Source organism: Hemibagrus wyckioides, linkage group LG18 (genome assembly GCF_019097595.1).
Source record: "Hemibagrus wyckioides isolate EC202008001 linkage group LG18, SWU_Hwy_1.0, whole genome shotgun sequence".
In the NCBI taxonomy this organism is placed as follows: domain Eukaryota; kingdom Metazoa; phylum Chordata; class Actinopteri; order Siluriformes; family Bagridae; genus Hemibagrus; species Hemibagrus wyckioides.
Window position 1 is genome coordinate 18,481,085 of NC_080727.1, and position 142,683 is coordinate 18,623,767.

A 142,683-nucleotide genomic window follows, 5' to 3' on the forward strand; every position below is an offset into this window, starting at 1 on the left:
TTCACTGAGCTCCTGAGAGTGACCCATTCTTTCACAAATGTTTGTAAAAACAGTCTGCATGCCTAGGTGCTTGATTTTATACACCTGTGGCCATGGAAGTGATTGGAACACCTGATTCTGATTATTTGGATGGGTGAGCGAATACTTTTGGCAATATAGTGTATATATATATATATATATATATATATATATATATATATATACACACACACACACACACACACACACACACAGCTCTGAAAAAATAAGAGACCACTGCCCAATCTCCACATGTGAACCCTATTGAAAACCTCTGGAATGTCATCATGAGGAAGATGGATGGTCACAAACCATCAAGCAAACATGAGCTGTTTGCTGTTTTGCAAAAAGAGTGGTATAAAGTTCCCCAACAGCAGTGTGAAAAACTGGTTAAGATCATGGAGCCAAAACACATGCAAATCGGGGTTATTCCACCAAATACTGATTTCATAATGTTATTTAGCCAAAGCCTTAACACAATTTGTTTACAAATTATTTGCATTTTGTTTTATCTGAGTTATTAAAGCTCTGCAAATACTGCATGATCTTGGGTTATTTTGATGTGTTGTCATTTCCTTTAAATATACACTCTAAATAACAATAGTTATATTTTGAATTGAGGAGAAATATTGTCAGCAGTTCACAAAAAAATGCACCTGGAAGACAAAACCATAAGAAACTGATATTTTGCAGGGGTCTCTTTTTTTTTTTTTTCCAGAGTTGTATTTATATTTAAAAATTCTGAAGCTGACTGTATACTTCTGAATCGAGGAATTTCTCACCACCATCGTAACAGATAGAGATGTTTAGTACCTTGAGTAAATATGGATCTAGGACCAGTCTAGTAACACGGACTTTCGCAGTCTTCCTCATCTTGGTTCCAATGACTCGCCCGATAATCCATTTAGCATGGACCGAGGCTTGTTTTACGGACATCTTCACTTTCTGTATCCTGAAATTCACGGATTTGTGTTAATCAGATTATATTAATGTTAAAAAGGCAGCAGAGTGAAACGCAAAGTGCAGAAATAACCTTAGGACTCGCAGAGCTAACACACTACTAACCGTTTACATCATTCTTTAAGACATTTGACATCTAGAAGAAAAACGAAACATGCATTTTCTGGGACATATCAAAACTGTGATCAAAAACCGTGCAAGCTTACCACAGTAATGTAAATAACAATAATAAACTTCAAAACATCCCGCATGGATACGGCACCGTGAATGTCAAGGTAAGCGTCGCACGCTAATGACGTGTCTTACAGGCGACCATTTAGAGGAGGAGCTGATTATCAACGACACGAAATGTTTATGCCTTAAAAACTGGCAAATAAATTGATTTAAAAAAAAAAAAGCAATACATCGTTCAATATAAATCATTTCTTAAACACGGCCCCCTTAAAATTAATCCTACAGTGTAAAACGTTGCACAGTTAATTCTAAAAGTATTGGCTGAAACAGTTAAGAATCTAACTGGACTCAAAAGTGTCCCCATGTTTCCTGAGTTGCTAATAAAAGTTCTTAGACAAACTTATTTCAAGTCATTACACCACAGAGTTTTTAAATTCTCAAATCTGATTGGTCAGATCTATTGATTCATTTTCTATAACAGCTCCATTGACAATAGTTTCACTTGATTTCTATAGTTCCTTGAGTAACAGCTCATTCACAGGGAGGGCCCATGTACTGTTTTAAGGTTTTAAATGAAATGATTGAAATGGGAAAACAAAGTAATTAATATCACTATATTAGTGTATAATAACAGAAGACAGGAGATATTAATGAATACAAATTTGTATTTTTGTTTTAAATACTTTTATTTTGAAATTTCCCGTAAGGAGGTATTTATTTAACATTTATGGAAGGAGTCTCAACTGTCAGTGCTTTGTAACAGTGTACATTCTCTTCCACTGGATAATTTGAACTTTGTGGTTTCTCTATAACATGACAAGCTCAATTTATTTGTCTTATTATATTCAAGACAATGAAACTGATGAAAAGACTTCTCTTATAATGCAAGTGACAACAGGATGGAACATGTCTTATGGATGATTCACATCACTGTTTACATATTTTAACAATGATAACTTCTTATTCTGTCTACGATGCAATGTTCAATTAACTGCTGTCTTTTGAAGATATAGACTGTAAGTCAAAAAAAAAATGTTAATACAACACAAGAACACAAGAAGAACATGGATTTAATCGAGAAAAACCCTTTTCTAAATTAGATGCACTACTTTTTCCAAAATTACGTAAAAAAATGGATAATAATAAAAGAAAAGATTTTCCAGATTTGGCCAATATTTTACATCGTTTATTAATAATTACCATCATCATAGCCTAATCATATCCTGGTCATCATCCAGGTGCTACCCATCACTGATGCTTTACTGATCTCCTATCCTGGATCATCTCCTGGATGTCTGCCCTAACCTAATGTAGATCATCTTGGATCATGGATACTGTAGACATAGGCTGAAAAACCGTTGCTGTAATCATATAACTATTAAGCTCATACTGAACATCTTTTCAGCGCTGAGTGACTATATAGTATACAATTACGGAAGAATAATGATATATATAATCCCACTTTCCGGTGTCACCCAGTAGAGGATGGCTTCCCTTCCTCATGACGCTGTCGTCATTGTCTTACTCATTAGGGATCTAAATCTACATCTGGTTTTCTGTAAAGCAGCCTTGTGACTATGTTTATTGTTAAAAGCGCTATAAAAAATAAAACTGAATCAAATTATATTGAACTGTCGCTGAATCTGTGCTCGGAAACGGACGTAAATTAATGTGATTGCATATACCACTACTTTAGATGAGTGGGACTTCAGTGGGAGGTCATATCATGCATGCTTCAGTTATGTGACATGAGATTTGCCAAAAATAAGCAGCCCACCTCCCCTCAGCCTTACAAATCCCCTGACAATTCTATCCTGACTCCATGCCTGAAACGGCCCCATCTCATGTTTTTCAAAGGGGTCCACTGGTCCTCCACCCTGTTAGCTCAGTGCTTCTAACAGGGAGGAAATTTGCGTAGTGAATGGAAGAACTGTGACACTTTCCTCAATCCATTATGTAAGTTTATTACTAATTATTGATGTTTGTACATATTCAGTACATACAGTATGAACAGCATGCACTGCAACTGGTAGAAGTGATACATCATGTCCAGTACACTAATGACTTTATGAGATCATATGCCTCTTGGATGAGCCATAGTCTCTAAACTAAAGATGAGTCCAGCTTAAATTGTAAAAGTATGTAGAAGAACTCGGAAGGATGAAGAAGAGCTCAGAAAGACATAGAATAATTTGGAAAGACATAGAAGAAATGCTTTTCTGAGTCTGTCCTCTGTGACCAACAAGGCATTTTCACCCACACAACTGATGCTTACATGAGGTTATTTTTATACTTTTTACTTTTTTTTGCACCATTCTGTGTAAACTCTGTATAGACTCTGTTGTGTGTGAAAATCCCAGAATATCTGCACTCAAACCAGCCCATCCGACACCAACAACCATTGTATTTACACAATTTTATGCATTGCACTGCTGCAACTTGATTGGCTGATTGGATATGAGACATGGATTTTTCACCGCGCTCCAGTTCAAAGAAAGTCTGTTTTTAATATGTCAGTGAAGTGTTCAATCTCATCCGCTAACTTTACCAATGGCTCATGTGGTTAAGGCTCTGGGTTCCCGATTGAAAGGTTAGAGTTTGAGCCCTAGCACTGCCAAGCTGCTACCACTGGCCCCCTGAGCAAGGTCCTAAACCCTCTTCACTCTAAGGACACGGTATCATGGCTAATCCTGTGCTGTGACCCCAAATCCCAAAGTTGATATATGCACAGAAAGAATTTCACTCTGCTGTAATGTATATGTGACAATAATAAAGGCTTCTCTTCTTCTTCTTCACCCAGTAAAATTTCATGCATGCAGCACAGAGAGCAAATGGTTTCCTGATTCTGACCACACCACAGTTTGCCCCAGATCACTGTTTTTGAGAGGACTGAAACCTTAAAACTTGGTTTTAAAATCAGATTTTACATACACTGAATTCTGAAGTCCGGACAAGCACATGAGTGTGAAAACGACCATGAAAGAAAAAGCCCAAAAGTTCTTATTTTACCCCATTCACCCCAAGTATTAAAGGTAGATTACAGATAAAGCCAGTGCTGTGTGTGTGTCTACATTCACTAGACTGGTAACAAAAATGACTATATGAACAATGGTTGTTATTTGAGAGAAAGACAGAGGTTTGATTTGAATGAAATCGGGCAACTTGTTAATAGTGTTTAGTCTTACGTTTAACCATAGGACAAAATTATATCTAAGCAAAGCTCTTTTCTCTGTAAATGTTCCAGGTCTTGTTTAAACTTTCTGGCATGCATTTGGAACTGGCGTAAAGTCAAGAGGGATTTGGTCTTCATAAAAATGGGGAGACGTGTCTAAAATAAAGTAACAGGTCATGCCGTACTCTAATGTCTGCTCAACATGGCAAGAAGAAGTAATCCCTGAATGGGAATTGGACAAGAGCCAAAGCAGCACAATCTGGTATTAATCAGAAACGCACAGAAAACACGGTCTGTTGCTAAGCTATTCCCATTTAAGGCAGTGCAATGGCATAGTTATAACACGCTTATTTCTCCATCCGTTTCAAATCCGTCTTCTTTTTTATGAGCGTCATATACAACCAATCAGTTATGGATAAATGGAATTATTTGTAGGCATTTGTGTGGGATGAAATCATATGGTACAGTCTGCACCCCTGAACCGAGACTCTACAGCGGAATGAACTGTATATTAAAACCTATTTTTACAATGTTAAAATGGCTGTTAACATTATTCAGGAGTATGACTTAGTGTGACAGGTGACGCATGGGTGGAATTTTTTTTGTGCCATCTCTAGTTGAATACTGTTGTACAGGACACTAAACTTTAGCTATACTATTTATGGAAAACTTTTCATAGATGTTTAAAAAACAACAATTATTATTATTATTATTATTATTATTATTATTATTATTATTATTATTAATGTTGTTGTAATGCAGTTTTATGGTGTAAAAATAGGTTTTCTATATTTCCCGTACACATACTAGGTGCAATATATTCATAGAAAAGTTCCAAAGACCAAAAACGTTTTTTTAATTTTGACGAAAATGTTTCTATCATCAAAGTAAATGCTGATATTTCTTCAAACCCATTTCTGCTTTCTGAGACGCTCCAAATGCTTGTTCATCTATAAAGCAACTAAAATTTGATCATTCAACCACTAAAAATCATTCATTTTTTTGTTTATACTGATTAAACATCCCATAAGTCTATTTCCATTCGGCCCGTAGACTGGAATGCAGGTGTACTGGTAAAAAGGGTTAAGAACTTTAGCCCATGGAATGTCATGGAACGTTTAAGAGACTTGAGACGCTGCTTGGCCATTGTTTCCTGTTTGTAGCAAGAGATCACTAGATTTGGAAACTAGCTCATGTCATTCTGTCCTTAAACACTTTTACAAGTTTTGTTGAAGGCTGTTAGTAAACTTTATACTCTTGTAATTTTGCCTACAGGCAATGGGAAAAGTGCATTGGGGCAAAATACACTTCCATCCTCTTCCAGGCAAATTTATTACAGCTCCGGTTGTTTAAAAGGTCTTAATTAATGCCGTAGTAAGCAGTAATTGCATATGGGCGTTTTCAGATGTGTGGATGTTTATACAGCACTTGCCTGATTTGATAAATGCACTTTTATTTTTAAATCATGTTCGCTAACCTTTAACCTTCCCTATGTTTTCAAATGACTAATGGAATTTGGCTTGGGTATTAATTCACACAAATAAGCACACAGGTCAGATCGGTCTCATATTTAATGTGCTATTAAACTACACAAAAAACTGCATAAAGCCTTCGTTTTTTACCCACATTTACCAGGGGTGCCAATAATTCTTGGTATGTCAATAACACTCAAGCCTGGTATTAGAACAAGAAAAAGAAGTAGAAGAACAAGAAGAAGATTTTACACATTTTACATGTAAGTAAGCATGCGAATCAAGAAGGCAAATGCAATGCGACGGTCATATTTGTGAGCTTGTTATTAATTAGTAGCTTGATGTCTTGGTGTAAGCCGTAATCATGTTGTTTTATATATGTCAGCTTAATGATGTTGTCCTAATTTATTAGCCAGTTGCTTGTGGTTTGTGTAAACTCTAGGTTTAGACAATGATGTAGATTTTCTGCCCCATTTCTCTACATTCTAATGAAACCAATGTCACGTTTGTCATGTCTGAAGCCAAATACAGTCTGAAATCATCCACATGTATAATGCATTAATGTATTACAGCTAACTGCATGTTCTTTATTTATGAACATTTATGGGGAATTAGCATCATGTACAGCCATGTTCTCTTATGCTAACCCTTCCTTCACACTAACCTCTCTTTACTTGCAGTGAATTCTGCATGTTATAAACAAACTCTTTAGTGTTACCTTTAGGAAAACCAGACTAAAGAAAGAAACCTATCACTTCTGCTTATGATAATGCTGTTTTTTGTAAGGTCTAAGGAGATTTTGTTGACTAAGACTAAAAAGATGCTGCTGGGACCAGATTCCACTTAAGGCTGACTGGCCATAAAAAGATTTGATTGTGTTTGTGTTGCTCATTAATTCTCTTTAGCTGACGCCTTCAGATAGCTTTTAACGGTCCCATATGGCCGTCTGTCAAATCTGACCAGACTGTTGTTCTTGCCTCAGGACTGAAGTAGGGAGGCAAATGTATGATAAGATTACAAAAGCAGGATAAGGAAAGGGAGAGTTTAGCCAGCACACTATAAGTTAAAAAAAAACCCAAAAACAGAGGTTGTATTTACCTAGTACTGAGAAATTATTCATTATGGATAATGTCTCAAAATCTGTAGTTGCGAGTGGAAATATTCAACGAGAAATGTATACAAATGACTGTAAAAGCAAACTTTTATTAAGCGGCTACACAACTTACAATATGTAGTTTGCTAAGGAATTAATCAGAAATAAAATATACTCTAAATAATCAGTTTTTAACATTAGCCTGAATGTGACTTTCTGTCCAGCCAATTTACATCAGCTACTTTAATGGATGCTAATCTAACCTGAAATTAGCAAAGAAAACAAAGCTAAATATGGGTAATGTTAGCAATGTTATCAATTCACTGAAAATTACCTCAACATGTTCTTTTAAATCTGATGAAGTTCATGCTTTTTAGAAAGACAAAGGACAACTTGTCCCTAAAACAGCCCTAAATACTGTAGTGCATTGAATACATGAGTATTTGTTTACTCCAGTATACTGAAACCTTTACAGAGGTGGGCCAGAAGTTTCACACTGCAGTCTGGTGGATTATCCATCTTAACACTTTAATGCCTACTGCATTATGTCTCAAGAGATGATGAACAGGCAGAGTCTTGATAGTTATTGTTCTATATGGATGCATTTAGTTGGATGCTTTGAACAAAAATAATACTAAATGAAATGTGGACCTTCTTGATTGATGTGTAGCTTTCACTACTACAACCATGAACATAAGCATTAACATTCTACATATATACATATATTTATATACACTGATCAGGCATAACATTATGAGCACTGACAGGTTAAGTAAATAACACTGCACTGATTATTTCCTCATCATGTCACCTGTTAGTGGGTGGGATATATTAGGCAGCATGTCCTCAAAGTTGATGTGTTAGAAGCAGGAAAAATGGGCAAGCGCAAGGATTTGAGCGAGTTTGACAAGGGCCAAACTGTGATGGCTAGATGACTGGATCAGAGCATCTCCAAAACTGCAGCTCTTGTGGGATGTTCCCGGTCTGCAGTGGTCAGTATCTATCAAAAGTGGTCCAAGGAAGGAACAGTGGTGAACTGGCAACAGGGTCATGGGCTGCCAAGTCTCATTGATGCATGTGGGGAGCGAAGGATGGCCCGTGTGATCCAATCCAACAGATGAGCTACTGTTGCTCAAATTGCTGAAAAAGTTAATGCTGGTTCTGATAGAAAGGTGTCACAATACAATGCATTGCAGTTTGTTGCGTATGAGGCTGCATAGTCACAGACCAGTCAGGGTGCCCATGCTGACCCCTGTGCACTGCCAAAAGCAGCAACAATTGGCATGTGAGAAATGGAAGAAGGTGGCCTGGTCTGATGAATCATGTTTTAACCTACCTAAGCATTGTTGCAGACCATGTACACCCTTTCATGGAAACGGTATTTCCTGATGGCTATGGCCTCTTTTAGCAGGATAATGCGTTGTGCCACAAAGCAAAAATGGTTCAGGAATGGTTTGATCAGCACACCAATGAGTTTGAGGTGTTGACTTGGCCTTCAAATTCCTCAGATCTCTATCCAATCTGTGGGATGTGCTGGACAAACAAATCTGATCTATCTATCTATCTATCTATCTATCTATCTATCTATCTATCTATCTATCTATCTATCTATCTATCTATCTATCTATCTATCTATCTATCTATCTATCTATCTATCTATCATAAAACATTTAAAAAGGATCATTTTTTCTTAGTGGTAAAACCCATCAAAATAGGTGACACAACTCAATATTATATACTCTTATATAGTGTGCTACCCTATATTGCCACCTTTAATAGATTATTAAAATAGTATTATACTGAATGCACTCTTCTATGTTATAAAACAAAGAGTGATGTCGACGATTAGAGTGGAACTAGATCATTTCCATGTACCAATGCTGTATCTGCATCACACTGTAGACTATACATAACTGCAGAAAGGACATTGTTCATATCACACTCTTCTGTGTTTAGAATAATTTATAATCACACTCTCCGGTGTCACCCAAATGAGGATGAGGTTCCCTTTTGAGTCTGGTTCCTCTCAAGGTTTCTTCCTCATACCATCTAAGGGAGTTTTTCCTTGACACAGTAGCCACAGGCTTGGTCAACAGGGATGATTTTGTCTAACATCTAGGACTTTTAACACTATGTTTCTTATGTTCTGAGTTCATTGTTAAAAGCGCTATACAAATAAAATTGAACTGAATTGAATTAAGACCTGGTTGGTTTAAGCGGATAGCACAGGAAGTACAAAAAAGGATAGACGGCTTATGGGTTTAAGGTGGAATGCTATCATTAGGGCAAATTTGTAGCAAATAAAGCCTGCACGATTGATTTGCGCCCACCGTTGCACAGATGTTAAGGAATAATCTGTTCTTTCGCGAGCTGTGTTTATCCACCAGGTGTCTTTTATAAGGTGATCTCACAGACAGCCCAGAACGACATGAGGTCAGTTGGGAAACAAAAATCAGCAAGCAGAAAAGCATAAATCATTTCTTAATTACTTGAATAATATTTTTTCCTCACCAAAATATTATCCAGCAAAATTACACACCATGTGGGTTTGTAAAGGTTTCCTCCTATGTCACTCTTTACAACAACAGACCCTGCTGTATTCCAGCGAGGTGGCATACACACACACACACACACATACATACTGCTTCCTCGATAAGTATACATGCTACATTTGCCCTCAGCATGATTACGTGACCAGAACAAGGCGACACTGTGTGGATTACACATTTTTGCCAAGAACGAAGATCTCACAGTTTTGCTATCTTGGAAGGGAATGGTGTAGTACTTAATTCGACGTATGGAGACCAGCGTACTGAAAGGTACACACTGACGTACACGTAGCATAAGTTGCAAAGGGAGTAGGCTGGCTGGGAGGCAGCGAGGCATGTCATGAGGACATATCTCAATATGTGAGATATACATATCTCATATTTCTTTCCTTTGTGGCTTACTCTACAAACAACTACATCGTGTTGTTTACACAAGCGTAAAGTCCCAGTTTTTACTAATCTTAAGCAATGAAGCAGCTCAAACTAAACAGAGGATCTCTGTAACCACAGAAGTTGGCTGAGTATTTTGCTCTATGCTCACAAACCATTACATCATAGAAATTTGGGAAAATAATTTGTCAACTGAAAAGTACCAGATACCATCTCACCTTTATTTTCCGACAACACTGAAGTGACAATTTTTTTTTTTTAACCTCAGTGGGATATGTGTGAAATACAACTGAAACACTGTTATATTCAGGGTACTGATGTCATCCTTGTTGGCTGATATCTGTGACCTAACAGCGTATTTCCATCAGAAAGCCTACTCTTCTCGGCCACCCTCTGAAAGCATGATCTTCAGAGTATTCGGCTTTGCCTGTATAGCTGTAAAACATTTCCATAACCTTGACATATTTTGGGTCAGGACCCTGGGGCCTGCCATTCAACTGTATGTCATGCTTCTTGATGGATAGCTGAAGAGAAATTCTTTTTTTAGAAGCTTAAATCAGGACCAGAATTACAACCGAAATAACACCATGGAAACATCAGACTGATATTTAAATGTTGAATGTGTTGTATAAATAACCACCAACCTTCCCATAGAAGCATAATGTGGGCACGAATGTTATTATTATGATGATTATTATCCCCCTTAAACGGGTGTCCTATGATACAAGAAAGCAAAGCTGACCCTTAGCTAAGGTGCATGAAATGAATCAGACTGTTGTGCCACAGCTGTTTCATTTGACATGGCTGCTGACAGGGATCCCATTTACCCACCAATGACATCACCGCTCACGCTATGACATCACCGCTAGCCATAATTTTTTAAATCTGAAACTGTACTGTGCTTCAGGTGTAATTAGAAAACACACACACACACACATCATCCATTGGCCTAGGAGTGGAATAGAAATCCTTTTATAGTAAACTGTAGGTTTTGAGTCCTCTTTACCAAATTTAAGGCCAGACTAAAAAATTACTATAGTAAATTGATGCATAAATAATTCAAGACTTTTTAAAATTAGTATCCATCACTTTCTAGACAAACATATCTCAGTGGAAATATATAGAATATTCCAGAGACGCATAACTCTGACTATAAGCACTGAATATTTCATGAGATGAAGTGTGGACCATTTTCACTAAGCACGCATCAATTTGGGTACCCTTGAGATTTTATTTGCTTTTGCAGCCTCATTGCAAAGATGAGTTATAAATTATTGCTACTGTGTCTGATTTTTTTATTTATTTTGAACTGCAAGTTCTACATGTTGCAACCATTTTGTTGTCGCAAACAAAAAAAAATGGGATGCCATTGCAAAGATAGAAAGTAGCCTCAATAAAAGAATGAATTTCCAGGTCTGTTATTGTTTTAGTATTGTGTATTACTTGCAGAAAAAGAACATTTTGGTGAAAACCCAATTTTTGTCTTTGGCTCTAACTTCTTCCAACTATCTCACGTATTCTTGTCTTTTGTATTCATAGACAGAGAATAAGAACTAGTGTTTCATCATTTTTAATATCCGTGAAAACAGAGAAGTGTTACTGCCTCCCAAATAATCCATCCACACCATGCTTCAAGCCACGATGAGCAAACGCTCTTGCAATTAGTGCTCTCTTGCAGAGTCCAGGCTATAAAAACAAAAGAATGTAAATACTTGGTTCATTCTGTCATTAGTCCGTCTTTACAACATATTTTCTGTCAACATGTTTTCCTCTGCAATGCAGCAGGGAGAACTCCTTTTTCTCTCTAGTGCCTCGTTTCTTATTTCATTTTGCTTTATTCATTTTGGTGATCTTTGTAATCGATGTTATAGACGACCTTCTTTGTTACAGAAGGTCAGTATGGGCTCAGTGAGAAAACAGAGTGAGATCATAACAGGAATGAATTATGTATGTGTGCAATGAGGGAATCATTTTGTCCTTTGGCACAGAATGGATAGATTATTAGAAAGTCTGCTACATACAGCTAAAATCTGGAATGTCTGTACTGAAGCTACAAAGAATGTTTGACTTTTCTGTTGCTTTTTTTGGACTTTTCTTAAATTTGGATGCTAGTCTGTTGCTCCACAGACTAAGCTTTGCTTCAGTCACAAATTTAGACATTTTCACATACTTCCTGTTTGCAATTTCTTTGTTCTTTACAGCCTTTGATTCCTATTATCACTCCGGCTACAGCTCTGTCCACTCACTCACTTCAGTTACTTGACTCAATGTTTCTTCAAAACTAACCCTAGCTTATAAGGCTAAACTGTGTGAACAATTCGGTTCATTTCATCCATTGGCTGAAGAATGGAAATCCTTTTAATAGAAACTCAAAATAGAATTAATATTAAAATCCGAAACAGTTTGAAGTGGTGAGTTCAAGGAACATGATAAACAACTTTTATAACTGTAGTTGTGTGTTCATTCATGCAATAGTATAGTCAAATTTTGACTTTTTCTACTGCATACTCTATACTATGTTTCAGAAATGAGCCCAAGTTATTTACCCCAGTCCTAATTTCTAGCCCCATTGTCCATTCCAGTGTTTGACCTTGTCCTTGAGGTTCAGTCCTTGCCTCTGAGCTATCCCCAGACTTGGTCTTGGCCCTGGCGATGCTTTTATATCCTTCCCATGCTGCTTTATGGTAGCTCGTATTTCCTGCATCACTTCTGCTCCAGCTCCTCCCTGGATCAATAATTTGCTATTGTAACTATTATTTTATCCAATTCTACAGAAACCACATTCTTCTATACTCTAGTTTCTATAGTATCATTCCCTAATATCTTAGATCTCATAAATTCTTTATGTTCCTAGGCTCTACTTATTCTCTGGCATCAACCAGGTAAATCACAGTGTAAACATCAGGTATTTGAGAGACTTTATTTCCAACTCTCTTAAAATAAAACAGCTGCTAACTAGAACAATATGCCTTTAAATAATTCCCACTCAGCTGGTGGACCACAGCCGAGGTTGGGCTTGCAATCAGTGACATGTTGTTAATTTGAAATTTATGGAGAAATCAAATCAGATCAGTTGATTAGTTAATTATGCTGGTGGTTAATTCATCACATTAGGTTCTCATAAGATGGCCAAACATACATTTACTGACCACTTTAATAAGAACACCTCCATGGCATGGTTGTTGGTGCCAGACGGGGAGATTTGATGAAGCTTTACAATCAACAGTCTCTAGAGTTTATACAGAATAGTGCTAATGATGATAGACGTCAGACTGGTTTAAACTGTTAGGAAGGCTACAGTAACTCAAATAACCACTTTTTACAATGTGGTGAGCAGAAAAGTATGTCAAAAAGTTTAAGGCAAATGGGCTACAACAGCAGAACACTACACTGGGTTCCACTCCTGCAGACAACAGCAGGAATCTGAGCCTACATGGACACAGATTCACCCAAACCTCACAGGTACCAGTAATGATACTGCTTTATTTACAAATGAACATATGGCTTGTTACCTATTTATTTGTCATACATAATTTCTATAAAAATTTTAACATTACAATCTTTGGTCAAAGGACATTTCAAACTGTTGTTCCTCATGTCTGGTGCCAAGCTAGAAAAAAAGCTCTAACTGTAATGCTTCATCAACATGGAACAACTTACAGGAACACTTTCTGTGCTTCCTTCACTGGTTGAATTCATGGCACTGGTAAATAACTTTGAGAATAGTTATGTTGGAAGTTTTTTGTGTCTTGTATAATAATACTATAAACGGATTTTTGTTGTTTTTATGCCACGTTTATTGTTGTGTCTTTTGCTGCTTTCTTGGCCAGGTCACTCTTGTAACAAAAGATTTAACCTCAATGAGTTTTTATCCTGGTTAAAAAATAAAGGTTACTACTACTACATTATCTAATAAATGATTAGATTTGCTCTCTTTTTAGACTCTATGACTAAAGAACAGAATGTTACTGCAATAATTGCAGACATTACATGCAACATGTAGAGCCAGTCTGTCAAAAAAAAAATCTGGACACATCCTGACTCTTGTGTCCATGTGGTCTATGTATGCCATCTTTGCAAAGAATAAGCCTTTAAACATTCATGCATGGGCATTGTGGAGTAAACCGCTTTCATTCATACTTTCATTCACTTGCCATAATGATAATTATTAGCTCTGAGCTCCAGATCTCTTCATTATCTTAAACAATTTTCTGTATGTTATACTGTACATGTATTAAACTGATTCTGTACTATTAAGCTGTCTCCTCTGTTTAAGAGGTCCCCTTTGCATTAAGGCTTGTCTGTGCATATACATTACATACAGTCTGTTGAGCGTTCTTGGGCCAAACAAGCCTGTGACCAAGTTAAACAAATATCCCATTCAAATACCATGAACACTTTTGGTTTAAACCAGTGAAGTCATCCCTGTGGCCTGGTCCAAACAGTAGATAATATATAGCTGAGGCTAACCCATATCTTGAATTAGCATGGGAAGACAAATGCTGGACTGAATTAATGATAAAGTGGATATTTAAAAAAAAATTGTTACTGCGAAAAGAATTAGCATTATCAATGTTTGCAATGAAAACCTATACGACATGAAATGTAATCTGTCTGAACGTCTTTGTTATACATCATGAGACTAAGTTGGCTGAGGATTATGGTAAGGGTGAGGGACTGTGTGGTTTAAAGTAATGGTTCACAAATTGGTGAAGTACTTAAATTTTATATTAAAACCACAGCCACAAGTGTAGCCATATTCATATAAACATCTCTTCAATTAGCAGAGGGTTTCTTCCAATGTTTCACAGACTAAACTTTCATTAAACAGTCATTTGTATGTATCTATCTCCTAACTCAGTTAAGCCTAGATTTTTGCTTGCTGGTTAGCCAAGAATGAGATGGAATAGCATCTGAAAGCAAACTAGCTAATTTGTGTTTATTTTTTACCCTGGACTCAGTGGAGACTAGTCATCCTGTATGTATGAATCGTTGGTAAATTAAAAGAGAATAAAAAAGAACAAACAACTATGATTAGATGCTAAAAAAGAACAAAAAACATTCTAATATGGCAAAAATTATCTCATGAAATTTGAGAATTCAAAACGAGTATGTTGAAGGTCAAAATTAAAGTGTGATGTGAAAAAGTAATACTTTCAGAGTAATAGCCCTCTTTACTTAATATTTTCTATCCCTGTCACAAAGCCTACTGTTGTGTGCTGTAAGTGTGTGTTCACTATCTGCTGTGTTTTAATGATGCTTCCTGGTCAAGCATCTTTCCTCACTAATGCCATAAATTCCAAAATTCAGCCTAAGCAAAAATGAACAATGATAGCTAACACAATGTTCTGCCAAAGTTGCACGTTTGGTTCTCAGTAAATGAGACACTCTAAATTCACTATTTATATCCCCTGCCATTTCTGATAAAAGCTAATTCTATGTATGGTAAAACCTAGGAGAGCACAGTCATTGCCCAGAGCCTTGAATGATTTTTTTTTCCCTCTCCTGATTAAATTTCCAATGTTTACTCAGTGATTCTGCATGCTCTAGCGCTGTAGATACAAAGTGTTCTCATGACCGTGGCATGAGATATATTTACCACATGCTCATATTTGACACCATGGTGATATGTACGATTTATACCATGCTATCCATTGCTTATCTGTGTCTATTGTTGCTATGTTGAATGCTGGACTGTTCTGATGATCGATGCCATGATCGAGACTGTTGTAATCATTGTGTTAGATTCATATTGACTTATCCAGTTGAAGTAAGTTAAAAGTTTGGTAGTTGGAACTTATTCTCTCTAGGTCACCTAATAATGTAAGGATGAAAGTTAGGATAAAGTTTTTGTGTTTGATTTCATCACATGCCTTTGTATATCCAAACTGGATAATATGCAAATAGTATAGTCTATAATGTATATGGGAATCTAGGGGTTATTTGAATTATCCAGGGTCACCATTTGTCTTACTTGTGAATATGTTACTTGTGCTCTGTTGGCTTTGTTAAATAATTTAAACATGAGATATTACTTACATAGAAATCGGGGCATCAGGGGTTAAACCAACGTACTTATCTGTATCATTTGTTTTATAGAGAGGAATCACAAAAAGTATTTTCACCTCCTAGAGATGACCAGTGCTTGATGAAAACAACTTTGTGTTTGGCAAGCTGTTAGTTCCCTATGGAGCAAGCACTGACACTTGGATTTGACACACTTTGCACTGACCTTTGCAAAGTGCAACCAATATGCCGAGCCATTATATGTGAAATAGCAAAGACACATGTTTTCTCCCATCTTCTCCAATGAACAACTTATTTTTTGAGATATAGATAACATTTTCCATTAGATGTCCTTTTGGTCCTCATTTAGGAAACCAAGAATACATCCTGGTAGGCCAGTTTATAGAAAATGTACAACATATTGGATTTAAATCACTCAAGATCTACAGTAAGACTAATAGGTAGAGGACGGTTTAACACCAGGGGTGTCCAATCTTATCCGCAAAGGGCCGGTGTGGGTGCAGGTTTTCATTCCAATCAAGCAGGAGACACACCTGATTCCACCTGTTTAATTAGTTGATCTTTGCTTACAGTAGACTCAGGTGTGGCTTCTGCTTGGTTGGAATGAAAATCTGCACCCACACTGGACCTTTGCGGATAAGATTAGACACCCCTGTTTTACACATTCATTCATTTTTACCCTGGCCAGTTTACCCAGCCCCTTGTAAAAAATGAAGCATAAACACATTCATAAACTCATTCACACCTATTATAACCCATATCCAGTCCACCTACTGGCATGCCTTTGGGAGGTTGGAGGAAAACAGAGAAAATAGAGTAAATGAGGAAAACAAAAACAGATCAGGATCATCACCTCAAAACAGATTAGACCAGGAATCCTGGAGTTTTGAGGTACCAACTGTACCTGATACCCACAGAAGTGACACCCATTCATCCATCTATCCACCCATCCATCCATTTTCTGTACTGCTTATCCCACACAGGGTCACAAGGAACATCAAGCCTATCCCAGGGGACTCGACACACAGGGCAGGGCACAGCCTGGACAGGGTGTCAACCAACTGAAGGGCACAATCCTACACACACACAACCACACAATCACAATACAGCCAGTTGATGCATGTGACATGCATATGAAATCTTATTTCTAATGTTAAATAAAAAGTTCCATTCCAATTTGGTTTCCAAGCACAAAATAAGAGTTCTTAGAAGACCTTATATACACAATACTTTTCACAGAGGCTCACATCTTGACTTTTTATTTTTGCTGGCTGAGACTTCTGGCACAGGGCTATCTCACTGAGCGCCTGTGTTCCCCTTATTCCTCCTTTCATTCTCACCATGCCCTCTTGCCTCCCCATGAAGTCTCAGCCGAGACAGACCTGACATCATCCTTTTATAACAGCTGTCTTCAGGAACACGGAATGCAAAACATTTGCGTGGAGTATTAAATTGCAACAACAAGTTGGCATGGACAAACCTCAGATCTGTGCTGATTTCTTTTTCTCATTTTCTGCTGGTGTTGGAAACTTCTTGTTTGTCTAGGTCAGTGACTGTTACCAAGTGACCCTGTGCTAATCGCTCCAAAAATTCATTTTATATCATGTTAATTTACTGGTTCATGGCACTCGACATTATGTCCAGAAATATCTCAGTCAGTGTGTTTGCTTATTACTCAAAGAATTAGGTTCAGGATTTGAGGATGGCAACAAAGACAGGGAAATAATTTCTAGTTAAAAAAAAGTTCCTTAAAAAGTTACAAAGTTAGAAAGATCTCATTTGAAAGCCAAGTCACGTACCTGCTATAAGCATTACTACAATCCATTTGGACATTGGTAGATTGTCCTTTGGGGCAGGTGACCATTCAATAAATGTTTACTTCATAAAGTCCTAATTATACTAGTCCATACATTTTAAGTTTTGTTGACATACCAATTACCACTGCAAGTGACCAACATTAAAAAAAATTACAATTTGACAGATATGTGCTGATGTTCTACTGATTTGCTCTCTGATTGTTCACCGCCCCATTAGATCCATAGAATTATTATTAGTGGTCAAATATAGGATTAAGTGCTAATGAAAGCCCATTGGTGCAGGAATCAAGCTGCCAAGGTTGTGCCTGGTCACTTTTTGATATATTTTAAATATATCTTGGCACGTTCTGGGCTGATTTTGTTATGTCTTTTATATATGACCTTATCTTATGACCACGTTATCCTTTGTTTAAGACCAAGGAATTCTTTGTTTTGATTAAATAAACTAAGTTTCAAGCAGACATTCTGTCATCAGCCCACCTGTAAAGATATCTACCACAACATCAGATATTTTGGCATTACTTTTCTCTGATATATCAGCTTGGAGTGGCAGACAGCACGAACCGGACTTCTTCTCAAAAAGTGAACCCAAAAGAAAATTCTATCACCTTTCACCTTTCAGATTCTATCATCTTTGTTCTTTTATGCCAAACAGTGCTAGCTTTAAAATACTTAGCAGCCACTAAGATCTTGCTTTATAGAAAGGTACAGACACTGTGTCTATATTTCTATTACAAGTTATATCGCAAAAAAAAAAAAATCTAAAATGCATGTACCCCACAATGACTTTGATTCACATGCAAAGGCTGAGAAAATGGACCGCTCGACTCGCAGCTGCCTATTATGGGGTAACTCAAAAAAATTCTCTAGATAGAAGCCTATAGAATAAGTCATTTGTGATAGACTTACAGAGTGGTAATATATATATATATATATATATATATATATATATATATATATATATATATATATATATTAATTTATTCACTAAACACCTTACATGAGGGTTACTTCATTCATCTCATGAAGTTTCAACTTAGCATTTAGATACTTACTGCATGCCCCGTCATAATATATTCACACATCATTCACGCAACATGTGGGACTACAGCAGTGCTCTGTACTCTGTAATGTTCTCGATTCTGTTTTTTTTTTTACTCCGAGCCCTACAAATCTTACATCATAAAACTCACAAAATATGTTTGTGCAGACCAAATAAACAACAAATAAAGTCTAGTCCTGTTCTCACTGTTCTGAGTCCTGTCTTTGGGATTATTTTGCCAAACCACACTCTTGTAGTCTGCCCTGTATTTATTTATATATCATTTTAGAATTTTTTTAATTATGATAAATCGATTGATTTGATGTCAAAATCTTTACTGATATTTGAAAAAATATTTGTCTCTTGAGTCCCAGCCATTGATGGTGTTAAAGAATAGTCAAGGCAGGGTCTTCATAGACTAATTGACTAATACCTTGATTTGTGGCCACTATAAGGATATTGACTAGTCTGAGTGTGGAAAACAATGACTAGATGCTAGATGAATAGAGTAGATAAATCCAATTTTACATTCAACTTGCTTTAATGGACTGTTAACACTGTGATATCACCTTAACACTGTGGTATCACCTTAACACTGTGGTATCAAGGAAAGCGGTGTACACAAGATCCTATTCAGCTCAAATGACTGATGCTAGCTGGCAGAAAATGGTTGAATGTGCCAGACACCACTGTAGACATCACATCCTCCATCCATCAATAAGCTTTCATCATCATAAGCTATAAGGCACGAAATTACAGTTTTTGGTCAAACAAGGACTTCTCAAGCACTTAATTTTTGGTTGATCACAGAATCAATTGGACTGGTTTAACTTTAACAGTTGCATCCCTCATTCACATGTATGAGGGATGCACTAGATGTGACCTGAGAAGTTACATTTATGCCAACCTATCTAAAGGGGCCTCAAGACCAAATTATGATATCCTGTTGAAAAACAATCCACATTCCCCTAGCCTTGTTAAATGGTGAGAGAAGTCTGTCAGACTGTAAGCAGGCAGCATGGAGATCCTTATATAGACAGCAGACGTTAGGTAAACGTAAGGTAGACATTAGGTAAACTTAAAATAGGCGCATTTCAATCAACAGTTTTATTCATAACTGTGATATGCCTCTCTGAGCTGGCAAAGAGAGCAGGGCACTGGGCACACAACACCAAAGTGTGTGTGTGTGTGTGTGTGTGTTTATATATCTTTGTAGGGACCAAATATCTCCACATGCAATATCTGTGTTATCTAAGAGTTTTGACTATGTTGATTGTTGGTATGATTGTCCCCATGAGGAAAATTACAGATTTCTTTGTGTGGAGTATTATAATATGTAATATTATTAGAATTAAACTTTAGGATAGATACTGTGGCGTATTGAGGTATGCCATAGGTCTCACCATGTCTTTACTCCTTTTCTTTGCTGGACACAAGAGAATACCTGAATTCGTAAACACACTGCATGTATAATCAAATGAATAACAATATCATGGTGGTTCCACAGCTTTGGCCTCATTTCCAAATTGCTTTTTCTTCATACACGCTGCAGCTTATCAGCCTGGGAGAGAAATGTATATCTCCTCTGCAGACCCTTTTCCCCCTGTTGTTTTTATTCTACAATTATTTCATCGCATAACTATGCTGCTCCATCAAACTGTACGTAAAAATGGTTTCAATCATGTTTCACAGAAGGCAATAAAAGCAGCTTTTGTGTCCAATTAAGGTATTACACTGTTTTGCTTTAAGGAATTACAGCATTGTGCGAGGCTCAGACCTACTCCATTGCAAATCCATTGCTTTATTAAAGGCATATTAGACATTGGCGAAGTCACTTATCACCATGGCCAGTAACTAACTGACTTAACTTATCAGTTCTCACACGAGCCAGACATCTTTTTTTTTTTAACCTGTCTAGATTTCAGTGTATTGTTTAATGTTTCTATGCAAATATAAGAATCGTCATGTATAGTTTTTTTTAACCAAAAGCACCATATTCTTGCTGTTATTGTTACCAATGCAACTAGTCGACTGCAAACAATAAGATTCATCTTTGTGGATTTATTGCACATCTATATTTAAACTATGTGATGCTAACATGGTATGTTGATATTTTTGGAAGGAAGACAGATTCAGAAAGGTTTGCTTTGGACCACAGAATAAAAAAAATGTCTGCTTGTGATTGACTTGTAATTGATTACATCATTACAGCTCAGGTTGGTTTATTTTTGTTGTACATTAGGCTCTTTAATTTAGAACATTTCCTGTGTTGCAGCTCATTTGTATAACAAGTCTCTCTACGACATTATTATTAATGCAGCTAATTAATGCTATACATAGAACCCAATACAGTCTTAACCTAAACCAAAAAGAAAGTTTTTGGCTGTAAAAAAAAAAAAAAAATCCAAGCATGTATTGCTATCCTTGTGGGAGCATTTGTTGTCTCTCTCTCTCTCTCTCTCTCTCTCTCTCTAAATATATATGCGGTTTTACGTTCAATTTCAAAATGTCTATCAGTGCAGGAATGACCTAATCTTTATTCTTGCCAACAGCCTAAAAACACAGCTTGTGTTCTGGCAAAAGGTTCTCAGCCCATAGAAGGAGAGCTAGATCACCAAAAAATTAAACTTAACTAAAGGAGTAAAAAAAAAAAGATACCTTTCCAAAAAAAAAAAAAATAAACCTCTTTGATTGACTGCAAAATGCACTGAAACTGTCATACCAGGCAAATCCATGATTTCAGAAAATTTATGATACATTATTATCTTTTACAATGCCTTTAGAAAAGCAACAAAAGAGTCTCAACCTTTTGATATCTTGCTGTTTTGGAGCAATGAAGTAAAGAACAATGGAGCAATGAAGTGAAGAAAATTGCATATTCCTGGGAATTCCTGAGAATATTTGCCATACATGAGATTTTCTTTTGCTGGTATGAGATTTGTCTTGTAATCTCTTTTTCTCTCTTTTATATGTGTCTTGTTTTTTTTTTGTTCAGCAATATATTTCTCAAGCACAGATTACTCTGAGAGCCTCAGAGGTGGAGTAAAGAGAAAAAAAGTGAAATGTCCATAGACACAGTGTTGGGTGTATTAATTACCCAGTGAATCATACCCTTACCTTTGTCCAACCCCCCGTCTTGAATACACACACACACAAAAACACGCACACACACACATACACACATACTCACAAATGGACATCCCACTCCAATTTCCCTCCTTTTTCAAGACATGGGTGTACAGCTATAAGCATTCGAGGGGGAATAAAACCCCTAGGTTGCTAAAGGAAAGAAGTATTACAGAGCAGGATGGCAAGGGGCAAAGCTCTGCTGCTCTTCCATGGATTTGTCCTGCTGGCTCTGTGTAGACCCTCACTTCAAGGAGGTAAGATATCTTCTGTTTTCTGATACAGCCTTTCTCTCTATGAAACCTACCAGATGACCTTAATTTCAAACCCTCCAATCATTATTATAGACAGTGATCCAGTGTTTATAGTTAGACTGAGTGTGTTTGGCAGCAAGTACATCTGGTGTAATTTACCTCACTTTTATAGGTAAAGTTCTTTTGAGACTTTTAAATTTACTCCGCATTGACTTTGGCTTTCATATTCGATCAATAGTCATAGACTGTCTAATCACTTATGTTAACATAAACAATAAGAACTTTCAAAATAAAAGTATGGCTTTAGCTGAAATGACATTTAAATCACAGACTTTACATTTAGCAAAATAACTGGAATTTTGGACTTTCCAGATTATAAACACACCAATAAAATCATTTTATTTTTACAGCATTTTCAATCATTATTTTAGTGCATTTCTACAAACTAGAATCAAGTCAATATTTATATGCAACAAAGCTAAAACCAATATTAGTTTATTTCAAGAAGTTAAAGTAGTTTTATTTGACTGCTTGAATTTAAAAGCATTGTTTACAGGTGTACAATTTGATGCAGTTTTAAAGTTTCATAAGGGAGTCCAGAGTCCAGTGCTGTAAATGTAGTGGGCCAGTAGGTAACTGGAATAATGTTACTTTACGTGAACTATCAATTATGGTTTTTTGAGCAAGCTTACTCTGGGCTCTGAACCCAGGATCCATTTGAGGTATGCACAAAACCCTATACTGTACACATGTGTCATGGTGATAATGGTAACTCACATGTTCTAGTTTTTTGTTCTTTAAATACAATTTGAAATGTATACATTGCCTTTCCTTATTCATTTGTCAATCCAAACAATTTAGTAAATATCTATTTAAAAAATTGTCTTCTGTTGAAGGAGTCTACATACCAGCTGCAGGTGGAGCTGGGCCTGGAGTAGGGGCTGGCATCGGACCTGGTGCTGGAGCTGGCCCAGTAGGGGGTCTTGGAGCTGGACTTGGTACTGGAATTAGTCCTGGAGTAGGAGTAGGTACAGGACTCGGTCCTGGAGGTATAGGGACCAGAGTCCTTCCAGGGAGTGGTCTTGGGGCTGGTCCTGGAGGTGCACTGGGAACTGGACCAGGAATTGGCACCAGTCCTGGACTAGGAGTTGGTAGATATTTCCTTTTAATAAACACAAGATATGCTAGTATTAATCTAGCACAAATAATTAACAACACATAAGTGCTGATCAGAAATCTTAGTTAACTGTTATACATGTGATCTAAAAAATTCTAAAATTTGCCAGGAACTTAAACATGCCATGTACCATGATTACCACAAAGTGTATACTGTAAGTCATCTATTCTTTAAAAGTAAAAATGTTTTCTCCCATTTCAATGTTTTTAGTACCAGGGAGGTTTATTGGTTACAAGCCAGGGAAGACAGCTGTATACATCTTTATACATTTTCATTATCATTTTTAATGTTGTTTTAATTGCTTAAAAAGGCAATATACACAGGTTATAGCAGGACTCACGTTTATTGGTTTTAATCTAGGTCCTTCTACAGCAGGGACTGCATTTGGTACTGGTGTTGGTGGGCCAGGACTTGGAACCGGATCATTTGTTCCTGGTACTGGTACAGGTGGAGTAGGACCAGGTGGTTATGGCACAGGTGGACCATTTACTGGGGGTATTGCAACTGGTGGAATAGGTGTTGGTGGTCTGGGAACTGGAGGACTTGGAGCAGGTTTGTGGAAATTTTAGTAGACAAGTTACATAAAATGTCACATTTAATATTTTATTGTGAACTACATCTTTTGAGGGACTCTCCTGTAAATTCTCCTAAACACTCTATGGTGAGCCAAGTAGTATGGGTGCTGGCTCTGGATCTGTCATATCAGATCTCATGAAAAAAACAGCAAAACAGTTTTATGGTAGATCTTGTAAAGCATTGCATATAATTTCTAATGATAAATGTGAAAATATTTGCATTTTTACACAATAGATTTATTTTCGCATCTTATGACAGTTTCAAAATATTTTTGCTCTCTCTCTCCAACTACGGTTATTATTTGGTGTGTTTCTCATATGTTGATACTTGGTAAGCTCTTAAATAACTTTCAGACAATTATCCTTATTGACACATTACACACACACTGTTAATTTCCTTATTTATTTTCATTGTTCATTGCTACAGTTGTTTAATAGTTCACTCTTTATTTTTTTTAAATCAGGAGCTGCTGGCAAGCCTCCAAAAACAGGTGAGATTGGAATCAAACATTCTATAGCAATTATATGGAAAATATTTCCTTATATAGAGCATGCAAGACAGCAAATTTTCAGCAGATTTTATGTATTTATTATTTACTAATATGAACTAATATTTATGTTAAACAAATATTAATGTTTTCAGTTCATGATAAATGTAGTTTATTAATATAAACAAAATGTATATTAATTAATATATACTTTCCTAGGAGCAGGATACAGTGCTCAGGGACTTGGAGCTGGTGCTCTTGGAGGTGGTGGGGTAGGAAGACTTCCTGGAGGTACAGGGCTTGGTGAGATGCTTTTTATAACCCAGAAAGTTCATGAAGTGAATATTGGGCACCATGTTTAAAAGTGATTGGTACTGGATTAAGACTGGGCCTTGGTGCAGGAGGGCCCGGTACTCTTGGAGCAGGAGTTGGACCTGGAGGGATTGGTCCCGGTGGTCTTGGAACTGGTGGTGTTGGCCCTGGTGGTGTTGGCCCTAGTGGACTTGGACAAGGTTACACGTATCGACCAACTACTTATCCCCTAACTAGAGTGAATGTGTACATATTAGTATAGTTAATAGAATTATGTAAAAGTTATAGAAATGTTTTATCTGAGGAGTTGTAATATAATGTCAATAATGCAATATTGTGTTTATGGTTTTACCTTTGCTGTTATGGTTGCAGAATGTTAATTTTTAAAATGTTCCTAGCAACCTAGCAAAATGCCATCTGTTTTGGTTTCTTCTTAATAGGCATCAGAGGGAAACCTCCAAAACTAGGTCAGTTTTTTTAAGTGTCATAGTATTTTGATTTTTCCTCAAGAGAAAAGTACAATATGTGACGGGCATAAACGTTCTGAATGCACATTTGCCCATTCTTTTCTATAGGAGGCTTAGGTGGACTTGGCACTGGTCAGAGTGTTGGGGGTTTTGGACCTGGAGGAGTTGGTCCAGGAGGAGTTGGACCAGGAGGATTTGGTCCTGGAGCAATTGTCCCAGGAGGATTTGGTCCTGGAGCAATTGTCCCAGGAGGAGTTGATCAAGGTGGAGTTGGACCAGGAGGAGTTGGTCCTGGAGGTGTCAGACCAGGAGGAGTTGGCCCAGGTGGAATCGGTCCAGGATTTGGACCAGGAGGAGTTGGTGCTGGAGGCATCAGACCAGGAGGAGTTGGCCCAGGTGGAATTGGTCCAGGAGTCGGACCAGGAGGTGTTGGTGCTGGAGGCATCGGACCAGGGGGAGTTGGCCCAGGTGGAATTGGTCCAGGTGTTGGGCCAGGAGGAGTTGGTCTTGGAGGAGTTGGTCCTGGTGGAGTGGGAATAGGTAAGGAACCCTAATATACTGCAACACAGTAAAATTCTATCTTAACTCTTACATACATGAGCATGTACCTTTCCATAGGAGCTGTTGCAAAACCCATGAATTCAGGTGGACATACAATATTTAATAGAAATAAGAATTAAGACTATTAAAAGTTAAAAAGAAAAAAAATCATGTTATATAAAATTATGGATGTCAACGAGATCTAATTTGAATATGAATTAATGGTAGTATACAAAACAATGTCAGTACTATACAGGGATTATTAAGTCACACAAACATTTAGAGTAAATCCTACTGCTGAATTTGAATGTGTGGGTAAATGTGGCTCTTATTTCTTATGAATGGCTTCAGAGAAGATTTGAGCAACCACATCAGTAGATGAAAATCAATGTCTTTTTAGGCAAATATGGAATATATGGCAGTGCTGGAAGTCTCTATCCTGGACAGAAACCACCAAAAACTGGTAAGTGATCAATAAAACATTAGACATTTAAAGATCTGAGGCATGTTACAGTTAAAAACCGTATAGTTTTAAATAGCCATAGTTCAACTATAATAATTATATAATCAATTATAACTTACATTATTCATAAAATCCATAACATGACCTGGTGGAATAGGTCTTGGTGGAGCTGGATTTGTTCCAGGTGGTGCAGGTTCCGGCCCTGGTGGAACTGGAGTAGGTCCTGGTGGAGCTGGATTTGGCCCTGGTGGAACTGGGATTGGCCCTGGTGGTGCTGGAGTAGGTCCTGGTGGAGCTGGATTTGGCCCTGGTGGAACTGGAATTGGCCCTGGTGGTGCTGGAGTAGGTCCTGGTGGAGCTGGAGTTGGTCCAGGCGGAACTGGAGTTGGCCCCGGTGGAGCTGGTGTTGGCCCTGGTGGAGTTGGAATCGGACCAGGTGGAGCTGGATTTGGCCCTGGAGGAGGTAGGTCCCAAAAAATTATGATTATTGTGATTTTTTGTTATTTGGCAAGTACATACCTATGTACTTACTGTATCCCTGATAATTGTGTCCCTTTAGCACCTATTTTGCCGCAAACTGGATTACCAGGTACAGGAACAGGCCCTGGGCGCAAAGTTGGCAAGACAGGGAAGGCACCGGTACCAGGTAATATGGTTTTATTATGTGATACCACTTATTCTTGTGATATCACTTATTATTTAGTTATTCAATGTTATGCCACTTATTCAGTAGCATGATATCAGAATTTACAAATGCAGTACTGCTTTTTCTTTATCTTGAATTAGGTATTAATGTTCCTGGGTTGTACCAGGGTGGTATTGTTCCTGGACAAGGTAAATACACCTGAATCAATTAATAACATCTTTTTTTTTTTTTAAAAATTCCTTTTATTAACAGCAGATATTTAGACCAGCTTTCTTTATGCAGGTTTTGGTGGTCAAGGTGTTCTGCCAGGTGTAGCTACAGGATCTCAGACTGGTGAGCTTTTAACTGTTCTTGTATCCATCTCTCATTTTCCCCTGTTAATAATACTGTTACATTTATATTCAAGCTGTATTCAATTTGCACATGTTAGTGTTACTGCTGCTGCTATTACTACACTTGCACATAGAGATTATATAGTATATATTCCTATATTTACATAGTCTAAATCTTTAATTCTGCTGCATGGTTTTATTTTTTATTATGTTTGTGTGTGTATTTATGCGTGTGTGTTTTATTTTATTTTTTACATGGTTTTTGTACTTGTCTGGCATTCACTGTGGACAGCAAAGAAAGGATTTCATTGTACAGGAAAACTTGTTTCCTTACTGTGCACATGACAATAAACGCTTTGAATCTTGAATCTTAAATCGTAGCTCAGCTTGGTCAAGGTGGACTTGGGGCCAATGGTGGCCGTGGGAGCTTTGCTGGACAACAGTTACCAGGAGTGTTTCGTGGATACCCTCTCATTTCACCAAAGTCTGGAGGTATTATTGTGAATAGGAAAAGTAGTAAATATTTTTGAGACATCTGCTGTTTTAAATTACTTATTAGCATTAAAACATGTGCCAAAAGGTTCACCTAAGCTGATTGAATTTTTTTATGTTGGCTGATTTAAGAAATCTCTCAACATTTTGACATCTTTTAATCACACACTGACTCCAATTCAAGAAAATACATTTATTAATCCATTTTCATTAAGTGATTTATCCTGGTCAGGCTCATAGAGGATATAGGAACACTATATTGGAAAATTCACAATAATTTTGAATTAATTAGCTCTGACACATTAGTCACAACATTCTGTACACTAGAGGCATATAAATACCACATGTATGATTTGTATAATTATATAAATAATTTCTGTTCTAAAATATTTATTCTTTATTCCTTCAGGACCGGGCTCAGCTAAGTCTCAAGCTAAAGCTGCTAAATATGGTAAGTTAAGATCTTCATGCTGAAAGCTGAAGATGAATCAGAAACTAAGCTACACTATAACTCCAATGATTTGTGGATGGCTGACTTCTTATCGGTCTGTGAACATCCCATTACAAAATTATGGGCATATGGCTTTGGTCTCCTCCACTGCTTCTATAATAGCCTTCACTGAATCTGGATGATTGTATCTTTCCAACGTTGTAGTTTGGGGAAGGCCCACGCTCGAGTATGATGGTCACGTGTCCCACATTCTTTTGGCCATATAGTGTTTTTACCTGTTTATAATGAATTTAACCTAGAATAATCATTAATATTAATGCCTCCAACAGCGGCTGGACTTGGTCTAGGAACTGGAGTAGGCGGTGTTCCTGGTGCTGTTCCTGGAGCAGGCGGTGTACCTGGTGCTGTACCTGGAGCAGGAGTTGTACCTGGTGCTGTACCTGGCGCTGTTCCTGGAGCAGGTGGTGTACCTGGTGCTGTTCCTGGAGCAGGGGGTGTACCTGGTGTTGTGCCGGGAGCAGGTGGTCTACCTGGCTTTGGTGCTGTTCCTGGAGCAGGTGGTGTTCCTGGAGCTGTGCCTGGTGCAGGTGGTGTACCTGGCATTGGTGCTTTTCCTGGAGCAGGTGGTGTACCTGGAGCTGTGCCTGGTGCAGGTGGTGTACCTGGCATTGGTGCTGTTCCTGGAGCAGGTGGTGTACCTGGAGCTGTGCCTGGAGCAGGTGGTGTACCTGGTTTTGGTGCTGGTCCTGGAGGCTTGTATCCTAGTGGTGCAGGTACCTATCCAGGAGGTAAGCTAAGGTTGCTTATGGTTTAAATTCATGATAGCAGATATTGTCTTGAGATATTGAATGTCTTATTTTAACTCTTACCAGGAGCAGGAGCCAAAGCACGGAAGTATGGTAAGGAAAATATAAACAATTGTATAAAAAGAAAGCTGCAGATATGGGGGAAACAAATTTAATGGCAATTCCTAATGGAATTTTGTTTATTAAAAAATGTTTTTTCACTAGATATTCAAGTGGACTATCTTATCTTATAATAGAATTATCATATTTTTAACCCACAGGCATTGGTGTGGGTGGGCTACCTGGACTTGGCACTGGTGGGCTTGGAGCTGGTGCTCTTCCTGGATCTGGACTTGGAACTGGTGGACTTCCTGGATCTGGTCTTGGAGCTGGTGGACTTCCTGGGTCTGGTCTTGGAACTGGTGGACTTCCTGGGTCTGGACTTGGAACTGGTGTGCTCCCTGGTTCTGGTCTTGGAGCTGGTGGGCTTCCTGGATCTGGACTTGGAGCTGGTGGACTTCCTGGTTCTGGACTTGGAGCTGGTGTACTTCCTGGCTCTGGTGTTGGAGTTGGTTCTGGAGGTAACTTGTTAAATGAAATATAACTACTGTTTCATTATATATACTAAAATATGCTTGTTTTTGTTTCAGAGTATATGATACATGATGATACATAATAAATGATGTTCCCTTTTTACAAATTTCAGGTTATGCTGGAGCCAAAGCAAGGAAATATGGTAAAATTCATTAATAATGTATATGAATCTGTTGAGATTCTGGAATGATTAAAGATAATGTCCAAAAGTCAAGATGATCATATTCATACCTTATAAAGCATGGGTTTCATTTAATAAGTAATTCCTAACCCTTTCATTGAAGTCCTTAATTTGACTTCAGTTAAAGACATTTACAAGGTTGTTCAATAAAATGTTAATGTATTGTTACATCTATCAATGTTTTTCTAGCTCAGCTTGGAGGCCCGGGTGGAGCTTTAGGTGCTGGAGGTTTGCCAGGAGGACTTGGAACTGGTGGGCTCCCTGGCTCTGGACTGGTACCTGGTGGACTTCCTGGCTCAGGACTTGGAGCTGGTGGACTTCCTGGCTCAGGAATTGGAGCTGGTGGACTTCTTGGCTCTGGTCTTGGAGCTGGTGGACTTCTTGGCTCAGGAACTGGAGCTGGTGGACTTCCTGGCTCTGGTCTTGGAGCTGGTAGACTTCCTGGCTCAGGAATAGGAGCTGGTGGACTTCCTGGCTCTGGCCTTGGTGCTGCTGGACTTCCTGGCTCTGGTCTTGGACCTGGAGGTGACTTGTTTAAATGTTGTTGCGTGATATAAAATGAAAATTTTTTTTCATACTGTGTACTGAGTACTGAGGCATGTTTTTTCTCATAAATATCAGGATATGCTGGTGCCAAAGCAAGAAAATATGGTGAGACTTAAGAATTAATTATACACATAAATCCATGCATGTTTAGTTTATTATGTATAGAATTAAAGCACAATTCTTATTACACTAATGATATTTTAGCCTTAAATTTCACTTAATCCACAATAAAATGTACAAGTTTGTTTAATAATGTATTCATGTATTGTTTCTACTAACAATGTTTCTCTAGCTCAGCTTGGTGGTCCTGGTGGGGCTTTAGGTACGGGAGGATTGCCAGGAGGACTTGGAGCTGGTGGACTTCCTGGGTCAGGAATTGGAGCTGGTGGACTTCCTGGCTCTGGTCTTGGAGCTGGTGGACTTCCTGGGTCTGGTCTTGGTGCTGCTGGACTACCTGGCTCTGGACTTGGAGCTGGTGGACTACCTGGGTCTGGACTTGGACCTGGAGGTAACTTGTTTAAATGTTGTTGCATCATGTAAATTGAAAATGGGTTATTTTTTTCTGAGTAATTAGGCATGCTTTTTTCCCATAAATTTCAGCATACGCTGGAGCCAAAGCAAGGAAATATGGTAACACCTAAAAATGAATTATAAACATGAATCCATGTATGTTTAGTTTATTATGCATATAATTAAAGCACAATTCTTATTTCACTAATGATATTTAGCCCTTAATTTCACTTAATCCACAATAAAATTTACAAATTTGTTTAATAATATATTCATGTATTGTTTCTAATAACAATGTTTCTCTAGCTCAGCTTGGAGGTCCTGGTGGGGCTTTAGGTACTGAAGGATTGACAGGAGGATTTGGAACTGGTGGACTTCCTGGCTCTGGTCTTGGAGCTGGTGGACTTCCTGGGTCTGGTCTTGGAGCTGGTGGACTTCCTGGGTCAGGAATTGGAGCTGGTGCACTTCCTGGGTCTGGTCTTGGTGCTGCTGGACTACCTGGCTCTGGACTTGGAGCTGGTGGACTTCCTGGGTCTGGACTTGGAGCTGGTGGACTTCCTGGGTCTGGACTTGGACCTGGAGGTAACTTGTTTAAATGTTGTTGCATCATGTAAAATGAAAATGGGTTATTTTGTTCTGAGTAATGAGACATGCTTTTTCCCATATATTTCAGGATATGCTGGAGCCAAAGCAAGGAAATATGGTGAGACCTAAGAATTAATTATGCACATGAATCCATGTATGTTTCGTTTATTATGTATAGAATTAAAGCACAATTCTTGTTTCACTAATGGTATTTTAGTCCTTAAATTTACTTAATCCACAAGACAATTTACAAGTTTGTTCAATTATATATTCATGTATTGTTTCTACTAACAATGTTTCTCTAGCTCAGCTTGGAGGTCCTGGTGGGGCTTTAGGTACTGGAGGATTGCCAGGAGGACTTGGAACTGGTGGACTTCCTGGGTCTGGACTTGGAACTGGTGTACTTCCCGGGTCTGGACTTGGAGCTGGTGGACTTCCTGGGTCTGGACTTGGAGCTGGTGGACTTCCTGGGTCAGGAATTGGAACTGGTGGACTTCCTGGGTCTGGGCTTGGAGCTGGTGGACTTCCTGGGTTAGGAATTGGAGCTGGTGGACTTCCTGGGTCTGGTCTTGGTGCTGCTGGACTTCCTGGCTCTGGACTTGGAGCTGGTGGACTTCCTGGGTCTGGACTTGGAGCTGGTGGACTTCCTGGGTCTGGACTTGGACCTGGAGGTAACTTGTTTAAATGTTGTTGCATCATGTAAATTGAAAATAGATTATTTTGTTCTGAGTAATGAGGCATGTATTTTCCCATAAATTTCAGGCTATGCTGGAGCCAAAGCAAGAAAATATGGTGAGACTCAATTATGCACATGAATCCATGTATGTTTAGTTTATTATGTAAGCACAATGCTTATTTCACTAATGATATTTTAGTTCTTAATTACACCTAATCCACAAGAAAATCTACAAGTTTGTTCCATAATATCTTCATGTATTCTTTCTATTAACAATGTTTCTCTAGCTCAGCTTGGAGGTCCTGGAGGAGCTTTAGGTGCTGGAGGATTGCCAGGGGGGCTGGGGCTGGGTCTTGGAGCTGGTGGACTTCCTGGTTCTGGACTTGGAGCTGGTGGACTTCCTGGCTCTGGTCTCGGAGCTGGTGGACTTCCTGGATCTGGTCTTGGAGCTGGTGGACTTCCTGGGTCAGGAATTGGAGCTGGTGGACTTCCTGGGTCTGGTCTTGGTGCTGCTGGACTTCCTGGCTCTGGACTTGGAGCTGGTGGACTTCCTGGGTCTGGACTTGGACCTGGAGGTAACTTGTATAAATGTTATTGTATCATGTACATTGAAAATAGATTATTTTGTTCTGAGTAATAGGGCATGCTTTTCCCATAAATTTCAGGATATGCTGGAGCCAAAGCAAGAAAATATGGTGAGACTCAATTATGCACATGGATCCATGTATATTTAGTTTATTATGTAAGCACAATGCTTATTTCACTAATGATATTTTAGTTCTTAATTACACCTAATCCACAAGAAAATTTACAAGTTTATCCCATAATGTCTTCATGTATTCTTTCTACTAACAATGTTTCTCTAGCTCAGCTTGGAGGTCCTGGAGGAGCTTTAGGTGCTGGAGGATTGCCAGGGGGGCTGGGACTGGGTCTTGGAGCTGGTGGACTTCCTGGCTCTGGACTTGGTGCTGGTGGACTTCCTGGCTCTGGTCTTGGAGCTGGTGGACTTCCTGGATCTGGTCTTGGAGCTGGTGGACTTCCTAGCTCTGGTCTTGGAGCTGGTGGACTTCCTGGATCTGGTCTTGGAGCTGGTGGACTTCCTGGCTCTGGATTTGGAGCTGGTGGACTCCCTGGCTCTGGTCTTGGTGGACTTCCTGGCTCTGGACTAGGGCCTGGAGGTAACTTGTTTAAATATTGTTGCATAATATAAAATGAAAATGGGCTTTTTTGTTTCTGAGTAATGAGACCTGCTTTTGTTCTATACATTTCAGGATATGCTGCAGCCAAAGCAAGAAAATATGGTAAGAATTAATTAATCACATGAATCCAAGTGTGTTTAGTTTATTATTCATAGAATTTAAGCACAATGCTATATTAATCAATGATATTGATATAATGATAGCCCTTAATTTCACTTCACTCGCAATAAACTTTTTAAGGTTGTTCAAAAAAAATGTAATGTATTGTTTCTACTATTATTTTGTTCTGCAGCTCAGCTTGGAGGTCCTGGTGGGGCTTTAGCTACTGGAGGATTGCCAGGAGGATTACCAGGGGGACTTGGTGGAGGTGTTGGAGGGCTGCCTGGTGGAGGGCTAACTGGTGGAGGGCTTGGGCCTGCTATTGGAACTGGGGGTATTTATTAATGTCATATTTTGGTAATTATTTTATTTCCAGTTTCAATGTTTGGGTTTAATATTATTTCATACTTCATAAATCATAATATTAGTAGGTGGAGTTGGAAGTCAGCCTGGAAGTGGACTGAGACCAGGGGGGACAATTGGTGGAGGACCAGGTGGTGGCCTTGGACCTGGAGGTGTGCCTGGTGGTGGCCTTGGTCCTGGAGGTGTGGCAGGTGGTGGCCTTGGACCTGGCAGTGTGTCAGGTGGTGGCTTTGGACCTGGAGGAGTACCTGGTGGCCTTGGACCTGGAGGTATACAAGCCTGTGTTGCAATATTTCAGTATGCTTACAAAGGAAAAAATATATTCTTAAAGCATATTTCTATATGCAGACATAGATCTATAAAGTGCTGAGCTGAAGGACTCAGTGGTATTGCAGTCTAATTTTTACAAATGATAGTAATATTTTAAGACTGAGTGTGCTGTGGACCTAATTCACTGACCTATTGAAATAGAATGAGGATGTACTTATTGATATGGACCTGGATAGCATACATGGCATAAAAATAGCACTCAAACACTCAAACAGATTAGGATCATGAAAGACATTAAAAATGTCTTCAAATGTCATAAATGTCTATTAGAATTTATTTTGTTTTGCAAATATTATAAACAAGTAAACAATTTTTGTGTTCTGTGTGCTGTATTTTTGCATCACAATGCTTTCAGGGTATGCTGGAGCCAAAGCTCGCAAATATGGTAAGGCACATTAAATTATGTATAAATGTAGCTAGAATCCTCTAACTGAATCATCATTCTGAAATCTTACACATTTGATCTATTGATGCAAAAAAGGAATCCCAAGTGGAACAGGTGGGACTGCTGGTACAGGATTGCCTGGAGGATTAGGAGGAGTACTTGGTGGTGGATTAGGACCAGGAGTACCAGCTGGTGGTATTGGTACTGGAGTGGCACCAGGAGGTGGAGTAGGAACTGGCGGTGTACCAGCTGGAGGATATGGTCCTGGTGGTGTACCTGGGGGATATGGTCCTGGTGGAGTACCTGGGGGATATGGTCCTGGTGGAGTACCTGGGGGATATGGTCCAGGTACTGGAGGTAAAGCATCAATTGTTATGCTTAAATTTTATATATTTTATCATGTATTCTTATGTTGTGTTTTCTGTCGTAACTTTAGCATATCCAAGTGGATCAAAGGCACTTAAATATGGTAGGTAAACTTATTTTATTATTTTTCAAATATAATAAGCACATAATACTATTTTGCAATGTGAATGTTATGTAAATCTGATGTGCAGGTCAGGCTGGACGTGTTGCTCCATCTGGTGTAGGTGGACCATTTGGAATAGGTACAGGTCCTGCTCAAGGATATGGAACTGGAGCAGTACCTGTTGGTGGATATGGTCAGGGCACTGGATTGAGTCCTGGGGCTGGATATGGACTTGGAGCAGGCAGCATACCTGCAGGAACAGGAGGCAGAGGAGGGCCTACAGGTGCTGTAGGGTATTAAAAGTTTGAAAAGGCGTGAACAACAAAACAGTTTAATTGGTTTAGGTGTAAATACTTCCATTAATTATTTCTCCAACCCATGGTTTGTTTCTTATAGGATATGGGCCAGGGTCAAAAGCTGCTAAATTACATTCTGTAAGAGCAGTCCAAAAAACTTTACCATTTTATCCCTGCTTGGGTATACTTGGGGCAATAGGGCAATTAGGAGCAGGAGGAGTACTTGGCACTGGAACAGGAGGAGTAGCCAGCACTGGACAGGCTGTTGAGCAAAACACCTCACACATTTTGTTTTCTAAGGAAAAGATTTCTTACATTAAGTAGTCATTAACTTATTAACCATCAAATGCTCATTTGCATCCTGCATCAGTCACATCGCTATGGAAAAAACATCAGCCAAATATAAATGTAAAGGCAAGGTTTCTTTCTAAGTCTTTTTAAAAATGCAGCAAAAACTCTGCTGTGACAGCTTTCACACTATGTCCAATCTGCACACTACAAATTATTTTTTCACAGCAGTGAAATAAAAATGTTTTGTCAATTTATCAGAACTGTTATAAGGGTGACTGTTTAAAAACTGTGAGTTTTTCTTTTGACCCACTGAGCAGTACCTGGGGGCTTTGGAGGTGGCTCTGGATCTGCCTTTGGTAGAGTTCCTGGTAGTGGTCCAGGCACTGGTCTTGGAAGCTTTGCAGGCAGGTTTCTGTTAATAAACCAATAGTGATAGTGTTCGAGTTTTATAATGTTTAATGGGATCTAAGTATCTTTTCTTTTACAATATGCAGGATATGGACCAGGGGGAAAGCCACCAAAATATGGTATGAACCTTTTTCTGATATGACCTTTAAAGCTGTTTAAAGCAATGAGATAGTCTTATTCTCTGTCACCTCTGTCACTTACCTTCTTAATAGGTCAACCTGGTTTTGGAACTGGAACTGTGTTAGGTGGAGCAGGGTCAGTGCCTGGTGTTGTTGGAGCTGGAACCACAACCACAGGAATAGGGACTGCAACTGGTGCAGGTGATGATCAACCATTGGAAAATTGTTAGACAATTAATAAAGACTTATCTTTTGACAAATTATTATATTTTCAGGCACTACTGGTGGGGCAGGAGGGGTACCAGTCACCGGAAGCAAAGCAGACAAATATGGTGCATTGGCGTTCCCTTTTGTTTGTCAAGTTGATTTTCATATACCAATTTTTTGCCTGACCTGAAAATCAACAAGGAACATCTTCTAAATCTGACCGTAGGAGTTCCAGGCATCACAGGAGGAGCAACAGGAGGAACAAGAGTTTCAGGCAGTGTACCAACAGCATCCACAGATCAGAGAACCAAAACAGACATTGATGGAGGTAATATGTTGAAAGAAAGAAAGAAAGAAAGAAAGAAAAAACATGAGTAGGATATAAATTAAGTGAGAAAGAAATTAAGTGAAAAAGAAAATGCAAGAACCAATACAGAAACAATACAGTGGTATGCATAATGTTGTAACTTTTCCTTTACTTTTTTTCCCCCTACATCCTGGTGGATCAGCTATTAGGACTGATAATGACACTACAGATGGACTAGGTTAGTAACAAACCTGCTAACATCCAGGATACAATTTTGGTGTTTGTTATTGGTCTTGTGTGTTTGAAACTTAAATTGTGACTTTATCCTAACTGGCCCTTAATGAATGTAATACATTTGTCTTTATTTTGAACACAGGTGCTACTAAGGCCCCTAGGTTGGGTAAGTTTTTGTTTTTCACCTGTCTTTTTATACACAAAATAAACTTGACTTGAAATGCCTCAATTTAATTATTCAAGGGGAAACAGGAGTGATAGAGGGATCTGGAAATTCTATTGGTGGTGGTCCAGGTGAAGGTAAATCTTAAACATTAAGGTTGATGCTTCTATTTTTAGGTTTGAAAGCAGCATGTATTTTTTTTAAATCATATTTAAAGTTTGGATTTCCATTTGAAGTGGTGTAGATGGTTACTTACTAACATGTTTCTTATTTTATTAATTAAAGGAGTTACTGGTGGTCCTATCGATGGGGATGGACTTGATGGTGTTACTGGGACAGGAATACCCATTCTAGCTGGTGGTAGACCAGGTATTACTTTGAATGTGTATATTTAACACATTATTGTCCTTAATCATGACTAGGTTTCAGTGGTATGTGCTGAAAAAAGGGGAATTTTTAAATAAGGGATTTTTTTACACTTGATGGCTCAGACCTCAGCTGTTCCTATGTCTCTCTCATTTTAAATTTACTTTTCAAATGGTGAAAATGATCAAACCAGTTATTACAAGGTATCACAACTGTTTTTTATACTTGTTTTGAGGTGGTGTTGGTCAAGGTCAGCCATCAGGTGGTATGTACTTGTAATATGAGTTTTTAGCACAGTCAAAAACTCCATTAAAAATTAATATTTAACTCAAATCACAGTAACTTTTGGTCTCTTTATCAGGATTTGGTTTGGGGATTGGTCTTGGTTTTGGTGACAGCACTAGTGTAAATGTTGCCATAGGTATTGGCATTGGCATTGGTATTGGTGGATCTGAAACAGTTCTCGGTATTGGCAGCCTAACAGTTGAGGCAGGAGCAGGTACTGTAAAGAGTATCATTTGAAACCTAATGGAGTAACAACCCTTTACTAATTCCAATGGGGTAAAAATAAGGCTGCCTGAGAATGGAGTGGGTCTGCATTGCTGCATGGATGCCATGCTAATGCAAAGATAAACCTGAATTTAGCTTCCTTGATTCTTCTCAAGGTTCTGTTTGAATCTCAAACAATAATGACATTTCAGCAAGAAAGAAATATTTTAACTTTTTAACCAGTTTAATGCATAAAAAACAGATGCAGTTTCAATTGATATTCTTTGTAACAAATTGTAAAAAGTATTCCACTAGCACCTTAACTACTGCCTTTAAATGGAAATAAACCAAAAATCTAACTTAATATTTTAGCTGCTTTAGCTTTGATAATTTTTCAAACTTGATTTAACTTGAATCACCTATAGCTTACAAAGATCACTTTAACAAAACTACTCATAAACTAACCATGGACAACCTACATCCATCTAAAGTTTTAAAAGATTTTTTTAAAGTTTTTAAGTGTATAATTTTTTTCACAAGGTGTGGAAATTCACAAAAACCAAGTGCAGGTGATTGCAATAATTTAGCTATAAGATTATAAAGATTTCTGATTGTGTCAGTGCTTTTGTTATACACAATAACAATACATTTAGTAAAAATATTGTAAGAGTGTTTTTGCAATTAATTGTCAGAAGTGTGACGATGACAATGGGTTTTTGCAAAACATCAATATAGAGTGCATTATATAGCTAAATTAAGTTATTTGTAGCAAAATTAGTCCTAAAAAAAGTCCCAGAGGCCAATGAATACACAACTATACATGGCTACTCATTTTGTTTAACAATATTAAAAATCGAATTATCTGTGATCAAGACTGTCTTTAAGGTGTGATTGGATGTGATCTTGTGCAGGTGGAGTTGGTGGTGATCTACCAGGGGCCAAACCTCTGAAACCTCCAGGTATTCCTAATTCCCCTTAAAATGGCTACTCAAGAACATCTCACCCTACAGATACCAGAATTGTAACACCATTGTGTATGTATTTGCTGAAGGTGGTGTCATACCTGGACGTGGTGACACTCCAGGTAGAATTGCCGAAGAGCCAAGTGGAACTGGCACTGGACTGGGCAGAGTTGAAGGTGGACCAGGTGGAGTTGGTGGGGGTCCAGGCGGAGTCAGTGGAGGACCAAGTGGAGTCGGAGAAGGGCCAGGTGGAGTTGGAGGAGGACCAGGTGCAGTCGGAGGAGGGCCAGGTGGAGTCGGAGGAGGGCCAGGTGGAGTCAGAGGAGGCCCAGGTGGAGTCGGAGGAGGACCAGGTGGAGTCGGAGGAGGGCCAGGTGGAGTCGGAGGAGGGCCACGTGGAGTCGGAGGAGGACCAGGTGGACTTGGAGCAGGAACAGGTGGACTTGGAGCAGGAACAGGTGCACAGGACACAAGGGGACCAGGTGGAGTAGGTGGAACGGTTAAACCCCCCAAAGGTATTCATGCATAATTCCCTAATTATCTTTGAAACAAAAGTATATATTATAATACAAACATCAATTGATATGTGTATCGAGTAATACCGTTTCATGCCATGCTTTGGTCTTATTTCAGGATATTTCAGTACAGTTGGAGGACTCCTTGGTGGCATTGGAGGCCCAGGTGGAGTTACAGGGCCTGGAGTGACAACAGGAACTGGCTTTGTGCCAGGAAGTAGCAGTCAACTGCCAGGAGGCACAGGAGCAGGAACTGGAGGTCAGAATTCTGAGAAAACTACATAAACCAAAATATAATGCATATAATTAATTATCTAGCTTAGTGGTGTCAAATGTGTTTTATGTAACCTGCCACATCACAGTTAGTTTACTGTCAGGTGGGCTGGAAAAAAAATCATTTCAGGGACTAATAAAACAACAAGAAATACTTGCAAATGTGTTCATTTACTGCCATTCATCTAAATGCATAAGCAGATTAAACATACACCAGATGCGAAATAGACAAACAGAATGCATGACAATGAAAATCCAAATTATGGTTTTACCATATATTAGATAGCTTGCATACTTATTGTCCGCAATATGGTTTTAATTTGGTGGGCTGAATTTGAACTCTTATCAGGCCAGTTCCAGCCCATAGTCCACATGTTGACATAGAGACCCTTGATCTAGTTTGTCAGTATATAGTCTGGTCAGTTTTGTTACTTTGCCTTTGTTTTAAAACCAATTTTGCTTATTTTAGGTTATGGTGGAGTTGGAGGTTTAGGAACCAGCAGCCTTCTTCCTGTAAATGGTATGTTCATGGTTTGTTAAAAAAAATCTAAAAATGATTATTTCTTTAAATGATTAAATTATATCTCAAAAGAAGCTATCTAGGCATTCAAAAATACCTCCTGTGAAATTATTTCATATTTTCCAGGTCTAAGGTTCCCAAGTGGAGCTGCTGTGGGAAGCAAAGGTTTGCTGTTTTTATCTCCTCAATTCAGTTATAAATATTTAGGACTTTATTTTACTATTCATAAATTGGGAATTCAGCTTATAGAGTACTAGGCAGACTTATTGAGGTTGGGTAGGGGTTAATGTTGGAGTTCGGTGATCTTGGTGGCAGTTGGGTCTGTGCAGTTTGTAGTTTTAGGCAGTGATCAAATAAAGCAGCATGTCTTAAAATATTTACATTTCTGGCAGACACCCTTATCCAGAGCAACTTACATTTTATCTCATTTTTATATAACTGAGCATATGAGGGTTAAGGGCCTTGCTCAGGGGCCCAGCAGTAGCAGCTTGGTGGACCTGGGATTCAATTACAACTTCCGATCAGTAGTCCAACACCTTAACCACTAAGCTAACACAAAATATGATAAGTCTTCAAACAATCATGCGACCAATGAGAACTTTTTTTTTTACAGGTCCTGGATATGGCCCTGGAAAGCCAGCTAAAGGTAGATCTCTAGCAAATTCATTTATATTCCAATGATAAAGCAGACTTTTTTGGACTTCTTTTTTTATTTATTTATTTTTTACATCAGGCTACTGGGGAACTGGAGCACTGGGTGGGGTGGGAGGCCCAGGAGGACTTGGAGGTGTTCCTGGAGGTGTTGGCACTGGTTTAGGAGGAGTTGGCGGAGGTCAAGGAAGCATTGGTGGAGGACCTGGTGCAATTGGTGGTCTGGGTGGTCAAGGAGGAGGTATTAAACAATGGATATTACTGTAAAAGCCTACTTACACTAAAATGATTTTAATATACATTGCATGATGCATCTAGTTAATGAACCACTGAAACAAGTTGTATCTTTAATTTCTACCTTCTAATCCTGCTAATTTACAATTCATATTGTCGAATTTGCAGTAGAAGAGCTCAGTGTTTTTATTTCCAGGTTTGGGCTACCCAGCTGGAGCAGGACTAAGAGCTGGGAAACCTGGGAAATCAGGTGCTGCTTGTTTGAATAGCCACACAATTGTGATGGTGATTCAACTTTGTCTGTGGTCACTAATATATTTACTCTGAAACAATTTGCTGTATGAATTTGAATATGGATGAATTAAAGTGGAACTTTTACAATTAAAGGGAGCTTGTTGTTCCTTATATGTTTGATGTGTGACACCTCTGCATGCATGTTTCATGGAAAAGAAAACCTACACACTTACATGACTAACGTACCATTACACAATCTTCCACTTACTAAATACTACAAGGGCGTTTTTATAAAATCAATTCTGAACACATAGAAATGGTCTTAGAAATTGGAGGTGATATATAACATTTAGTTTAGGTTTAGATATGATTACACTGAATTTTTTTATGATTACCCTGCATATGAACCCACCACTTACAGATAGCAAGAAACTTTCAAGTCAATTCAAGAGTCAGTTGAAAGAATTACTCACAAAAAAAATGTCCTTGGGATTTTACTGTTGTCAGTGTCAACATGAATCCAAATACATGACGTTTGATTTCATAAATATGCATATTTGTGTGCCAGTGCATCACATTTTGACCTACATAAAGAACAAAATAAATACAGTGGATAATTCAAGATACCACTTCTTAGCTAAGTTATTATAACTATTATTACATGCTCAGTAACATGTTCCTGTGTTTGTAGGATTTGGCAGTTTGGGTGGAGCAGGAGGCCTAGGACTTGGAGGTACAGGTGGGGCTTTAGGAGGAGGTCCCGGTGGTGTAGGTGGAGGGCTAGGAGGCATAGGAGGAGGACCTGGTGGCCCAGGTGGAGTTGGTCGTGATACATTATAAAGCTACAAGAACTGTTCAGGCCTAACATCAGTAAAAAACCAATGTAGAAGTATGAGCCATTACAATCTTTTGTTTTTAGGTCGAATCTACCCAGGCGGTGCTGGATTGGGAGCTGGAGTTGGGAAGCCTGGTAAATCAGGTGCCCCAAAAATAATCAATGATAAATTTTTTTTTAATGAAATCACCTTGATGGTTGGCAAGACACCTTTCTCTGTTCATGTATTTTGCTTCTCTCCATTGTTGCAGGGTATGGCACTGGTGCCTTGGGAGGTCAAGGTTACCAGCCAGGTAGGACCACAGTCTTATTTTTTTCTCTAACTTACAGAAAGATCAGTGTATTCTCTCATCGGGGTAAGACAAATTACTCTCAGTTGAAAATTAAAGTAACTTCCAGTTAAAAGTGAAAGTATCAGAAGAATACTATAAGAAGAAATGTACTTAAAATGCTGCTTTCAGTTGTACTTAAGTATTAAAAAGTAAATGCCTTTAAATTCTGCAGGCAGTGGTGTGCCAGGATATGGTGGTGGTGGTGGTGGTGCAGGCGGCTACCAACAACCACTCCCAGGTAATGAAGCTCTGTTTCACACCTTGACCGCAATTAAAAAACAAAAATCTTTGTCATATAAGGAACAAGGTGTTAGATCCCCAGTTACTGTTGATTCCCCAGCCATTCATAGCCATGAGTTAAGTGAGCACAGGTCTCTTGCTGGAAGGGACAGCATACTCCCAGTTACCTCCCAGTAACAAAGCATGTGCAGCCGTTTAAAAAGATATAATGGGCTGCCTTTATTTTCCTCAGAGGAAGCATATGTTTCCCACAGTTAACACAGATACCATAGTTAGTCAGTGTAATTGGCAAATGACCAAATTAGGAAGAAGTTTGGATGAAAGAAAAAATTAGAGGTGTACATAAATGGAGTAATTTTCTTTTATACTAGGCTATGTTGGAGTTGGACCAGGAGGCGCTGGAAGTGCACCACTTACACCTCAACAATGTAGGCTATTTCTGTTTCTATTCTGCTCATAAATGAGTCCATGACATCACTGTAAAAAGAGAGTAACAGAATAGAAAAAATGTGGTATAGCTATAGTGAACACTATTGTTAAACAATGTTTAATGAATTGTTATACTTATAGCATATTTGCTATGATTTAATGATGCAGTGGTCATGAAGGTAAAGTATCTGGTTTGGACCAGATGTATGGGAGGTACATGTTAAAGTGTTTGTACTGTTGTAAAGGAGTTTCAGTCTTTCTGGCTGTTTTGGGCCCATTAAAGCTTTTCTATGTAATGTAAATATTATTATTATTATTATTATTATTACAGCTAAAGCAGCCAAATATGCAGCTCTCCAGGGTGCTCTAGGTGCTGGAGGCTACAGAGGTACAGTATAGTGCACATTCAGTATATATACTTAAATATGACAATAAATATCATGTAAATATCCTGAGAGTAGTCCTGATGGACATAGAGACATAAAGCAAAACAATAGCTTGAATAATGATTTCAGCATTCATATAATGCCACCTCAGACTGTTAACTGGGAATATGAATACATCCCTAATGCATGTACCACTGGATTGAAGATCAAGCTTTTTTAGTCACTAAACATAATTTTATTTGTTTATATGTTTTTAATCACTTTGGTTCTGTTTGTGACTGCAGGAGGTGCTGGATGCCTAGGCAAATACTGTGGGAGGAGGAGGAAATGAGAGCCCTGCAGCGAGAACTGACCTCATGAACAAGTGGTGCTACTGCATACTCTCGAATGTACTTTTTCATTTCTAAAAATAAGAAAGAAAAGTAAAAGTATTCCTGCTCAAAATGCACCTCGTAACACGAGACAGACGTGTTCAATTCTTACTTTTTTACATAGCTTTGATTCAAGGATGTATGCAGTGTGCACTTACTCATGCCCCAAGTTTAATTTACACACACACACACACACACACACACACCCACACCAGGCAATATTTACAGCACCTGAGGGTTCACTGTTTTCACCATGTCATTACTTAATTTTCACTCTAACCTCACCATAAATTAGTTGTAAACTGTTTTACCAATCAACACAAGACACCAGGATTTCTGATTCGTGTCTACACCTCAGCCTTCACTCTCACTTCCATGCCTACATATTTAGTCATGCTGTATGAGGAAATGTTGCTGCTATGTACTGTAATAGACAAACTGTGATAGTAATATCAGGTTGTCATTAAGCTAAGTGGTTCAGGCCACCTCATCACATACTAAACACATGCTTCTTTTCTCTTTTGATGGTGCCATATATATATATATATATATATATATATATATATATATATATATATTTATTTTGTGTATTAATGGGAGCTTAAACAGACCTCCTCATGAGTGAAACGTCAGTGTCTTTGCCATGGGTATTAACATTTTATTGAACAAACAGTACATCCTGCTGTAGGAAGTATAATATCAAAGTGCTGAGGAATACATGTTCACCGCACCTCAGGATTTTAAGGCAGTTCATCTAGTTTTTGATATAGTGAGATCAGAATTTTCTTTCTTTCACTTACTTTTCATTAAATTAAATCTATTTTGGATCTAGTGTACCTTATGTATTTAACCTTAGCAATGTGTGATTTCAATTTTCTTACTGTGTGATTTCTCACTGTATGGGTTTGGGTTTTGTTTTTGTTATTGTTTTGTGTGGGGTTTTTTTTTTTTTTTTTGTGAATCATGTATCGATGTTTGGAAAAGAAACCTGAGATAATGGGAATGACGGTTCAGTCGATGAATCCTATTCGTTACCAGCAGGTTTGCAATGTTTACCTTTTTGATTTTCACTAACCTTGAAAATCATATACAATGACTCTTTTCATGTGATGCATTTTATAATATATATATTTTTTTCTTTAACTAAATACCAAAATAAAAGATATTAAGGTAAGGAAGTTTAATTCTGGAAATCGTTCCACAACGTGACTTTGGACTTTATTTGTTTCTGGTTAATTGAGAGCGATTGCATCTCAGAAAAGAAATGCAATATAACATGACGTGACCAGAAAAGTTCTTTACAACACCGTCATTTTTTCTATATGGTATAATAAATTACTTGAAGTGGTGGTGACATTAGAATAAATAAATAAATAAATAAATAAATAAATAAATAAATAAATAAAAGGCAGAGAAGCAGCTACTGGAATTTAAATTGGAAGGTAGTTATATTAAAAAATGATAAAGTTTAGGTTACTTTTATATCATTCAGAACTGATAAACTTTAATAGGTCATGTGATAATGTGAGTGGAATAAGCAGAATCTCTAGTCAACATTTCTTCATATGAAAATTAACATCTTAACTATTTAACTATTAAACATACACTACTCAAAAAAAGGTAAGGATATTTGGCTTTTGGGTGAAATTTATGGAAAATGTAAAAAGTTCATGCTACAGGGATATTATATCATGAAAGTAAGTCATTTATGTAGAAGCTTGCAATGGTGATTTCCTCATCTCAATTTATTGAAACTAAAGCCAACAACAGTGGTGGTATACCACAACAAGAAATGTCAATGTCTCAATCATTTGTCATGTGTCCTTGACCATCAATTACAGCTTGACAGCGACGTCTCATGCTGTTCACGAGTCGACTTATTGTCTGCTGAGGCATGGCATTCCACTCTTCTTGAAGGGCGGCCCTCAGGTCATTGAGGTTCTGGGGTGCAGGGTTACGAGCCTCTACACGGCGACTCAGCTGATCCCATAGGTTTTCTATGGGATTCAGGTCTGGAGAAAGTGCAGGCCACTCTTTTTGAGGTACCCCAGCCTCCAGCAGCCATTCCCTAATGATCCGACCTCGATGAGCTGGAGCATTGTCGTCCATGAAGATGAATTTAGGCTTGTGTTGTTCATGCAGGGGCACAATGACTGGATTAATGATGTTATTCAGGTAGTATTGGCTTGTCACTGTACCATTCACAAGATGTAGGGCAGTTCTGTATTGAGTAGACACACCTGCCCAGACTGTCGTCTGGTGACAACAGTGGCTGATGCATAGCGCTCTCCTTGATGTCTCCAACATCATTGGTGGCCATCATTTCTGCTCAACGTGAATCAACTTTCATCAGAGAACAGCCCACTGGTACCTTGTCCAGCTTAAATGCTCCCTGGCCCATGCAAGACGATGCAGACCACGCTGATGTAAACGGTTTTGAATGGTCTGACGTGACACTTGGGTGCCTCTCACCTCCCGTAAATGTGCCTGGAGTTGAGTGGCATTCATCATCCGGTTCCGCAGGGCACTGTTCACAGTAAAGCAGTCATCGACGTGGGATGTGGCCAAAGGACGGGTACTTCTCAAGATTCAAGATTCAAGAAGCTTTATTGTCATTTCCACCACATATAGCTGACGCAGTATATAGTGAAATAACACCACATTTCTCAAGGATCTGGTGCTACATAAACAAACAACATAGAGTTCAGAACAACACAGAGCTAGGACCGAAAGTTTGTCCAAGCCACATAAAGTGTAAAGTGTTCAGCTAGGTGCAAACAAAGCAATGACAAGACAGTGCAAAAACAATAAGTACAAAAAAAGACAACACAAAAACACAGGACACTTAGCTCCGAAAAAAGAAAAAGAACGTGCAATGAAATGTAAATGAAATGAAATAAAATGAGATGATGTACAACTCTGGACCTGACTTTGGACCTGACAACATGCATCTTTGTCGCAACCTGCTGATGACACTCTGTGACACTCTAAGCTCAGTGGCCACTTCCCTCTGAGAACATCCTGTTTGAAGCCTTGCAATGGCGAGGTACTGTTGATCAATTGTTAGGTATCGTCTTGGTCTCATGATGTCAAAATGTGAACAGCATGATGAAGAGGACTGTTTAAATACCAATTCTAATTGAACCAGAAAATGTATTGGTCGATTCATGAATCAAACACCAGTTGTGAATTTTGCCATTAAGCACCTTGCTAGAGAACAGCAAGTTATGCAAAAAGTACGGAAACACTGAACAGTTGGACATGTGCATTCAAAAGTGTAGAGAAGGTCAAATTCAGTTCACCTGTAAAGGTTATAGTGCATTTTAGGTGCATCCTGAAATTTCACCCGAAAGCCAAATATCCTTAACTTTTTGTGAGTAGTGTACATATCTGGCAAAAAGTGGCAAAAATTCAGTAAAATGAAGAACTATCCCAAGCTGGAGTACAAATGAAATGTATTGAAAAAGGATGGACTGTAACTGAAATCACTGAAAGGGTGGAAAAAATATTGCTTTCGAGGGATCTGGACTTACAAGTTGAATTTTATGTATTCATAGTAAATTGTTTGGATGTTGAGGACTGTAAGGACCAGTGGAAGGTTAAACATGTTCCAGCTGGAGTGGAATTGCTGATAATTTCCTTCCTTTCTGACACTGACACACAGAAGGAAAGAGAGTCTGGTGATTTATGAGCAGGTCTCTACATGCTCCTACTCGGTAGGAGATCAGCTATCAGGTGGGAGTGTAACTTGATCCCCTCTTTAACTGCTGACCAGAGCATTCTGACATACAGGGTCGGGCTAAAGTTAGGGGCCGAGACGGTGACACGGTCACAGCTTAAGTTCTCCTTGTTTACATGAGATCATTAAATCTCATCTGGTGTGCAGGGTCGTAAAGAAAGACAGACAATTTGGATGCATTTGGAATGGTTGAGAGAGAGAGAGAGAGTATTTCCGTACAGCTGGGGTTCCTCTCCTCCCACTCGCTCTCCCCAAGTAGTGGAGAGAGAGAGAGAGAGAGAGAGATAGATTGATTGATTGAGCACACTAACCGGTTCGTACTATACAGAAACACATGTCTCAACAGGACGAGCGTTACATGAAAAGAATAAGCGCAAGGTAGGCTGATTGACCGACTCACAATTCCACAAAATCTGTCTGAAATCATTCAGACCCGGTAGGCTCTCAGTCTTCTGCTTGTAATTTCGCAGTTAAATTAATGCTTTTGTAGCAGGAAATGGTTTACACTTTCAATTCTTCAAAGTCACATCCTGTACGGTTTTTTGTTCTCTTGTAACTCCTAATCTGTGACCTAAACACCATATTTTACAAGACTGCAAAATGTTCTTTTACATGTTTGTGTAGTACAAAGAGTTTGAGTAACGTTAATGAGATCCAGATTTTACTGTCGTCTCTCTCTCTCTCTCTCTCTCTCTCTCTTTTTGATGTAACGCATGCTGTGATACAAAAACATTGAACACGGACCTGAGATAATATCTAATCATATGTCTGTAATTTTAGTCTGCTTGGAGGGGGGATCTGGTGTTTTAAAAAATATTTTAATTCTGAGAAATGTTTCTAAGAGAGTAGAACAAATGGGCGGAGACGGAAGACATTTAACCCGAGATTACAACAACAACAAGAAGAAAGACCGCGCAGTCTGTTTTCAATTCACTGCGAGCGGAAGCATGGAGAAAGGTTTTTCTTTGCCTTGCTGTGATCATTTCTGTTTTTTGGTAGAACGACGAAACAAAAGAAAGAAAAAAAAAGCGTTATCAAGGGGAAGGGGGTATTTTCCTGTACACGTTACAGAGTTTTTAGTAAACATCCCCTGGTGCTTCTTTTTAAAGCAGCACTAGTGAACGATCAGAGACCATCATATATGCCAAAAAATATGAAGTGGTTTAGGAATGTAAATATCTATAATTGTGTCTGCAGGATTTTCAATAACTGCAGCATATTAACAGTAGCACAGTTCAGTATTTCATGAGGTTTGTGGAAATGCTAATTATCTCTTTTAGTGATTAGTGAATGATTTCAAAGGTGTTGCTGTTTAACAGATATAAATATAAGATGATGTTATGTTGAGTTGCTTTGTTTGTCTAGATGTGGTGCAATTGTGTTGCAGCATGCTCACTGCCTCCTGTAGCTATAGATAGATAGATAGATAGATACAACTTTATTGTCATTGCAAAGTACAGGTACATAGCAATGAAATGGTGTTTAGCATCTACCAGAAGTGCAAATAGTAGAAATTGTGCAAATGAACAAGTGCAGATAAATATGTACATCGATAAATATGTATGTTAGAGTGTGCATAGAAAAGTATGTGCAGGTAGTATTTACAGCAGATAAAGTGACAGGTGTAATTATAATTGTGCTAAAATTGTGTGTGTTATATAGCTAATAGAAGGGCAATTGGTGCAGGAATCCTAGTTTTTGCTCTGTGACCATTTTCAATGGTGAAGGGTCTGTAGACTGGACTGTTGCCAGGGTTGCTAAAGTCCCCTTTTTGAAGCATACTTGGAGGCCTCCAATATCCTGTTTTATAGCATGTCTATTATGTACAGAAACGTTCTATTGTAAGACATGGTGCAAATGATTAGAAGAAGTAGAAGAATGGGTATTATGGTGTCTGTGTATTAGAAATGAATGTAAATACACCAGAGTGATCTTGTTTCTCACACCCTTTCTAGCTCAAATTGCTTTCGCACTAGTTTCAGTTGTTTTTTTACTGAGATGTAGTTGGGTTGGACATTTTTTGGAAACCTGGCTGTTTAATGATATGTACACTGGGACTGGTGACAGGATATACACCTGCTGTAGAAAACAAAGATGAATAAAGGTATGTTTAAAAACACTCAAAAACAGCTGTAGGGTGGATGACTGGATGACTACATGTTGTCGATTCTCAACTGCCTCCTAAGGAGTTTCTTTAATTTACTTGGTACTAGCATGTAGCATAAGTCAAGTAGGATAGCCTTGAGATTTTTTTCATTACTAATGCAACAGGTCACCAGCCGCTGATGCTTCACTCTCTGTCTTTTCACCATATGAAGGTGCTGCGTTTGTAACTCTGCACTCTCTCACTGGTACTTTGAAAGAGATGGACAGTATTTCTGCAAAAAGGACTACTGGACTCGCTTTGGAGAACAGTGTTGTGGATGCTCAGAGATCATCACCACTGGCGTCATTATGGTAAAAAGCTTCAAATAACCCAATAATGAAACTTTCCCAAGATCACTTAAGACACAAGATGAGTTTAGTAATGACTGTATAGAGCAGAGTCATCATGATCTTACAGTTTAATTGTCATGATTATTCATTTAACGCCCTAAATGATCTCAAATGACATACAAACCTTTTCTGCTCTTTCTCATTTGGGCTTCCTTTCATTCATTCATTGTACAGATGCAGCTCATATTTCAGGTGCTGATGTCACCACCACCCTTCCCTTATACCTTGACCTCTACATCCTCTACATCTCATTGTGTTTTGCTTTGAGTTTTATATTCTGTCCAAATCTGCTTCCTTCCTCCGTAGGTGGCGGGAGAAAGCAAGTATCATTCAGAATGTTTCATCTGCGAACAATGCAGCATGTTCATTGGAGATGGCGATTCATACGCTTTAGAGGAGCATTCCAAGTTATACTGGTTTGTTTGCATTTAAGGCACAGGGTGTATGGAATATGAATTCTGTTTATAGATCTTTAAATATAAAGATAAAAGACAGGTTCAGTGTTTATATCAATATTTCCCAGGATCTGTCCAGTGACTGTCTTTCTTTGCTTCATCTTTAGTGAGCAGTGTTATTATCAGCGTGCATCAGAAAGGCATCCAGGGACAGGATGTTTCCAGCTTCCTCACACTGTGGCGCTGGTGTCATTTCCTGCCACAGCAGACAGCAGGAGAGGTCTGGCGTTCACTGTAGATCAGTGCCCTGTCAATGGAAACAGCCCCATTATCAAAGTATCTCAGTGAGTCTACATAATACATACTGCCATCTTTTTAGAACCTCGCCCACAAATCTTGGCTCATTCTGCACCATTCACCTTTTCCAGGTTAGATTCGTCCACAATCAGTCCTGAAATTAAGGAAATGATTCACGTTGGAGACTCTGTCCTTGAAATCAATGGAAGAGCTGTTCAAAACATTCCACTTGATGAGGTAAGAGGTTATATACATAATGGAATCTATTTCATTCCTCAGGGCTGATGAATTTCTTGATTCTGATTGGTCAGAGGATGGCTCTGATGGTATTTCCAGCCACAAAGCAAATTATATTAATGTGCTCGTTCTATGTTATTGCTTCTATAATAACACACAATTGTGTGATGGCTGCTAAATACAAATGTTTAAAACATGTGTAGTTGTTGATACGGTGAGGGTTTTCTCTAAAGAAATGTTTATTTAACATTTATGGAAGGAGTCTTCATTGTCAGTGCTTTTGAACAATCAAAATGAAAGCTGCTTCCAAAGTAAAAAATCTTAAGGACAGAATGCCTACATTTTATTTAACATTTATTAAAGGAGTCTTCAGGGTCAGTTCTTTGTATCCCATCGATAATTATTTTTCTCTTACATTACACCCATCTTGTTCTTATTACATATACGTGATAATACATCACATTTTAATCTCTAACAGATTGACCCGTTGATCCATGACATTGAGCACTGCCTGAAACTCACTGTTGAACACAACCCCGGTGGCCTTTCTAGTCCAGAGGATCGATCTTGTCTGTTGGACGAGGAAGCAGACCAACCAGGGAATTTAGACTTCTTCCCGCCTCACAAACACGGTGTCCGCCACCGCTCCAGAAACATTATGTAGGAACTAATACAGTCAAAGAAATGATAATTTATCACATTACAATGCAGTGCTTTTGAAATAAAGTAACTAGAATACTTTTACTAACCTGTTCCTGAGTAGACGCAGTTGCAGCATTGAAAAAAGCCCGTGTTCCCAAAGCCACTTGCCGCTGCTCTCTAACAGAAGAAACATTAATCGCTCAGAATCTTTGCGTGTCGATCCAGTTGACAAAACTCAGCGCATCTTCTGTCCCTCCGACCTGATATACGGAGAAGTTCTTGGCAAGGGCTTCTACGGACAAGCCATCAAGGTAAAGAACCTAATAACGACAAATTGCCAGCCAAAAGAAAATAGCACATTAAACATAATTTCTATCTCTGCTTATAATCAGGTGACACATCAGCAAACAGGTGAAGTCATGGTGATTAAGGAACTTCTTCGTTTTGATGAAGAGACCCAGACAACATTTCTCAAGGAGGTTTGAGATCACTGAATTAGGTTCATGTACTGGATAACTCATTTCTCGACAGGGTTACAACTCGCTGTAGCTGGATTTACTGTCATTCTAGGTCAAAGTGATGCGCTGTCTGGATCACCCAAACGTCCTGAAGTTTATTGGAGTTCTTTACAAAGACAAGCGAGTAAACTTCATCTCGGAGTATGTGCCAGGAGGGACTCTGAGGGAAACCATACAGAAAATGGTCTATCTATGACTTACTTAATGGAATCAAATATTGTATTTAATTGCATTAATTGGCAATAAGCATTTTTTTTAATCAACTATCCAACAGGGCAGTGATCATCCATGGAAACTAAGAGTAAGCTATGCAAAGGACATTTCTGCAGGAATGGTAAGCACTTATTGTGGCAAACATGGATTAATGTGGATGTATTTATTTCAGATTGCAACAATATCATGCAAATATATACAGTATGTGGAAGTGTGAGAAAATCTGTTGAATGTCACTGAGGATGAATTCTGGGAAACTAAGGAGTTTGTTTGTCCTTATAACACATTTTGACACCTCAATTTATCGTTGTAAAAAAGAAATATGTTTCATAAAAATGGCAAAAAATTGTTTTCATTTATTACAACTTTAATTAATGAAGTCTAGGCTACTTTCCTATAAAGAAATTCCCTATGCCAAAGTGAAAAGAAATTGAGCCAGATCAATTCTGCTTGTAATCATACATATACCAGCTATCAAAATGTCCACAATGTTAAAGTGGTAATAGAATTTTTACATAAAAATGATCTTCCCTTTCAGTTTAACCTGTTTTTAGAATGCTTCTACATAATAATGAATGAATGTACTTTTCAGACCTCAGCCAACTTTTGTAAACATTTTGTTCTCTTCTACTAGGCCTACCTACATTCCATGAATGTGATCCATAGAGATCTGAACTCACATAACTGTTTTGTTAGACAGGTAAGGATGCATAACGATCATGATGCTGCTTCATCTGGACCACAATTTAAACTCTTTTTTTTTCTAAAGCGAGGCATATGGGCTCAACCACGCAGCCACATCTGTGATTATGTCTCAATAACAGAATTCTGTATTAATAAACCAGGATTTAAAATCATTTCACTTAAACCACTGTATAGAATTTGCAGGATTCCCTAATCATTGTCCTTTATGTTGTTTAGCAACCAAAGCTGAATGTTAGCAGGAGAATCGATTATTGCGATCGATTTATCCAGCTTCAGTTATCATTTTATCCTGATCAGGGACATGGTAGATTTGAATTCAGTCCCAACTTCATGTCATTTCTACAAATATAATAGTCTTGTTTTATGTTTACAGAATCATTCTGTCGTGGTGGCGGACTTCGGGTTGGCCCGACTTCTGAAGGAGGATAAATCTCAGATAAAGAATCCATCTCCTGAGCAAGCATCAAAACTGAGTAAGCCACATAGGAAAAAAAGATATACAGTGGTAGGGAACCCATATTGGATGGCACCTGAGATGATGCGAGGTGAGTGACGGCAGTGAAGCAAACAGACCAGAGCATCCGCTGATTCTTCACAGTGATGAGCTCTATGTTTTTCTTCTCCTTCTTCTCATCTTGAAGGTATTAGCTATGATGAACGTGTTGATATCTTCTCCTTTGGAATCATTCTCTGTGAGGTAATCAATACTTAACTATGAATTAGATATTACATTATTCATAAACATACAGTGCAAACATACATTCATTTCTTTGCACCAGATTATTGGCAGAGTTTATGCAGATCCAGACTATCTCCCCCGCACTATGGAATTTGGACTTGGTGTCAAGGAATTTCTAAACCGCTACTATCCAGCAGAATGTCCATCAGCCTTCTTTCCTCTTGCAGCACTTTGCTGTGACACAGAAGCTGAAAAGCGGTAGGGTTAAAATATTTTTCGCTTCTGCAAAATATGGACATGCAGATGACCATGCTCATAAACTTTATTTGTTTTTTTGTTTTTTTATGCCTTCTGTTTTAGGCCCTCATTTGCCAAGCTAGAAGAATGGCTAGAGAGCTTGCTGATGCATCTGGACATCAGGCTTCATCTGATCTCAGATCTGGATAAGGTGCAAAAAGCTTTTTGGGAAAACCACACTGAAATTCAGCATAATAATGGTTTCCAGTCGGAACAAAAAGAGAGGCGAGTGTCGAATCAGGAGTGATGCTCAGTGTTTACTTCATCACTGTGTTTGAAGAAACTCTGGACAAGCTAAGAACAAACTGTGAAGGGAAAATTTGTTAATGGATGTGGGCATTTCTAGAACAAACTTCACTCCCTTTTAATGGCTATTTTTTTACTGTGGCAATTTAGCAATAATAAGGGAGCTTGTAATTATAGTGGCATGGGAGGTTATAAGTTCATAAATTAAGGCACATACTGGAAGTTAGCAGGATTTTTGTCTGGCTAATATACTAACTTATAAAAATGTGAATCTATATGCTTAAATCCGGGTACAAACTGCCTAATTTATAGTTTTAACTTAATTTTTGTAAAAGTTGCTCTACAATCTCTACACATAATTTATTTATATAAACAATGTGTGGCTATTTCAAGTGCAGACCTTTTTTTAAAAAAAAAAAAACCTGTCCTAAAATTTCTACCATGGATAAATTCTTTATAGATTTTATGAAACTGAAATAAAAACATTTTCAGAAATATATTAGTGTCTTGTTTACTGTGTAAAACACTTATTCGGTACCACATGTATCAGTTGTTTAATCAGGTGCAATTAACAGTCATTTAAGACTGATACAAGTACACAGTTGGGGAGGAAACTGACTGAAGTAGCTAGTCATATATGTGAATCTGTAGTATTTAACTAGCTATAATCTTAGTGTTAATGCAGGGAGTGTGCTTCTGTTTGGCGTCTATTAGAAATGGTTTAAAAGCAAATGTCAGTGAGAATCCAGACAAAAAGGTCAAATCTGTACTGAAATATGACTGCCTGATTGCAGGGCTATTTGGAATAAATCTGTAGTTGCTTGATTACTAAATATTGCTTATTGTCCTATCCTCAAAAGGATACTATTACCAGGTCTTTTTCCTAATAGTCCATAAAACAGTGCAAACTTGCATAAATGTATTTTACCGATTTTGTTTCTATTTACAAGACTATGCACTTAAATATTGAATATTAAACAAGTGATGCGTTTTCACGAGGGGGAAAAAGGTCAATCCTTTTGTCTCAGATCAGTGCCAGTACGAGTCGGTTCATTAGGATTCGAAACGGGATGTCCTAAAAATAATTCACTAATTCAGACTTCATCGCTAAACTCTAAACATGATGACTCTAAACAACTGAACAAGCAAATAAATAAAAATAATCATAATAAAAACATCTTTAAAGTCTAGCTCACATATGAGAGTCGGTTCTCATCGTTAGCTAAAAGAGTCGGTTCATAGAGCCGATTCATTAACGAACGACACGCCACTATTGATAATGCATTTAAAAACAATGTCGGTACAAATAAATCTTACATTAACTAAATAAATAAATAAATTGGTGTACACTTAGAATAAGTTTAGCTTCATTCTGATATGGTTATGGGGGAAATAAAAAGCTAATTACGATGAATCTTGCCACAAAATCACTCACGCGCAAGAACTCGATTCAAATCACAATTAACGTATAAATACCTCAGAAAGTTTAGCCCAACGGAATCACTGGACAAAGCTAACTATAAAGCTAGTATGCTAATATGGACCCAATAGATAGCAAATGTGAGTAGCTAATTAGGACCGAAGTCTATTTTTAAGACGGTTATTAGTGTATTTAACATTTAAATGTAATTTAGTAGCGACTATCTTTTGTCGTTCCTACAGCTCGATATACGAGAAGCTAAATAGTTAAAGAGCGTCCGTATTGCTAAATAGCATTTAAACACCTAGCAACGCTAGCAAAACCTTGTCCTTACCTTACCATCATATTTATATTTATTTATTTATAGATAATTTATTTTATAATCATTGTAAGAGAGCATTTTCTTGTGATTTACTGCTTTATTTTTTAGACATACAGGACGAAGAGGAACCTCTTGAAGGTTGCAGCTACCTGCTGGCAGGTGGTCCAAGAATATTAAAATGAAAATCTTAATAAACATACCCATTATGCCCATGATTTTAAGTTCATACTCCTAAAGAGCTCATTAGGTCCGTGTCATTTTTATCCCTCTATAGATGCAGGGACGTTCTTGGTGAGTTTAGAGGAATTCTCACACCCATACACATTATATTATCAGCTTCACCTATACACTAAATACTTTTATTCCAGCATACCAGCTCTCTATTACAAGACAGGAGTGAAAGTGAATTAGAACGCAGCATCGGAGATTCTTCAGATGATACCAAACCGGACACAGAAAGCGACTTGGAGACCCGCTCCAAGGGCATACTTCGTTATTCATCCCCCTTACCTATGCACAAGTGGGTCCATCAGGTGGATCCGAATGATGACAGCACTATTCCACTGTTATACAATCCAAGTAGTTCTTGTGAATGCTCCAGTCCATGTAAACCCTCAGAGGTATCAGTACTCAAAAAACAAAAAAACATGAGGGTCAGATTTTTCTTTTTAAAAAAAAAAACTGTAGAAAAATAACAACAAATTTTAACTTCCAGATCTTTCTGGCAATATTTTTAAGCTTGTAAGTTCTTCATCTCTGTGTTCTGTTCCCCAAGAACCAAGGGGAGGAGTATGTCGGTTTTGATATGCTGCTGTGCCAAGTCCAACGAAAAGCAGTGAAAAAGGGATTTGAGTTCACACTGATGGTAGTAGGTGAGATTAAATGAAAATATTTTACTATGTACTAATAAATTTGCGGTACCTCATAGCTTTAGGGTCTCTAATTTGATCCTGAGATCAGGAGTTTCCCCATGTCTGCATGAGTTTCCTCTGGGTCCATCTGCTGAAAACAGAAAAACTTTCTTAGAATTGCTCTTGGGTTTCTGCTTCTTTTGTAACACCCATTATAGAGTTATGTTACAAGCTGGCATTTTTAAGAGCTCCTGAAGATGTACATCAATTCCTGCTGCTGAAGAACGGCTTCAAATGATACATTCACTATTATAGGAACACCCGTACACCTGTTTGACCTGCAGCATAGGTCATAAATTCACGTAAGAAAATGGTTTTGACAGTCTCTGTATAGAATGGTGTGAAAATCAACAAAGAACATTCAGTGAGCTACATTTCTGCAGGTGGAAATACCTCATGATAGAGGCCAGATGAGATTGGCCAAAGTCTATGGTAACTAAAATTTCTAGTATATTCAACTACAGTGGGCAGAAAAGCATCTCAATATGCAAAATTTTGAGATAGGATTGTGAGGCAGATGGACTTTAAAAGCAGAAGAAAAAATCAGGTTCTACTTAAGACTGAAATCTGAGGATACAGAATCACCAAAACTGGACAGGTGACCAGGATAAAGTAGTTAGTAAAGATGAATGTACTAGCAATTTTTTTCAGTGCTGTTTTATCACCACCACAAATCACAACAAACCCAACATTCTCATTTCTCACTATTGAGCCTCAGGTAATATAGCATTACTATAAAAAATAAGTTTCAGTATGTGCAACTTGGTTTACTTCGGAAAAATGAGCGCTATACAAGCGTACTCATTAAAATTAGCCATTTGTAGAGGCTAGTGCATTAGTAACATGATGGATGGCTCTCATTGCACACGATTACATTTAAAGATCCCAATTACATCGTTAAATGATTTTTATATATCCGTATATGTAAAACCATAGTGAGTTTATATTTCATGGTTGCAGGCGAGTCTGGTTTGGGCAAGTCCACTCTTATCAACAGCCTCTTTCTCACAGATCTGTACAAGGACCGGACTCTTTATGATGCTCAAGGTGAGGTTAATCCAAATGTTAATTTGTGTGTAAGTTTGCTGCAGCTTCAAAAGACTGATCAGAAAGGTATTTTGTCTGTGCACAGAAAGGATAAATAAGACTTTAACAATTACCAAGAAGAGAGTAGAAGTTGTTGAAAAGGGAGTTAAGCTACACCTCAACATTGTGGATACTCCAGGTTTTGGAGATGCTCTCGACAACACTAACAGGTAGTTTAGAAGTTAACTCCCAAGCACTAAAGAGCAACTATGTACAACTGTATGAAGTAGAGTGATGTTTTACCTCTATTAAACCACTTAGGAAAAACGTGCATTAGGAACAGAGAAGCTTTTGCGAATGCTGTTTATTTTAAAAATGGAAAGAAATGTGCATAAATTTAACTGTTAATCTTACCTTTACGAAAAGACACATAAATATAGGATAGAAACATAACTTAAAGTTGTGTGGTTGTGCCCTTAGCTGGAAAGCTGTGGTAGATTATATTGACCACCAGTTTGAGAAGTACCGAAAGGCAGAGATCCATCTAAACCGTAAGAACATTCAGGACAGTCGGGTGCATTGCTGTCTGTATTTCATCTCGCCTAGTGGACACGGGTAATAATCATGTGTTTTTTTTTCCTTAATGGCCACTGTGTAATATATTAATACTTTAGATATAAGATTAATTACAGATGTAATAGAAACAACGTCAGCTCTAAGTAATGACATTTGCCATAACAACATCTACTTGTGCAATTATCTTGACTCAATTAGCGTAATACAGCATATGATTTAACAGCATTGACTTGTTACCTGTCAGAAAAACATAACCTATATGACTGATAAATGAATGTCAATTCATAACCTATATGACTCACACATTTTTGATTTGATCATGTTCATTCAGTGAAACAAGGGAAGCCCAATACTTTTGACACCGCAACCCAACTGAATCCAGCAATGTTTGGTATTTTTGGTCATTTTTAGGGTAGTGTGAACTCACCTGTGTAAATGAGCATCCTATCAGCAACAGCACTGACCTTTTTTCCCAGACATACCCATAGAACCCATTCTATCCATCCTCATGCGCATAGACACTACTGTACTTGTTTGTCACCATGATTAGAGGAGAATATTAATATGCTCTTGCTGTTCGTCTGTTGTGGCAGCCTCAGACTGGTTGATGTAGAGTTCATGAAGGCACTCCATAAGAAGGTCAACATAGTGCCTGTGCTGGCTAAAGCAGACACCCTCACTCGCTCAGAGACCCATTATATGAAAACCAGGGTGAGAGAAATGTCACATTCCTCTTAGCATATGCTAGGATGTGCTTTAATGATTAATAGTACACTATGCCTTTTGTCCCTTCAGATTTTGGATGAGATTGATAGACACAGGATCAAAATCTTTGACTTCCCTGAATGTGACTCAGATGATGATGAACTCCTAAGAAAGCACAACTTTTACCTAAAGGTGATAAGATACTAAAATTCTTTTTGTAGGTTTCAGGGGAACCCCTTTATTGCATACATGCATTGTAATTGTACATCTTGTGCATTGTAATGGACATATGATGCTCCCAGAAGTCATATATTGTTTCTAAATTTCATTGTGCTGTTTCAGAGGAGCATGCCATTCGCAGTAATTGGGAGCAACACAACAGTCAAGAGAAATGACCGGAAAGTTCGAGCTCGTATTTATCCATGGGGTACTGTAGAAGGTATGTGGTACTAGATCGATGAATTAGCTTTGTTATTATGTGTAAATCCCCATTTAGGGTGCATTAACACCAATTTAATCCGTTTGTGGAGTCTGATGCAAAAGAATTTGATGCATTTGCTGAGTTTGCTGTTTTTTGGATTGGATTCATAGTGCACATAATTGAACAAAACAAAACAAAATGTGAAAAGAATAATCAAATAAATCAACAGATGATTATACAAACAACTAGTTAAAATATTTTGTGCATCAGTGTGACCACTTTAGCACCTTGTTCTTATCATAATACATGACTTGTTTGGGTCACTTCCTGTAACTGGGACAATTCAGGGCTGAGTCGCTTTCTCATTGTCGAACTACATGAGAGGTCCCTTTGGAACCGGACCAAGTCCATCTCGCTCATATGGTCACGGCCAGTTATTTTGGTCCGCATCTGCATGTGATTTCTGTGTTCCCAACTGTTTATATGAACCTCACATCAGTGGAAATACACCAGGGTTTGTTTGAAACAGAATAAACATCAAATAAATCACATTTAAATGAATGCTGAATGAATTCTGAAATTCTGTAATTAGTATTTTAAATATCTCTCACAGTACAGTTTCTTTCTCAAATGAATTGTTTTTCCTCATGTTTGACCTCATGTCTTTTCGCAGTGGAGAACCCCGCTCACTGTGACTTTCTGCTCCTAAGGAGCATGCTGATACATACACACATGCAGGACCTGAAAGACTTGACTGAGGACACATTGTATGAGAACTACCGTACTCAGATCTTGTGCCAGAACTAAGACCCTGCTGATAATCTGGTAGGAAACAACACCCTCACAAGCTGCTTTCAGCTTTTATTTCAATATAAAAAAAGATTTATGTAGATATTTTATGTCCATTTAGGATTGTGTTTGAAGGAGGATATTGGAGGAATATGCACCGCTGGGAATATTGCAAGATGGAATAAAATGTTTTGAAATGTTTTGAATTGTACATTTTTGAGTTTATGCTAAACATACTCGAAGATGCCCAATGATATTATAATAAACATTATACTGATTATTGTTTGTGTTATCGCTTCACATAAACAGCAGAAGCGCATATTCCTGTTACTGAACGTTATAATACTCTGACACTGGAGACTCCTTACGTAAATGTTTTCTAACAGAAAGATTTGCAGTATGTCCACATGAATGAGTTGTTGCTATAAAAATAATACTGTATTAGAGCGAGTGCATTGATATGAACCTTTAAATGGCTTTAAACCAATAAATTTTTCATGTTGTGACTCGTATTGCTGTCAAAACTGCAGTTATAGCAAATGAATCAACACCTTTTCACCTGTCAGTTTTGAGAATTCAGCACTGCTGTGGTATAAAGTATCATCTGAGATTGATTCTGTAAAACTTTGTGATGAATGATGACTCGGTAATGGATTTGAGCATCGAAATCCCCAGGGTGGATCCAGTACCCGCAGCATCACATAAGTGAACACTGGCAGCGCTTAATTAACACAAAGATTAACTGCATTTTGCCATGTATAAGACGTGAAAACCGTACAGAACATCTCAGAAGGTCATTTAATCCCCGCTGAGAGCGAGCACACTAAAGAAGACAGAGGCACAGACAAGCACAAAGAAGACGGGCAACGCATTTGGGCTCTGTTAGATTTTCAGGACAGATGGATTACCCAAGACGTAGCACGGATCGCTTCATCAGGGCAATGTTCAAACAGCATGGTGAGAAATATTAAATGATCAATTTTATTCATTTTTCATGTCTTTTGAAGGGTTAATGTTTATTCATGAAAGATTCTACACAATTACCTATCGTAATTCAAATTCCAGTTTTATTTGTCACATCATTGTAATCGATATTCAATTACCAAGCAATCACTTAAACATGATTCTAGCAGTGAAAAAATGATAAATGTAGTAAATAAACAGTATATAAAAGTCACTCAAAGAATTATAGTGCTTTTGTGCTCAAATGATTGTACTGTCCCTCTTTTTCCATGCTTACACATGCACTTGGTCTAGAACCCGAGGTATGTAAGCTGTGCATTAAGTTTAAAAAAGAAATTTTCATTTCTTTTGCCCTAGATGTGAAGAAATAAAAAGAGCCTGCCTCCTGCAACCTGTCTCCAATGTCTTAGTGCAGCTCAGGAAATTAGTGCGAGGATTAAATCCTGCTAAAGCGGCTGCTCACTAATCAGAAGTGACAGAATGAATACACACTGCTTAAGAGCTAAGGGTAGTAACATGCTGCATTTTCAGGGCAAATGGGATTTTGAAGAGCAGCCTGTGAAAGGGAACCACTTTTAGTTTTGCTATTTAATATACTTCTAGTGCATTTATCCACTTCAAATTTACACACAGCACCTTTTAACTATGTAATTATGAGCAAACAATATGTATTCATAAGGATAAACGTAGATATATCTTAAAAACAACGGGGATCGTCGTTCTGTTTTTGTTTTGTCTGACCAGAGTGTACTGTTCCAGCAGAGTTGTGATTTATCTGAATGTTCGGGTGCATATTTTTAGCATTGGAGATGATTACGGTGCTGATCATTGCTAATTGCTCACTGTATTGAAATTGTTGTTCCTGCTGCTTTCAGGTCATCCTGCAAGTCTTCTCCAGTCTCTGCTGGCTTAAGTGAAATAACCAAAATAAAAGAATATGTCTTTCCCCATTACAGAACCTGAACAGCATCTTAAACTCATATTCAGATTTAAACAAGAGATATAACAATAAATAAATTACAAAAAAAAAAAAAAAAATTAAGCATGTTTAAGAAGCAATAACAAAACAATACATATAACAAACAATACAAACAATACAATAATTTCTAATAAGGCTGAAGACATGGCTGTAGATCTGGAATTGTTCTCTATGTGCTCCTTTCTAATCGTTTTTAAAGGGAAAATACTTTTATAGATGTTACAAGCTTATTTTTTTTTATTAGAAAGTGGACTGAAAATAGAATTACACTCAAAAATATGAACGTCCTTAATCTCAATAAACTTTCTGTGTGCATGGATCAGTTGTCCAGTTTATCTTTAGAGGATCCTGAGGACACAGAGCCGGTGTATACCATGAGAGCTCTGCCCCCCAGAACAGGACACACGTTTCCTAGTCGCGAGACACATGAGATGGACAGGGACCCGGATGGCAGAACCCGTCCTCACACCCCTGGCACTCCGACTTTCATGCGTCAAAGGGGAAGAAACCTGCAGGGCTCAGAACCAGACCTGTTGCATCGCTGTCACTTCACTTCCCACAGCTCTCTAGAGCCTCCGCTTAGTCCTTCACGATCTAAGAGCCCCTGGAGTAAACTAGATCCTTATGATTCTCCTGAGGTAATGTCTTCAAGAGAGTTTTACGTCAACCTTCTAATTTGTTTGTTCATTTGTAATTATTCTTTGTAATTATTTTAAGGATCAAGATAAGGAATATGTTGGATTTGCAACACTTCCCAACCAAGTACACAGAAAATCTGTGAAAAAAGGCTTTGCCTTTACGCTGATGGTAGCCGGTGAGTTCACGGAAGAAAGATCACAGTTCAGAAGATATTTTATTAACATGTACTTCTTTGTAATTGTTTTACAAAATCTCTCTAGGGGAGTCTGGTTTAGGAAAGTCCACGTTGGTCAAAAGTCTTTTCCTAACAGATGTCTACAAGGACAGGACACTGCTAAATGCTGAAGGTAAGTCAGAAAGGTTTCATATATAAAAATACCGAGCAATATTTCTTTGGGTAATAAAAAATTAAAATGGATTTAAAATTGACTCCTAATTAAGAATTGTGAAACATGTGCCGGTTTGTTTTCCCTGTGTACAGAAAGGATCAGCAAAACGGTGGAAATCACCAAACATACCGTTGGCATTGAGGAGAAAGGTGTGAAACTCAAGCTCACCATTGTGGACACACCAGGCTTTGGAGATGCTGTCAACAACACTGAGAGGTAATGATACACTATACAGCCCAAGGTTTGTGGACACCTGACCTTCACATCCAAACTGTTGCCACAAAGTTGGAAGCACACACGTGTATAGGATGCCTTCGATTTCTGTAGCAATGCCCCTGTACACAAAGTGAGCTCCATGAACACATGGTGTGGTTGGAGAGGAAGTGTCCTGCACAGAGCCCAAGACTCAACTCCACATAACACCTTTGATGTAAAAAGGAATACTGACTGCACCTCAGACCTCCATCAGTGTCTGAACTCACTAATGCTTTTGTGGCTGAATGAACACAAATCCCCACAACCACGCTCCAACATCTAGCGGACAGTCTTCCTAGAATAATGGAGAATGTTGTAACTGTAAACGAACACCAAATCTGGAATGGGATGCTCAGAAAGCATATAATGGTCATGTGTCCACAGGACATAGCCATAGTTTTTTTAACGTCTTTATACTCTTGACAGCTGGAAGCCAGTTGTAGATTTTATCGACCATCAGTTTGAGCAGTACTTCAGGGACGAGAGTGGTTTGAACCGCAAGAACATTCAGGACAACCGAGTGCATTGCTGTCTCTATTTCATCTCACCATATGGCCATGGGTAAAAAAAAAAAAAAAACCTAAGCAAAATTTATTGTATTAAGAATTTGTTACATAATTATTAAACTCATTATATTATCTATTTATTATAACTGTGTCTCCAGCCTCAGGCCGGTCGACTTAGAGTTTATGAGTGCTCTACATGAGAAGGTCAACCTAGTGCCTGTGCTGGGTAAAGCAGACTGCCTCACACCACTGGAACTGGCACGGAAGAAAAAAAAGGTGCTCATGTCACCATCTTGCTTTTATGTCACAAGAGTGTGTAGGTTTATGACAGCGTGGCTTTAATGTCCTGCTTCATCCAGATCCGAGAGGAGATCGAGAGGTTCGGGATCAACATCTACCAGTTCCCTGAGTGCGATTCGGACGAGGACGATGATGTTAAAATCAGAGATCAAGACCTGAAAGTGAGCAAAGTATTCATACTTTTTTTAACGTCATGTGCCAAAATTGTTACATATTGAGTCAATTCAAGGCCACCATTAAGGCTTTGTATTCTTTCTCTTCTGTTGTTTGTCATTAATTTGAGGTCTGAATGGTCTATTATGTGCTCTGTTCTCTGAAGGATAGTATTCCCTTTGCTGTGGTCAGCAGTAACATTCTTGTTGAAATCAAAGGCAGGAGAGTCCGAGGCCGTGCGTATCCTTGGGGTGTGGTCGAAGGTATTATATAGCCCTGCAGATTTCACATTTCTTTTTATTTCTAATACTTTGCATAACTGACTAGGCCTGTCCAGAGCATGGAGGTTTGACTTGACATGAACAGTAGCTTAACTTCTAGAAAATAAATGAGGTTACACCACAATAAATAATGTACTATAGCAATAAATCAGATGTTTGGATTCCTACATGCCATTGTTTTGATAGTATCAGTGTACACAGGAACTGTTGGACAGTATGTTGAACAGTCCACATAACAAGATAAAATTTTTGATGGGGACGTTTTTGTGGGCTTTGCATTTTTGGGAAGAGTCTCACGTGTCAGTGCTTTGCAACAATTAGAAGCAAACGACAGAGAACTTTGTGGTTTCTCTGTAATATCTTGCATTATTAACCCCTAAAAAGAAAGAGAAAAAAAGAGGCTGGTGAGGAAATCATTGTTTAGTAGGCGACAACAGGAACTAATGTTTTACAGTTGGCCCACAACTTTAAAGAGGATTCTAAATGAATCGGAGGGTGTGATGTGTTGTTTTATGTAATTGTTGGCAAATTGCAGTCGATTAATAAAAAATGTAGGGCATAAATAATCAGCTTCATTGTGGTAGCATGTATCACACCCCTCTATTATTGATTACTTTCCTATACCAGCACACTCCATTGTGTTTTATATTTAATTTAATGCACTAAACCTGGTCATCAATCAATTTTCTCACTCAATATTACTGTTACATGCCAAAATAGAATTAAAAATAGTTGAAATACTGTAGAATTTAACAGATTTAGTAATCTGTTAAACATCTATAACAGATCGGTATTGAATCAACAGTAACTGCAGTCACATTAAACAATCCTATTCAGTTGGAATAATAAAAAAAATAATAATCTGTTCCACAGAATATTTGTCAGTTTGAGCAGGACAATTAAGAGAGAAAGCTTTCTTTACAAACTGCTAAAGCTCCAAATGTTTATTGCCTAATGATCCCATACACAGTGCACTACATAATATTGCTGATATGTATGTTTTCAGTGGAAAACCCCGCCCACTCGGACTTCCTGAAGCTTAGGAACATGCTGGTTCGCACCCACATGCAGGACCTAAAGGACGTGACGCAGGAAACCCATTATGAGAACTACCGCTCTGAGTGCATCCGGAACATGACACTAATGGTGGTCAGAGAGAGAAAACGCAGGTCTGCACACAGCACACAGGGGGTCACTTTGGGAGTCTCACGCTAAAGATCTAGCTTCCTAACACGAGGATGTCTGGCGCCTGGAAAACTTTATTTGGGAATGCAGCATGATGGTAGTTAAAGGTTAAAGGTTGCGATCTGATTGGCTAGTAATGCTTCCATGTGTGATCATTTCCGTACACCTCTTTCCACCAGGAACACAAACTATTAAACCCAGTGACTTGGTGAGCCTTTCAGAACAAGAGTCACTGAATCAAACATGATTCATGTTTAAAAAGATGTTTGTTTGAAACAGAGATGAGAAAATACCAAAATGACTAGTTCACAAAACTTGCCATGCCTGGCTACTTCATCCCTTAAATAAGTCTTTGTAAACACATCCATTCTTATAATATCTGTCCTTTTCACGATTTATTTCCTTTACAGAGTAAAGTGAAATTTTGTAAATCTTCTATAGCACCACAATGAATTATAGTAAAATTACTGTCCATCAAGGAGAGTTAAATCCATAGCCATTTTTTGTGTATGCCAGCAATAATGTGTTATCCAGAATTCAAGGGTATAAGGTTTCTAGAAAGATCCACAGATGTTTATAGCACAACAAATGCAAATAAACCCATTCAATGCACGTATTATTATTCTCAGGTTGATTTTTCTTGTGGACAGAACTTTTTTCTTTCTCTACTCATGGCAGTCTGTGTAAATATCTGAGAGAGAGCAATACAGACTTACCTCTGGTGCCTTTGGACGATGAAACAGAGCGGCTCATTTGGGAGAAAGACGAGGAGGTAAGAAAGATGTTCATCTGAGTCTTAGTTAGTCTAGGTTAAGTGTGGTGGGTCGAACAATCGGACAAAAGGGTTTGAAATGAATTGAGGCAGTACTTATAATTCAGTTGTGGATTATAACTGATTATAAATTTCAGAATCAAAAGATTAAATGCATATGAAATGATAATTAAAAAAAGTACATATACTGCAAACAAACTACGAACTGATAAATAATGTAAATGATTGATTCAACTAACACTAAGGCGATTTGGCTATAACTCTGATACTTAGTCCGTCTCCGTGTCATCAGGTAAGCAGATTCTGAGAAAAGTTGGTCTTGTATTGATCAGAGCCTACTAACTCAGATTCTATTGCATGCCATTGTATTGGACTCGATGGCATCAGATTTCGGTTTGAAAATCGAAAAAGTCTCGTATCTTGTAGACGACTGAGGTTTACACTTCTAGTAGGTTCTCTTAAAAGAATGAATAAACTTATAGGGGTGGAATGTACCTCAATGGCAGTTTGTATGCAGTACAATACAACAAGACCAACCAGATGAAGCCATCTTTCCTCTAGCCTTTATATGTAATACACTTTATGGCCAGAAGTTTGTGGACACCTGACCATTACGCTTGTGTTTTTTGAACGTCTCATCCCAGTCCACCTTTGCTGTTATAATGAGCTCTTCTGATGCTGGAGCGTGGATTTGTGTTAATTCAGCCATTAGAACATTAGTGTTATCAGGCACTAGGGGTCTGGGGTTCAGTCAGTGTTCGGTGGGGTCGAGGTTAGGGCTCTGCTCAGGACATTCGAGTTCTTCCACTTCAACCTTAACACACCATATCTAAAAGGAACTCTGTTTGGAGAAGGTCCATATATGGGCTAGATGGTCAGGTGTCCGCAAACATTTGGCTATATAGTGTATATAAGTAGTAATACTGTAGGTATGGTTCAACTATAGTTGTTTAAATGGTGTTATTCTTCTGTCTGATTTGGTGTGTGTGTTTTGTGCAGCTACAAAGAATGCAAGAGATGCTACAAAGGATCCAAGAGCAGATGCATCATGGAAACTGAAACAGAATAAGTCATATCCAGTCATTACTTTGTAAAAATAAAAAATTAAATAAAATCCCGGGACAATTAGCACGCAAAGTCCCTTGCGTATACATTTTATCCAGTGACAAACAAAACTACAGGACAAATCAAATTGTAAATGTAAGATTTATTATGAATAGTCATTTTTTTTAATTACTCTAGCATATATCAACATTATTACTGTTTTATTTCATGGTGGACAATTAGATTTTAATGCAGCCCAAAATGTACAGGCGATATATAACTTAAACTTTCTCCATAGGGAAAAATGCAGATTTTTATATATGTATATATAATATCAATGTTAGAATGAGGTCTAATGGTCCCCACCACATCATACAGTATTAGACATGGTCCCGAAAAAAACAAAACAAAACTAAAATAATAATAATTATAATAATAATAATAATAATAATAATAATGAGGGGATCAATGCGAAACAAAACAAAAAAAAATTTGCAATCTACATGCAAAATCAGGCAACAGTGTAATCCGCAAATACATACACGTATATGTGAATGCGTGCATATCCATCACATTTATATATACACATACATAGACATAAAAAAATGAAAATACTACTAATTTTTTTGTTACAAAAGGGTAAGTGATGTTTTTTTTTTGTTTTTTTTTACCGAATATAAAGCACAGCATGTATCGTTCACTCATCAATCGGTCATCAGATTCAGGAAAAGAAAAATTCACATCTAAAGTGGATATAATCCCAAGATTTTCTCATCTAGCCCCAGACTTGTTCTTTTCTTGTGAAGGAGGCGGGGACTGTAAATTAAGAGCAGGGTATCACAGTGTTCTGGTTAAATTTGATAGTACGTAGCAATGAGACACAGTACGTCAGAGCATCGAATCCGCTTAGCAGAGTTTTTCATTTTGTAGTAAAATAAAAAGTGGTTTGTAGTATGACTGTAAATAATATAGATCTTAGAAGAAGAAAAAAAAGGAAAGTACCATAAGAAAGCAACACAAGGAATATGTCACGTGAGTGTTACATGGTACAGAGATGTTGGATGTTGGGAAAAGAGCATCATGTATTAGGTTTCATCGATGTACAGAAACTGAAGTGGCCCATAAAATAAAAGAATAAAATGTAAAAAAAAAAAAAAAAAAAAAAAAAATTGAGGAAATGTTCATACAGTGAATACCACCTCCTCAAAGTTAGCACACAGAAAAAACCCACCAGGTGATGATCAAGCGGCTTTTCTAAAAGGAAAAAGAAATACAAAAAAGGACAAACTCTAACATACAGTATACTGACATTCATACAACAGGTATATAACCAGAGGATTGACGTTAGACTGCTTCTTTGTGGAAGTGAGTCACGTGTCCAGTAGAAGACTTTGGAAATTTAGTGGTATAATCGCATTGTGAAGAAATATCGGCAACACAACTGTAATGGAAGAAATGCGTTTCTAGGCTAACTGCTCGATTCTGTTTCAAATGTTTCAGTGCTCTCCTGGTTGCCGAGTGCTCCGTTTCGTTTTCTTTCACAGTCCGTGTGTGAAGGACAGCAATCACGCCCACTATCGCTGCCTGCGCCTGACATTGCAAAAAGGACAGGATGACAAGTCGAGCAGTCTCTCTGGAAAAAGCACAGCAGGACCATGTGTAAGCAGCAGAGGGCGCCATTAGACTTAGACCACAGGTTAGGCACTTCTAGATTTACGGATTATCGAATTGCCAGCCCAATAATCAATCATATTTTCTGACAATAATGCAACAAATCATGCATTCTCGTTGATCATCTGATTTCTGTGTCTGTTTTTAATGACTGAATGAGAAAGTGATGCCTGAGACATTTAAGTACGATTAGCTAATCAGAGGAGGTGGAGGAGGAGGATGAGCAGGACTGAAGGGTGGAGAGGGAGTGAAATGGATAGTTTGTTTTTAGCACCTCCTGTGACTCGCTCGCTCGCTGTGAATCGTTTCATGATTTGAAGCTTTGCAAGTGCGTCACGTGTTTGTCGTTCAGCCTATGTGAAAAGAGACCCTTCCGTGATTAGGCATGCCGTTAAGCGAGGCACGCTCACGATGCTAAATTCATAAAGTCCTGTGCTCTTCTGACCATTCAGATGTTCTTCACATGCCACAAATCACACAAACACACACACATACAAAATCCTGCATGTCTCATGCTAGCTTAAGTGTGCTGACAGGAAAAGGCGGTACGGTCACCATTGTCACTGGGTTAAGCACCGCCTGCCCCACGAGACCCGCATGATGGTGGGCGACTACAGCCGTGGGTTTTCCCACCATGGTGCCCTGCTGCCCCACTGCTGCACCGTTCACATGGCTGTGGCTCTGGGGCTGCTGGGCCAGTGTCTGTGTAATGTGGCCCAGAACGGGCGACTGCGAGACGGCCACTGGCTGCTGGTAAAGGGTCACCGGGTGCACGGTTATGTGGCCGATGGGTTTGGAAGCAGCCGGTAGCACATGGTTAACCGCCTGGATGACAGAGGCATGAGACACAGAGGCATGTGCGATGACACTGGGTTGAGGAGCAATGGCTGTGTTCTGGGGCTGTGGGGGGGTGGACTGTTTGTGCTGGAAGGCAATGTGGGACGGAAGGATGGACGGTGGAGGAGGGAGAATGGGGCCGCGTGGCTCAGACGGCACCGGATGACATCCCAGGACCGAGGAGCGGGATGAGGGCGGGGCTCCGTCTTCTGCATCCTGTTCAAAGTCTTCGCCTTCTGTGGAAAGATCGATCAAATGATTTTTGAGCTTTTCAGGATGGTAATTAATACGTTTACATTGAATACAGTTCAGTTATCTGTATGACATAAACAAGACACTTCTTATGTTAAATTTTATGGTAAACGGTAAAAAAACAAAAACAAAAAAAAAACAACAACAGACTTTCATTGCGTTTGCCCTCAGAGGAAATAACTGGTTATAAGCAGATGTCACAAGAGCAGTTTTCACCGTAAATGTGGTATTTAGGAAAAAAAGAGTCACATTAATGGAGTAATTTAAACCCCTGCTGTCTTACAAGCGAGGATTTACTGCACCAGTGTTAGGATTTAACAAATTTACATAGCATATTTTCCATATTAAATCACTTGTAAAAAAAAAAAAAAAAAAAAAAAAAAGCAATCCATAACAAATTACGGCAAATGCATCCAGCTATTCATTCATATTAGAACAAACAAAATGTCTGAACTACGAGAACATTTCTACGCAATCATGCTTAAAAAGTCTGATCGACGAGACGGAACATGTTTCCCCTGAAACTGAAAGAATAAGACACTGTGTTGTCATGCTTGTCTGAATGAGTAATGAAGCGGTACCTGATGCCGTCGATGTGGATGCCTGGTCGTCTTCAGGCTGGACCGTCTGCCGGAGGAGGCGCTCGATCTCCACGACGTCCATGCACTGGCTCAAGTCGTTCTTCAACTCGGCCAGTCTCTGCTGTGTGGCGATCTTCTCCCTCGCCAGCTTCTCCATCTCGTGCTCATATTCCTTCTCCTTACGCTTTAGATTCTACATGCAAAACATCCAAACATTTTTTTTTTAATTGTGAAATATTCATTTTGATTTATTTGGTTTTATATTCAGCATACACAATACAAAAATATATTTTATTAATTTATTATACATAATATATATAAAATTACAGAATTATATTTCTAAAACACAATATATTTTTTATTATTTATTATCAATATATTTGATTTGATTAATTATTATCAATATATTTCAATTATTATCGTCTTTATAGTTTGCTGGAGTTTTTTTATTACATGAAAAAAAATATAGTTGATGAAAATTTAGAGAAAAAAAAATCTTTTCTGATGATTTTTTGACCATTTGAGGATTAGGGTTGTCTTTATAGTTAGCGCTGGACATCAGGATGACCCCCACTATTACAATCTTTAAATCAAATTTTATGTAAATTTTATGTTTGCTTTGATCTTTCAAATAAATCCGCTCATCTGTCTATTGTACCTAGATATTTTTATTGGATTTTACAAATAAATGGACTGCTCTTTTGTTCTAGGTGTATAAATAGATTTATATTTTAATACATCAGGTCAGGAATAATGAAATCTCCACACTAAAGATCTTTCTGGAACATTGTGTACAGGCTTTATATTGTTACTGATGTGCTTCCTTTGTTTATTCTCTTTTTCCTCGTCCAACAAAGCCCCGCCTCTTCCCAACATCCTGTCCTGAGAGGAGTGGGCGTGGCCCACAGGGATTAAAATACAGCGTTCAGTTTCAGCCAATAGGATCTTTGATAGAAAACCCGCCTGACTGCTTGGGTGAGAGAGTTCCGCGTGGCCATGTCAGCTTTGTGTTAGTGGATGTGTCCTCTCCTGGATGTCATAACTTCTCCTATGTTTCTTAAGCGCTAATGTGAAAGAAAAACGTGTGTGACGTGTGCGTTTTTGTTTCTTGCTGTACAAACTTGTTTTACGCGAAGCCTCTCTAACAGGATTTTATCACAGTATTTTTAGACTTTTTTTGTGATGCAGACTACAAAACACTTCTGAAAGTTCTAAAAGGTTGAACAAAAGCGAGACACAGGGAAGAGTGGATGCTGGTCAAATCCACCTGGTGGATCAGTTTCACGTCTGGTCAGCAAATCGAATCACAAAAACAAGTCAGGGGGACTTCCAGCCTGAAGTTCATCATCATGTGGTTTTCGAGCCTAAAGACTTTTACAAGACTTCACAAGGAATAGGCTGGCTGTGTTTCTGTTCTGTATGTTTAAGTATTTACTTCTGGAACAGGAAATCAGTGTGATGGCATTTACTGACGTTTACTACTGTAAAGCAACACCCACCTCTGGGGACGGGAACTATAAACAGATAGACAGATATATGTAGATAGACAGATGTGCTTTATTGATCTCCAGGGTGTGCAGGAACAAAGAATCATCAACGACCATTTGATCATTTACCTGAAGCAAGAAAATTATAGCAAGAACATCTCCATCAAATTTTCTAGTTATAGTTTCATAGCCATGTTCATAACACTAAGGGACAAGTACAAATTCTCTGAAACACCTATTTTGATTTCAGGGCTGCTTTCAACAACAGTCACATGCTTTCGTGGAAAAAACAGTGTATGTTCTGAAAGGCTGTTTAACTTGGCCACCTTCCCTCCGTCAAAGAGTTTCCCTCTAAACTCCCTCTAAAGTAAGTGACAGCCCCAACTCCAGCCAGTTTCCTCGTTCTGCGTCAAAATACTGCGCTACGACACTGACCTGAGCCTCTGCCTCGTGAATACAAAACAAGAAAGTGAAGATGATTTCATAGTTTGAGGGGGGAAAAAAACCTACATGAATGCTACATTTTTTTGCTCCCCATTTCCTCCCCAATATGCTGACTGGCTAATTCAATCCACCAGTCAACCATCTGCACAGAGTGAAGCTAACACATGCATACTCTCTTTCAAGCTTAGCAACTGCAGCTCATGCTGCGTCTCAGGGCCTTGAAGGAAAACGCTATCTGCCCTCTTCCGCATGCATGAGCTCACACGATTGGTTAATGATGCTGTGATTGACAGGTGCGCGCGAGAGAAAGACACACCCTTCATGCCACATAATCACATGGCCAAATCAACTCCCTAAACTCCTCTCCACAGCCGTAAAAAATGTTTCTCTCGGCTTTTAGGAATTGCTTGTCGTTACCTCAGACGCTGTACTTGTACATGCCATAAATAATAGAAGATGCCAGAAAACAGCATGCACATGCTACAAAAAAATGGAATCCATGCAAAAAGAGAATGGGGGATTATATATTATTCAGGTAAAGTACAGACGATCGTGTAAACACGAATATTAAGGGAATGTGGAAAAAAGCGAAAACTGCCGCAGTGCAAGAGCACAAGGAGCATGTGTGTGAATGCAGCTTGATCCAGGATTAGTGTGATTTGACTGTCTGGTCAGTGAATCTGCCATAAGTCAGCACACAAACACACACACACACGCCAAACAAGCTGTACACAATTCAACTGTTAAAATCCAAAAGGTTGCATTATACAGAACTGATTAAACAACTGCTCATGTAGCTTTATGAACGATCAGAAACGCCATTAACATCTTGGTAATAAAGTGAATGACTCTTCGGTGCTGCAGCCATTTTTGTAGCAACGTAAAAATGTCCACATGGCTCTGATGCTACTCTCACTCTCATCATTTACACCCGAATACAAAAGCGGTCGACTAATAAATAGCATTTCTTAATTAGACTCAAACAGCTCATTAGTCCCGTCCAGTAAATTACACGACTTTCAGACCGGAACACATCATCTGCCTAATCTGATCCTGCTGCCTGTTTCGTTTTAAAACCAGCCGGGGTCTATTTTTAATCCGGTAGCGTCACGCTATCCCTGCTTTATGCTCCAAAAATGGCTGTTTTTGCTTTCTGCTGGAACTGTCTCAGGCTTCGAGCTTAGTTCGAAACTTTTCCGGAAGCAAAATGTCAGGTGTAATGATTCCAGGAATAGAAAGCCAATGAGCTTGTGATATTTGTTTTTCAGTCTTGTGTAGAAGTAAGAAAATGTCCTCAATGGTCTAGAACATGAGAAACACAGATGGAAGTTCTACTCTTCAGCAACAGAAACCTAAGCAGGGACTGTTTTTCATCTGTACAAATGTATAAATATTCTGATTCCTGTATGAAGAAATCCTACCATCAACATCTGCCCTTATGTTTAGGGATTTAAATACAGTTTATATGAATTTGTATGTCATTGTCAAAGTAGAGCTGCTTCCTGCCACCACTGCTTTCAAGCATCAGGTTTGTTAAGATCATCACTCATAGCGCTGATGGTAATATATCAGGGGTCACTAACTGGTACATGCAAAATCTTTAAGTAACTTAAAGTCTATTACAGTTTATCCAATGCTGTCTATTGGATCAGAAACCAACCAGAGGAGCAGAGACATTAAGTCGGTAAGAAAAGAAGTTTCATAGATTTCCACTGAAATTTTTCATTCAGAACATTGAAATAAGACGTGATAGAAAAGTATGCATTCTTTTTCCAGTTCCAACTTCCAGTTCCAAACTCAAGCATCTCGTCTGTTCAGAGTCAAAAGCGGTTATGTGAAACGCCGCTGAGAAATAAAAAACACAACCCCATCGAATTTATGAATCTTAACCCTAGCCATGAATTATTAAAAATAAAAGCATATTGGAAAGTAACAATTCAGTCCCGTTAGTCACGGACCTTTACATAAACAACCACGCAGACTCAGAGCCAAAGGTGTAGATGGGGATGACTTCAAATCCAATCTTTCATACTGATCTGTTTGCCTTAAATGGCGCAAACACAGAACGCTAGCATATACTTTGTATACAGGAAAATTGGCTCTGAAGGGGCTTGACTTTGCTGTGACCTTGACTTTGGAGTTGACCCTGGTATCAAATCCAAAAAACAGGTTCGACTGCATGTCCGTATAAATCCGACAAACATTCAACCACACTTCTGTGAGACATCGGTCTGAGAAAACAAAACGTATGAATGTCTACAAAGTACCTGATCTTTCAAAAGTATTCACGTGAGAGTGAAACAAAGCAAAAACTCCTGTTTATAGACAAAATTAATATATTAAATCTTCCTGCAATAAAATATTACTAAAAACGGAGAGATTTCACGAAGGGATCGGCACAATGACGTCATAAACGCTGCATCGTCTCCGCCGGTGACTTTTGAACAGGAAGTGAACGGGTACCGCGGGACGGATCACGTGACCGCGACCTTGTGCTCATGTAGATGTATGTAAAGCAGCAGCCGCTGTCTGATCTCAGGTCAGTTTCGACCTGCTCTGCCTTTTGTCTTCCAGCTACTGAGCAGACAGTATCGCCGGGTCCCGCAGGATATCACCACGGCAACAGCTGGAACCCGCCGCAGTCTCCCTGGCAACGGAAGAGAAAGAGAGCGACGTAGCGACAGAGGAGGAGGTGGAGCCGTAACAGCAGGGCTGATCCCATTGGACGGCGCAACCTCTGCCATGTTCCACTCTGACACCTCTCAGACGCCCACACCCCAGCACTCCTCCACCCTTCCTCTGTAATTACAGTCGCCCCTCGTGTTCTCTCCTTCACTGCACAGACACCGGGTTTGCCCTCGTTTCCAAAAGATTCATAACGAGCCTCTATGAGGATAATTAAACACTAGAAAGAATGCCAGCGAGATATGAATCGTTATCTCGGTACACGACTTCCTGGAACAGTGACTCGAATCCCAGCAGCAGCGATAAAAAAAAAAAAAAACATGTTCGCAATTTCTCGAAAAACTTCTCTGGAACCTTCCACATACCATGTAGGAGAGATCTGCATAATTTATGGCTTTCTCTCACGAACTCTAGAATGCTTCTGCTATTTACACACGGTGAAAATTCAATCCTAGTGCAGGAGTAAAACACAGACTTTTCTCTTATCGAGTTCGTCTCTTCCTGCTCTCAGTCGCCCCGAAGGAGGCTGCAGCTTTGAGTCGACGCGCCAGTAAGCATGTGCTTCAGAAGAGCAGGGTGCAGCAAAACAGAGTCTGGCATACAAGCAGAAAAAAAAAAACAGGTGGGGAGGGATGAAGGGGAGGAGTTTGTCTAGAGCTGCCGCTGACATCACCAGGCTCACGCTCGCCATGTGCTCAGTCCTCACGTGGCCTCACAGGAAGGAGGGGGGGAACAGGAGGCTTGGTGTTAGTACAGGAGGATTCGAAGTAATTGTGTCACTGCATGGCCTATTTCCCTGCACTACGAACACGATTTCCTTCACTGCGTTGCATAATAACGTTAAAAACAATTAAAAGCATTTAAAATATTTTTTTCTTGCTCTACTTCTTCTTGGGTCTAACAATCCGACGTAGTAGTTAACCTTCCTACAAATCATTCTCAGCATGCACAGTGTGACCCAGAACTTCACTACTGGGACTGACAGAAACTCAAACACCAAAAACAAAGCAGAAAAAAATCACAGAGGGACAAACGGACATAATGACTAAGCATAATCTCTCAGCGAGGACCGAAAACAGGGCAGCGTGGCATATGCCTGCGACACTTTTCTGCCAAAAGCACGCAAGCTGTGTGAGTGTGTGTATGCATGTGTGTGTGTGTGTGTGTGTGTGTGGGAAGAGAGAGAACGAGAAACAGAGAGTGATACTGGCTTAATCGCACTCCCGCAGTTCATTATGAAAAAGTCCGAGAGAAAGGAGCATGTTCCGGAAATAGATTTATATATCCATCTCATTTTCTCAATCCATATTCGTTTAGTTGTTTTTCTCATTTAACCTAGATTTTGGTTTGGCAGACAGAAAGCCTGAATCCTGGCTTTTCAAGGTGCTTCGGGAAAGCACAAATACTCTGACCCTGAATAACCATCCCACCCTCAGCGTTAAACAGTAACTTTTACAACAACAAACTTCCTGAATCCAACCAACCCTATCCATGGATGAAATCAGGTCAGGAAAACTTGCTAGCACGCACACATACACACACACACACACACACACAATCTTTGTGAAGATCCTCCACTAACATAATTATTGCAATAAATAAATATCCATATTTCATTTTTTTCAGTTCTTTTGTTTTTTTTTGTTGTTTGTTTGGGGGACAAAAACCCACATTTTCCTCATGGAGTCTTCCTCAAGGTTTCTGTGAGATGTTCCTAGCCTTACTGGAACATCTGATCCTAAAGATATAAAAACATACCCACACAACACTTTATCCTAATGTAGCAAAGCAATTAAACATCTCTAAAAACTGTCACCCCTTTCAAGTCCTCCTTGGTCTCCATCTAACAGGTCTAACGTTTACCTTAACATCTAACTTTACCTTACGTGTGACAGCATTAATAATCTAGAGCACTTGAATTCCAAACAAAACTTGCTAACACGTATTAACGAGCTATTCTTCTTTTCGGGGATCGTGTCGAGTGCGTACCTGGATGTAGCGCAGGGCGCTTCGTAGCACGCTCAGATTGGACGTCTTCTTCTCGTCCACGTTGGGGACGTTTCTCTTGAGGGTTTCAAAGCATTCCTTCAGATGCGCACGTCTAAAGCAGACACACAGAGCCGGTCATCAACGATGTAGTTTTGACGTGACGGTTACAACATAAACAGAATTGTATATGGAATACCAAAATGACCTGAAGTTAGCACTGTGATAGCTTATAGCTATAGTTCATACATTTATGAACAGCTTTTAGTGAATAGTTTTATGTCAGAATCGAGATTCGGCTCGTTATTTAACGATTAGGCACGCTTAAAAAATTTAAATCTCAATAAATTATTTAATTGTCCAGAAACTACAGCCTAAAAAGGTCAAGAAGGTGAGACATTCCACCCTTAGTGAGCAATTCTTGTTTAAGGATAGTCAAAGAGAGCGTAATTATATTAGCAGCTGTGTAGTCGGGAGCTGCTTGCTGGCAGAGGCGATCAAGAAAACGCTATGGTGGGTTTGTACATGATACAGCAGTGTGCACAAAACAATAATAAAACACATAACTGTGCATTTTCCATAGCAAAAAAATTTACAAATCAGCTGTCAAATATCTACTAGACATTTTCTCAGTGTTAGCATGCATCTGAGCGCTGCCTGGCGTTGGACGATGTCATCAACACAATAACACTATGTCTAAAGTATTTTTCCATCGCAATAAGGTTAATAATGATTAATATTTATTACACATTAACGAGAACAACCCATTAATCCACAGACACACTAGAGCATGAGAGATGATGACAGGAGGAGGGGGCGGAGCTTCAAGGCAAACTTAGTTAATATCAGAGAGTTTAATACAATATTCACAGATTTTCTTGGCAGAAAAAGAGAGGTCTTTTTAGGGAGTAATTTCTGAACGATAGCTCATTTTAACGTATCTGAAGTTCTTCAGGTTTGGTAATGTAATACAATCTGAGAAAACTTCTTCACGTAAAGGCTTACATGGTTGCATTTCCTGACAGCAGTAGCCTGGGTAAGAGCCCTAACTCCATAAAATCGCTGGAATCTACAGCTTTGAAGTTTATAACAGAATCTTGTCCTCTTCTTTACCTGTATAATTCCCTCGACTAGATCCAGTTGTTATAAAAGTCAGAGCAATATTGCTTAAAGCAAAGGCAGAATATGTGGAGCAGATATAGAAATAGAAGTAACTCACCTATTCTTTTCTAGCTTATTGTGCACCTCCCTGGTTCCTGCTCTGTAAGCACAATGTTGATGCATTTAGGTTAGAACTGGAGCTGCATATGACCAATATATCCAAGCCACTACTATATTTATAACATCCTTTAGCTCAGATAACCTTCTGACCACCGCACAATGTTCTGTGCCTTATTATCTACCTTAGCCTTGCCTGTGAAGCAGAACATATGCAATTCCGTATATAGAAAAGTGAAGAAAAGTGTAACCTCACCCTCCGGGTCGCCTCTTGCCCTCCAGACCACGGGTGTCCTCCAAGGCTGCGCCGTTGGGCCGGGCCGGTTGTGACGCGTGACTCTGAGGCTGTGTGAGAGTGGGCTGGGCGAGCAGGGCATGCTGGGGGGTGATGACAGGCGCCGGGTACGGCTGCAGCAGGGCCTGAGGTTGCTGCTTGGGACTGGTTCCCGACTGAGGCAAGTTGCTGCCTTCTGCCTTCACGTGGGTGACCAGGGGGCGATGCTGAAGCTGCTGGAGATGCTGCTGCTGTGAGGGGGTGTGTGTGTCCTTCACTATAGGGCCGAGTAAAGGAGCGCCTGAAGGGGACAGTGCTGTAGCCAGAGGAGTTACCACTGGTATGGGGGACGCCGTATGGAGCGCTGATGCTGCAGGGTTAGCGGAAACCACAGGGATTGGGATGACGGCGATGGGCATGGGTGGATGTAAGGGAGGGGCTGGAACTGGAACTGGGGGTGGGGCTGGAGGGCGTGGCTGGTGGTTGTGAGGCTCTGTCCGAGCTTCGTCAACCCAGGTCGTGTGATTGACCTGCGCTGGCTGGATGGACATGGCAGCGACTTCGGGACGCTTGGGTTCTGCTCCACGGGACAGGAGGGTCTTTTGTCGTCGCTCATCTTCCTCTGAAAGGAGAAAAAAGATAAAAGGATTACACTGATGCAGATAGATGAACAAAGACACACACAGATAGGAAGAGATAAGAGAATGACCAGACTCATCAGAAGGCGATGACAACAAAAATAACAACAGTCATGGAGAACAGAAATGCAACTCAAACTGCAACCTGCGGACAGGCTACAACAGCACACGACCATGTTTGAATCTTGAGCAACACCACAATAGATTAATTTTTGGAAAATGTCATATGGTCTGATGGGTTTTTCTGTGATTTGAGGATAGTTTAGAACGTAGCTTCAACAGGACCTGCCTTGTGTTTACAGTTGTTTGTGATAGTTTAATGGTTTGGGGAATGACACACATTGGGTCCCATACTACCAACTGAGCATCGTTTGACCTCCACAAAGCACCCTGTATTAGTATTCCAAAAAAACGATATATAGAGTAAATATATATATGCACATAAATCCTTCCTCCTTTAAAAGACAAATTTTTTTGTTACGGTGGTCTGTAATTGCAACTAAACCACACGCCAACTTGAGGCCAGACATTGAAACCCATTTCACCACATGGACCTCACGCAATGTAGTGAAAGGAGAAAGATGACTCCTCTGCTACCAGAAGTGTAATAACTGTGGAAGTTTAAAACTGGCAAAGCAGGTCCTGTTAGTCAGCGCCGAGCTGTACAGAAAGCTTCCTGGCTCCTAGTGGGAGGAGTTTACAAATGAGGATAAAGGCAGGTTCAAACTTCCTATACAGTGGAAACTCACTGACGGTTACAAAGCGATGACACTGGAGACTCCTTCCGTATATGTTATGTAAACACCTCTTTAGAGAGAGCTTCACCATATCAGTGAGTATCATGTTGTTTTAGGTTAAAGAACAAGATTTTATTGCAAAGAATCAGCGAAGTTTTTATATAATTAAAGAAAATAGAAAAGAAAAAATAGAAATAGACTTTATTTGTCACATATACATTACAGCACAGTGAAATTCTTTCTTTGCATATCCCAGCCTTGGAGGTTGGGGTCAGAGCGCAGGGTCGGCCATGATACAGCACCTCTGGAGCAGAGAGGGTTAAGGGCCTTGCTCAAGGGCCCTGCTCAAGGGCCCAAAAGTGGCAACTTGGCAGTGCTGGGGCTTGAAACCCCAATCTTCCGGTCAACGACCCAGAGCCTTAACGACTTGAGCTACCACCGGTATGAATGAATGTTATATTCGTTAGTAGAACGTTACTGTATTAAATATTATTCATAGATACTGAATTGACATTTTAATGAAATTGACAGTTCATTTCCAATCTTTTGCCTGGAGATTTTTTTGCCTGTTTATTTTTTTTTAACTTTCAAAATCAACACAGTGAAGCTAACTTGTAAGCTTAGCAAACAGCAGTTTATTCACTAAAAACTGCAACATCTTTGTGTTAAAGTGTGCCCTGATATTATACTTAACAATGCAGCCACATCACCTGTGTAATGGACAGCAATCAATGGCTAGAAACTGCTTCCATTTTCCTCTCTCTCTCTCTCTCTCTCTCTCTCTCTCTTTCTCTCATATATATACATGAACATTCCAAGCTCTGAGAAGTTCTTCTCAGAAGCCCTTCTGACAAAGCATAATCCAGGCTTAGGAGAAAAGCCCTGGGAGGTGTCTGACCCAGAAACCAGCACCAGAGTCCTGATATGGTTCAGTAGCATGCAGAGGAAGCAATGGGAGAATCTAAGGCTGCGTCTCGTCTGCAGACTCTTCAATTGGTTGGTTTACTGTGATTGACAGACGGAGCTGTAGAGTAGACATTAACCAATGGCTGAGGGTCCCTGCTTTTGTTCTGCGGGTTGGATTTTAATAGAGGAAGGGGGAGGGGATTTGCGAGCTGCCCAAAGCACATTTCAGCTGATGTCATTAGCGCTATGAGACACGAGCTGTGATCCGCTGCTGCAGTGCCTACGCTGCGTCCCGCTTTAAAAAAAAAATTGGGAGCTGCTAATGCGGTCGAGCATGCGAGGCGACGGTTGCTATGGAGGCAAAGAGACCAACACAGAGGCACGTGGGAATCCTTGAACGTCAAATTAGTTTGGTACCAAGTGGGTACCCAAACCACGACTCTCCCCCACACCTCCGTCCTGCATCTCGGATTCACAAGAACGAGGCTTTGGGGATCCCAGCTGCACGCTGAGCAAATTAAAAACTGAGAAAATGCGTAGAGAGTTGAACGTACACTACAAAGAATTTTCTCCCTCATTTTGCATGACGCATAAATACATAACACTATTTAGCATCGTTGCATAGATTTTTTTAAGACCTAAGAATCATCCAAACAGCAGTGCGTCCAGCTCCTACATCCCCCAGACAGCGCTTCCATTAATGAGGTCTAAGAGAATGATAGCTCGAGGCTCTTGAATAAGACGTTAACAGATGGACGGTGTTGTGAGCAATAGGACAAACACTCTAGAGGAGAACACAGCTCTTACTGGACATGTGTTTTTGGCACAGCACTGCCTGGTCTCCTTATAAAGATTACATAGACTACTGTGAGTCAGGAAAAAAAAAGCCTGTGCCAACAGGACACAGCCATTTAAGCTCCCTCCCTCCCTCCATCTCCAAAGCACACGCAATTACTCACACATGCGGTCTGGAGCACAAACAAAGCGAAGAACCCACGCAAGCTTGCACAGCCATAGATTCACACAGTGTACCTCTCAAAGTACCATATAAAAGACCACTGATTATTCATTTCTCAAGCTGATCTTAAATACGGTTCTCTTGTGCATTATTTGTGCGCCTTTGTAGTAGGAGGCTATTAAAACACACCATTGTTTCCTACGCTTTTCTGAAAAATGGCAATAAACATTTTCAAAAGGCATATTAAAACACAAAAGGCTCACACAACCCCGAATCTGACTGGCGTGGTATGCCAGCATGCTTCAGTAATGGTACACCGATGCCATTTCCACAGAAATCTCCATGGGAGAAAGGACAACAAATCGCTTTGCGCATCTAAGGCTTAAAACATACAAATCCTCAGAGGGGTTCTCGGAGAACAAAATCGGCTAAAAAGAGAACATTACGCATTTGAACAAGCTGAGTTATGGGCCAAAGAGAAATCAGACGTTCAAACGTAGCTCAGCATGTAAAAAAAAAATTATTTTATGTAAGCAGAACGCTTTCTCTGGTTAAAGTATAACTAGGTTATAACATTTTTCTGCTACGAGGCATTTCTATTTAACGACATCCGACCAGCAAGAACACCGTAAAGTACGCAATATGGGAAAAAGGGACATGGTCACGTTGATACGGTTTATAGGATGTTGTTTAAGAGTAAGAAAACAAAAGCTTGGTCGTTCTTTAAAGGAGACAGCTATCATATCAACTCTGAAATAGCATACAAAGGGGGTCTGAAAAGTCAGGAAGGAATGGAAATATGTTGAGCAAATATTTTTTGAGCAAATATTAAATTGAGCAACATCTGTAAAAAGAAAAAAAAAGAGCCTTGAAACAGCATCCGAGAAAATACACAGGGCGAAAAACATGAACATGCAGAGAATATGTCGTAAATAATATATAGAAAATTAAATCGACTTTACGGACAGCCTCTACTACGTTATTAGAAATGCAAGCTATTTACATCCAGACTATGAAATATTTTAACTTTACATACGTTTGTTTAATTAACATTATTTACGATTGTTGAACCTGTAATTAAATATTGTACCGTTTTCCTTCACCGTGATTCATTGTTTTGCCTTTTTAGATATTTCATCAACTTTTTACGTACTAGATTGACTCAATATGAAAGCCGCATTAAAAGCTAATAAACAAATAAACAGAAGAGAATAGGATAGTGTAAGTATGATACTGTAAGGATACTGTAATGTACTTACTGCCTTCCTGTATGTACAATATAAGAAGGATGCTGTATTTAGAAAATTGATTTCATGTTTAAAGAATTAATAAAGTGGATCTTAGGCAATGGTCGAATGTATGTTCCATGTTTTCCAGGTGATCATAAAGGTAACATGGATACAATATATTACTGCTGTAGATTGGTCGAAACAGTCTGCAATTTATTTTATCATGTGATCCGTGAGATTTGCATTTAAACTGAAGAAAAATATATATACATATATTGGAGATCCAGATCTACTCTTTCACTATGCACGGAAAAACCCCCGCAAACAAGGCATTATATAACGTGTGCATTTAGACAGACGAGGCTGGAGGGAGTTGCCCTACTTCCCCACGTCGTGACCCGCGGTGGGCGGGCCCACTCGCTCCGAAGGGGCGGGGTTTGTCTAGTGCGCACGTGGTCGCAGGGGGCGGTCCTTCAGCACGCGCTATCCGTCGGGGGTGTGGACCGAGTGACACGTCATCTCCAGCACGAAATAACAAAAAAAACGACGGAAAAAACCCTATTGCCAGATTGTAGCGATAACACACACACACACAATTAATCTTTTCAAATAGAAAGGAAGTCTTATAAGGGAAAAGCTCCAAAAGATCCACAATCATGAAATAGGAAGTAAGACGAAAAGTCACGAGGCAATGTCATGCTGTAAACACACACACGCGCGCGCACACACACACAGTCGCCACCGCCCAACGCAAAAGCATTACGACATTTCCTAACTTTAAAAGACAGTCAGATCTTGAGGATAGTTTTTAATTCAAGTAACTAACAAACATCCACAACAATATATATATATGTTTTTAAGTGCGCGCACGCGTGTAAACCAATTTCTATATAGAGACATATAAAGTGCGTGCGAGCGTGTGTGTTTGAGACAGAGACTGTGTGTGTGTGCGCGCGAGAGAGAGACGGTACGTGCGTGTTTGTGTGTGAGTGTGTGTTCACCCACCCACTACGACGACGGGACTGCGCGCGCGGAGTCGCCGACTAAATATAGCAGGGATTTAACCCGGAAACCGAGCAAAGCGAAACGCTCGCGCGGAGTGACACCACTGAATAAAATCAAATATAACGACAAACAGCAACAACAGAAAGAATCACACAAAGCACCAGAAACCCCACAAAGACCATATATATATATATATATATATATATATATATACACATATACACGTTACACTGCGAGCTGTGGAGAACATTAAGAGCTACACGACATTTACAACTGCTGCAGCATGCATTACACTATGCACAAAAAAATGCATATACATTTAAGTCATTTTTCCATACAGTGAAAAAAACCCACCCGTACACACACACACACACACACAACCCCACTCACACCCCTCCACCTTACCACGTGTAATCTGTTGTTGCTGGGCTTGCCACTCCAGATATCTAGCCGCCTCCAGCAGTGTATCAATACTCATTTCGTACACCGAGTAGATAGTGTCTTTAAAACACACACACACACACACGCACACACACACGCACGCGCGCACACACACACACACTACAAGTTGCGTGTTTGCGGATTGACCAGTTTGCTCACGTACACTAAGCTTTAACACTTCTTTAACGATTCTGATTAAATAAAAGAAATCGCTACAGCTCTTAAGAAAATTCCTCAGACGAGCATTGCTTGACTTGCAACAAGATGGCGATGAGAGTAACAGAAAACACAACAGAGTGGAAGGCGGCATAGCGAACAAGCCCCGCCTCCTTACACCAAGCCCCGCCCCTAAATACTATCGGTTCTAGAAAACAAGGATAAAGAGTCGGATCAGGAGTCATAGCCGTCAAAAAAGCTCCATTAGGATCTTTGTAAACATTTGGTTTATGGTATCATATTCTGTGTGAGTATGATGATCCATATGTGCTCTAATTATCAGATGTGTATCAGTACCCTCCGGTCACAATTCGATTTGATTCACAATAATCACGTCACGATTCGATTCAATTCGACTCTCAGAATATTTCGACCAAAATATTAGTCAAGAAACATGACGATTGCAAAGACGGTTTATGCATAAACAATGCAAATATTGTGCGTTGATGAAATAATCAAAATGTTAATGGATGTTTACTGTATGCATGTCAGTCACTGAGCACTCTGAAGCTATCGTTCACATGTGCAGATTATTCCCAGTATTATTCCTGAAAATTTCCATTGACACAAGCTTACAGTATTTACACACCATCTTGTTCTAGTGTTACTGAGGTTTGGATTAATCCCATTCAAATGTGATGGGCTAATAACTACTAAAACTCATTAATAATTATAATTATTAAATGCTTTATCCTGTTCAGGATCGCGGTGGCTCTGGACCCAATCCCCATTAACAATGGATGCAGGGCAGCTGACCTCACTGGCAAGTTGGAGTGCCCAGTCCATCTCACATTCACACATAGGGGCATTTATTCATAGCTAGGTTTTTGGGAGGTAGGAGGTAACCAGCAAACCCGGAAGAAAAGAGAGAGAGAGAAACTCTACCCAGACAGTAACCCAGGCTAATATCATTTAAATAATAATAATAATAATAATAATAATAATAATAATAATAATAATAATAATAATAATCAATTAACAAATTAATTAATCAAATAATTAAAAATAAAATGGCATTAAGAAAGACCTAGAAAACATTTCTTTAAAAGTGAAACCACTTTCCCTTCTTCCGCTCCTTCTGCGTCAAGCTGTGGAGAAAGTTCGATCCGGAGCTCCAGTTCCGTCTTTTACAAGTCGCGATTCATTTGCATTTGATTAAAAAGCGTCGGACCGAGGCAGCCAATCAGCGTGCAGGACAACACGGCGTGGTGTCCGTCCACATGGGCGCCCGCTGGGCTGCAGCGCGCCTTATTTGCATGACGAGCGCGTGACCCTGCCTCGCCTCGCCGCCTTGGAACCTGTCAATCACGCCGAGTCACGCGTCCGCTAGACACGCCCAGAACCACGTGATCGGGTTTAGATTTTTAAACGGTGGCGTCAGAATGATGATATGACTACTATCAAATAAAACAAGTCGGCAGACCACGACATTATTACAGCTTTTGCAATAAATAGCAGGAGTTTGCAGTAGCCTTGTTGTCTATTACGCTAAAGACTTGGAACGTGTTAAAATAGTGCACATAAAGAGTCAATAAAATTCTTGAACATATGGACAGTATATTCTGTATGTATTAATTTTGTTATTGTATGGAGGACTACTAAATCTCTCTCTCTCTCTCTCTCTCTCTCTCTCTCAATTAGTCAGTCCACGTTTCCCTCTGTGTTGGTTACCACCGGTTTCTAGTTTCCTCCCACCACCCAGTTGCTGATAACGTAACCCTGGGTGCGAATGAGTGTGCATGTGTGTGTGCATGGTGCCTTGTGATACACCCAGGTATACTTCCACCTCACACCCAGTGTCCTCAGGATTCCCCCCAAAACACTGCTCAAGATCAAGTGGATACTGAAAGTGAGTGATCCCATTCCAGATTTATTCCACGTTCCTGTTATCATAGCCTCCAGAAGGTTTTCCACTAGAGGTAGGAGTGTGGCTGTGGGGATTTGTGTTCATTCAGCTATAAGAGCATTAGTGAGATCAGGCAGTGGAGGTCTGGGGTGCAATCAGTGTTCCAGTTCATCTCAAAGGTGTTCAGGTTGAGGGGGTCGAGTCAGAGTCAGAGCTTTGTGCAGGACACTTGAGTGTCCTTCTGGACTTCTTCACCATGTCTTCATGGTGCTGGCTTTGTGCACAGGTTTATTATTATGCTTGAATATGTTTGGGCCTCTTAGTTCCAGTTCCAGAAGAGAAATTGTAATTCTACAGCATACCAGGGCATTCGAGACAATTGCATGCTTCCATGTGGCTCATATGTGGATGTGATGGTCAGGTGTCCATATATTTTTGGCCATACAGCATAAAAGCTTTCAGAAAGCTGTTCATTGTGCTGCTCATTGTTTAATTAGAGTCAAAACTTGGATAGTTGATCTTCGACCTCATGAATATCAGCTGACTTTTAAGTATAAGTCATGTGATCAGGGAGCAACTGGTGATAGACTGTGAACATGAGCTATCTATAAAGCCAGTGAAATGCTGGAGGAGTTACAGTTTGCCAGATTCTACAGAAATAATGTTTGTTATTTAGATGTCACGAGAGACATGAGGAGTATCCGCGCGAAATCTCCTCCTCTGTTAGCTCTGTTGGCTGAAAATAAAAGAACCTGTTAGCAAGCATATTGTGCGGCAGCAGTGCAGGACATTTCACATCATCACTCCAGCCATCTGTATGAATGAGCGTTGGCATGGTAATGCTCTGACAGAGAGGAAAACCCTGGTCGACCAGGAAACAGTCACAGAGTCTCCTCCAATCGGCACGGCGCTCTGGAAGTGCGTCAGTGCTGATGTCATTCGAATGAAAACACAAATGCCCACACACATGCCACATGCTGCAAAAGCAAGCATAAGACAGGAGTGACAGAAGTGTGATCACAGGCAGACAAGCAACATGCATGAAATATCTCACACCAAAATAGTCACGGATTTCAAAAATAACATAGAATGCTTGCACGTGACAGGAAGTTGGTTGGGTCCTCCAGCCTTGGTGAAGAATAGACAGAAAACCTTTGCTCTTTTGGTTAAAAAACCCCCATAAAAACAAGCAAAAATGTATTGGTATTTTAAAGTATGTGCAAAATAATGACAACGTTACAGCGATAGACACTTGTAGATTCTTTAGGAGACATGCGAAGAAGAATTTCACTGCATACTAAAGACCAGGGGATTAAACCTCTTGTAACCCCATAGCTTTCTCTCCGTGGACTTTCCAGTGATTAGGTCCAAGTTAACATTATTTATGCTTGTTTTTGAGTTAGGAAGGTTGTAAAGGGCATGGTCGCTGGTGCCAGATGGGCTGATGTGCATATTTCAGAAACTGCAGGGAAATCTCCTGGGAGTTATACCCGTAACATTCTCCAGGGATTTACACAGAATGGTGAGTAAAAAAAACAACATCCAGAGGAGAGACTGATTTGATCTGAAACAGAAACTCAGATAACCAGTCTTTACAACTGTGGTGAGCAGAAACGCATCTCAGAATGCCCAAAAAAGGCAGATGAGCTACAACATAATGAGCTACAACCACATCTGCTTCCAATACTGTCTGGGTAAGTGGTCAGAGAAACTGGATAGCTTTCCCAACCTTGTGATATGGACATTAATGGTATTGCCATGATTTTATATATTGTTCTGCTGCTTCCACATGACTGGCTGATTGGATAATTGTATTAATGGGCAGGTGGAAAGGTTTTTCCTATTATAGTGGTCATTGAGTGTATAAGAACATTATATATATATATATATATATATAAATTATGTTTGGGCTTTGTTTTCTATCCCTGTTACTAAATTAAAACTTGGCTGAACTTAATGCTTGGACCCATTGACCTTACCACACCCATACGCTGCAACTTTAAAGCAATTTTAGAATCTCTAAATTCATACAAAACAAGACCTGTCTTCAGTGCTTCATCCCTCAAAACACAGGCCTATAGTTTCGAGCACATGGATTTGTTCTCAATACGTGATTATCCCTGATTACATATCCTTCACCCAAAAATCAATTGAATAATTCCTTCTATACGTCAGGACAAAAGCAGGCTTCCTGAGTGAAGATACACAGATTTTTTTTTTGTTTTATAGTGCATATACACAACAAATTCCATGATATCAGTGATTGACTCAAAACAGTGGGTATAAGTGGAAATCTAAGCTGGAAAGCAGCTTGAATTTTCATTAAGAATGTCTTGGAGAAAACCAAACCAAAACAAGAAACTAAAGCTTGTTCACTGTGGTGTTGATTCAGTTCATCAAATTGTGTTGTGCTGTTTGTAGATCTGTTATCCCAAGTGACAAGAATTGCAGCTGAGTCATCAGGTTATGTTACTTGCTTTAAAGTGACACTTCTTCAGTGAGCAAAGTGTTGATGGTTCTCTTCTTGAGACCTTGTCTTGCCTCGCAGAAAGGCATTGTGCGTGTCAGGCATGCACCAATTTTGGTTGATTTTTTTTTTATTATTCACCTGTTTACACAGCATGTGGCTTGAATTGGACCTCAAACAAAATAGTTTCTTGATTGCTGCCTTGATTGCGACCTTTAAAATGACATAATTCAGTTTTTGTTGCTTAGTGAGCCGTAGTTTGTTCTCGGTAAGGCTTGGAGCTCCCCCGTGTGGTGAGTTTAGCAACTGCAGCGTGAGGGGGAAAAACTAAGCTTATTGAAAACTAGAAAGATTGATTATTTTCAAATACTCTATATTTTAATATCCTGATTTGAAATCACTCAATGGCCAAAGAGGATTTGTGTAATATGAAAAATTAGTCTGATCCAACAGACGAGCTACCATCGCTCAAATTGCTGAAGAACTTAATGCTGGTTCTGATAGAAAGGGGTCAGAATACACAGTGCATGATGGGTCAGGGTTGTTTTGGCAGCAAAAGGGGGACCAATACAATATCAGGCAGGTGGTCATAATGCTATGCCTGGTCGGTGTTTAACATTTTATATTCATATTCATTCTATTCAAATTATACCATATTTTCCTATATGCCCTTTATGTTCTAGTTTATTTCATTGTGTATTATTTATTCATTTATTCCTTAGTGTTAATTGGTACTTTCTATCCGAATCTATTTTCATATCATCTTGAAAAGCATTTCACAACATATCTCACTGTGTTTTATTGTGTATGTGACAAGTGTATTTGACTTTTTATATATAATCCAGAGACATGAGAGCAACAGAAATCAGGATTAATTAAATTAATTTCATTTTGTGTAGAAATTGTATACAAATAAACCAGAGACATGAGAGTTGAGAGCAACAGTAATCAGGATTAATGTCATTACAATTAAATCGGTCTTGAGTGATTTAGAGGAGGAAATGTATATATATATTTATTTTATTATTCTATTATTGAAGACCGCTTGAAACTGATTGGTCATAAGTGTGTGATTTGTGCATGAAAGCATTCATTGCATGGCTAATATTCCCAAAACATATAAGTCATGTGTGTGATGTAGTGGTCTAAGAGGAAGGTCTGTTCCGGTCTGTAGCACAGCTGAATGACGTAATTCTTGATGTAGAAACTAGCCACTAGTGGGTGCACATTCAAGACCTCGCCAAAAGTGTTTGTCATCGTCCCATGTTCTTGCCACTCGTCAGGACTGTGCACGAGACCAGCAAATACTGTACACACCTAGGAGCCTCCTTGTGCCACTCAGACATCAGGGCGGATTCCTACCTGCTGCCTTGATGTCTCCTACCTGCATTTGTTTAAACTGAAGCTGATGTTCTGTCTTGAGTTACTTTCTTATTTCATCCATTCATCCATTTTCTATACCCACTTTTTTTCTAATTAGGGTCACAGGGATCTGCTGGAGCCTAACCCAGCACACATTGGGCGAAAGGCAGGGGTACACCCTGGACAGGTCGCCAGTCCATCACAGGGCCACACACATATAGACAGAGAACCACACACACTCACACTCACTCCTGTGCTTTTCTTATTTCAATTTCCAGTTACGTGATCAGACTTCACTCTGAATCAGATCTGGAGAAGAAACTCCTATACGATTCAAATCAACAGTGTGAGCTGAAACCTCCAGATTTCACTTAGCTTCTAAGCAAGCAAAGATATGAGCAAACGTATCATTATACGTATTGTTATAAATCATATCTAAAATTATTCAGCTTTATCAGATGCTTGGATATATTTCTAGATAAGAGAGAGCATTGTTTCCTTTTAAATAAATAAATAAATAAATAAATAAATGAATGAATGAATGAATGAATAAATTATCTGATGACTTTCTGCCTGAAGTGAGGGAAAAAAATAGCTTTTAGAAGTAGAGGAAACTTTTATAATTATATATTTGGTGAATTGTAATCTGATTAGAGGAACTACTGGAGAAAATTCAAAACACTTTTACTTTCAATATGACTGTATGAGCCGATATATTACTTTTGAATGTCAGACTGATATTTACCAATTGTAAAACTTTGTGAGAAGCTGTACCGTGTTATTTCTTATAGAATTATTATTATTATTATTTTTTTAATCTTTTTTTTTAATGCTGAATGCACTAATATTGCATTTATAGCTTTAATTTACTTTTGAGGGAATTGAGGAGGGGCGTTTAAGGTAGAGGTGAGAGAAACACTGTGACGATGCCCTCTAGGGTTCCCTTACAGTTGAGAAAACATGATAAAATGCTAGTGTGCCCCTACTTATGTGAAGAAGAAAAAAAAAGCCTCCTAGGATGCCCTTCCAGTGTAGAATAAGCGATGCGGATCCCCCTGTGTGACAAGAAACATGATTAAGTGCCCCTTTCCTGCCCTTCAGGTGGAGAAAGTGAGAAAATCATCCCTCCGCGCATGACAATATGATGACTTGCCCTCTAGATGCTTCTACGTGCAAGAAAACGTGCCCTCCAACGTTGTGCCCTCTGTTGTAGAAAAAGGAGATAATGTCCTCAAGATGCCATTTTAATTTTCTGCTCCTGTCCCCCAGATAGCCCGTGTCCTCTTGGAAATTTATCATCCGATTAATGATAAAATAATCTAATCTGGAGAGATTCGTTAGTTGGATCATGTAAGATTGGTGGAGCTAAACGTTGTAGAAAGGTAGAAAGTGTTATCGCTGCTCTGACACACCTTTATTTGCCAGATACTTGTATAGCTTTATGGGGCCACTTGTTTTGGCACATGGATCATCATGAAGAGATTATAAAAGCATGCACAAAACACAACGCTGATATTTTTTCTGATGTTCAGTGTACCGTTTATCTTTAAAATGAACATTTTGAAGAACATAACAGTGTCTATTATGTCGTGTGTCCAGGAGCGTTATTGTTCTTATGGGAAGTAGGTTACGGGTGAAATCACCTTTACCTGAAATTCACCTGAGCTGAGCTTAAAACTTCCTGACTTCCTGTTTTGGTCTCACATAATGGAGTGAGGCTGTAAATGTTGTTCAGGCAAAGTATGTTAAGTGAGAGGTCAGGGTACTGTGCAGGATGCTTGAGTGTTTCTTAACTCCAGGCTTACATACCATGTCCTCATGGAGCTTGCTGTGTGCACAGGGGCATTGTCATGCTGGGAAAGGCTCAAGCCTCTTTGTTTCAGTGAATTAAACCGCTACACTATACAGATACAATCTATGCAAATTGTTCAGGAACAATTGAGGGAAGTCCCACACATGGTTGGAATGGTCAGGTGTCCACATACATTTGGCTAGAGGTAACACTAAGGGCTTTTCAAAATGTGATTCATGATTTCATTCATTTACTGCACATTTGTTATTTACAAAAAAAAAAAAGCCAAACACAAATGGATTGCTTTATATTTACAGTTTTTATTACTCTTAATTATGTTGCAAACAATGACATCCAGATATATTGGTACACAACTTATATTTTGTCAGTGTATATGTGAGTGTGTGAACAGTGAGATCACAAAAAAACAGAATAAGGTCTTTACGTCAAAGGGGGGCTTCAGTATATTAACAAGGCATAGAGAGCAAACGACTGGACTCTGAGCTAACTGAATGCACAAACCTACTGCACATACAGCGAAGCTCTAAGATCCTTTCACATGTCCACTGATACTACATACACAGCTTTGGAATAGCAGAGGCCGGGCCTATACAACCACCGTAAAAATGTTACAACCGCGTGCACCTCCTACAGAACTCCCTTAAGATGCTAAGAGTTTCGCCTTAACACTATCCAGAGGAGGATTTACTTCACGTTTGTGTTGCTTCTTTCAAAAGGGGAAAAAAAAGGTCAGTTCCATCACAACACGAAGGAGGTTAGTTTTCTACACGTGTGCGTATATTGTGCACACACACAACTCGTGCAAACCTGTCCGTCAACACAGAGTTAACACAGAGCAGCCTATTGTTATTGCACTTGTTGATCTAGCTAGGAGGCGTCTTTACCATTTCCACACACACACACACACACACACACACACACACACAGCCAGACTCGGCAGGTCCGTCAGAGCAAATGTAGTGGACGAGATAATCTGCGAAACAAAGTGTCACCAGCCTCCCTGATTTACGACAGCCTGACCGGGTGGCTCGTCCCGCACAATGACACGAAGCAGTACCGCTGAGAACACGTCGAAAAGCTTCCTTCAGTGGCAGCTGAGCCAGATACACACATGCATGCATACACACACACACACACACACACACACACACACACACAATATGGTGGCAGAGAATAACACACCACATGTGAAGAAGCTGCAGAATGGACTGATGAAGCTGTGACTGTGCAATACGTGGCCTTCCCCCTCCCCATGTGTGGTGGGTTAAAAACCTGTGTTCTGCTTAGAAATCTACGATGAGCTGGATGTTTAAAAGCTTCTGTGAGACATGGGAAATTGCATGAGACATGGCTGCTTTTAAACAGTGGAATTCAGTGTCCCTTTGGAAAATCTCACTTTGAATAATTCCTTACATATAAGCACCTTTATAGTAATAATAATCTTTTTTTTTTTCTTTTTTCAAATCATCCGGACACTGTCCTACCCTTGAGCTGTCAATCAACCAAGTAGTGGACAAAATGAAATGGCGATGAAGAGGGCTGAGATATGTTTTGCGCACGCAGGACCAAGAACCTGCTTTTCACGCACACATCATATACCTCCTTTAAGAAGTGCACTTAAGTAAGTCAGGGGTTTACTATCATACTGCTGATTTATCTTATCAGGGTTTTTTTTTTCTCCACGACGTCACTTGTCTGTCATTATATACAAAATCATGTAATTGGGCCAAACTGCTGTCAGTTTAAATCCTAACATACAAGGAACTTTCTTTTTCTGCCCCAACTTTGCCTGAAGCGTCCGTCTAGATCCATTTACTTCACTGACGTTTTCAAACGTCTCGACTCTAGAATTAATGATGACTGTACAGCATTTAGCACCTAAAATACATCAACAGTAGTCCTTTAAGAGGACAGAAACATTCAGTCAGATTTTAATTTGGTTTAGTGACTGCACTAAAAACTGCTTTTTGCTTGATTCTCTCTCTCTCTCTCTGAAGCATCAGCGGATCATGACAGCGCAGCTGAAAAGAAAGAAAAGCGGGCCTGATTTTCAGAGCCCTGTTTTTGAATTCCCCAGAAAGGACCGTTCTGCCTTTTGTAACGTGATGCTTGATGTTCTTTAACCCTTCAAGATGACGGTAAGCAAATAATAATAATAATAATAATAATAATAATTACAATATACAAGTTTGGGATTCACCATGCAAGAATACTTGTTTTTCTTTTTTCTTAACTTATTTTTCTCTCTTTGTGAGGGTGTCTTATGTAACATTTAATAAGCTCAAACTACATCCAGAATAATTTACATAAAAGGACAATAGTTATTTAGAAGAGCGCTGGATGGGGTGGTAGCCATGGTGATGAGAGCATCCCGAAGGACGAGTGTTGTGGCAGGGAGGAGTGGTGGTGGTACAGAGGAGGGGCAGGGGGTAAGTGAGATCAGCGGCATTCCCACACTTTAACTGTTTGATCTACGCTTCCTGTCACCACGTAGGGGGAAGTCTTGTGGAAATCTGCAGGAAGAGACAAAAGCAATTTTTTGAGTAAAAAACAAAAACAAATGATCAGCAAAAAGCATCCTTATAATTTATTACATTCTAAGCACTAATATAAACCCCTTTGACCTTTCTACAGTAACAATTTCCCCTCCTTGTCTGTCATAGAAGTCTATTTCATCCACATACTGGAAACCAAATCAAAAGATCACTATTAATCGCATTACAGTGAGGGTTTCATGAGGACAACGCTCTGCCTCAGGACAACTGTTAATGGTATTCTCAGTCTACAGATATTGCTTTGCATCAGCACAGTTGAATCATGGATCAATAACAATGTAGAGGCTTGAGCTAGATGAAACCCAGCTGGCAACATCTCTTCTATCACATGACGACCAACAACCACTGTGCAGAGTGACATTTCAATTAAAATTTTCCTTGATTCTATGGCAATTAGGTATGATGTGATAAATCAACAAAATGATTGGCTCGAATGGTTCTTCAGGCCAATCGTACACACGTGGTCTGATATTTCTTCAGTTCCCTGCTCACTGCTGTAGTTCCTACTTGCAATTCCCTTTTCCTGTCCGATTTAAAAATAAAAGCTTATCCTGTATATCCATATACAGTCGTATATCAGGGATTCTTGATACCACTATCAGAACCCTGTAAAGTGCACATCCACAAACATCAACAGTATCAGTCGCAACATACCTAAAAGTACAAGGCGACTTGTACGCCGTTTGTAGGGGATCATCCAAAGTCAGCCTCTCTTGTCTTTTCCAAAGACAATGTCACAGTGCAGATAAACATACTACAAAGACACTACCATCTGTCTAACTGATTCTCACCCATAGAGGTAACGAAGTGTTCATGGGCACTCAAGGTCTTCATGCAGCGCTTGTTCTTATAGTCCCAAGTGCGCAGGGTCTTGTCGTCGGCACAGCTCACAATGAACCTCCCACCTGGGTGGAACAGCACACCACGCACCCAGTTGTCATGGCCCACCTTTGAAAGTTGGAGAAGGAATAAAAAAAAAAAATCAGTATAGCGATGACAAGGATCCACATATTGATTGTAAGTTAAGTTAGTTTTCATTAGGACCAATTTCTAATACCGTGTTGCAAATGGTAATGTAAGCAAGGAACCAAGGCATCGAGGTTAACTCACCAGTGTCATAAGGCACATGCCAATACTGACATCCCACATTTTAATGGTTTTGTCTCGGGATCCAGACAGCAAGAATGGACCGGGCTTACCGCTCTTCTTGTTCTATGGAAAGAACAGGAATCAAAATCTACTTGTAACACACTACAGCAAGCTTTAAATCTTTTTGTGAGTATACATAAGATGACATAACACACCTCAGAGCCAGTGGCCTCCAATATAGTGGGGTAGGCATTCTCTGGAGCCCAGGAGATGCACTCTACAACATGCTCGTGCTCGCGAAGCTCAGCTTTACACTCCTTAGTGGCAGTGACCCACACGCGCACAGTCTGGTCATTGGAGCAGCTGGCCAAAAGTGTGCCGTCCTGATTGGGCCGCACCATCCTCACCCATTCCCGATGGCCCGCAAACGTCTTCACACAGTAACTACAAACACGCACAAATTAATTAATTTTACTCTAATCAATACCACTATAGTATAAAGATTTGGATCAACAACAATAACAAAATAAGAAAATATACAAAACACGGCACACAATACTATTTATTCGTAATTTATCAAACATCGGCTCTGTATTCTCCACGATATGGTGATTTTTATGACTTCTAAAAGTGCTTAGTAAAGCCTTTTCCATCTCTGCGCTTTAAAAAATAGCTGTATGAGAACAGAAATAAAAGGTACATGAGGTACTGCGGTAATTTCCTGTTTAACTCGTGTTCCTCCACAAACATTTATGAATTATTTCTCCAGCCTCTGCTGAGAAAATGACAGGCTGAATTACCTGCTGCTTTTCACCAAATTCGGCAGTGGCGTGATGATATTAGTCCCATCCGAATACACGTATGTAATTTTCAATGGAGATGTTGCCTCGTGTTGAAAGGAGAAAAATAAATGCTGCTACTTGCCGTACTTATGTCTCATAGCATGCTTATCAGTGACTTTTCTAAGATATTAAACACATCACGAATGGCGAAATGAAAAACGGATGCTTCCTGTATACTCTGTGATTAAGGTTTTACTGTATTTTTAAAATCGTTGCTGAAACCTTGGCTCGCCCCAAGCTGTAATACGAGCCGGGGTCTTTTCTTCGCTTTACTCTAGAGCTCTTTGACAGCTCAGACATCATGTTCTGTACAGAGCGTAATCATACGATCATTCGAGGCGAACATCTGTAGAAAACAGAACCCAGTCAAAAACAAAACTTGCTTCTCCTGTAGTAATTTTACTGCCGTCTGGATGTGAGTTTTTCTATTGAGAAAATGTATTAGAAATGAACCGATAAATAAATAAACTAATCCGGTCTGAATAGGGCTAAAGAATTACCTTAATTATACGCATTTTTTGGCCTTTTCTTTCGTTCATTGGAAAAAAAAAAAAAAGATTATTTTTCTGGCTAAAATATTCACACACAATTAAATAATAATATCCTTGTCACTCATATAATCCACAGACAAAAGCCTTCTCTACTTACCCAGTGGCCACCTCCCACATTTTAATAGTTTTATCCCTCGATGCAGATACAATATGATCACCATTGGGCATGATGGCAACTGAGGACACGTTGTGGTCGTGTCCTATGAAAAGAGAAATTGCAGAATGAGTAACAGGATTATTGCTGAACTCAGCATACATGATAAAAAAAACATATGAGAAAGTGTCTGAAGAGGCAATATTATAGTATGTAGTGTAAAACACCTGCTATCACTGGTTGCTGTGTCAAAACATCTTTGTCTTTCCAGATTATGAATCAGCACATGCTATATTTAGGTTGCAAGTGATTAAAGTAATTATCAGCTTAATAGAGCCAACTAAGGAAAAAGGGGGGCAATTTCATCTATGCACATTGATTAATGCCATCTTTTTACTTTTGGGATCTTTTCTGCCACAATACAAACTTTACTCCCCTTTCAATTTTTTTTCCACAGACATACAGAATGTAAAGCAAGCATATACTACAGGATTTAAGCACCATGCTGCTGATAGATGATACAAAATGATCTATACAGCTTTCAAAAGTTGTGTATGTTTGTTATTTTAGCATAGCTTTGACCACCTGAGCCATTCATTTATGTGGTTTGCTCACCGTGCATGGTCCTGATGCACTCAAAGCCCTGGAAGTCCCAGAGTTTGATGGTCATGTCTGCTGAGCAGGAAGCAAGCAGCTTTCCAGCCTGATCAAAGGAGATGTCCTGCACAGAGTCTGTATGACCCTTCAGAGTTCTCTCAAAGTCTCCTGTTTCATAGTCCCACACCTACACACAGACACAGACATTTCTTAAGTCTCTAGAAGCAGTGTGATGATCTTCATCTACTCTCCAGTACCTTGTCATTTGATGGTCGTTTGTCTACAGTGCAGGATGTCAATTAACCGGTCAGTCATAAAATCTTTGACTCGTCATGGATTATCTTCTTATTCTAATAGGCTAGTCTCATAAAAAAAAAAAAAGTTCCTGAGTTTAATATTTTGGTTAAGTAAGGTAGATTAAAAATATTTAAAATCAGTACTTAATTTTTTAAAATGTTTACTTCTTTTAGCATCCAATGACACATACACATATACATATACACTACCGCTCAAAAGTCAATTTTTCAAGATAATCTGATGAGATTTCTCCCCATGCTTCCTGGAGCATCTCCCACAAGATGGATTGGCTGATGGGGTCTTCCTCCATAGCCGAAATATGCAAGTCATCCCAAACTTTTGAGCGGTAACTATGAATCAGTGCTGGCTTTCAATTCATCAGAAACACTGAGATTGTCAGCAACTTTCTGCCATTTAATTTTTTTTATTTTTTATCTTCTTTGTCTTTATTCATTGTGTTTTAGGTTATGGAGTTGTTCAGGGAAATTAAATGTCCAGATGGAACTATATGTTGGCAATACACAGCAAAAACATTTTGGCTTCTTGTAATTTACACCAAGTTGAAAGCAGCTCGGATTTCGCACTGTGGTAGACATCTGTGTTTGAGCCACCAAGAATGTACACTACAGCTAAAACTGTGAATTCTACCTTTGTCTCAGACTTGCTTCACCAGTGCCCATACTATTCCCCTATAACATCATCCAACATTCAGCTTGCAAAAGCATGCCAGATTCCTGCATCAAAGTGTTAAAAAGGTCAGGCAGTCAATTCTGTAGCAGACTGCTTCCTGCGAAATGTCAGCAGCTTCTAATAGACACGACAGGAAGGTGAAGAATCCTGAAGAAGCCTGATCAAAATGGAGAGTTGCTAAGGTGCATCTGATGCCCAGAGAACTGCTTGCTGTGCTGTTGCTCTGGGTAACCGTTGCATCGTGACGGTCTCCATAGAGACAGCCAGTGAGTCAGCAAAAAACACAAAGCGCATGTTCTTTGGATAACACATAGGCTTTGACGTTGCAACATATAAACACTTTCTACTCTCCCAGAAGAGCCCCATATTTATAGCTCCCTCATTATATTTAAAAAGCACGCATCTTTTGTGACATACCTTAATTGTGGCGTCTTCTGAGGCAGAGACCATGACGCTGAAGATGGGATGAAAGATGACGCGCGTGACAGGACTCCTGTGTCCGCTGAGCGCGTACTTCTCCGGAGGGCGTGGGATCCACTCTTTGGGGTCCCTCTTCTGCCCCATAGGTCCTCCTAAAGTGATCTCCTCTTTAGCTTCGTTAAGCTTCGACTCCAGCTCCATTACCTTTACAGAAAATATAGGACGGAACATTTGAAAGGAATTTTAATAATTCAAGGACACACAGTAAACTGCAGATCATGAACACTAGTATAATAACAAATATTTACACTTAAATAATATATATGATAAGAGCTTACACCTACAACATATACTGACAAACCAGACTAACCTGATGCAGGTGTACTGACCTTCTTTTGTAATCTGATGACTGAGGTCCATTTCTTTTCCAAAAGGCCTGCATACTTCTTATCTAATTCTTCACTCTGGCGACCGAACCAGGAAACAAGATAATGTGGTAATTAAATGCATGGACATTAGTAGCATGCAATAAAAACTGGACTGAGCTTTATTTTATTTTTGGAAAAGCAGGGGAATAATCTTACCATATCTAACTCTGCTTCCTTCTTAAAAACAGAATACGCCTCTTCATAGCCATTTGATCGGAGGTAATCTGCTATCGCTCGATTTCTGAAAGGACGAGAGCTTCCGTTAAACTCACACCAACAAGTGACACAGATGATGTGATATTACATTATGACTGTCTGCATGCATGCCATTGAACATGCTGTGAAAGAGACACCCTGTACTGATTTAGACCAAATTATTGTTGAGTATGAATAAACTCAATTGTTGTCAACGTAAAAAAAATTAAATAAAAATAAATAAATATGTGCACTTGTTGTCATGGTTACAAGCTCACGGCTAGAGCATGAAATTGTTCTCAAACGGCACTGCAGGAAGTTGAACCGAACCAGCTGACATGGAGAAGCGAGCAGATGGACATACAGACAATCACAGTCTTTCCAGTGCTTCATTATTATGTAAATGGACTTCCAATGTCTTGAGATGGTGGTGAATATTTTATGAGCTGCGCATGCAGCTAAAATTAGATGGGGACCTTAGAACTAAAGCTTAACCCCCTTTCATCCTGGTTTTGGTTAAGTCTGGCCCTGGTTAGAGTAGGGCGAGAACCAGAAAAATGATTCGATTTAAATTATCCATAAAGTCAAGGCCAGCGTGTTGTTGAATGCTTGAATCTGATTTGTCAGAATCGGTCTGTTATTTCTGTACGATCTGAAAAGTTATTGTTCCTGTAGGGATGTGTATGTTTTAAAAAACGTTTTGTTTAAAAAAAAAAAAAAAAAAAAAAAAAATCATATCTGTTGTTAGGAGACATTTATTTAACATTTTGAGTCTCAAGCGTAAGTTCCCTGCAGAGATTTATCAGCACAGGAATGTCTTCAGGAAAGAGGAATTTACGTTTTCTGGTTTCTCAGGAAAATGACAAGCTGTGTTTGTGAAAGAGAGAAAGAGGGGGGGGGGTGGCTGGTGAGAGAATAGCTTTTTATTGTAGCTACAACACAACAGGAACTTGTCTCTCATTTCACAGCATTAAATCTAACTATATACTCATTACAGTTTGGGATATATCATACATAAATAAGTTAAAAGTAATCCCTGGCAAACTGCTATGGCATAAGTGGATTAACACACTCCAGACCATAGCGTTATATGAAAATAATACACAACAAAATTACAGTTAAAGGGGAAAAAGTAATCCTTCGGGATCTTGTCTTGAATATTTAGCATAACAAGCAGTCCTAACAATTCAAGCACATGACAAGATGACCATTCTGTATAGTTTTCACACTTGGTGGATTTTTTCCCCTCAGACTCAGGACCATTTAACCCAAGAGTTCGATACGCTCGGTGAAGTACGAAAGCTGTTTTTTAGCCCCAGATATCAGATCTCTGGTCTGCTTGGAAACAGCGGTCTAAAGCTTGTTTCAACCTATTTACTTCCTGTTTCAAATTACATGATGCCATAGATTGATCCAGTACCTACAATATTGCAAATCTTGTGCACAAAATTGATGGAACTGTCGTTTAGACAAAATTCTTTGTGAAAGCAAACCTGTGATTATGATCTCCGCCCCCAAAGAAGCCTAGAATAGGGCTAGAGTATGAAAAGTATGAAAATGTTCTTAGTCTGAAACGGAAAAGCAAAGAATTTATGGCTAGTTTGTGTTAGGGTTTTGTTTCGCTTGCTCAAGGCCCTCAATTAATAGTAATATTAAAGCTATATAGGTCTCTTATAAAGCTTCCAGATGTGCAGACACTGATCTTAACAAAGCAGGGGGAGAATCACATTTGTGTTATGCGTAAAGATTTATTTTAATTACCGTGAAACAGAGCATAGACGCTACAGTACTTAATTGAAGCATCAGTTGAATAGGTTTTGGTCCAATATTTCACTATGGACATTTGATTATTAGCAGCCTATTATGATTTTTTATTTTTTTTTATCCTGATGCATACAATATGCTCTGCTTTCCTCCCCAGGTCTTTGAGAAGCACAATATGTTTTTCAGGCTTTCTTTGTTGTCTTTTTAAAAATGGTGAACTCACAGCTCATCTCGTTGCCTCTGTGACAGCACCATTATGGCAGGTGTACAGGGGCGCTGTCTCTGCCCCAGGCAGGGAGCTTGTAGACGATCCTCAGCACGCTCAGCAGCTCTTTGCAAGATGGACACACGGCAGGATGGACACTTGCTCTGGGGCTTGGCTTCACTCGCTCTCTCAGTCGTTTACCTCACAGAAAATGTTCAACACTGTGTTTTTCCTTTCATCTACAGAGAAAGAGAAAGAAAAAGAGGTTAAAGCCTTATCTTTAGATCAGTTAAATGAGAAAGTCCTGGAATCATGCACTAAATAACAAACCGTGGGCTAGTTTAATTCCAAAATTAAGCCAGGATCATCAAATTACAGCAAACACTGTGCCAAGATCACGGCAAAGACCTATGTACCCTGTGCTACTGCAAACGTAGAGGGCAAGGTCCTGCAACCACAACACTACCTTCAAAAGTGTCCGAACTAGAGGCAGAAGAGGAAACGTAGGTCATGTTCTCGCTTGGAATTAACATGTCTCCTTGTCTCAGCTCTCATTCGTTTATTCATTTGAGTCGTCTTGTCAGACTTCACGATTGAAACATTTCAAGCACCCCGTAGATATAAAACATATGATTCACAGGACATTTCAGCCTTAAACTATATGCCACAGAAGACGCAATCAAAACAATGTTTGAAATCCCATCACAAGTAGTGAATGAAGACACATCTATAATGCGAGGTGTATGGATCGCTCAAGTCGCATGTTAATACCAGGTGTGTTCAAGGCCTTAAATCTCAGTGTCTAATCCAGCCTTCGAGTTATCCAAGAGCAGAGGTACGGTGGGATCGGATGGGGAAGGGTTATGCCTTTGTAATCCCTTCAGTCCAAGAGCCTGTAAATATCCTCCACACTAATCTGGAGGATGATGTTTAGAATAGCTGTGAGGTGAAAATATTTAATCTGGATTGGTGCAGCCAGCCCGAGCCATGTGGACGTGTGTATAAAAAGTATTGTTTTCCAGACAAAAGCAAATCCCAGACATATGGGGTAAAACGTGAGCTACAAACGTCTTAGTAGTGAGCGTCGCTGAATCGGCTCCTTGTAGCGTACAATAGTCCGAGTCATAACTCAAAGGTTGGTCATGAGAGCTGATCTGCGAAACAGCTTGTGCCAAGTCTGATATCCCAACCAGATAACAGGTCAAGCTACGAGTTGGGACAACACCGAAGAGGAACACACACACACACAAACACACACACACACAAACACACAAACACACACAAACACACACAAAAGCCAAATAGGTGTTACAACCTAAAACACTCCAAAAGGCAATAATCAAAGCAATTTTGTTTTTATTCTTTATGAGAATGTCTGGACACTATTAAACAGTCATCAGGCAGGTAGAGCATCAACCACTATAAATCTTTATGGCTGTGAACTTTGCCTGAACACTGGCAAATACTGGCTTCTTCCTTTATCTAGAATGATATGCAAGACCTGTGAAGACATGCCACACCAAGTCTCAGAAACGTCAGCTCATCTAACGATGTTCAAATAAAGGTCATTACAGAGTCTTTATTATGTTTGGGGTCAATATTTAAATTATTTTTTGATTGTCTTTCAAATAACTGACAGGAGGCACATTCAAACAGAAACTAGCATAAAGATAAACATAACAATGTTGTCTTTAATGTTATGGGTACAACTTCCACTGAATTTCATAAATCCTAGGGCTCCTGCATAACAATTTACATGTCATGCTGTGTAGAGTTAAACTCGACACCTTGCCAAAGAAAAACACTAGATGGTGAGACAAATCCTGACCACAAAAAGCTATAAAGGAATCTAGCGGAAGTCAAATCCTCAGTCCATATGCAAAACTGGATCGCATTCGGCTCGTGTGACAATGACGTAATCACTGCTACGTGACTTTACACTGCGACGTTTAGCCTGTTTAAATTGAATTATATCATCAGAATATTTACACATTTTGCACAATGTATGTATATATGTATGCTGGTGAACATAACATTCAAGAAAATATGCTGTTTTTGTACAGCTGTGGGTTTTTATTTTCTTGTTTGCTACTACCTACAAGCAATTCCTGACTGCACAGCTAGTAAAATTATTAAACTGGCCTCTCCTTCAACTTAAAATGCTGCAGATGCTTGTTTTACGTATCAGTTCTGGCATCAATAATATTTCTACATAATAAATTGTGAGGGAAGAAAAGAATAAGGGGGGGAAAAAATCAATATTGCACAAGCCTAGGATCACATTACAGAACAAGAAAAGTTTAGCTCATGGTTATGACATCAGCATCATAGAAACTCAAAGCCAAATTAATTGGTGGTACAGACACAGACAGATGAGTAAAATATTAATATTTATTTAATACTAGTTTTGGACAGCATTTCTTCGATCCAACCATACTGTATACCCTTGAAAATATGATTACACCAGTAAATGGTGTGTGTGTGCACTCAAAGGCAGGCTTATCTATCCAATTTAGACACAGCTTCAAATGGCTAATGCCAGGGATGAAGATTAAAGACCCCAGGAGGCTAAAGATGCCGAGTGCACCTCACCGTCTCCTCACCATGACTATTCAAAAGGCCAGGAAAAAACCCCTGACACATGCAATTTTTGAGAGCAACACTTTCATTCTGACAGACACACTTCCGTTTTGCTGTACTACAAAGTGCCCAGGCTGGTGTGAGGAGATTAGACCCGGCGTCATTGTGCGAGATAGACTAAGCTCGGCGTGAAAAGGTGTGTGGATTTTTAAACACGTATTCCCTGCAGGGTCAAACTGATGAGGAGAGAATTAAATAAAGTGAGAGAAGCAGCCATACAAAATCTAATCAGTAGTGCGACAGAAAGAGATCTGAATATATTCAACCGACACGGCTGAAGGATTGAATGTTGGCTTCCAGCTTGGGGGAAAAAATGATTTTCTATGTCTTGTGTGTCGGACAGTTCACTCGCCGAACTGGTAGCAGAGACAATAAAAATCTAATAGGGAGATTTAATCATCAGATACCATGTCACTTTACAAGCCCTACATTTGGCCAGGTTAAAGCCAAAGTGCACTGGTCAAGATGGGGTTTAATGGGACATATAAACCTGAAAGTAAAAAATGTAGAAGTGGTACAGTTTAAGTCATTTTCTTCAAAACACATTCAGTCCATCTGAATAATATGAGCCACAGATCGAGGACAAATTTTCTTTCATTTGCGAGGACGACCTGGACATAACATACATTTTTAAGCTTTTTCCAATTATTAAAGGCGTACCATTATAAGATGTGACCCAACAGCCTGCATGTGATGATTCTCACTTGCTTAGCCAGATAGAAAGCTAACCTTAAGCACATTTGACGTAATTACTGAGCATTTCGAATACTATTACAACATGTACAAGTTCATAACTATCCCTGTGGCTCTAGGAAGAACTGAAATGAATTAGTCTGAACAAATCTAAACAAATGACCAAACTAAACCGTTACTTCTAGGCTAACGTTTCACGCCCTTGCTAGGTGAACTTCACAGCTAGCATGCTAGCATCGGGTACCAAATATAGACCCACCTCAAAAACATCATCACAGGCAACACCCAAGCTAATGCTAAACATACGAGCCTCTCTGGAACGCGACAAACCTACAGCGAACGTCACCTGGCAACTGCAACCAAAAATATATATATAAACATCTCCAAGCGCATCTCCTCCAATAATTACAATCATAATAATAATAATAATCATAATAATAATTTAACAGCTAGTCGGCTAGTCGCGTTAGCCAATTAGAGATAACACGATTAACCAATGTCGCCGGGTGGCCTTCACTCTGCTAAGTACACATAAATTACCTAGATCAATGTTATCGCCATCGGTGCTAACAGATCGCCATCGGAAAATACACACGGCTAATTTTGTGTGTTTGTGTTTTCGCAACACTAACGCCCTGTTATATATATATATTTTTTGGCTATCGCTGCTCGTCCGCCATTTTGAGATACACAGCACGGAGACGGCGCACATTTTTGAAGCCACATAGGCAGTTTTTTTTTTCCTAACAGACATCTTTCCCCTGCAAAATCCATTTCAATATCCCAAACCGAACATTTCTTACCTTGCTGTATTAAACGGCTCTCACTGACAATGCAGCACGAACGGATAAAACATTAACGGAATAAGACTAAGCTCCACAACAAAGTCACTTCCGACTCCCCCGGTTCAGTCAGCACTGTTTCTCCTCCTCGAGCTCTGCGCCGCAGTTGCCTACGGACGACGTGCACGCGCAGACACACGCGCGCACGCACGCGCGCACACACACACCAAGACATACTGTTATTGGGGGCGCGCCCGTATTTAAGATTCCCTGTTTTACAGACCTCAGTGGTTCGTTCTCAGTCAAAACTAGCTTAAATTGCTAATCCATAACAATAGCCCCATTTCGACATTTTGACTTTCTGAAAAAATATTTTAGTGCCAGATAAGGACATTCACATTTAAACACACACCCAGGGGCCGGTTTATGAGGTCTACTGACTTTGTAGCTACACTAATGAGTGATTTTATTAATTAGCATGTCCTATACATTTTAGCCATGCAATTAATGACTGTAGGCTATCAATATGTTTTTGATTCTATATCGATTCTATATTCGAAGATATTATAAGATAAGATTATGAAGATAATATAAGACACTATATTGCCAAAAGTTTTAGGACGCATGATTTTACATGCACATGAACTTCAATGACATCCCATTCAATTTGGAGTTGGTCTGTCCTTTGCAGCTATAACAGCTTCAACTTTTCTGGGAAGGCTTTCCACAAAGTTTAGGAGTGTGTTTATGGGAATTTTTGACCATTCATCTAGAAGCGCATTTGTGAGGTCAGGCACTGATGTTGGACAAGAAGGCCTGGATTCTGTGCTGGCCAGTCAAGTTTATCCACACCAAACTCACTCATCCATGTCTTTATGGACATTGCTTTGTGCCATGGTGTGCAGTCATGTTGGAACAGGAAGGGGCCAAAGTTGGGAGCGTGAAATTGTCCAAAATGTCTTGGTATGCTGAAGCATTAAGAGTTCCTTTCACTGGAACTAAGAGGCCAATCCCAACCACTGAAAAACAACCCCCTCCACCAAACTTTACACTTGTAGTCAGGCAAGTACAGTTCTCCTGGCAACTGCCAAACCCAGACTCGTCCATCGGATTGTCAGACAGAGAAGTGTGATTCGTCACTCCAGAGAACACGCCTCCACTGCTCTAGAGTCCAGTGGCAGCGTGCTTTACACCACTGCATCCGACACTTTGCATTGCACTTGGTGATGTAAGGCTTGGATGCAGCTGCTCAGCCATGAAAACCCATTCAATGAAGCTCTCTATGCACTGTTCTTGAGCTAATCTGAAGGCCACACAAAGTTTGGAGGTCTGTAGCTATTGACCCTGCAGAAAGTTGGTGACTTCTGCGCACTGTGTACCGCAGCATGTGCTCTGAGATTTTACATGGCCTACCACTTCGTGGCTGAGTTACTGTTGTTCCCAATTGCTTCCACTTTGTTATAATACCCTTAACAGTCGACCGTGGAATATTTAGTAGTGAGGAAATTTCACAAGTAGACTTATTGCACAGGTGGCAACCTATCACGGAACCACGCTTGATTTCACTGAGCTCCTGAGAGGGACCCATTCTTTCACAAATGTTTGTAAAAGCAGTCTGCATGCCTAGGTGCTTGATTTTTATACACCTGTGGCCATGGAAGTGATTGGAACACCTGAATTCAGTGACTTTGTGGGGTGTCCCAAAACTTTTGGCCATATAGTATCTCCAAATTTGTTACAATATGATATGATTTGAATTCATAAGGCAACAGTTCAATATTTCATGATATATTGGAATCTGCTACGATATGATAAGACTTTGGTTAACAAGTCAACAACTCTATATTTGATATATGTCACAGAATCTGCTATGATATGTTTTTGAATCCTAAGGCATTATGTTTAATTCATGTCATATTAGTTTGTATCACTATCATATTAATTTATATCATTGTCAGTATTTGACAATACCACTGAATCTGCTATGAACAACTGAGTTATGACCAAATCACCTTGATAACCTGCATTAATCCTTTTAAAAACATTATTTTTTATACATATCTATTTCATACATACAGTATACAGGGTTGTACACTATAGCAAAATGTAATTGACAGCATGGGGACCTTAACATTCCACACATCTTTAAATACACATTTCACATCTACATAACTCACTACATACTGTATTTACTTGCCTTGACTCACCTTCCTAACTTTAGGCCCTATACTCACCGATCCTTTAGTGCTATCATGGTTAATTCACATGAAAAGCTTAACCTTTGTGTTGTTCAGCTAAACATATTTCACCCTAATTCATTACAATGTACACTCATTGCCCACTTTAGTAGCAACACTTTGTAGACCTGCTTGTTCATACAGTCACCCAAACTGGGCTTTTTCCAAACTTTCAGCTCATTGTTCATTGTCAGTGACTGTGTGTCCACTCTAGTCTCAGATTCCTGTCCTTGGTACCGGACATGGTCTTTGGAGCCCAGGGTTTCTCCAGATACTCCAGGTGCTTTTCGGCTCACCATGGTCATAAATAGTTGTTCTTTAAGTTACTATAGACTTCCTGTCTGCTCAAGACATTAATTTATACATAAAACTCACTCAGAGACATGAAACATATTCGACTTCCTGACAATTCAGCTGACTTTTATCTTTTTCTGTCTCATCATCGTCATCATCATCATCATCATCATCATCATCAGTGATCTACGATGCTGCCTATAATAGGCTGTGTTGTATGTTTTTGGCAGTACATTCACAAAACCTCACACACACACACACACTTTGTTACCTAAAATCCAGTCACAGTGAATTTGTATTCAGCATCATATTATCATCAGCATTGCATTCAATACAGCCAAGTGATTGATTCAAATACATCTAATTTTATTTATATTAGCACTTTTCACATGGCATTTGGCACAATGCAGGAAGTAGCATCTTCAATCCCATTCCCCAAAAACAAACAGCTACATGCAACAGCATCCAACTGAGTAGCCTTATTCCCAATACATCGCTAAACCTTATGACTGAAGATACAAAATAATGCATATATCATCGAAAGCAGCTATATCACCAAGAAGACATACAGGTTGACATTCATTATTAATTAGATTAGAATACAAAAAAATCCAGATTTATTTTGCAGGCACATTTTGCTGTGAGTCAAGAACCAGGATCTCGGGTCATCAGGTCATGTTGGTGTGTCAGTGGATTATGATTCTCCTCTGTCCCATCATGGTCTTCTCTCATTTTCCTTCATTACTTAAAAATAGCCCAATTTTCCTTCTGACATCATGCTGATTTATATTAATGCATATACTCTAGTGTGTGTGCAATACTAAATATTGGTCCTCCATGACAATAGGTGGAGCTGATAATCATGTGTGATTTCTGACCAATGAAAATGCATTTAAGCAGATGGATTTTGGGTGTTATCTCTAAGAGTTTCAAGATCTTTGTTGCTTAGAGGAAAATGAAGAAGAAACAGTGCCGCATACCCAAAGTGTTACATGGTGGGGAACAGAAAAAGATTAAAATAGATTTTTAAAAAAAGCCAGAGGTTGATTGTTGAAAAATGAAATTCAAGATTAACTTCACTATCTGCACAGCTTACCTGAGTGGGATAAGGACAATACCAGTAACAAGATTTAGCTGCTCCACAATCCAGAGCCGACTCGGAGTGGCGAGCTACGTATAAGACAATGTTAAAACAGGTTCAGGCTGATTCATGATTCTATGTGGCTTTTTCTCACACATACGCTTCGGTACTCACGGTAAGGGGAGTAATACTGGAACCAGAACGATTTTTGTATATCATGTTCATAGTCCTCTGCAGAATTACAGCTTGATTCGTGAGGTGCTTCAGGTACTCGGAGCTCTCTTGCGTCTTTTCATGTGCTTCTCCAACCTGCGGAAAACAGTAGTCAGTACTTTGACATCATACAGCAGGGGTGTCCAATCTTATCTGGAAAGGTCCAGTGTGGGGGCAGGTTTTCATTCCAACCAAGCAGAAGCCACACCTGAGTCTGTTGAAAGCCAAGATTAGTTGATTAAACAGGTGAAATCAGATTTCACTCCTGCTTGATTGGTATGAAAACCTGCACCCACACCGGCTCTTCGCGGATAACAATTACAAATAACAAAGACAATTAACCCTTTCCACTACACTCATTAGGTCCTGCTTTATTTGAACTCTTTATATGCATTATTTGAGAAGGCAAATTATGGCAGGTTCAGTGGAGTTTCAGCACTTTACCATGCTCTTATTCAATCCTCAAGAAAAATGAAGTGTGATTTATAGTTTCATGTTTTACATCCAGAAATTAGCTGATATTAGAGAAACACCCATACATTTATACATATTGGTCGATAACTTGTAATATATCTCAGTCATTGTTCAAAGTAGATGTACAAAGCCAATGAAATTCAATTAGCATCTAACCAGAAGTGCATAGTCGTATATTTACAATAAATGACAAATGATATACAGCTATGGGGTGATATATACAGGCGGAGTGGAAGATTTCTGTAGAACAGTGCAGTAGTTATTCTAAATAGGATATATATGGTCTATATATTTATGATAAATGTACAGTTTAATAATGGGCTTGCCTCACTAGGCAGGATAAAAGTTTAGCTTGGATAAAAGAGAGTCCATGCGAATTTTTTAAAATGATAAAGCCTCCTGATTTTCTTTGTGTCCTTTATAAACACCGCAGGTACATAAAAGCCTAATATCGGCCCATCCCAAATTGCATCGTTCTTTTATAAATAGATATTAAACACTTCCTGTTGTGTAAAGATAGGAACTCACCTGACTCCTGTAAATCATGTAGCGCTCCTTCTCGTGTCTCAGCGCCAATCGAAACTCCCCTTTACTCTCATACACCTTTGCCAACAAGTGGTGCCTACAGAGCAGAATTGTAGAAAAGTAGAATAAAAAGGTGAATAATGCATACTTTCTTTGCTCAGCTTTATTTGTAGTGGTTTATTCCTCACCCTTGTGCCACTTTAAGCGAGGTAGGCCCCTGATATTTGGAAGTCAATGCCAGGGCCTTCTCCAGAAATTTAAGTGCTAAATCACACTGCATCACCCCATGTAGCACAAGACCAATCTTACTCTGAACATACAAAAGAGGAGGAGGATACATTAAAAACTGAAGGTGGAAACTAGCTAAACCTGGATCCTTTGTTTATAGTCCAGCAATGAGCAGGCAGATTTACATGAAAAATATTTTGCTCCTATGCTACTACTTGCTTATGGTCAGTTCTTTACAAAAACATCATTCATTCATTCATTCATTCATTCATTCAGGTACTAGTAGAGGTAGATTTGTAGAGAAACATTCCCAAACTAGGAGTTATGACCCCATTTCATTTATATATTTTGTTCAATAACCACTTGGGGTGTTTATTTTAATTTTTCAGTTCTTAACATACAATGAATCTGATAACATAGTGCCTGGAAATTTTTGCATGGAGAAAGAATTATACCAGTTTGGATTTACTTACATCCAGTAGGGCCATTTCTGGATGATCTTCTCCACACACTAGCAGCATGAGGTAGCGAGCACGATATAGCAGTCGCAGTGCTGTGGATGTCTGTCCACCAGCAAAGCAATAAAGACCAAGGTGTTTCTAAATATGGAGAGAAATGTAAGAAGCATGAACTGTATAGCCAAAGGTTTGTGAACACATGAATGTCAAACCCATGTGATTCTTTCCAAAACTGTTAACCACAAAATTGGAAGCACAGAATGTATAGAATGTAGAGAATACTGTAGCATTACTATTTCCCTTCAGTGGAAATTAAAGGCTTAAACTGGTTCCAGCACAGATCGAAGAATACGTGTGGTAGGTTTGAGAGCCATAGACACAACCCTACTGAACACCATTGGGATAGACACTGACTGACCCCCAGACCTCCTCACCTGACATCAATGCCTGATCTCACTAATGCTCTTGTGGCTGAATGAACACAAATCCCCCATAGCCATGCTCCAACATCTAGTGGAAAGCCTTCCCAGAAGACTGGAGGTTATTATTAAAGGAACAGGGGACTAAATCTGGAATGCTAATATAAAGGTGTTCACAAATTTTCAGCCATACAGTGTTGGCTCATCACTGTGCAGTTGTTCATTAAAAACTGTTAGGTATATTTTTTTTACCAGTAAGTGTCATGAATTAGTTTTAAAACGAAATACTTAACACTCACATATTCCTGTATGGTGTTTGGATGGTCTATTCCCAGAACTCTCTCGCTGATCAGTACAGCTTTCTGCTGGTGACTCAGGGCCTAACATAACATAAAACAAATATACAGCTAGAATGGGTTAATTCAACTGCAGTGAATGCTGAAATATTAACATTGTTGAATAAAGTCACACATGCACACCTAAGCCTACAGCTCTAACTGGAGCGATAAAGAGCACAAAATCCGCACCTCAGCGTAGTCTCCGAGTATGTAGTAAATGCGTCCCAGTAGTCGCAGACAGACACAGACGTCCTGGTGCAGAGCTCCATAAACATTCGTGAACAAGCCCAAGGCCTGGCTGATTAGCTCACATCCTTCTTTCAGGCGTCCTGATAAACGATAAAAAGTATTGTATGAGCAGACTCTATTTTCTTTTGAAGCTCAGATCTTTCAATGTTTGCAACAAGATGCTGGAGATCTACCAGTCTGTGGTGGCAAGTGCCATTTACTGTGTTATGCTCTGTTTGGGAGGCAGTATTCAGATCCAGGGACGGCAGCAGGATTAACAAGCTAATTCATACAGCTTGATCTATCATTGGACACAAACTGGAGACGTTTAAGTCAGTGAGGAACAGGAGATCACTGAACAAACTGCTCTCCATCATGGACCCTCTACAATATGCTACTGAGTCAGTAGAGCTCATTCTCCAAAAGACTCATTCAGATTCATTGTCACAGAGAACATTACAGGAGGTTATTATTACCATTTGCAATAACATTGTACAATAGTTTGCCTGTGTGTGACAAATGATAACACTTTAACGTTGCACAACTTCAATTATTAACATCATTATATTCTAGAAGTCATCTTTGTTGAGTATCCATTCGTTTGATCACAAAGCGAATGTAGACATGATATAAAGTTTTGAGATGAATCGATATCACAGATTAGGGCTTTTCACATTTGAAATAGTTCCCCTGGGTCCTAGTTATCCCTGAGTTCAAGAATCCTGGGTTATCTTCTATCTTCTATCTAGACGTTTTACACTGATCATACATTACCCGGATTTAACAATCAATCCTGGCTTTTTATAATCTGACGTTTCACTCTGTATATTCCTAAACCCTGGGTTAAAATTCTTCTAATTTACATATTTGCAGCATCAACATCTGTGATTGGATAAATACAGCAAGCGGCTTCTCTAAATAATGGCTTGTCTCATGCTTTCACAGCAGCGAGAAATTAGGACAGGTCTGCAGTTTTGTGTCCGAGCAGGTATTGTTATAATTGGCAGCTTTCTAATCTTTTTTTATTACCTTTTTAAGTTTGTCGTGTCGTCCGTCGATATCCAACTTCAATTAATTTTTCACTGTTGCATATTTTGTAGCTAGTAAATGCAACCAAATTCCTGTGCTTACCTTGCTGAATGCTGGTCTGGCCACAGTGTAGAAGATAAATCCCATCGTTAGCCTTCGGGATGACGTGCTTTATTATGGGGAAAATGTTCAGGATGTCCTCCTCTGTGAACACCGGTTTGTTCTTGGCATCAAACTGATAGTCTCGGATAAGAAGCTAAACAGTGGGTGTTGGTGTTTGGGTTCAGAGAGCATTGGGAAGCAGACGGTGTTAAAGAGGAAAGAGCTTTGCAAAAAATGGGAATGAGATGCTGATTGGCGTTGGACCTGTGTGGCGTTACCTGGATGCCGGTTTTGATGGAGATCTCTCTGAGCAAGGTGATTCTTTGTAAACCGCATTTATCCACCGCCTGCTCTACACTGCCACTGCCAGACACAGATGAGACATCAGGTTTTATTCAGATGTGAATTCTACATTGCAGGAAACAGTAATGGAAACAGCCATGTATCCAAAAAGGTAAGGGTGAAAGTGTACTTAATAAAATATAACAAATATCAGATTTGTTCCTTTGTGCAATATGAGTGGGATCAAACCAAAAAGCATTGCATTTATAGTTGCTTTGTCATTCCTTATACTCAGGAAATTTAACCTAAATACCTACAACGGCAAAAATATACTGTTGCAGTGTAAATTCTGATGGTATTAATATACAGTATGTTTATGTCTATATGAATCATTTTCCCCATATTCCCCACTTTCTCTCTAATTTGGTCATCATATTATAGATAACTCTTGTAATCTCTGGCAAAAGAATTTTCTTCGGGATTATTAAAGTTCTCTCTTATCTTATCTTATCTTATCTTATCTTATCTTATCTTATCTTATCTTATCTTATCTTATCTTATCTTTCTTTATGTATCATTCATCATTCATCTGAAACACTTAAAGTCATCCAATTTTCTCTTCCACATAGATGAGCTTGTTACAGATGCCCACGATTGGCTCGTATCACTGTGATTGACAGGAGAAAGAGAAAGAGAAAAAATATTCCGTCCCTCACACCCAAAATACTCAGCCAATAATGCCGCTGACTCTTCTGCTACTCTTCTGCTAAATTTGCTCTCAATGACTCAGCTTAACAGACATTTCTTGCATGTGTTGTTGTACCTATATACACCCTGCATATGGTTTCAACCTGTAACTTGAAGTAAAAAGCGAGTAATATTAAGCTCTCACCATGGCAAGCAGTAGTGATAATACTTTCGTGCCTCAGCCTGTATATTCCTCCAGAGTTCATTAGAGGTCATACTGGCCCATGCCCCTCCCACAGCTGTCACTTCACTGCTCACAGATCCCCGGCTCCGCCTCCGCCGACTCCTGCGCTTGGATGACAGTCTGTCCATCTGCTGGGTCACCAGAACATCAGGTGGGGAGCTGAGGAAGCAGTTGAGGAAATGGCTGACTGAGACAGACAGGGAAGATGACTCCACAGCCTGGTTGCAAAATATGCAAATGTGATAAGATCAAGATGGCAGCTAAAACAAATAGATAGATCAGAACATTTGGGATATCAGGATTGAAAGTGATTTAAAGAAATACTTACTATTAAATATGTCCTGAAAATATGTTTTGTGCATCTCGTGATCAGCTCACTTAAAGCAATTCTCTATAAGAAAATCAAGACACACATTACGGTCAGCTTGTATGTATTTGAGAATGAAAGATTTCTATAAAAATCCATCAGAATGTATGACATAACATGGCTAGCACTCACATAAACATGGTCCAGTTTGATTTTCTGAGGACTCTTCTCAATGAACTCCAGTACTGTGCCAAGGTACCGGATATTGATGCCATGTTGATGGAGAGCCTCAGTTAAGGTAAAACCGTCCATCGGCATCGCGGTATGATCGGCACAGTTTTTAATCTACATGCTCACAAAATGGTCATTATTGGTTTCAGGGAGTAATCCTGAAAGCGAGAACAATGCATGGAGCAAAGAAAACATACTCACTAAGTCAGGAATTTGGTTTGAGACAAGAAAGGCTGCAGCATCCTTTAATAATTGTTTCTGCTCCTGGATATCCTGCGAGCATTCCTTCGGAAAACGTACACCTAAAATATAAATATGGATTCATTATTCCTTAGCTATAAATGAGGCAAACTGAGATGTCCTTCATATTATTTCCAATACTTTCAATGCCACATATGTGTGGACTGATCAGAAATAAAGACTGAAGTGTTACTGTTAATCTGACTGAAGTGTAACTGGACTATAAATTGAACCAAATGATATCTTGCTACCAATAATCTGAACATTTACTGAGAAATAATTATTCTTTAGTGAGCACAGATAATGTGTTTATATCTTACTTATTGAACGTGAAAGTTTCCAGTCAAAAATGAACTCAAGTGAAAGCAAAACAGCTGCTACTTTTCTGTATCTGTATGACCTCTGTATGTTCGCTGACCATATGAATGACAGATGCTGTGTAGTTTCTTAAAGAATCGATCAGAAGGAAAATATCATGTGAATAACCAATATTTAGCATTAGCTAGAATTCGACTTACAGCTTAGCTAATTTATGTTAGTTGCTGGAATCAATGCTAGTCGAATCTGCTATTAGCAAAGAAAACAAATGTACAGTCTGTTAAAGTTGACAAATTAGCAAAACTTGCATTTTTGAGTTAGTTCATTCCTTCTAGTGAGGCTAATGCAATACATTCTCATTAAACATCCTCGACATTGCAGTCTGGTGGCTTTTCCAAGAGCTGACATTTTATTTTTGCTAGTACTTCTCCAGGAGATATATTATTTATATACTATAATTATATTGCTTAATTCTTAATGACTCACATTACTTTATTTTTATTTACTGTACTATTACCTAGTATTCATTATGATGTAGGTGTTAATATAGTACTGCTCAATCATTATTGCTTAGTCCCTGCATAATTATGTATAAGTTACTGAACACTTTGCTAAAGTTTTACCACCATAGTTGCTTGTGATTGAACTGGTAAATCACAGACCAATCAGAATTGATCATTAACTAATCAATAAGCCACACACCTGGTGTGAAAATGTCAGGGTTGAAACGAATATCAGAAGAGGACGAATGCATAGTCTGAGAGGAAGAATTGTTCTTGTCAGGAGTGCCAACATCTACACCCTTGTTGGAGATATCTGGCGTCAGTTGCAGAGCAGCTGACTCTGTACTGTGAGGAGATCCAACCTCTCTGATGCTGCTTTCTGGATCCAAGCCTTGAGATGCCGTACTCTCATGTAAGTGACATCTAAAGAAACAAATATATACAAATGTACTAATTGTACTGGTAAGTTCCTAAATGGCTAGTACATACAGAATTATTTTAGAAATATTTATGAAAATATATTGACCTATAATTCACAAATGCCTTGATGAGCTCTTGTCTCAGACAGACCAGACGATGTGGGTGTTGAAGTGGGAACCCGAGTTGCTGACACTCAGTGTTTAGCTCCTCCCCTTCCACAGGCAGGAAGTTGAGGTCTGGTGGAAATGTGAACAGAAGGTCCATAATGTAGTGCCGGCCATCGTTCCCCGTGATGCCCTTGCATTCTACAGAGGAACACAGCTCTACAACGGAGTCGTCTTTGTTAAGCACGAAGTGCCGCTGCACTCTCAGATGCTTGCTGGGTTTCTCCAGAAGCTTCAGGAACCTTGGGAAGTTTAGAGATTTTACAAGTAGCCAACAATCATATAATTCTAACATCTAACAAGCTCTTATTTTTAATTACACAGAGTTCATGATTTTTCTGCAAAGTGTAGAACCAACTTACTGTTCATTAGAAACAACCGTCTTTCCAAAGTCAGTAGAACCATAGATCACACTCTGCTCCTGGCCACATTCAAGGGTTCCTGGGACAATCGATTGTGCAGTGATGCGGTAACCTCGATAATCCACCAGTACAGTACCAAGCAAGTACAGGCCATCTACATCCACTGCACTGTAAGCTTTCACACCATTCAGGTCAATGGCTGAGGCGACATGGGCTGCAGCCTCACCACCCAGCTCCTCATAGTGTTCATGGCCATCTAAACCAAAGCTGAAGAAGATGTTATTCCACACGTACATGTGATTGCGTGGTTCATCACTAGGGTTGATGGGCATCACGTTGCCATCAATCACTGCCATAGCACCACGTGTAGCCGTGCTCACAAAATCACTGTTAGCCTGAGGAGAATGATGAAAGTGTTTTCGAAATTTTTCAAGTTCAATTATCAGCATAATTAACATCTTTCCCTCTCCTTTGGTAAAATATTAAGGTATTGAAGAGAATGAGAAAGAGGTGGGAGGGACACCTGACAAATTGGCTGCCTCACCTTAAAGATTGCTCGGTCTCTCAGCAGGCGATCTTTGAGGCTCTGACGTGGTAGCTCTCGAGTACTCTGAAGCTCCTCATTCCAGTCACAAACCTGAGTTTAGCATAGTACACATTAACACATTAACTGACTGTGAAATGTAGTGATTAGTTATTCCATCATGTCTTGAAACATAATAGTAAAAGCCTGAATCGCTTGCTAAAGTATTACCTTCTATCTCTAACAACACAAGAATTATTTCTGAAATTACCTTTGATTTACATAAAATGTATAAAAATTTTTAAAAGTTACTTGTTTGGTATAAATGGTAATTTATACCATTTACTTGGAAGAAAGTTCCATAAGATCTTGTCTCTCTAAAGAATGACTAAACATTAGATTAGATTAGATTAGATTAGATTAGATTAGATTAGATTAGATTAGATTAGATTAGATTCAACTTTATTCTCACTGCACATGTGGGTACAAGGCAACGAAATACAGTTAGCATCTAACCAGAAACATACTAGAACCTTCTGGTTAAAGCTGAAGGAGTCAGACCTAAATAAACCAAACAGATATACCTGTCCAGGCATGTGTCCTTCATAATCCAGTTGGGAAAAGCTGGCATCTTCAGCTCGAACACAGTCCATGGAATGGTCAAGAGCTGGAGCAGTCCAGCTAAACACCTGCATTGGAGTACCTATCCTCTCAAAGGGATGTGTTGATGTTCTGGGAAGCACAGTGCCATCCACAAGGCAAGAAAGGAAATGACAGGGAATTGCTGACAAAACAGTCTTAACACATGAATCTACACTAAAGCATGTGCTAAATTTACCTTCTCTTCATTAGAAGACTGAAGTTCTTTTTAAAAACTGGACTGATTTGACTCATGAGATCCACTAAAGAATGACTAAGCATACTAGGACTTTCTGGCTTTGGGTTAAATATAAATGTCGTAGACCTAGAAAAAAAGAGAAAACTATGATTCAGCCCATAAAGCAACATGACACAGCATTAATTGTTTTCCTAAATGAGGTTCAGCACCATATCCATCTTAATGTTATTTATTTACTCACTGATTTAGGTAAAAGCCTCGCGTCGATGCTGTAACGCTGAACTGTCTGTCCTCCATGGTAAGTACATTCAGGTACATGAGGTCACCGTGTATTTTTCTGTTTCCTGGAGGAGGGTTCCAGCTGCTGGTCATCAGCACCTTCAGGCATTTGATGGGCTATTAACAAAAGGTCACAGAGCTCACTGTTAGCATGGAGAGAAGGCTGAAACTCTTTACAATTTTCTGACGTCTATAATGTACACACAATGTACGTCTTACTAACTGTAAAAGAAATAAATACTATGCACTATAAAGTTAGTCATCATTATCTTAAGTATCCACTTAATCCCAGCCAGGGTTCTGGTGGTTCTGCAGCCAGTAATACACCCTAAGTTGGATACTAGTTAACTGCAACGAAACCTATGGGCAATTTAGCATAGCCAATGCACCTGCTGTACTGGACTACAGGACTGGCTCTCTGAGGAAACATGCACAGAAACACTACATAGATCACACTATTAGCACTACTTTCTGTACCCTGTAAGGTTGTAGTACTATAGTTTGCTATCTCCTTAGAAAGCATCTGCCTCTAGCTTACCTTCAGATTCTCACTTTGAGGCTGCAGGGGTCCCAGTAAACATTCTTTAGCCCCTGGAAGAATATACTCAGGAGGGCTACAGTTGAGTTGCTTCAGTTCTTCACCTCGTTTCTTGAATTTGCTGTTCTCTGAAATATTAAGACACAAATCTTAGCAAAGTAGTAACAAAGAGAACAAAGAAGCCAGTTTGAAATCAGAAAAACAGCTCCAGCTCTTTTGCATTTGTTCTCGCTGTATCTTTCATCAAAAATGATTAGTTCGTGAGAATCTAGATTATTGGTCATAAATCTTAGTATCTTCTGCATCTCACCTTCAACACGTTCTTCAGTGAAGAACCTAAGGAAGGACAGAGAGCTTCCCTCTATGCCATTATAGGCATCCGTGGGATCCAAGCTATTTAGTAGGTCTCTGAGGTGACGAAGGTGTAAACGAACTTCTCGCACTGTGTACGGCTCTGAAAATTGTGCAAAAGTCAGATACAGTAACACTATTTTAATCCAAACAAAAATGTAAGCCTATTACCTTAATTGCTTATTTTTTTAATTTTCACTGTTTCAGTTAGTCTTACCCTCCACTATCTTCAGAAGTGAACCCTCTTGTAGACCAGTGATGGACTTCAGATTACTGAAATTATCTAGTGTATTTCCATCTAACTGCAGGGAGAAACAGGTACGGTGGCAGGTCTCCTCACGGTCCATTAACACTTGCTTGATTTCCTGCACCATTGCTAATGGCGATGCCTAAAAGGACAAAAGGTCGACAGGAAGTGCCCACTTTAAAAGACTACCTATTTGATAGTAACCAGAGATCAAGGATCTAGTTCCACTGGAATCATACCTCCTATCATGGAGCAGGAGCACAGCACAGCAACAGCACTGAATTGTAGACTGGTGTTAAGGGGGCATTAGTAAAATTCAGGCTAAATGATTCACCATATAGGGTGGGAAGGTTTAACACAGTGCAACTGGAGCATGAAACAGACCAGTGGTGATGAAATACTGTATCCACATATTAGATGATTGCCCACAAAGCCAAGAATGACCAGCACCCTCTAACCTAGAAGCTCTTATTACTCCTTACACTGCACCACATTCCCTCTGATCTCTTAGCACTGCTCAACTGGTCCCATCATCTCTCAGGGCAAGAGGTAGGTATACGTCAAGACTCTTGACTGTTCTGACACTGAGGTGGTGGAATGAACTTCCCCTAGATGTCTAAACAGCTGAGTCACTGGACGTCTTCACATGACGGATGAAGACCTACATCTTCCTGAAGAACTTATACTTGCTCTTATTTTCCCTGTTTGTTTTACGTATTGTTGTATGGATAAAAAATCCTTTCAACAGAGTTTAAGGCTAATGGTATTCATTTATAGAGACTTCAAAGCACTATTGTATGTTGCTCTGGATAAAGGCATCTGCTAAATGCCAGGAATGTAAACTATAAATGTAGTGTTAATGCAATGTAATGCTAGGTCAATGTAATTAGCTATTCTGACTGAGGAAATTCTGATTTTAAAAAAGAAGAAGAAGCCTTTATTATTGCTACACATTGCATTCCTTCATATATCCCAGCTTTGGAGGTTGGGGTCAGGGTGCAGGGTAAGACATGGTGAGGTGCCCCTGAAGCAGAAAGGGTTGGGGGCTTTACTCAGGGGCCCCAACAGTGGCAGCTTTACGGTGCTGTCACTTGAACTTCAATCTTCCATGCAACAACCCGGAGCCTTAACTGCTTGGACACCACTGACCCAATATTATATACACACTACACTACCAGTCAAAAGTTTGGACACATCTTCTAATCCTAATCCCATGGTCTTTCCTGATGTTTATTTCCTTCTACATTGTAAAACAATGCTGAAGGCGGCCGAAATACACAATAACCTCATTTGAACAGTTGATATTGAGATATGTCTGCTACTGATGCTCTGTGAAGCCTTCATAACGGCTCTAATCTGAGGTGCTGTTAACTGGTGATTTCTGAGGGGCTGGTAACTCTAAATGAACTTCTCCTCTGCAGCAGAGGTAAGTTCTGGTCCTGCTTTCTGGTCCTGTCTTCATGTGAGCCAGTTTCATCATGGTGCTTGATGGGTTTTGCAAATGCACTTGACAATACTGTTCTTACAAGAACTATTCCAGAACACCTGACCTTACTGACTGGTGTTTTTTGTTGTCGTTACATGTGTACATAATCATGTTATTTCAGTATTGTTCTAGAATGTAGAAAATAAGTCTCTAAACAAAAAACATTGAATTAAAAGGTGTGTCCAAACTTTTGACTGGTAGTGTATATATATATATATATATATATATATATATATATATATATATATATATACACACATAACCCCATAATATATAAACCCCAGTAACCCTAGGTACCCATCCCATTGATGAGTGTGGTCTGTTATTTTGTGGGAAGGTGTTCCATCAGGACATGTTACAACACTAACAAAAAATATCTTATTAATTCCAAAATCATCAGATCTGGCTGTCCAGAATGAAAGAAAGTGGAATGGAAGTTTAGATATGTACATGTGGTTCTACAACTGACTGGAAGCCACCAACCCACTTTTATATATTACCTGTTTGGGGTCACAGTCTGGTACATATGTAACCTTCTATTCAATATTTATTCTAAATTCTAATTTTCTTCTCAAAAAAAGCAATTTACCTGGAAGTCAGTGGGCTCAGTCCCAGGGGCTTGAATCCTGATTGTGATCCCCATGTCCTCTGAGGGGTCTGCATCTACAGAATCAGGGTCCTCTTGGAATTCTTTGTCAATATACCTGTTGAGCTCGTTTAGCTCTGTTTGGTCACTTAGGGCATTATTTGGATTTGGTCCTTATATAAACAGAAGAAATGGCAAAAAGTGAATAGTTGCTCATCTAAGCAAAGTGAAATATTGTGATGCAAATATATGATTCTAAGACATAATAGTTGATTTGTTCACTACACTTTACTGAGGCTATAATATGTAGATGATGTACGTAAATGATGCAATGTCTTTTCTGTAACTAAGCCAGACATTTTTTTAGATTGTAGAATACATTATTACATACATTTCCTATACCTCCATAGATGTCTCTTTTATTTTTAATTAATGCCATCACTGAACACATACCTGTGATATTTGGAGTAGCAAGGAACAGTTTATCAACTACGAACAGCGTAAACCGTTCATTCTTCTCCGATCCTTGGTCCAGATCTTCAGACTTCTTCCTGTCTTGTTCCTCATTAAGAGATCTTAACTCTACTACACTTTGCTGGTTCAGTGCAAACTCAGGCTCATTCCCAGATATTTGCTGTTCTTTCCGTGCTGAAATCTTATCTATCTGGCTCGTCTCTGTAACGTCCCCCTCTGTCTGAATGGAGTCCAGTTCCAGTATAAGTTGTTGGGTGTGTGTGATTTCTTCTTGGCTTCTTTCGATATCTGGGTTCATCTGTAGTCTAACCACAAAGCTTGGTTCTTTGTGTTCTCCATTTTGACTAATAAGAATAACAGTTTCATGCTGTATTTCGTCCGTCTGTGCTATGCTTGGTCTGTATTGTGCTTCTGTTTGTCCTGACTGTACTGGATAATGTTCTCCAACTTCATCTTGCTGCGCTCCACCTTCCTCTGAACCTACACCACTTTGCTCACACTCTGCTACATTGCAGCGAACATATTTTGCTCTCGCCGCAACTTCCTGTCCCAGTTGTGCTACATTCTGGTCTCTGCGTACCAGGTTTAGCTCCATTTGTTCTGTATCATTTCCAAGTCGAGTTTCTTCTTTGTCCTCATTTTGTAGTCCACCTTGAATGATCTCATGCTCAGTCTGTGGAGATACTTTTGCAACAGCAGATTTGGGCTCTGAAATAATTATTTGCTGGCTTCCGTTTGCCTGTGCTAATAACTGCACTCCTTGGCATGGAGAAGCCTGCCAATACCTGGTCTCCTGTCCGTGTGTGTAGATCAGGGTCTGAGAAGCCAAATTTGCAGCATTTGATTGTTCAGATGGCCATGGGTTTAAGGAAGACAGTAACGGCCACTCTTTCTCAGTGGTGCATAGCTGATTTCTGTCCATATAGTGACTGATTCTTGTGCTTGTCATTCCTTCTTCTTCAGAACCTTCCTGGTATTCATCCTTTACACTTTTAACAAGCTCTAACTGCTGTGGTAAGTCGGATCTGTCCAGGTTAGCTCGATGACTACTGCTAAGGACTATATCAGGGTAAATGAGGTGGTCCTGATCCAGGACAGGAGATGCCAGCATGTCAGACCTGGATGGTGAGAGGCTTTCGACATCACTGTTCTCTCTTGACAAGAGTGGAGATTGCTCTTCAATTTGATCAGGAATGTCCTTACACCGGAACAAACGACTGAGACAGCATCGAAGTAGGTTTCCCATGCTGACGGAAAAGCGTTCAACAAGCCATCACGTTTCAGCAAGTCTGGCATGCGTGAAAATAGATTTCTGTACAGGATTTTATCAAAGTAAAGACCTGCAAGTGCGGTCATAGCAGACCTAACAGCTGTGTGCTCCTTGATTTGTTGGTAGGAGATATCCAAATTAGAGGTTTGGCACCACAATACTGTGAAAAAAACACAATATAACCGCAACCTAAATATTAAACAGGTTTTCTATAGCCATAATAATATGTCAGTCTGCATTTAAGAAGTTAGTAATGTACACTTTTAAAAATTTCACAAGGTTTTTTTTTTTAATAGAGTAAACATTTGTAGTAGACTAACACCATCACAGGTTTTTAAAGTTCATCATAGATCATCTTTCAGCTCGGTGAACCTGCAGAACCACACATCTATGTGAACAACGCTATGAAAAAATGCACCACTTCTTACCTTTTGTGTATTTTCTCCTCTCTTAACTCTCCACAAATTTCCATAAAAGCATGAAAAAGCAAAACATCATCCATTTCTCCTTTTGCCCAGGACAGGTTACACAACCTCTTCTTGTATCCTCCTCTGCCCTTCATTGTGTATGTGTGTGTATGTGTGTGTGTGTCCTTCTCTTTTGCAGCGCCCCTCCTTCACACACACACATTTTCCCAGGGAGGAGGAGTCAGACTGGAGCCCCATTGCTGTAGCCCACTTCTCTTCACCGAGAAGCAGAACTCATCTTTTCAGCTCCTCCACATAAACAACAGCCATCCAATAAAGAATCAGTCCACACGGTAGCTTCCTGGACCCGGTTCAGTATACGCATCACGTGTACTTGCTTGTTCGATTGTGTCATCCATATAAATAGCTTCAGTAGTGTTCTTCTTGTATATCATGCTTATCAGGCAGAAGGAGACTGTGTAGGTCTGTGTAAGACACACCTCCTTTCTATCCCTAATGAATTGACTGCTGCTCCAGAGCAGTTGCTATGGCAGGTTGCTGCAGTATCAGCAAAATGCTGTGGTGGTCCCTGGCAAGGTTAAAAAAAAAACAAGAAAAGAGCTTTGTGTGTCTGTAAATCTCTCTCTCTCTCTCTCTCTCTCTCTCTCTCTCGCTGCTCTTTCAATAGCTGTAACTAATGGATCGTGAAAATGCTTTTAATACTTTAAATGGAAGTTTATCTAATAAAAATCTATATAATAATGGAGAATTATTTTTAACAGAAAAACACTTTTTTCATTTGTTATTGTTTGCCATAAAAATGAAGAATTTTAAAGTCAATTAATAAAGCTGTATTTTAGCCATCATGGTCCTAGTGTTATAGCTTAGTTTTTTGGGGTTTTTTTTTTACATGTGACCAGGGGTTTTTGTACACCTGACCATGTGCTTTTTGAGCAAGTAATTCTAGATTTATTCTTCTTTTTCCTGTTATAAACTCCACTCTTCTCTTCTGGGAAGACTTTCCACTAGATGTTGGAGCGTGGCTGTGTTCATTCAGCCACAAGAGCATGAGTGAGATCAGGCAGTGATGTTGGGTGAAGTGGCCTGGGCTTCAGTTGCTTGTTCCAGTTCAAACAAATCTTTATTATAGGCAACAAATCCATAGATTAAAACAAAACACAGCATCTGCAAGATTTTTTTTTAAAAAAAAGAAATGCAAACCTAGCAATGTTGTCTCTGTTACTGATGAGGCCGGCGCTCACTGCAAACTTCAAGGCGGTTCCAGGATGATGTCATCCATCTTTACTGAAGCAGGAACTATCAATTATTTATGTGATTTATCTTGACAAAGAGAAAAATAAGAGCCACTTAAACCACATCGGTAACATAAATATGAATCTTTTTATTCATGTGTCTTATACATGGATCCTGTTTTTCATACATTGTTGTTCGTTAACTGCTCAGTACCTTGCTAATCTAAAAAAAAATGAACAAAAATGTAACATTTGGTCCTTTGTATGTCTGTGTCATCTGTGGACGAATACCGTTACTGAGATTAACAGGTTTACAGATCTACAGAGTCGATTCTGGTTTTCTGCCGGTGTTAAATGCACACCATTTCGACTCATGACTCACAACAGATACCAGCCTGAGAGAGCGAGAGACAGCGAGAGAGAGAGAGAGAGAGAGAGTGAGAAACCTTCTACTACTTTATTAACACATGGAACTAGCCAACTGCAGGTCAACAACACTGAACAGCTGAACACCTGTAAGAGAGCACTGACTACTTAATTCTGTATGCATTTACATGTTGTACTGGTTAAACATCACTCTACTAGAGAAAGGACAAGTGAACCACCCTGATCGCCCCAAAAGAGCTCAAACACATCAGCGGCTGGTGATCGTAGATTTCGGTGTTACGTTAATTACAACATAACCTCAGGGAAAACAATGTCGAGAGGCTATCACACTTGACTTGTGCTATCGGCTATTATCTAGTGAATTTCTGCCGGTTGAGAGGCAGGAAGGGTTCAACAACACGGTCAATACAGTCATCCAGCATATGATATATATGTACCTTTGTTTGCGTTACATGCTTTCAGATCAGTTTCCCATAAAGCTTATATCATTAATCAGGGTTAAAGCAAAATCCATCCCAGAGACATCTCAAAAAGTGCACAAACTATTCCAAAAAAAGAGAAGGACAAGGTCACCGTAGTGCTTGCACATTTCTGAGGTACGAACATTAACCACTCCATAATCCCCCTCGTCCTCTTCCAGTCATACAATTTAATTGATTCTGTACATCTTCAGCACACTTTCTGCACTTATAGCTTGCCTTTAGTTTGAATAGCATATTAGACTAAATTCTGATTATTCACTATGAGACGTGATCCTGGAGGGTCACGTAGAAGACTACTCGACTTTGGCTTAAAAACGTTAACAGTGGCAACCCTGTCATTAACTGTCCTTTTTCACATGCTAATAGTTTGATCATGGGGCCACATGATTCCTGCCCCAGTGGGCTGCTTTTAACATTTGATGCATTTCCCATTTTGACCACTAGGTGCATTAAAACTAGGTGGAGTAAATATCTGTCACGTAGCAACTTTTTAAAATCGTTGGATACTCAAAAGAAGTGATTAGTATTTCAAAATGCATGGAGTGATGACTTTATGAACATAAATGTTTGTTGATATAAATGTTGTAGCTCAGCCATACCTGCCCCTGTGGGCGGGCCATTCTGCTCAAATGTGTCGTAAAGGTGCAGTAAGAAATAATTTGCTAGGTTGTTCCATATGAGCTTTATCATTCGGCTGAACTGGGAGAAGACTATGCAACTGGACTAAAGTGTAACCGATCAGTCTTTATCTCACTGTTGCACTATAAATCTGTAGTCTCTGGTCCAGTATCTTCTCTCATTGCTCGGGTCCGTATTCTACCCATCCTTCTTTGTGAATCACCCTCCCCACAGTGCCCTCCCAGTGATATGTGTAGCGGGAGGAGCCTCTGTGGGAAGGGATACAGAAAGAGGGCGGGGTCAGGCATTGGGCGGGGCTTCTCCGGGCCCAGTATTCGCTCCTGTGGCACGCATTCCCTCACTCGTTCTGACCTTCGCAATCTTGCTGAACAGTGGCTACGATGTCTGGCTTCTGCTCTGGCTGCCGAGACCTGCGGAGAGCTTGATAAACAGCCTGGACCCTGTGAAATTCGCAGAATGACTAAATACCAATCAAGCTTGTGACACGATGTAATATTTTTCTGCACACAATTTTTCTTTCGCTTACCTTCTCGTCTCTTTTGCCTTCCTCGTCCTCGCCTTCTTCCTCTGCTTGATGATAGAGGCGGAAACGTGCTGAGTGGAGTTGGAAAGTGAGCTGGGCAGCGATGTCGGTCTGCTTGCGGAGATCGCGGCTAAGCGCAGTGATCTTATGACTGCGCCGCTTCAGCTCCTCCAAAAAGCGACGCTCCTCATCACGCAGTCGGACCTGCAGAGCACTCGCTTGCTCCCCCTTGTGCCGGAGTTTGGCTTTTAGCTCTCCCTGATAGCACACCTGTTCGGCGAGATGATGCTCTGTCTGCAATAAGCGAGCCTGCAGAAACTCCTCCTCAGCTGCTATGTCTGATTAACACATGAAGGTTTGTATAACTGCAACGTTTGAAAACGTTTGCAGAAACACAAGACTACCAATCTGATAAGAAACATATTGTTATTAAAATATTAACATTAACATTACCATAAACATAGACAGACAGACAGACCGACAGATAGATAGATATATAGATAGATAGATAGATAGATAGATAGATAGATAGACAGACAGACAGACAGACAGACAGACAGATAGATAGATAGATAGATAGATAGATAGATAGATAGATAGATAGATAGATAGATAGATAGATAGAGATGGTATATTAGTGGATATGAAGGGTTATTAAAATAGAACCATTACCCTCTCTGTTTCTTGCAGGAGAACTTTTGCTCAGTTCACAACTCAGATCTACAAAAGAGAAATTAGAAAATTCTCTCGATCATTTAACACCCATGTCTTCTTGCAGCATTTCTATTTTAGTTAAAGCAGCCCCAGTTAGCTTAGTGACAGTGAGTGATACGATTGAACGTGACAGACCATTACATCTTTTCTTCAGGTGACGGATCTCCAGTCGCAGGCCAGTCAGTAGGACCTGATGCTCCTTTTGCAAGAATTTGATGTTCCTCTCGACGCTCTCTACCTGTTGGGCGAGGGTACCGGTATCCATGGACACACAACACGTATCCTAAATCAAGCAAAAACAGGACAAAATGCATATTATATGTATGTGATATTTGACAACAAGGATCTATCAGTGAGCAAACCACAGTCAGTCCACATCTTCTGTATAAATATTATGCCTGCTGGTGTGAGGTGATGAGGAATTGCACCAGGTTTTCTCTGAGGTTTATGTAAGACACTGTAACCACAAATGCGGCAAGAGTTTGGATAAGAAACGATTTGCAGTGTAAGCAAAGAGACTAGAGCTCTTACCCTTGGCTTTTTGTGAATGGCAAGCAAAACGTACATGCTGTAATTTGTTTAAAGTATAAATGGTGAAAATAGTTAGGAGTTATTTAATAAAGCATTATTGCTACATAGAAAGATTAATGTAAAATGTATTTGTCTAATCAAGCCAATTAATTATAGTTCATTTGGCAAATCAAATGTCTTTAGTACATTATCTTTACCTTTAGTACAGTATCTTAAAATTTAATTAAAGTATCTTTAATTTTAATACAGTATATTTCAATTTTATATTTTCAATTTTAATACTGTATATATTACAGTATATTATAAATCAGTGTCCTTTGTTGAGTAAATGATTTTAGTTGTTATTAATATTATTCACTATAAACATTCTTCTGCGATGCAATTAACCTAAATCTTTGGGTTCTAAGCAAAATAACCGGTAAAGTCTTTGGTGTTCTATGGATAAAACAATGGCTTAAGTGTAAGAGGTTTATTTATTGTGATGATGTGAGTGTTGATTTTAGAACTGAAACTCTTTACAAATTTAAATAAATCCTAAATAAAATTAATGAAAAGTTAAAAGTTTGTCCTAAAAAGGCAAGAGTATAGCACAAAAATTGTAGTCATTTCAGTACGACTCAGGTTTGTCCTCAGGGCACGGTTGGATCCTGTCCCGTTGAGAACTATAGCTTGTCTGACCAGCTACCAGTTGTAAAAACCCAAGCTGAGCTGGTGGACTATCTTTGCCAGCTGGTAACATCTATGTAATGTTCCGTCATAGACAATTAGGAAATAGCCTAATTAATAATAACAAAGCTAGAAAATATCTCAACAGCTTGCAAAGTTGGGCTTCCAGTATGACCAGTCTGACCTATGTTTTAGCAGCTGCTCAGATCCCAGCTGGATCATATAAGATCTCATGGTGCAATGCATCATTATTACTCTAAGGGGAATTCCTATAATACCATAAACTGCATGCAGGTTTAAGTTGTTTGCCCAACTAACTAGTGATGATTGATTTGGAACAGTTTCAACCTTGTCGTTTAAGGTTGCTTTACTCAAGCCATGTGAAATTTCCCGTAAACATTTACATCCGGGATCAGCTGGGTATGAGAAGAATATGAAGTGCGCAAGCACCTCAGTCATTAGTAAACATCACCATCTGACCTTTTTGTCCTCAGACCACTTTAATTAATCTGACTCGTAAAAGGAATTGAGGTCGAATCCTCAATGCTGACGTACTTCGAGACCTCCGAGCTGACATTTCTCAAGCTTGACGATGCTGCAGGATACAGCGAGTGCGTAACTGTGGTGGATGATGATGATGATGTAATCTCAAACACGGCACCCCTTTGCAGCAAGCCGAGTTGATGTAAAGTTCACACTTGAACCCGAACTAGTGCAATAATCTATCGAGCAGACAGTTTACAACATCTGACGAACAGCTGTGTGTAAATTTACATAGCGCGTAATCGATTTTACTCACGATCAGGAGAATGAAAGGCGCAGGACGGCTCTCTCCTCCATCACCGCCCGGGCAGGGAAAATTAATCAGGGAAGATACTCTCTGCCATGCTGTCTAACATCAAACATTCATTTAGCCAATGAGCTGGAGGCACAAACCAGGGCGATCTGATCCGATCTGATCTAAACTGACCTCACCGTGTACAGGAAGCTGCCGAAGTGGGTCGCGTCGGTTTTCACTTTCCAAGCCGAACAGCTGTTGCTTCGCGGAAGGATGAAGGATTAGGGCTATAGAGCAGATCCTATGCTCAAATATAGACCCAGATTATTATTAGATTACTTTTTTTGGTGGGTTAGAAATGATGTCCCTGTCCTTTTCATTCAGCACCATGGACAGGGACAGACTGCTCCCTAGTGGTCACTACTGCGACTAAAAGACATCAATTCATCATTCATCAATTACATCAGCATGTATAAAATAAAAAACTATTAAATGTATTCATAACGCTTAACTAACTACCTAATAGACAGATTTTGATTCATCATGCCACACCATATAGCTAAATGTTTGTGGACACTCTAACCATAGCCAAACCACATCCCATTCTAGTTGAATATCCCATTCCAGATATTTATATATTTTTGCTGTAATAATAACCTCCACTCTTCCAGGAAGGCGTTCCATTAGTTTTGAACCATGGCTGTGGGAATTTAACCATTCAACTACAAGAGTAAGGCACTGATGGAGGTCTGGGGTGCAGTCGGTGCTCCAGTTCATCCCAAAGGTGTTCATTGGGGTTGAGTCAGAGTCAGGGCTCTGTGTAGGTCACTCAAGTTCTTCCACTCCTTAACCTCTACACCATGCCCTCATGAAGCTCACTTTGTGCACAGGGACATCATCAAGTTGGAACAGGTTTGAGCATCTTAGCTCCAGTGAAGGGAAATTGTAATGGTACAACATACAAAGACATTCTATACAAGCCTGTGCTTCAAACTTTTTGGCAACAGTTTGGGGAAGAACCCACATATGGATGTGATTTTCACTGCTACACAGATAAACTGGGCAGTACAGGTCAAGGTTCATTCTACTAATTATTATTATTATTATTATTATTATTATTATTATTATTATTATTATTATTATTATTCCCCAATTGTTTCTTATTTTACTCAAATGCATTATTTTAAAGTAAACTCAAAAATATTTATTTTACTTATTTGTTCTATTTTTTTTTTTTACATTGATTTAGGTATACTGTATATACAATAGATAGATAGATAGATAGATAGATAGATAGATAGATAGATAGATAGATAGATAGATAGATAGACTATATTGCCAAATGTGGAAATTTGGGACTCCCCTCCAAATCTTTGAATTCAGGTGTTGTTTTCAGGGCTTGGGCTTGGCCTCCTAGTACCAGTAAAAGGAACTGTTAATGATCCAGCATACCAAGACATTTTAGACAGTTTCATTCTCCCAAGAGTCCTGACCTCAACCCGATAGAACATCTTTGGGATGAATTAGAGCAGAGACTCCAAAACTGAGACGTCTGCCTTTACATGCACATGAATTTAATATTGAGTTGGCTTGTCCCTTTGCAACTATATCAGCTTCAACTCTTCTGGGAAGGCTTTCCACAAGGTTTAGGAGTGTGTTTATGGGAATTTTTGACCATTCCTCTAAAAACACATTTGTGAGGTCAGGCACTGGTGTTGGACGAGAAGGTCTGGCTCACAGTCTCCGCTCTAATTCATCCCAAAGGTGTTCTATCAGGTTGAGGTCAGGACTCTGTAAAGTTCCTCCACACCAAACTCGCTCATCCATGTCTTTATGGACCTTGCTTTGTGCACTGGTGTGCAGTCATGTTGGAACAGGAAGGGGTCATCCCCAAACTGTTCCCACAAAGTTGGGAGCATGAAATTGTCCAAAATGTCTTGGTATGCTGAAGCATTAAGAGTTCCTTTCACCAGAACTAAGGGGTCAAGACCAAACCCTTAAAAACAACACCTGAATTCAATGATTTGGATGAGTGTCCCAAAACTTTGGGCAATATAGATAGATATGGTTTAATTAGATATTTATTGGAAAATAATTTAGGTATAAAGACTAAACCTTTATTCTTTATATAAATGATATTCTATCATGAAACATTTCAAGAGCCAAACTAAAGACATACATAATTTGCCTCATAATCATAGACAGGCATATATATTCGTAAACATAAACAGCGACACAGACACAGGTCTCAACATGGAAGTGAATCTGAAGGAACAACAAATATCTGGAATATGGGAAACTACAACTGAGAAACAGTAAATAAATGAGACTTTGCAACCAGACAAAGGAAGATAATGTAGAGGTATATAATTTGGTATTAGTCAAGGGACGAACATAGAAATGGAGCAACGATTAAGCAACAGACCAATGTTGGGAGACAAAACACAGGCATATGGCAATGCAAAAATGGCAAAAATGACATAGAGTGAATTGCAAATGAAAGAAAAATGCAGCACCTGTTGTGCTTTGAATCATGTAATGCACTGAGATGCAAACTGCTTAAACATATCAAAATAATGAAGTTCTATATAAAGATTTCTGACCAGAATATTGATACTGAATACTGATAATAAGCTTTAAAAAATCTATTTCTTTTTTCAAATGATACACTTCACAGTTTGACTCTTCAACACAAAAAGCACAAACGTCTCTTACTATGTAAATATTTTCCTTTCTCTTCTCCAAAAATAAAACTTATTTTCCAAATCTAATTCTAATCTTTTGCCTTTTTGTGTTACGGGATACAATATCTGATATGCTTTCTTCAATATCTGAGCCACCATTTGTTTTCTTTGCTGATTATATTAATAAACTGTTATTTACTGCTATCTACAATCTATTTTTACATTATAGTCTGCAAACAGTTTAGATGTAAATTATGTAATTATTGCAGTATTAAATTAGCTATTACTATAGAAAATCTGCTATAAAGTCTGTAAATATTCACCACAAAACTACAAGAAATGAATTAAAGGGAGGTTATACAATTAATTAAATTGGAAAAAAAAATCTAGATTTATTTATTCTATGTGTTTTCAAACCTGCTTTTTTTATTATATTATTGTTATTTTTATTTTACTTTAATTTTATGAAATAATAATAATAACAACAACAACAACAACAACAACAACAATAATAATAATAATAATATTATTATTCTATCATTCTGTGTAAATTTAGTGTGTTTTCCCAGGACATTTTCTGACATACCAACAAACTAAAACATTTGCCACCAAAAGTCTAAGATTTTGACATGAATAGGGGGAAAATTTGATGTGAGCATTAATTGTAGCTCGTAACCTGTATCTACATGAAAGTGCAGGTCTACAGGTGTTCCTAATAAAATGGACAGTAAGTATACAGTACTATACATACCGAGAAATGCTTAAAAGCGTATTATTTGCATAGCTTGCATATACAACGTGTTTTAATTCATTTATTTCCTTGAAGATTTGTCTTTGTCTGAAATGCTTCGTCATCCTATCCAAATCGTTCTGCTTTTCCAGAAACATCGAGTTGTGATTTTGGATATACTACAGCCCTCTAGTGTCAAATACTGGAACTACACATTATTATTATTATTATTATTATTATTATTATTATTATTATTATTATTATTATGAATGGTATTATATGCAGCACATAAATTCAGAGTAATTATGAATTAAGTAAGGCAAAACATCCATTTTAAACCAATTTTCTTTTCTTTTCCAGTATACCATACAAGCTTTATTACAGTTGATCATGCACCATGAACCTGTATGCAGTTTAGCCATGAGGAAAGAGATGAACAAATTTGTGATTTTTTTTGTATTTTATACTTCATAATGAAGTTAAAATTCCTTCTTCTATTTTTTTTAAAACATGAAATGGTGTAAAAAGTAAACATATCCTGTGCAGTCTCTAATACAAGCTAAGAGGCTGAAAAACATACGATGCTGAGATCCAGACACGCTCACACCCTCGGTTCTCGCAGGAGGTGAGAACTTGAGATACATATTTATATAAAAGGTGTTGACTTAAATGTGCTCTCTGTTTATCACACAAGCAGAGTGAAGACGAAGTGTATAAAACCTCTATCTCTGGGGCTGTACTCACGCTGAATCTTCCTCTTTCTTTAAGAGATCTCCTAGAGGCGTGCTGTTAGAGGAAAATAATCCACAGCGAGGTGGAATAGTGTGAAGCGAAGGGTCATTAGACATGACTGAGGCAACAAAAGCTCAAATAGCCACTCTGTATAACCACGGTGAGCTGAAAAGCATCTCGTAATATACAACACATTGAAGCAGATGAGCTAGAAAAGCAGAAGATAACAGAAGAACATAGATCTGAGGCTACATTTGGTGCAGGTTTACAAAAATTGGACAGCTTTGGGATTGGGACTAGGCAAAGTTGAGACTTCCTGCCTAAATACTTCATGGACACCTTCTGAAGTCACTGGGTAGTGTAAGTGAAGTGTAGATCAGGGTATTATGTTCTCACAGTCTTTGAAGGTTGTCATGAATATTAAAATCTCATCGCTGAGCTCACCAGGGCTTTATTTGAATCTGAGTTTGAATTGACGGAGACACAGAGATGTTTTGAAAGTAGTGAAATACAGGTTTACATCAGGAGCAGTTCGTTAATGTAACAATCAGAAAGCGAGCAGTCGAGTATATTTCTGAGTATTTACCATATGGCCAAAAGTTATAAAATCTCACACCATGCTCAAAAGAACATTTTTTCCCTCTAATATTATAGCATACATACTGTACAATGATGCAAGAGGAGGCTCTAATAAAGTTTGTGTAAATATTAAGGATACTCTCAGTATGGTAGATGGTACATATTAACCAGATAACTGGCCAGAAGGAAAAAATAAAATAAATATCTGGATCTCTGACTGGTTCAAGACATCCAGAGAAAAGGATCAATACCAAAATCTGGAGATGGTTGTCACAAAAACAGAAAGTTGTAAGATAAACAGTTGTCATGATTGTTAGCTGCTAGTGTATAGCTTTAACTGCACAAATGGCAAACATTCTACTAGTTAACTAGCTCGATGTTACAGGACACGCAAGTCCGGTTTCATTAGAAGAATCTTGATTTGCATAGTTAAAGTCAACACAGTCAGTTTAAGGATGAAGACGGCCGTGTCTGCGTCGTCCTGACACAAATACATGTCTATAACAAAACTGTAAAGAATGATCTGAGCTAAAAGTAACACATTATTGAGTGCAGCAGTGCTTTAAGATGGAAAAAGTAAGAAAAAAGAAGAAACTCCTGATGCTTTTTATAATGTAGATGGTTTATTTGAGGTACATTTTCAACAATGTATTAAGTTCCAGTGCATTTCCCAAATGGGAAAAGAACTCTTGGTGGATCTTTCAGGATAGCCAAGGACCATTAGTATGCAAAAATAGCTTTTCCCCCATTTTTCTCTCCAGTTTGGCAAATTCCTTCCAGAACCCAGCTCTATCAGCTACTAACCAGGGAATGTGAAGGATTTCTCTGAGGCATGTGAAGCAGCTGCACTGCTAATGTAACACACCTGGAGTAAAGCGCTATCTACCCTCTGGTACATTATATATATATGACTGTGATGGACTGGGGAGAGAGAATATCTATATCAGAACACCTCTTACCAAAATTAATCAGCATGTCTAATTTTGATCCTTTGGCGCTTGGTTACTGGATGTAATGTAAATGTGTGTAGAGTCATGTGACTGCTCTGAGAACGTTGCAGAGAATGAGAAGATAAAAGCATCTCGACGAACGTCTCTTCTTTCTCCGTTTTTTTTTTTTTTTTTTTTGAGGAGCATAATGGCATAGCTAAATGGCAGGCAGTTTGAAACAATGAATACATTACATTAATGGTATTTCAGAAAAAAAGAATACACACTGACCTGGCATAACATTATGACCACCTGCCTAATATTATATTGGTCTCCCTTTTGCTGGCAATCACCTATCAGACCTATCATGCACTGTGTATTCTGACACCTTTCTATCAGAACCAGCATTAACGTCTTCAGCATTAACGTCTTCAGCAGTCTGAGCAACAGTAGCTCGTCTGTTGGATCGGATCACATGGGCCAGCCTTCGCTCCCTACGTGCATCAATGAGCCTTGCCCACCCATGACCCTGTCGCCAGTTCACCACTGTTCCTTTCTTGGACCCCTTTTGATAGATACTGACCACTGCAGACTGGGAACACCCCACAAGAGCTGCAGTTTTGGAGATGCTCTGATCCAGTCGTCTAGACATCACGAATTGGCCCTTCGTCAAACTCGCTCAAATCCTTACGCTTGCCCATTTTTCCTGCTTCTAACACATCAACTTTGAGGACAAAATGTTCACTTTCTATCTAATATATCCCACCCACTAACAGGTGCCATGATGAGGAAATCATCAGTGTTATTCACTTCACCTGTCAGTGCTCATAATGTTATGCTTGATCGGTGTATATTGTATGTATGTGCTGCTATATTGAAAAAAATGTAAGAAAACATAACAAATGACACCACAACGGATCTCTACATAATGGTTGCTGAACCAGCCTTGCATGTTCTACCCAGTTTATTCCCATCTGACTCAGAACTCAACGCCACCTTGGTATTTTCTAATAGTGTCTGTTTGAATGCCATGTAGCGTTTACGCCGGTTAGCTTTGTAGACCTCCAGCCGTTCTGCTTCAGCAACTGGATCATCCAGAACCCCTTCCCATCTCAGGCTCTCCTGTGTTTGGCTGCTCACATCAGTTTTATCCTCTTTATCTGGAGCTGGGGGTTCCTCCACAGCCGGCTGGGTTGATTTGCCTTTACGGCATTTCCTTGCACTCCTCTCTTTGGCTTGGCCTTTGCCATAGATCAGGTCACTGCTCTGCTCTGTGTTGGTTGATTGCTGCGTCTGGGGTTTCTCTGCAGCACACCAAAACAATAAACCAAGGCAGATGGATTTCAGCTTAATCTCCTTTCACAAAAGAGCTAACCTATACACTGTATAGTGAAACATGATGGGATTAAATGTAAGTGATCTTTCCCTTCAAGCCCATTTGGTTCTCAGCAGTACTGCTATGCATGAGTGAGGTTTTCCAAGGCCTGGAGGTGTAAAGTGTGTCACTGAACTCCTGAGCATTTAGTCTTTCCTGCATTCTTTGCTATATTGAAGATGGTTGGTGCTGCCTTGTAAACCTTACATTAAAGGTGTGAAAACTACCAGAAGCAAACAGTTATGTCAAAGGGCAGCTTGGGAGTCAAAATCATTTGGAGAAGCTTATTGGCTCAAGTGAGTGAAAACTTAAATGTACAATTTGTGTGTTTGCACAAACATACAAGCATAACAACAAACACTTCTGTATTGTAGCTACACTCCACCCACCATCTTTTTTGCTTCTGTTATCTGTTGCTATGCCTAATTTTTTGCACACCTCTGCTCATATTAGTCAATGTATAGACATGATATGATATGATATGATATGATATGATATGATATGATATGATATGATATGATATGATATGATATGATATGATATGATATGATATGATATGATATGATATGATATGATATGATAGTTCCATAGTAGATGCTTTGGTGGTTGAGAATGGTCTGCTTTCCAAAGATCCATTCCTGAGGTTAGAAACTAACAGGAAGAAAGTGCCGAATGAGGATAAACCAAATTGTTCCCCAGAAAAATAAGATAAAATATCACACTGTGTACCTACAAATATGGGTGCAGCTAAAGGATGGGCACACTAGCATGAATTAGCACTAGCATGTGGCCCTCTGGCCACAACAGTCATCATCACCATCATTATTGTAATCATAATAATAGTAATAATAATAATCATCATCATCATCATCATCTAACCCTAGTAGTATTAGTATTAGCATTAGCAGTAGTAGTAATAGACAATGTCATTTGATGCAAAAGATCTCTGGGAAAATTAGAAATGTTTCATTTCATCATTTTCCATTAGCAAGGCCTGAACAGGAGTGCAAAGTCGTGGATGAACGCTCGAGAGTTCGATCACTCTGAAAGCGTCTACTTTTGCCTAGAAATCCTTTACGCTTCAGCTTTCACCGTATTTTACACAAAATCTGTATTTTTCGAGAATAGACTTTACCTTTATTGGCAGTTCTGCTTAAAAAAAACCCTCGGTCAACTTCATGACATTTTTGAATACCATGTTTTTCTAGAAAATCTATTTTTTCTCCAGTAAAAAAAAGTATGGTAAGAGTGTAAATGTATAAAATACGCAATAAAATACGACCTTCATATGTCAGCTTCCAAGCTCTATAATAAACTGTATTTTATATACTCTTAGTGTACTGTATATACATGAAAAGCGAACATAAATCAGAAAGTACCCGAGTCATCGGAATGGGAAGGGGTGCTTGGATGTCCTCTTTTCTTTTGCTCATAGATGGGTTTGTTTTTCTCTTTAGTCGTGTTTTTTCTCTTCTTCTTCTTCCCTTCTTTCCCAGCAGACCCAGCGGCAGGTGTATTGTGATGATCTCCTCTCCTGGTTGATTGAATCCCTTCCCGGGGATCACGCAATTTCCCCGTTAAAGTTGCCATGGTACACACAGTCCTTATAGATCTCGGTCACCTCATTATTTGTGTTTTTGCCCAAAAAAGCTAAACGAGAAGCAAACGCCTATTTAACGAAGATGCACAATCAGTTTTGCACAATCAGAATCTACTCTATACTTAAAACTCCATGTTTTGTGTAAACGAAATGCACTCCATGAGCGAAACACTCCAGAGTTATAAATAAAATCATTTTTAGAAATGTTCAGATTTAAAGCTGGGAAAACTGGAAGTGAACTAATAGGTCAAAAAAAAAGAGAGTGTTTAAAGGCGTTACTATGGAAACAGAGCCCTGCCCACATCACTGTTCTGCGGAAGGGAAATACACTGGATGGTGTGCGCATGCGCCGACTCTACTCTACTCCGTCTACATAATAAAGTAACTTGGACGAGGAGGAGGTAAAACTATAATAAACTATAAACTAAACTGACTGCATCACAACACCTTAAAGCCACCTTAAAGTGTTTAGTCTGACCCAACACTAACTTTATTCGGACCCAACACTAACTTTATTCGGATACCTCTCCATTAAAAAAAAAAAAAAAAGACTGGGCAGCTCTGGTAGAATCAAGTGCATGTTTTATAACATATATTTTCTTATGTATTATAAGTTCTGTGTGTTATTGTGAACAGATTGCTGAAAAGTAATATGCAAGAAACGTCTATACCCACGCCCACATCAATACTTCAATGTCAGTACAGTGCTGTGCTATGGATGTTCCAGCACATTTGAATGGGCTTTTTTTTATAAAAATTTGCAGATCATTTGGGCAATATGCATACCTAAATGAATAAATATTCTGTCAGGCAAGTGACATTTTTTCTTTGTGAAGAATGCTGATAAGCCCCTTGACATAACACCTGATTATGGGTCGGAAACTGAGCCTATACTTAAAATAGAGCCATCAGTTCAAGCACATCACTGGAACGCGACTTGCGCCAGAGAGACAAATTTAGCAACAGTTATAAAGGTTACAGTTAGGCACATGGACAACATTAACCCATAAACTAAGCAGGGAAATATCAACGAAAATGCCAGAAGACATATCATGGACATGAATCAGTTTATTTTGTGTTTTTGTAGCTGTATGCCAAAGTATCATAAAAGTGTTACCCAGTCTTGGTAATGAAAGTTCCAGTAATAAATCTTTCCACTTTTTCTATCAGATGAGTCGAATATCATCAACTTCTTTCCACTTTATGTGCAGTGTATTAGTTTCTCCTGGCCAGTGGTGTGATTATGTCTAATCTCAGCCCCTACATGAAGTGTCTATTGCTGGCAAGTAATTTAGAGCCTGAGGGGGAGAGACAGAAGTAGGGAATCCAAGGCAAAGGGACAGGCTAAATTTATCTCCAAACAGTTCTGGATAGGGATGTCCCCGATCTGGCCTTCTTGATTACACGGGCAAAGTTCAGACACCTGGAGCAGAGAAAGCAGAGGAGTCATGTGAGTTTCATATTCAGCAATTCATATTCACAAACATTTTATGTTATAACTTGGCTATACATGGTTTTTAAATGCTAGCTGCTACATGCATGCTTTATAGATACGTTTATGATCTTAAACGTATTGTTTAAACCCTTGGACATGACACATATCTTTGATATAACTTAAACTTTTCATATGTGTTCAGAAACCACTTTATTCTGGTCAGGGTCACAGCGGATCCTCTCCTGGGAATATCAGGCATGAGGCAGCCCTGGAAGTCCATCCCTGAAAGTCCATTTGTAGGTCATTACACACACACACACACACACACAAGGTCAAAAGATACTGATGAATCTGGAGGTGAACAAACTCCACACACAGCAACCTGAGAGTGACCTGAGGTTGTTTTTTTTTTAGTCTAAATGGAGTAGACAGTAGTGTAATTAATGCTGTTAATAAGCTTTCATAAGTTGGCGAAATATCATTCCAGCTTTTAATACCAGTCTAATCTGATCTTAAACCACATAAGTGAGCTACAGTCAGACATAGCAGCTGTTGGGAATTTTTCAAACTTTTCAACAGTGTAAATCTGCTAAGATGTAATTATCATTAAAGGAGATGTGTCGTCCATGACGTCCAGCTGTATGATATTGTGTCTCTGTCAGTTATGATTAAATGTCATGGACCTTCACGTCACCAGACTGAAATGAGTTTCTTTACCATCACTGTGAACCATGAATGTGAACAATTCTAGCTAACATGCATCCTTTCCTCATAATAATTTATTTAGGAGGATGTGAAAGGGTTTTGGGGGCGTGTCTATGAAAATGAATGAAACAAACCTTCCGGACCGGAAGTCTGGTTCACAAACTATTTATTTGTATTTCAGCTATGTGACTTGATCGGCGACAATCTGTTTAATATTTTCCGTATCATTCTGACATAACAGCTGTATTGGTGAGAAATGAGAAATTTTCGACTGTTGCACCTTTAATCGTTGGATTATTTCTCGAAGCTTTGAAGCCTCACCCTGAAGAACTTTCGCGTTCGGAAACTTTCTCACGCGTCTCATTGGGTAGAAAGTGATCCGTCGGTGAAAAAGCGCAGATTCCAATTGGCCAGCGGAGATTGGTCCCGTCCCTTCGCTTGCTTGCTATTGGCTGGAGTTGAAGCTACGGCACGCGATCGTCATCCGTAACCTTTGACGTTGGAGCAGCAGTAGCCAGCTGTTACAAATCGCGTCACTTCTCGCCAGCTGATCGGAGACGCCGGCCGAGTGGGAGACGCCGAGAAAAGAACCCGGGTTATCTTTTTTTACCCCACCAGCGAGGTGAGCTATTGGTTCAAATCAAGAAAAAAAAAACTTTTATTCTTTAATGCCCCATCTCATCTTGTGTTCATTCTGCGCCGCGTTCAGTTCAGAAATGAATCTTGGTGCGTGTGAGAAAGGCTAGGAAACGAACCGACTCGGAATCGATTCACTCGAGGTGGGGCGTTGGTTAAGATAGATTTAGAAAAAAAAAGAAAGGGTTACGGACGCGTCCGGATCAGTTTTATGATCATGATTAAGCTTGATTCTTTGTTGCCAGTGATCTTAATCGGGGAAACGTTATATAATCCAGGTTCAGGCAGTGTGTCCAAACTTAAGAG

At 39.2% G+C, this 142,683-nt stretch overlaps 11 protein-coding genes and 1 long non-coding RNA gene across 19 annotated transcripts in view; 6 read left to right on the forward strand and 6 right to left on the reverse strand.

The window, feature by feature from the left end:
- The window catches only part of mrps17 (mitochondrial ribosomal protein S17), a 3,263-nt gene extending 1,928 nt beyond the window's left edge, over positions 1–1,335 (reverse strand). The window contains exons 1-2 of the mRNA XM_058416166.1: positions 1,185–1,335; positions 832–970 (exon numbers count right to left, since the gene is read on the reverse strand). Coding sequence (XP_058272149.1) covers positions 832–954 — 123 coding nt within the window. The 5' untranslated portion in view covers positions 955–970; positions 1,185–1,335. The remainder of the gene's footprint in view (positions 1–831; positions 971–1,184) is intronic.
- A 20,603-nt stretch (positions 1,336–21,938) lies between these two features.
- Positions 21,939–44,813, forward strand: elnb (elastin b). 5 transcript variants are annotated; one of them, XM_058416059.1, is made up of 61 exons: positions 21,939–22,097; positions 22,991–23,245; positions 23,632–23,823; positions 24,311–24,337; positions 24,554–24,637; positions 24,736–24,846; positions 25,087–25,113; positions 25,222–25,653; positions 26,054–26,116; positions 26,274–26,579; positions 26,676–26,762; positions 26,903–26,950; positions 27,045–27,095; positions 27,476–27,586; positions 27,996–28,037; positions 28,367–28,825; positions 28,910–28,936; positions 29,104–29,403; positions 29,529–29,558; positions 29,787–30,122; positions 30,219–30,248; positions 30,436–30,651; positions 30,744–30,773; positions 30,960–31,235; positions 31,327–31,356; positions 31,544–31,909; positions 32,001–32,030; positions 32,202–32,489; positions 32,580–32,609; positions 32,781–33,092; positions 33,186–33,215; positions 33,406–33,546; positions 33,641–33,844; positions 34,261–34,290; positions 34,387–34,638; positions 34,727–34,759; positions 34,848–35,042; positions 35,664–35,750; positions 35,841–35,873; positions 35,967–36,074; positions 36,149–36,205; positions 36,307–36,408; positions 36,590–36,625; positions 36,764–36,787; positions 36,865–36,921; positions 37,070–37,153; positions 38,551–38,598; positions 38,691–39,116; positions 39,235–39,375; positions 39,859–39,909; positions 40,036–40,074; positions 40,523–40,555; positions 40,643–40,801; positions 40,991–41,044; positions 41,720–41,842; positions 41,948–42,007; positions 42,115–42,156; positions 42,368–42,433; positions 42,807–42,863; positions 43,196–43,252; positions 43,535–44,812. In XM_058416059.1, the coding sequence occupies exons 1-61, from the start codon at positions 22,022–22,024 to the stop codon at positions 43,579–43,581; spliced, it is 7,548 nt and encodes a 2,515-aa protein (XP_058272042.1). In that variant the 5' UTR covers positions 21,939–22,021; the 3' UTR covers positions 43,582–44,812. The 5 variants fall into 5 exon arrangements, with proteins under 5 accessions (XP_058272042.1, XP_058272041.1, XP_058272043.1 ...); XM_058416058.1 differs by having other exon boundaries at positions 34,387–34,647; positions 43,535–44,811; XM_058416060.1 differs by having other exon boundaries at positions 23,644–23,823; positions 34,387–34,647; positions 43,535–44,811.
- Positions 44,814–47,523: 2,710 nt separating this feature from the next.
- On the forward strand, positions 47,524–54,556 carry limk1b (LIM domain kinase 1b). 2 transcript variants are annotated; one of them, XM_058416123.1, is made up of 15 exons: positions 47,524–47,738; positions 49,679–49,817; positions 50,163–50,272; positions 50,419–50,595; positions 50,680–50,785; positions 51,264–51,445; positions 51,549–51,738; positions 51,820–51,906; positions 51,998–52,129; positions 52,220–52,279; positions 52,793–52,858; positions 53,237–53,408; positions 53,505–53,560; positions 53,643–53,800; positions 53,903–54,556. In XM_058416123.1, the coding sequence occupies exons 1-15, from the start codon at positions 47,695–47,697 to the stop codon at positions 54,084–54,086; spliced, it is 1,863 nt and encodes a 620-aa protein (XP_058272106.1). In that variant the 5' UTR covers positions 47,524–47,694; the 3' UTR covers positions 54,087–54,556. The 2 variants fall into 2 exon arrangements, with proteins under 2 accessions (XP_058272106.1, XP_058272107.1); XM_058416124.1 differs by lacking the exon at positions 47,524–47,738 and adding an exon at positions 47,754–49,464 and having other exon boundaries at positions 53,903–54,555.
- A 1,383-nt stretch (positions 54,557–55,939) lies between these two features.
- On the forward strand, positions 55,940–58,069 carry LOC131369023 (septin-5-like). The gene is made up of 5 exons (XM_058415396.1): positions 55,940–55,986; positions 56,102–56,118; positions 56,196–56,447; positions 56,603–56,699; positions 57,699–58,069. The coding sequence occupies exons 3-5, from the start codon at positions 56,340–56,342 to the stop codon at positions 57,881–57,883; spliced, it is 390 nt and encodes a 129-aa protein (XP_058271379.1). The 5' UTR covers positions 55,940–55,986; positions 56,102–56,118; positions 56,196–56,339; the 3' UTR covers positions 57,884–58,069.
- Positions 57,519–60,761, forward strand: LOC131369022 (septin-4-like). 2 transcript variants are annotated; one of them, XM_058415395.1, is made up of 6 exons: positions 57,519–57,785; positions 58,934–59,051; positions 59,136–59,237; positions 59,388–59,484; positions 60,140–60,291; positions 60,377–60,761. In XM_058415395.1, exons 2-5 carry the CDS (start codon positions 58,959–58,961, stop codon positions 60,271–60,273), a joined length of 426 nt encoding a protein of 141 aa, XP_058271378.1. In that variant the 5' UTR covers positions 57,519–57,785; positions 58,934–58,958; the 3' UTR covers positions 60,274–60,291; positions 60,377–60,761. The 2 variants fall into 2 exon arrangements, with proteins under 2 accessions (XP_058271378.1, XP_058271377.1); XM_058415394.1 differs by lacking the exon at positions 57,519–57,785 and having other exon boundaries at positions 58,203–59,051.
- Positions 60,762–62,639: 1,878 nt separating this feature from the next.
- septin4a (septin 4a) lies at positions 62,640–66,209 on the forward strand. The gene is made up of 9 exons (XM_058415392.1): positions 62,640–62,835; positions 62,915–63,011; positions 63,097–63,183; positions 63,318–63,441; positions 63,907–64,041; positions 64,145–64,262; positions 64,346–64,447; positions 64,606–64,702; positions 65,727–66,209. The coding sequence occupies exons 1-9, from the start codon at positions 62,686–62,688 to the stop codon at positions 65,933–65,935; spliced, it is 1,119 nt and encodes a 372-aa protein (XP_058271375.1). The 5' UTR covers positions 62,640–62,685; the 3' UTR covers positions 65,936–66,209.
- A 1,665-nt stretch (positions 66,210–67,874) lies between these two features.
- mntb (MAX network transcriptional repressor b) lies at positions 67,875–86,209 on the reverse strand. 2 transcript variants are annotated; one of them, XM_058415390.1, is made up of 6 exons: positions 85,035–86,207; positions 79,139–79,778; positions 78,884–78,925; positions 77,668–77,779; positions 71,063–71,255; positions 67,876–70,465 (listed from the first exon to the last, which is right to left on the reverse strand). In XM_058415390.1, the coding sequence occupies exons 1-6, from the start codon at positions 85,378–85,380 to the stop codon at positions 69,903–69,905; spliced, it is 1,896 nt and encodes a 631-aa protein (XP_058271373.1). In that variant the 5' UTR covers positions 85,381–86,207; the 3' UTR covers positions 67,876–69,902. The 2 variants fall into 2 exon arrangements, with proteins under 2 accessions (XP_058271374.1, XP_058271373.1); XM_058415391.1 differs by lacking the exon at positions 78,884–78,925 and having other exon boundaries at positions 67,875–70,465; positions 85,035–86,209.
- A 6,844-nt stretch (positions 86,210–93,053) lies between these two features.
- Positions 93,054–106,796, reverse strand: pafah1b1b (platelet-activating factor acetylhydrolase 1b, regulatory subunit 1b). The gene is made up of 11 exons (XM_058415610.1): positions 106,638–106,796; positions 102,520–102,740; positions 100,494–100,578; positions 100,299–100,373; positions 99,907–100,113; positions 98,521–98,689; positions 97,909–98,011; positions 96,634–96,862; positions 96,440–96,541; positions 96,121–96,277; positions 93,054–95,287 (listed from the first exon to the last, which is right to left on the reverse strand). The coding sequence occupies exons 2-11, from the start codon at positions 102,549–102,551 to the stop codon at positions 95,214–95,216; spliced, it is 1,233 nt and encodes a 410-aa protein (XP_058271593.1). The 5' UTR covers positions 102,552–102,740; positions 106,638–106,796; the 3' UTR covers positions 93,054–95,213.
- A 2,696-nt stretch (positions 106,797–109,492) lies between these two features.
- Positions 109,493–125,761, reverse strand: LOC131368657 (clustered mitochondria protein homolog). Its single transcript, XM_058414679.1, has 27 exons — positions 125,021–125,761; positions 123,302–124,752; positions 122,852–123,021; positions 120,747–120,918; positions 120,489–120,632; positions 120,179–120,306; positions 119,603–119,757; positions 119,362–119,487; positions 119,108–119,255; positions 118,545–118,637; positions 118,001–118,395; positions 117,581–117,880; positions 117,254–117,477; positions 116,195–116,295; positions 115,955–116,107; positions 115,784–115,846; positions 115,417–115,673; positions 114,521–114,605; positions 114,243–114,396; positions 113,073–113,212; positions 112,845–112,925; positions 112,142–112,267; positions 111,629–111,750; positions 111,444–111,537; positions 110,403–110,537; positions 110,244–110,317; positions 109,493–110,091 (listed from the first exon to the last, which is right to left on the reverse strand). Exons 2-27 carry the CDS (start codon positions 124,566–124,568, stop codon positions 110,040–110,042), a joined length of 4,959 nt encoding a protein of 1,652 aa, XP_058270662.1. The 5' UTR covers positions 124,569–124,752; positions 125,021–125,761; the 3' UTR covers positions 109,493–110,039.
- Positions 125,762–126,382: 621 nt separating this feature from the next.
- ccdc92bb (coiled-coil domain containing 92Bb) lies at positions 126,383–131,403 on the reverse strand. Its single transcript, XM_058414680.1, is given in 6 exon segments — positions 126,383–128,200; positions 128,287–128,621; positions 128,956–129,003; positions 129,133–129,280; positions 130,994–131,059; positions 131,062–131,403. Coding segments are annotated over 6 exon segments (954 nt in total). The 5' UTR covers positions 131,101–131,403; the 3' UTR covers positions 126,383–127,882.
- Positions 131,404–136,323: 4,920 nt separating this feature from the next.
- On the reverse strand, positions 136,324–139,876 carry liat1 (ligand of ATE1). Its single transcript, XM_058414995.1, has 2 exons — positions 139,381–139,876; positions 136,324–137,930 (listed from the first exon to the last, which is right to left on the reverse strand). Exons 1-2 carry the CDS (start codon positions 139,589–139,591, stop codon positions 137,548–137,550), a joined length of 594 nt encoding a protein of 197 aa, XP_058270978.1. The 5' UTR covers positions 139,592–139,876; the 3' UTR covers positions 136,324–137,547.
- A 2,308-nt stretch (positions 139,877–142,184) lies between these two features.
- The window catches only part of LOC131369565 (uncharacterized), a 5,748-nt gene continuing 5,249 nt past the window's right edge, over positions 142,185–142,683 (forward strand). Inside the window, exon 1 of the long non-coding RNA XR_009207278.1 lies at positions 142,185–142,363. This is a non-coding gene — a long non-coding RNA (uncharacterized LOC131369565). The remainder of the gene's footprint in view (positions 142,364–142,683) is intronic.

Coding starts and splice junctions, on each gene's coding strand:
- elnb (XM_058416058.1), top strand. CDS start 22,022: ATGGCAAGGGGCAAAGCTCTGCTGCTCTTCCATGGATTTGTCCTGCTG. Junction 36,206..36,306: donor AAGCAAAGCAGACAAATATG/GTGCATTGGCGT, acceptor ATCTGACCGTAG/GAGTTCCAGGCATCACAGGA. Junction 42,864..43,195: donor ACCACTTACACCTCAACAAT/GTAGGCTATTTC, acceptor TTATTATTACAG/CTAAAGCAGCCAAATATGCA.
- limk1b (XM_058416123.1), top strand. CDS start 47,695: ATGTCTCAACAGGACGAGCGTTACATGAAAAGAATAAGCGCAAG. Junction 50,273..50,418: donor GAGCATTCCAAGTTATACTG/GTTTGTTTGCAT, acceptor CTTCATCTTTAG/TGAGCAGTGTTATTATCAGC. Junction 51,739..51,819: donor TCTACGGACAAGCCATCAAG/GTAAAGAACCTA, acceptor GCTTATAATCAG/GTGACACATCAGCAAACAGG.
- LOC131369023 (XM_058415396.1), top strand. CDS start 56,340: ATGCACAAGTGGGTCCATCAGGTGGATCCGAATGATGACAGCACTATT. Junction 56,448..56,602: donor GTCCATGTAAACCCTCAGAG/GTATCAGTACTC, acceptor CTGTTCCCCAAG/AACCAAGGGGAGGAGTATGT. Junction 56,700..57,698: donor GTTCACACTGATGGTAGTAG/GTGAGATTAAAT, acceptor TCATGGTTGCAG/GCGAGTCTGGTTTGGGCAAG.
- LOC131369022 (XM_058415394.1), top strand. CDS start 58,905: ATGCTCTTGCTGTTCGTCTGTTGTGGCAGCCTCAGACTGGTTGATGTA. Junction 59,052..59,135: donor CCCATTATATGAAAACCAGG/GTGAGAGAAATG, acceptor TTGTCCCTTCAG/ATTTTGGATGAGATTGATAG. Junction 59,238..59,387: donor AGCACAACTTTTACCTAAAG/GTGATAAGATAC, acceptor GTGCTGTTTCAG/AGGAGCATGCCATTCGCAGT.
- septin4a (XM_058415392.1), top strand. CDS start 62,686: ATGCGTCAAAGGGGAAGAAACCTGCAGGGCTCAGAACCAGACCTGTTG. Junction 64,042..64,144: donor ATCTCACCATATGGCCATGG/GTAAAAAAAAAA, acceptor CTGTGTCTCCAG/CCTCAGGCCGGTCGACTTAG. Junction 64,263..64,345: donor TGGCACGGAAGAAAAAAAAG/GTGCTCATGTCA, acceptor TGCTTCATCCAG/ATCCGAGAGGAGATCGAGAG.
- mntb (XM_058415390.1), bottom strand. CDS start 85,380: ATGCCGCCTTCCACTCTGTTGTGTTTTCTGTTACTCTCATCGCCATCT. Junction 77,780..78,883: donor AATAAGCTAGAAAAGAATAG/GTGAGTTACTTC, acceptor TGTCTGCTTTAG/ACGTGCGCATCTGAAGGAAT. Junction 71,256..77,667: donor GCGCCCTGCGCTACATCCAG/GTACGCACTCGA, acceptor TTTTGCATGTAG/AATCTAAAGCGTAAGGAGAA.
- pafah1b1b (XM_058415610.1), bottom strand. CDS start 102,551: ATGGTGCTGTCACAGAGGCAACGAGATGAGCT. Junction 100,579..102,519: donor CAGAGGCAACGAGATGAGCT/GTGAGTTCACCA, acceptor TCGTCCTTTCAG/AAATCGAGCGATAGCAGATT. Junction 100,374..100,493: donor AGGAAGCAGAGTTAGATATG/GTAAGATTATTC, acceptor TTCGGTCGCCAG/AGTGAAGAATTAGATAAGAA.
- LOC131368657 (XM_058414679.1), bottom strand. CDS start 124,568: ATGGGAAACCTACTTCGATGCTGTCTCAGTCGTTTGTTCCGGTGTAAG. Junction 120,307..120,488: donor CACTGAAGAACGTGTTGAAG/GTGAGATGCAGA, acceptor TTAATATTTCAG/AGAACAGCAAATTCAAGAAA. Junction 110,092..110,243: donor ATTGTCCTTATCCCACTCAG/GTAAGCTGTGCA, acceptor TTTTCCTCTAAG/CAACAAAGATCTTGAAACTC.
- liat1 (XM_058414995.1), bottom strand. CDS start 139,591: ATGGCAACTTTAACGGGGAAATTGCGTGATCCCCGGGAAGGGATTCAA. Junction 137,931..139,380: donor TTCCCATTCCGATGACTCGG/GTACTTTCTGAT, acceptor GGTGTGCTGCAG/AGAAACCCCAGACGCAGCAA.